Source organism: Haliotis rufescens, unplaced genomic scaffold (assembly GCF_023055435.1).
Source record: "Haliotis rufescens isolate VD_foot unplaced genomic scaffold, xgHalRufe1.0.p SCAF_65, whole genome shotgun sequence".
NCBI classification, from domain to species: Eukaryota; Metazoa; Mollusca; class Gastropoda; order Lepetellida; family Haliotidae; genus Haliotis; species Haliotis rufescens.
In genome coordinates this window covers 1426966-1571144 of record NW_025964356.1, presented here as the reverse complement: position 1 = coordinate 1571144, position 144179 = coordinate 1426966, and the positions used below count along the sequence as shown (strand labels likewise).

Sequence of the window (144179 nt, the reverse complement as noted above, 5' to 3'; positions counted from 1 at the left end):
TCATCCATCTTGCGCTAGACACAACACCACTTTTGAAGTCAGGCAACATTTTGGACTTGGATACATCTTTGGATAAATAATTCGATTGTGAAGGTTAGTAATCTATAAAATTGCTCGCTAATATGTATGTATGTATGTATTTGTATTATAATAGAACTTATGTTATCTAAGTTATGTGGAATGTTATTTCAGTATCATTAACATGCTTATCTCTGGTATGGTGATTGCGTCACCATAATTGTTAAATTAATAATTAAATAAGGCTAAGAAAACACTCCAAATTCTTCTCTTCATTCTTCTAAATATCTGTGTGTGAATGCGTTGCAATATATACTCACACGCAAAAGAAACGCAAGTGGTTTTAAGCAAATAGGTAACAAACACGGAACCATGAATTGATACGAGTTTTAGAATGTAGTGAAGCCTGATTGTGTTATCAATATTTTTGGTTGCATTTTGGAAGCCCCGAGTAAAAACGCAACATAAAAAACGAATCTTGAACTGTTTTTGGTTGAGTCAATATATCAAATGTATATGTGTAAGGGAAAACAATAATAAACGTGGAAATGATCATGAATTTAACGAAAGATATAGTTAAACGAGGTTAACCATATAACTCTAAACAAGGGAACCTCACTATGTGTATAAAACGAGTTTGTCCTAGCCGTGCGTGTCTCAACATGTCAAAGCTGCAGCCAATGAAAGCACGCTTGAATGGACTGGTTTATCGCGTAGGCCTAAGAGTCCCAATTATGTTTTCAGTGAAGCAATGTATTTGTGAAACAGCCTCTATCATATACAGTGAGTGTGAAACGAGGTCACGTCGCCAGACAGTATACAGTGAAGGCAGTCAGCTGTATCCACGGGTTAACATAAACACACAAGCACGTTTGTTATTGAAGGTAACCGAGGCCCGTCTCTGTAGTTATGATAGGCTATGTAGTTGATAAATATTTAAGCTCTATTTACATCGTTTAGGTCATTTCACATATAACCATGCCTACTGATGGATGGAAAGCATATTTGTCTAGTATTTATTTTAATGCCAAACATCCAGCCTCCTTTTCTGGCCCTGTAAAAACGTATCACATTGTGAAAAAGGAGGGGAAATTTGATATTAGTTTACATCACATCAAGAAGCGACCTTTAAGATACAAGTTCAAGCGTGAGACTGTCTCATTTGATACATACATTCAAAGAGACTATCAAGAAAAATGGACTGAGGAAATCTTTATTATTAGGAGGCGATACTACAGAGATGGTTTAGCCATCTATCAGTTGAAAGATATGGCAGACGATCTCCGGTTCAAGGCAGTTTCTATGCAAATGAACTACAGAGAGTAGACAAGCCTGCAGACACTGTGTGGAGAGTGGAGAAGGTTTTGAAGACATGGAAGCGAGTTGGTGTAAAAGAGGTGTTTGTGAAATGGACAGGCTATCCGAAAAAAAATTAACAGTTGGATCACAGAGACTGATCTTCAGAGTATATAAGAATATTCCTCTTGAGAAAATGTTCATTTACTCTCCACTCGCCATGGAGTCCACATCGTGTCCTGATTGTGAGAAACCGTTTTCTAGGAAAGATGCTATGCTGAGACACAGAAAGAATAAGCATTCACTACCACCACCACCACAATTTACTCCACCACCACAATTTACTCCACAGCCACCACCACAATTTACTCTTCCACCACCACCACCAACACCAAGGACGCAGAACAGTTCAAGTTTACCATTACATCCAATGCCATTGTGGTGGGTCCAAGTGGAAGTGGCAAGACTATGTTTGTGTTCAACATTTTACTAAAGAATTGCATCAAACAAGTACCCAATAACATTATCTGGTGTTATAAGGAGTGGTAGCCTCTGTATCAGATGATCATTGGACAGTTACCCTATGTGACGTTTGTGAAGGGAATTCCTCACAACCTGCATAAGGATAACTATCTGGATGCTCGGAATAACAATGTGATTGTACTAAATGAGGCTAAAGATGATAAACGCATCTCCCAACTGTTCACTCGAACCTCTCACCATAAGAATGTCATTATCTTCCTATTGTTGCAAAATCTGTTTCCAAGAGGCAAGGAATCATGTGACATTGCTTTGAATTCTCATTATGTGACTCTCTTTAATTCCCCTGTGGACAGACATCAAGTCAACATGTTTGCCAGGCGCATCTATCCAAACAATACCGACCACTGTTTGTCAGTGTATAAAGAAGCTGTTGAAAAACCCTATGGCAATCTGACAATCAACCTGCGTTCTACTACCTTGGAATCAGGAAGACTACAACCTAATGTGCTTGAAGCAGTCAACACCCCACAGCCTATAAAAGAGGAGCAGACTGTCAACCAGTACCATTTGAAGCCAGTCGCAAGAACAGACCACATCTCAAAAGTAGTCGCTCCAGTGGACAGTGAATCAGAGGACGACACTAGTGACACAACAATGCCTTCCTGTGACGAGTGTGGTATTGTGTTTGAAAATAATCATGACCTCCAGCATCATGTCAGATCGTGGTGCCCTGAGAATGGTGGGGAACCTTTGAGGAAAAAAGCTAAATGTGAGATAGCGGTTGCAACTCATGACAATAGTAATGTCCTATCTCCTGTAGCAACCTCCAAAGTCACTGACGCAGATAAAGAGAGGGAGACTAGAGGCCTAGAATACATGTGGGAACAAACACTAAAGTACTGACAAGATAATATCTTTAAGTCAAGAGAGGAGTATGAAGATCAAGGTTAAAGTGAGAGATCGATTGAAAACAAGCTCAAGAAATGCTGGGAATCAACTTTCCTAGATCGACTCTCAAAAGCTATCAGATATGTCACCTACTTTGGGTATAGACCCCTTTTCAAGCCTATTCTGGAGAAAGTGAGGAAAGGTCAGATGTTGATGATGATACAGACACTGAACAATAATCTGTCAATTTAAATGTTACTGCTGCTTGAACTTGTATCTTAAAGGTCGCTGAAGCGAATAGGCATCTGGTGATGCCAGCCACTTCTTGATTTGATGTAAACTAATATCAAATTTCCCCTCCTTTTTCACAATGTGATACGTTTTTACAGGGCCAGAAAAGGAGGCTGGATGTTTGGCATTAAAATAAATACTAGACAAATATGCTTTCCATCCATCAGCAGGCATGGTTATATGTGAAATGAAGCCTAAACGATGTAAATAGAGCTTAAATATTCATCAACTACATAGCCTATCATAACTACAGAGACGGGCCTCGGTTACCTTCAATAACAAACGTGCTTGTGTGTTTATGTTGCTGACTGCCTTCACTGTATACTGTCTGGCGACGTGACCTCGTTTCACACTCACTGTATATGATAGAGGCTGTTTCACAAATACATTGCTTCACTGAAAACATAATTGGGACTCATAGCTCTACGCGATAAACCAGATGTCTAAGATGTTGCCTGTCATTTAAACGTTAACATAACCACAATTTACCGTCTCCTGCATTGATACAATGCTACACAGACCACAAGGTCCTCGGAGCGGTCGTCCTAGGGTCACAACAGCTCGACAAGATTGGCAGATTACCCGTCAACACCAGCGGCATCCGTTCCTAACTGCAAGTGAAAGTGGAACACATAATCGACACATTAGCCGGGACACTGTGATCCGACGTCTCCCTTCCAACAGCCTCAAATGTCGCCGGCCAGCATGTCGTCCTGTTCTCCAACCACGGCATGGATAAGCACGACTTCAGTGGGCACAGGGTCATCACAATTGGCGTCATCGTGAGTGGAGGCATGTCATCTTCTCTGATGAAAGTCTCTTTTGTGTCTCTCATGCAGACGGAAGAGTCAGAATTTGGCGGCGTCGAAGTGATCGTTTCGCTGACAGAAACGTTGTGGAAAGGGATCCATGGGGTGGACCATGCATCATGATATGGGCAGGGATTGGACTTAATGAGAGACTTGGACCCATGTGCTTTCTGAATGTTGGTCAAGGTCGGGGACACGGCATCATTGCTAAGCGGTATATCAACTAAGTGATCAGACCCCACCTTGTTCCATTTTTTGCACAACATCAACAACACTTTTTTCAGCAGGACAACGCTCGTCCCCATGTTACCAGAGCTACCATGGCCTTTCTGCAACAACACAACATCCGTGTTCTACCGTGGCCAGCCCTCAGCCCTGATCTGAACCCCATCGAACACTTGTGGGATGAGGTTCAAAGGCGTCTGCACAATGTGCGCCCATTCCCTACAACTGCCGATGAACTACGCAAAGCTGCTCTGGATGTGTGCAGGAGGATCCTTAGGGCCTTCACAAATCGTCTGATCCACTCAATGTACAGGAGATGTGTGTCAGTGATCAATGCTAATTGTGGTCACACCAGGTATTGACTGACATTTTGGGTATTGACCCGAAACTGTGTAAGCCCTTAACATTTGAAAAAAACTATTATGTCATCTGCCTTTTAAACCATTAAACTGTCTTCAGTCAATTTTTTTTGTCAATCTTGCCCTATTAGTATTTCTTGTCTTTACTGTTGAAAATAAATAACATGTATACTGCATACTCGACTTGCGTTTCTTTTGCGTGTGAGTATATGTTTTTGTGACAAGTGACAAATTCTTCAGATCAAAATGATCACAACAAGGACATGCAACTTGAAACACGTACGATTCGAAACGATTCGCACCCAGTGCATTTACAAAATTTACAATTTTTTTGTCAAAGTGTCTAAAATTTAACATTACCTTGTCCGGAAAACTGAAATTTGATGATAAAAAAAACAAAGCAGATGACAATAAAACCGATCGCCCAAACGCATCACGGCAACGGCCATGGTAACCCGATGCATGTGAGATCCTTGCAAATTGAAATGCGCATGCGTTCCCCCATTTCTTGCCCTATAAAAATCCACCCAGATCGGATAACATTCATTCGTTATTGAATTGCTACTAAATGCCATGATTGACAAGAAATCAGCGACACCAAGCCCTTGGACGATTGCAAGCTGGACAAACCGCCCGGCAAGTAGCCAATGCACGTAAGGACCATATACAGGCTCCGGCAACGGTACCAGACCACCGACACTATAGATGACCTACCACGTAGTGGAAGACCAAGGGTCACCACCCGACGTCAGGATCGTCAGATTGTGCGACAACATCTTCAAGATTGCTTTGTTACTGCTACGGAAACTGGTCGACAGACCATGGGGACACACCAGCCACACATTAGTGCGGAAACCGTGCGTCGACGATTGACGAGCTGACACCTCCACTGTCACGGGAACGTCTTCAGTGGGCAACACAGCACCAGCGTTGGCGCCACCAGCAGTGGAGAAGTCTCCTCTTCTCGGACGAGAGCCGTTACTGGATCTCAACAGAAGATGTGGGATGGTCCGAGCATCATGGTGTGGGGTGGAATTGGTCTTGCACAGAGGGTCGGCCCTGTCGTCTTCCAGAACATTGGTCCAGGGAGATGCAATGTCATGATAACGTCCGTGCCAACACTGCGAGAGCAAGAGACCTCCTCCAGCAGAATGGCATCAGAACCATGCAGTGGCCTGCCCTCAGTCCCGATTTAAAGCCCTTTGAGCACCTGTTGGACGAGATTCAAAGACGGCTGAATGACGTCAATCTTGCCCTATTAGTATTTCTTGTCTTTACTGTTAAAAATAAATAACATGTATACTGCATACTCGACTTGCGTTTCTTTTGCGTGTGAGTATATAATTGTGTAAATACTGTATCTGTATGCAATTGTATGATAGTGTGTAGTTAGTTAATTTCCTACACATCTTCAATTGTATTCTATATCTTATATTAGTTCATAGTTGATTCTGTGAATAGGATTGTGCTGAGAGCTGCATAAATTCTACGCAAGGCGGCTGTCTGTATATGACAAACACTCCAGTGTCACCCACAGGGTACGGATAATTTGCATGTCTGTTGTGTCTCGAAGTATATTTTGTAAATAGTGTATCATGCAGAATGTATGATCAGTTAATGAATTAATATAGTAGTTTCAAGAAAGTCGTAATTGTATTTGTAATGTTCATTGTATTTTAGAAACATGGACCATGTTTATATTGTATCTTATAAGTAATGTCGTGATCAAGTTATTGCCCTTGGTTCCAAATATAGACGTATGTTTATATAAAATGAAAGGTCGCCTTGTAATGTATGAATATGTATGTGTATGAAACTTGTGTACTACTGTTTTTATTTATCACTGAGGGTTTTTTTGGTTGTTGTTTTGTGTGTTGTTTTTTTGGGGGGGGAGGGGGGGTTCTTCGAAATATTGTTGCAATCCATATTTTTATTCCATATTCCATTGTAGCTGTTTTCGCTTCAGATTGCAGTTGTGACTCGGTGATCATCTCTATTCATTTTCATATTTCAGCTATCAAGATCTTTCAAAACTTCTGTGACTTTTCACAGTTGTTGCACATCTTGTTCACATGCTTTTGTGATCTTCATTTGGATTTTGCAATCCTTCCACTGGACTGCATCCTAATCTTTCATCATGAATCTTGAAGAAGAAGGGATCAAAAGTGTGTTGACTATATTTACAAGGATGGGACTGTCTCCAAAGGTTGAGAATCCAGATGACTTTAAAGCCTGGAATCAAGGAATGGCACAACAGGAAGGACCTATTGTAAAGACAGAGCCTGAAATCAAAGGCCACTCAGTCACTTACCCTGAACTATTTGCTCCGCCTTCAACATCTGGCATTACATACCATCACTTTCCCAAGATAGGGAGAAGCAGCACTGGTTGCCATGAAGCTTGGACACACTGTCACAGTGGAGGACCTCTTGTTCAAAACTCCATTCTGCTTTTGGAACTTTAAGAAGGACGGAGACCATGATGTCACAGTTTTATGGTACTTTACAAGGAGACAAGGAAGATGTTACAGCATGGGGTTGCCAGCTGGAGAACCTCAGGTACCAGAGAGCCTCCCAAAGTCAGATGAACTTGGAGGAACAGGATGAAATGATCCAAAGCAAGATGTGGGATGTCCTTAAGCCTGAATTGAAGATCCTTGCTGCCCATAAGTATAACATGTTAAACTTTGATGAGCTCCGACTATATTTGAGGGAAGTTGAGTTTGACATGAAGCGGGATCAAAGTCACAGCACAGGAATCAGACAGTTAAGATGGCCTCTACCTCTGACTCTTCTACTGCTGTCGCAAGTAAGGAAGAAGTGATGGATCTTAAAGCCATGATGAGGGATATCAAGGCCTAAAGGAGCAACGTCAACTTTCAGCTCAGGTATTTCTTCAACGGCCTCATCAACCATCACCAGCCTCTCAAGGTATTCCTCAGACTTCCTGGAAGAGGAACAGCAAACATTATGGGAAACGGAATGGACCATCACATCCGACTCATTCCAGTCCCAGATGCCATCTGATATGCCTCAGCAACAGCCTTCTTACAGTCAGCACGCGCCTCCTAGGCCATAAGCGCCATATATGCCCCAGTATATTCCACCACCTCAACTGCCTCAAATTGAGAGCTATGGACTGCAGCCAGAACCAAAAGGAACCCATTTATTGTTACCGCTTTAGATACCCTGGACATATTGTGGTTGGGTGTAGAGTGAGACTGGACCATCTCCGATGCCCTTTAAACTTGGCCAGGCCTATGGGAGGGGGCAACCATTAGGCTTTATTGGGCGCCCAAAGTATAAGATTCCAAGATTCCAGACGGACTAGTAGGATATGCCACAGAAGTTGAGATCAGCATTGAAGGATATTCAGTTTGTGCTCTGTTGGACACTGGTGCTACAGTCTCTATCATATCTGCGACATTTTACAAGAATCATTTACAGACTTTGCCCTTGGAACCAATCAGTGATATCCGTCATATTGAGTGTGCCAGAGGGGAACAGCTTCCATATCTTGGATATGTGACTGTAAGACTCAATATCATTGGCGGAGGAATAAGCAAAGCTTCGGGTTCGTGCCTCATGTTAATTGTCCCTGAAACAAGATACGATACAAGGTCTGCTTGAGCTGCTTGACATTTTTTGTCCTTTCATTGGTCACGTGGTTTGGCAGCCATATTGGATTCAAGGTTTTCACAGGTCTTCAAATCCCTCCTCCTTTGAAACCCCTGCATGAAATGCATTCAAACTTTCTGAGAATTGTCTGCATATACAACACAGCAAATTGTCTTAATCGATTTTGGATATCTTTTTCAGTTGCGGCCATATTAGATTCAGGGTTTTTACAGGTTTTATTTTGTCCATGTCTTCAAATCCCTACTCCTCCGAATCCACTGCATGAAATGCATTCAAACTTTCTGAGAATTGTCTCCATACACAACACAACAAATTGTCTTAAGTGATTTTGGACATTTTTTTAGTTGCGCCTATATTGGATTTTGATTTTGATGATTTTTTTTACCGAAATACTTAATAAATCGCTCAGAAAACCTAGGATAATCTCCCTTTCACTGTCAAGTGTCTTCTGCATTATGTGTACTAATCTTGAAGATATGCTTGTCGTAAGAGGCGATTAACAGGGTTCGAACATTGTCTAGGTGGGAAATGGGTTTAGAACACTCTTGTTAACTCTGGCACACGCCAATTTCGTAGCGGTGATGTCCTGCAAACGGTGACTATCTTTTGACGGAGTTGGTGCAGACGCCTTTGAACCTCATCCCACAAGTGTTCGATGGGGTTCAGATCAGGGCTGAGGGCTGGCCACGGTAGAACACGGATGTTGTGTTGCTGCAGAAAGGTCATGGTAGCTCTGGCAACATGGGGACGAGTGTTGTCCTGCTGGAAAATGTGTTGTTGATGTTGTGCAAAAAATGGAACAACGTGGGGTCTGATCACTTGGTTGATATACCGCTTAGCAATGATGCCGTGTCGCCGACCTTGACCATTATTCAGAAAGCCAATGGGTCCAAGTCTCGTATTAAGTCCAATCCCTGCCCATATCATGACGCTAGGTCCACCCCATGGATCCCTTTCCACAACGTTTCTGTTAGCAAAATGATCACCTCGATCTCTGCATGGGAGACACAAAAGCGACTTTCATCAGAGAAGATGACACGCCTCCACTCACGATGACGCCAATTGTGATGACCCTGTGCCCACTGAAGTTGTGCTTGTCGATGCCGTGGTTGGAGAACAGGACGACGTGCTGGTCGGCGACATCTGAGGTTGTTGGAATGGAGCCGTCGGATCACAGTGTCCCGGCTAATGTGTCGATTATGTGTTCCTATGGTCTGTCGAGCACTTTCACTTGCAGTTAGAAACGGATGTCGCTGGTGTTGACGGGTAATCTGCCGATCTTGTCGAGGTGTGGTGACCCAAGGACGACCGCTCTGAGGAAGGTCATCTGTGGTCTGTGTAGCATTGTATCGATGCAGGCGACGGTAAATTGTGGTTATGTTAACGTTGAAATGACGGGCAACATCTTGGACAGACTCTTCAGCTTCGTGTGATAGCCTGGTTTCTCTGAATTTGAGTTGGGCGTGGCATTGTTAACCAAGGAGTGGTAGGTCCAAGAATCAGCCACAGTTTTATACCCACTACAGTTCGTGCATTTTCGATTTCGCGAGAAATGGGTGCATGATACCCACATATTCATTGAAATGGTGCATTTTGGCGATTCGTTTTTTATGTTGCGTTTTTACTCGGGGCTTCCAAAATGCAACCAAAAATATTGGTAACACCATCAGGCTTCACTACATGCTAAAACTCGTGTCAATTTATGGTTCATCTGTATTGCGTTTCTTTTTTTCGAAGAGTATATTACGACAAATGTGTATACAGTTTGTTTCGCATAATAGCATTTAATTGATTTGAAAAGAGTGAGTGAGTGAGTGAGTATGGTTTTACGCCGCTTTTAGCAATATTCCAGCAATATCACGGCGGGGGACACCAGAAATGGGCTTCACACATTGTACCCATGTCGGGAATCGAACCCGGGTTTTCGGCGTGACGAGCGAACGCTTTAACCACTAGGCTACCCGACCGCCCCTTGATTTGAAAAGAAATTGTATAGGATCAGTAACATTCCTGTAACTGTCAGGTTTTAGTTTTTTCCGTTAATAGTGTTTGGAATAAAGACCAATTGGCCTTTGTAAAGTTCCACCGTGTTGAAGCCGGTTCGTCAGCAGGATTGATAGTTGTAAGTACAGTTGAAAAATGGTCACTTCCACAAAAGTTGCCATGGACCGATCATTCAATTCTAAAATATTGGAATCTGTCAGTGAAAGATCAAGGGCAAAGTATGTGAAAGTGGCAGGATGCAGGGAAGTATTAGATCAATCATTGAAGATGCATAAATCATTGTTTGAGATAAAATCTTTGAGGACTTTTCCCTTATCATTTGTATCAGTACTCCCCCATAGGGGAGGATGACCGTTTAAATCGCTCATCATGATACATGTTTCGGGAGCTGATCATACAAAATCTGAAGATCTGATTGGTGGGTTCTTGAGGAAGGTGGAAGATACAGTGAACATAATGTCAACACTATGTTCAAAGTAACACAGACAGGAACAGCCTGGAGGGGGGTGTTTAGTGGAATAGGGCTATGGATTATGCCCTGCTTCACCAGGATAGAGCCTCCTGCTGCTTTGTCATCAGGATGGAAAACGAGTTGAAAGAACTGCACTGGCGTATGTCAAATAGATCTGTGTTCTTAGGTATGTTTCATGGAGACTAAAAGCTGACGGTTTAATATCTTGAATTTTAATATACTCAACAACAAAAGTTCCTGTGACACCAATATTTTAGTGTTAGTGTTTAACAAGTAAAGTTTGGTTTTCAATATTGTAGTACATGTATGGAATCAAGTCACAAATCGCAACTGCTACAGAAAAGCATGCATTCCATGCAAAAGTTGACTTTTATGCAAGCCCCATGCATTTCACTACCCAAGAATGGGTATAAAAACATGTGCGTTAAGGGGATTCCATATGCATTGTTGAGCATCGTGCTGACAACAACCACTCAGAAAAACAACAAAATTACGCAATTATTCAACATTACGAAATACCACGCCTGTCCGAAAATGAGCGTCTGGGAACCATTGGTATGCTTGAAGCAGGGTCGAGTCAAGTAGTATAGGTAATAGGGGTTCTGGCTCACTTCCACTGGAACCGGATTTATATACCTATACTGCTACTACAGGTGGCATTTTTTATGCCAAAATGATGATGCGATTCAACGATAGTCATGAGTCATATTAAAAGAAACATCAATATTAATTAATAATGAATAAAATTTACTATAGTCCATGAGGATATTGGAAAGGTATAGGAGCAATAAAAAAAATTAGCCGCCGCGGCTAAGGTATCTACGATAAGGTAAGACGCAAAACGTATAAATACGCTTTAACAGTAGTGGATGTGGCTAGTCGATACAAAGAGGCTGACCAATTAACCTCGAAAGATTCAACAGAAGTAGCTAATGCACTGAGCCGCGTATATAAACGCGGACCACTAAAATGGCCTAAGCTATTTCAAGTAGATCCCGGTCGCAAGTTTATGGGATCAATAACTAAACTGTTAACAAAGCACAATGTCGAAATCAGGCGTGGTGAAAAAGGGGCCCACCGCAGTCAAGCTATCGTTGAAAGATTTAACCGGACATTAGCGGAACGTTTGTTTGGCTATCAGTATGGGATCGAAATGAAATCGGAACGATTAAGATCAACCGAATGGGTGACACGATTATCAGCTGTTGTATCAGCGCTGAATAATGAAGTAACAAGATTAATAGGGAAGAAACCATCCAATGCTATTAAAATGAAATCCGTGACTTCCGAATCTTCAGCACTGAGAAGAGGCAAAGAACGAAAACTTCCGGATAGAGTAAGGGTAAGATATTTATACCAGCCCGGTGAACTCGAAGGAGGCCTACGTCGCGCAACCGATCCCATATGGTCCCTTAAGACATATAACATTAGTCGATTGGTTACGAAAGAAGGAGAGCCTATTCTTTATTATCTTCAAGATGGACCGGGTAGGGCATTTGTACGAGAAGAGTTGTTCATATTACCACCATAACCATAAGCATAGGTAGTTACACCATCCTTATCAATCCATCTCTTTGTATCTAAGGGGGATAATGATGTCTTGTTCATTCTTAATCCATATATCCTATGATTGTAACTTCTTAAAGAGTTCACCTCGTGTTTGAACGTTCTACCATTGAATAATGATTCTTTATACTGTTCATGTTTGATATGCTTTTTTACAACATACTTCTTAACACCCTTAGCTTTTCTTATCTCATCATTATCGGACTTCTTTATAGAATACATCTTAGGTCTTAATCGGACATACTCCGATATAGGAGTCCCAGCACATTCATCCTCCATCTTACCTAACACCTTTTTTATTTACAACGTTGTGCAGTGGATTATCTTTTGGGTAATCGCTCGTGTCATACATATCTATTTTTTCTGCCATATCTTTATACACATCCTCGGTTTGTATTTCCATCAACAAAGAATCTGTGTCGGTATATAACACCTCGCATCTATCGCCGTATTGCTTCTTAAGTTCGTTGTAATAAGTTGTAATAAAAGTCATGCATTAAGTGTTTTGACAAGTCGAGAATACTCATACCAACGAACACCGGTCTGTTGAATTTTATATTACTCTTCTGCATATGCAAGGCGGCTAAGTCGTTATTGAATATCTTGCTTCCTTTTAAAAGCCGGACTGGCTATAAGTTTCCTGAGTCTTTCTTCCTCATTAGATCTGACTAATTTAACATCAACACGCTTCCTTAGATTCTCCATAGTTTTACCAAATACCGAGTTATTCATGAGCTTATATAGATTCTTTTCGAAATCGCTGGTAGCTATCTTTCGTAAATCTGTGTTCAACCTTATATAGGGCTCGATCCAAGGGCTTTGATCGAACTTTAGAACTCTGTGTATTTTCTTAAGTTTCATACCTACCGATAGATACAACTGGAGATTTCTGTAGTGAACTATATATTTTGTCTTATCGATCAAATTTGGTACGAGTTTTTCTACGTTAGCTAACCTACTATTACCCATCAAGGAGTGTTGATATTCCGACATCCAATCTTTATTAACCATTAATCTTTCGGGAGCTAGCAGATAACTGTTATGGTCTTTATGTAACGAACTTGGATATTCCAAGTCAACTTCTAGTATGTACCCTTTATTTGCATCATTATTATGGATATCATTCTCATCGACCCACTCAAAACCACTAGTGGGTAAAGGTTGACTCATAGCCCATCCGTACAAATTGTTAGCGTCGAGATATAATATATGCGTGTCGGGTTTACTCGGATCAAATCCTTCCACTAATTTATTATTAGCCTTAGAATACCTTTTCGCTGCCATCGATATACCACCTCTTAATCCTTTCTCAATAAACAAGTGCATATCGTAATCTGTGAGTAGTTTGAGTTCTACGCCAGTCTTCTTCAACAACGCATCCCACGATAGTCCGGGACTGGAATAGTACCATGCCGGGTCCAAGCCGTATTGTTTTAAACATGTCTTTCTAAATATCTCCTATATATATTTGCGAGTAACAGTACATGGGTTTTTAAGTACAGATCGTGATAATTGCCTAAATTCTTACAACCTAATTTATCCCAGACCGTCAGAGCGTGTTCATAATCGGCATCGGTTATTTTAGATTCTGTTAAGTTACTATAGAATGATTCAAGGGGTGGTAATTTAGTTTCGTCGAATCTAGACCAATCATCCATATATTCGTAAGGATATACACCTTTTCTCAGCAACAAATGACGAGTTATCTTATCTGTATATTTATTTGTTATCGCAAAGTCATCGGGATTGTTCGCATTAGCTAAATTGTCCAGGGAGGATAACAGAAACTGTACGGAGTCTATGAATCTAAGCCCATTACTTTGCTTTATTCTGGCTTTCCCATCCTTGTCCCTATAATGTATAGTTTTAGTCAACGAGAATGATATGTATTTTTCCATATTGTTAGGAATGCACGTTAAACCGCCGTCGGTCTTTGAGATAGCTTGCATAATGAGATGTGAATCGTATCCCCTAAGGTTATGAAACACAACGGGAATGGGTATTGTTTGAGAATTCATTTTTAGTTTCAAGTTACACTCGTTATGCGCGGCCCCCCGATAATTACCCGTGACGTGGCAATGATCTCTTACGGAATCCCCATTCAGGGGTTTATTACAAACATGACAACTCGTTGACTTCTTATGGGCCCTCCAATCATCCCTCGTCATACACATGGGTTTCTTGCCATAGCCTTCAACTCTCTGACAAAAACCATTGTGGTTTAATGGTATATGCAAAATGATTCATTTGTCTAATTGGTTGTTTTTCATATATCTAAATACGTATTCTCCCCAACCTATTCCTCTCATTGATGTAATCTCTCTTCCTAGCATAAATAATCTGGTTCCTGACCCTATCAGCACCGTGTTTCTTACATAAACAATAACGACCTTTGACCCCTATCCCACATACAGAACATGTATAGTTTATATTTCTGCGCCTGATGTAATAAGAGTGAATTCCACAATAAATATCAACACAGCGTCAGTTACATTGAGTCGGCTTCCCCATTGAGTCGGCTTCCCCATTGAGTCGGCTTCCCCATTAGTGTAAATCTGCACAGATTCATGGTTTATACATCTATCATATCATTTGTCTAAATGCAAATAATCACATCTACACTAGTGAGACATGGCTATTTATTGATTAGGCAGTCAACGCTATTTATAGATTAGCTGTCGCTCTAACTAGGTTATGGTTTATGCGTAGTTATTGTATAGCTGAAAATCAATACAGCTGATAACCCGATTATCATGAATGCTACCTCGCGGTTCTTTTGTTCCTCTGACGGTGTATAAAACTGACTCATTGTTGGTCTCGGTATTGGGTCAAGTTTTTTCCATAAACAAGAAAGTATTCTTGCATGGCAGATTCGACATCCTTAAACGTTTGAATTGAATGTCCTTCCTTACGCAGTTCTTCATGAATAAAGTCTAATCTTAATGTCCTATTTCTGGCCCATTGTGACTGAGCTTTTTCTAGTTGTTCTAAAGCTTTATTATGTCTTTTCTGCTCTGAACCTCTCATACTAGAAAATAAAAAATTACTCCCCGAAAAAGCTAGAGCATTAACAATAGCTCCACCGACCATCATCGCAATTGATGCCATATTATATGAATATAAAATATTCAAATGTTTAATTACTTCATTATGTCTTCCGGGATAAGCCCTTGTTTGATGAGCATATCCTTTGTTGCCATAGCCAATCCTATATGAAGAACAGACATACTAATATCATAACCATTAAAATCTAGCTTGGGAGGTGTGGCTTTAGTAATCATTTTACCTATACGGGCATAGCCAATGGCCAAGCCGGTGACCACCGCTGAATGATAAGTTGCTTTACCAACATTTTACCGTCTGTAACTGGAGTAGTCATGCTTCTTATAGCATTATATGGGGGCTAACCTCTAATTGAACTTGTTGTGGCATCGGGGGTGACGTTTTCTCTTTTCCGGTCTTATAAAATAACCATACAGCCACTATACCAGCAACTCCTACTAGTGCCCATGTTTTAATCTGATCAATATTTGAATTATTGTTTAGTTTCGCTTTGCGAGCGAGTCCTCCCATCCTGCCTGCGGCTATTTTTGGGGGTTCTTAGTAACTCTGGGTTGTTTTGTGTTTCTGGTGCAATCGCTGGTATTTCCTCATTCACTATCTCTTGTGCAGTCGGGGTTATTATTTCCTCGTTCACAATCTGTGGTGTCTGTTGAGTCTCCATTATTGTTAAGTGGGCACGTATGTTTAAATTGACAATACCTAGCCGTTATTAAAGCTGTGGTGAGTGGAGCTAAGAACATTCCGTATCTATGATAAAACTCACAGCTCACTGAGCTTATAGCGTGTTCGATGAAAGGGTCTTTCTCAAGAGATTTGCATAAATACATGCGATGTTCTGCCGGGATAGGGAGAAACGTACTAGCTACATCTGTGTATAGTTGTAATATAGCCGACCCTATCGTTTTAGTCATGGTAGCTCCCAGTCTAGACTCGTAATGCGCGTACAGTTTTTTTATTTCTTCGTCGGTCATGTTATCAATTTTTTCGATGGTATAATTTCCCCCAAAATATTGTGAACATTTTCCACCGGCTACCAAAGCCGCGAGTCTTTCTCTATGTTTATCTAAAGATTTATCTACATGTTGATCTGCATGTTGATGTGTATGTTGATCAGGCTCATCTTTGAGCATTTGTTCGATGAGTTCGTCGCATTCCATAATGTAATACCTAAAGAGATATTTAAGTCTAACATAATATAATATGGCGTATCCAATACATCCCGTAATAATGAACTGTTGCGAAAGAATGAGGATTTCAAAACACATTATGTCATATTAACCGCTAATGTTCAATTTATCGTATTTTTGCTACATTTGCTATAATTTTGCCACATTTTTGCTACATTTTGCTACATTTTTGCCACATTTTGCTACATTTTTGCCACATTTTGCTAAGCAATTGCATAAGCAGCTGGTTGATCGGTTTTTAATACGAGTTTACAGTGCTTCTTTGCCGCTAACACTTTTCTGACTTTATCTCGTTCGAGCTTGGTATAAATGACATCATTTTCGCGTAAACATTCCTCAAATGAATCTCGGTCTTTGCAATGAAACAGTGCTACCCATTTGGTCTGCTCTCTGAGATCTTTTAGGACAGAGTTGTATTTTTGAGTAAGTACCCAAACGCTATGTTGAGTATGCTGTCCGGAGAATGCTAAATACGAAAGCCTATCTTTCTTTTTTGTGAGTTCTTTACTCGCACTGCAATCGTCTATTACGAAAAGAGTTGATTCTCCTTTGTATTTTTCGTGACATACTCGTAAACAGTCTTGTAAACGATCGCCCGGATAGACTCTGTGTACCCCGTCATCATTCATTACCCAATCTCTCGATAGGTAGGTTTTATTGACGCTTATAGTTGGGCACAGAATAATAATATGATCGAAAACTTCCCGATAATGACTTTGTAAAATATCTAGAATAAAAGCTGTTTTTCCACAGCCCCTTTGCCCGCATATGATAGCGCAGTATGGTTCTTTAGGTAAAAGATTATCAATAGATTGCTTGCACGAATCTTCCATTCTGTATATTAAGTTGCGCATCCATAATCACGTTCAAATATATGTTTAATTTACCAGCCGTTACCTGGAGCTTCATTATCTGTATAGTGAGACCTTCGCTAGCATTTTCTATTCTCCTCCCACTGCCGTGTAGTTGGTCATCGTCCGTTATTCGCATGTCGAGCCATAGCGCGTACTTCGTGGTGAGGTATTCACCCATCGATATACCCCCGAGAGACAGATCTTTCACGGCTGCGTTAACTTCTGGGCTTCGTTTTATAGAAGGAAGTTTTTTAATCTCATCCCACTGGTGATACGCTAGCATTCCTTGGCTATATAGTTGATTAGGAACGCCCTCGATAGTCAATTCTACTTTTGTAATCTTGGGATTGTAGAACTTCTCGGTATTTCTTTTAAATGCATCAGAGGGGTCCTCGAACAACATTAAAATACCCTTCAACAACCTCGTGGGGACGTTTAGATTGATATTCCACATCGTATATTTTTTGTCCCTCGTGATCTTTCGGTGTCGCAGCACGCGATCGTACAAAATGGCTAAACTTCCTGTATACTGGTTACGAATTTGTCTGGCTAATTCAGGATCTGTTATCATATCGTACTCCAGCAAGATATTGTCAATGGAATAGCTAGCATCTTCAGCAGCTCTGATTACTCTGCCGTAGTCATTAAAAGTGATTTCGTATTCTAACATATCGCCTAGGGATGCTTGATAAAAAGACATGTGGGAATCTAGTAATTCAAAGTCTAGGGGAATATAGAATCGGTTACCTAAAGCGTCGGCAACGGCCTGATCTTTTACGACGGTACTATCACCACTAGAAGCATCTACACGCAGTCTCAATGTGTTCCGATTACAAATACCTTGGTATTGTAAGTTTTCCCGCTCTTTATCCGTTCTCAAGAGATCCATGTAACAATAGTATACATCGCTATCATCGATACTCAAAATCTCATTACCGCTAATTTTAATCTCGATTTTCTTAACGATAGCACGACCTATGTTCTGAACGGGCTCCCTGTTAACGTCGGCAGAAGTCAAACTAATCGTAAATGCTAGTCGGGCAGTTCCCGGAACTAACACATCGTGTGCGCAGAGATTATGAAAGCGAACCAGAAGCGTTTGATTCTGATCGATGGTACTCGGGTTATTAGTTATAGTTACAGACTGACGAATTGCTTTGACCCCTAATGGATCCCGCAGTCTACGTTGTGGGTTTAACTTGCGTCCGTATTGCGAAGACATTGTTATATTGAAATTATATAACCATATGTTTAATATAAAAATGGATGATATTAATCTAGATAACATAACTGATACTAGTACAATCGAAGAGGGTACTGATGAAACCAGTTTTATGAATCTTAACGATGAACTTTTATAATCAACCGTCAATGATTATTACGAAACCTTTAAAGATGTTAGTCCTATTGTTCGTGACTATTCAAAGTTTGAGATAGATAGTAAAGGAATATTGCGACTGCGTGGCGCTCCAGATATTGATCTTATGAATTCTCGTACTCGTAAGCCCCAGCCTTGCCTACGATAGCCGCTAAACACGGTATCAGCACTGTTCGTGATGAATTAGGTTTTGTGGACTACTCACGAGGAGCAAAACTTTCCGCGAAGACTACTAAGGTTCTTCGAACTGTGCGTACTGAACTCGGTAACATAGATAATTTTGAAGCTTCCTCGAAGGTGGCCTCAGGCGGACTCGGAGAAATCTTGGATACCTATTACAATAATTCCACGTTACAGGTACCATCCTCGGAGTTCAGTATTGGGGAATTACGAGGTCTTGACAAGGCAATGCGAACAATGCGGGGAGAACTCATCAATAATATAGCCAAGCTATCCGAAATCGACAAGCATATAACTTACAAGAAAACAAAACTTGAACAGGCGGGCGATGAGTTCAGTAGACGTAGCGTTGTGGAAAGATTGCGTAACTTAGAAGACGAAAGATCGGCCCGCCTCGAGGCTGCTTCAAGTAATAGAAAAGCACCTCGTTCACAAATCAGTCGAATTCGAGAAACTATCGATCAAGTCCTCAACGATGACACTACACTGGCCGATAAAATTAAAACATTGTTCGGAGAACAGGGAATAACAATTGCCAGTATTTTAACCGCGTTGGGATTTATTATATCGACTTTGACTCTTGCGTTAACAGGTGGCAGTACAGGTGGCAGATCACCGCCTAGTGATAGGGATGGTATAAAAGAGTGGATAAAAAAGCATTTAAAAGCATTAGGTTCAGCAGTGGGAAAGCTCGCTGAGAAAGCCGCGGCCGCACTTCCCGGTATAAGAGGGAGTGTTGTTTCCTGGCTCTTGAATTTATTAGCTAAGACCATCACTTGGCTTAGTCAAAACTTTTGGGCACTGATCGTAGCAATTGCAGGGCTGTTGTACGTATCCGCTAAAGACTATTTAACCAAATCATGAGTAAACCAGCCGCGACTCCACCTACTACAAGCGCTGTTTTTTCATCCATATGTTTTTCATCCATTTTTAGCCGCAATATGCGATGGCACTTGTGCGTCAGTTGATGTTTGTGAAACATGTGGTGACTGTGGCTTGACTATTCCTGTTTCGCCTGTGTTTGTTTGCGTTATTAATTCGGTATTAATATCTGAATTTATACCTGGTTTTTGTTGATCGGTAGCAATAACAATGTTATTATTATAACCGATCACTTGACCGATCTTAAGTTCCATATTACTCGGAGACATGTATAGTCCCGGAGCATAAACGTAATCCACTTTGGATTGAGCGTACTGTAATACATCTTGATAACGCTTTATAGACGATGGTATGTCAATTGGTGAATTAATGGCGTCCTCCACGTTTGCGACAAACTGTTTTTGCGTATCGAGCGCCGTCCCAGAATGGATAATGAACGTTCGTGTTTGCGATTGTGCACCGAGAATTGCCCATACATAAGTTCTTATCGATTCATTAACTCTTACAACTCCTGGGTTAGTAAAATTATTTTCCGTTTTATCATTAAGAAATTCATTCCAAGCGTTTGCGGTATCGTTCAGTTGTATAAATTTTGTAACAATATAAGCCAAACCACCCTTAAAACTCATAAGATCCCCTCTCTAATCGTTACTCGAAAGTTCCCAGCCATGATAAAGATTATGCATTCTTACAAAAAGATTGTTTTTCTTTAACAACTTAAATGGATCGAATGGTTGATGAGTTTTTCTAACTAAATCATCGCTGACTTCTTTAACAGTTTTTTGTCCGCTGTACGGAACACCTAGACCATGGTTTGCTCCTTTAATACGCCAATCTTTACTCTTAGAAATATTAAATTCCTGACAAATACGCTCATACACGAACCTATTGTACGGATTATTTGTGGAATTCCACGCTCGATCCTGCGGTAATGGAGCACTAATTTCTTTAAGTATACGTCTAATCTGATAGTATACGTGAAATGTTATAACAGACTTATTTAGTTCAAATCCTGGTGAATAAAGAGATACGCCACATCCCGTTGTGGCACACCATATGGCAAAGTTTAACTGATTCTGCCAAAATTGCATCGGATTGTGAAACCAATCATGCACCATTTTATCGCTAGTTGCCGTGACCCTGTATTTTTCAAAGATATCAGGGAATTTAACGATAAAATCATAACCAGAGGCAGTTACTATAATCGATTGTTTAGTAATGTATCTTGATTTCATATTTAAGTTATGATATAGTATCATTGTATATTTAATATGTATGTCACACTCCCGGGAATAACAAATGGTCAGTCTATTCAACTGCTTCATACTATCGATAACTCGAATGGTCAACACGAAGTCGCCCTATGCGATGTAACGTATTACCCGCTGTGGACCAATATAAATGCTGCAAGATATAATAATGAGACAGTAATAAATAGTAAACAATACATTATACCTGATGGGTATTACAGCGTATGCTCACTCAATGATGAATTTTTTAAGCCTAATGGAATTAGTCTCACACAAAATGAGTCCAATGGGATGCTGATTTTAAACGCTGGAGAAAAGGATGTAAAGCTTTACAGGAACTTAGCAATTACACTTGGATATGTAGATGGAGATATAACAGCACTCAAGACATCAGCACAGGGGGTTAAATTACCCGATTTAGTTCCCTATAAAGAGTTGTGCATCCATCTTGATCAGATCAGTACGACTGATAATATTCAACTTGAAAGTCCTTCAACTCTGCTCAGATCTATTACAGTCAAAGATGAAAAATATAATAGCGGTAGAACGGAATCTTTCTCAACATTACAATATAAAAAATTAAAGCAGGGTATTATTTCAGACCTTAAAATTTCTGTATTAGATGTAAAACACCAACCTGTACATATAGGATACTTAAGTGTAACACTCCATATTATAAATAATGGTTGATTCCATATTTAAGTTGTGATATAGTATCATTGTATATTTAATATGTATGTTACACTCCCGGGAATAACAAATGGTCAGTCTGTTCAACTGCTTCAAACTATCAATAACTCGGATGGTCAGCTCGAAGTCGCCCTATGTGATGTAACATATTACCCGAGGTGGACCAATATAAATACTGTGAGAGGTAATAATAAGATGTCTATATTATATGAAAAAAATGATATTATTATACCTGATGGGTATTTCAGCGTATGCTCACTCAATGATGAAATTTTTAAGCCTAATGGAATTAGTCTCACACAAAATGAGTCGAATGGGATACTAAAATTAGACTCTGGAGAAAAAGGTGTAATTCTTTACAAGAACTTAGCAATTACACTTGGATATGCACGGGCAGGTGTAATACCACCCAACGAAACAGTGCTGCATGGAGTTAAATTACCCGATTTAGTTCCCTATAAAGAGTTGTGCATCCATCTTGATCAAATAAGCACGACGGATAATATTCAACTTGAAAGTCCTTCAACTCTGCTCAGATCTATTCCAGTGAAAGATGAAAAATACAATAGTGGTAGAACGGAATCTTTCTCGTCATTACAATATAAAAAATTGAAGTGTGGTATTATTTCAGACCTCAAAATTTCTGTATTAGATGTAAAACATCAACCTGTACATATAGGATACTTAAGTGTAACACTCCATATTATAAATAATGGTTGATGCATCAGGCCCTGGAACGCTCAGACAATGAAATACAATTGCGCTTTCTGATCTAGGAGACACAGAAGGATTCGGTAGACCCGGTACTGATGGTAAGTTATACGCTTTACACTTACAAGATAATGTATACAAGCGGAAAGAAGTTACATTCAAGGGTAATCTAGAAGATTTAAGCAATGTCGACGTTAGTACACTCCTTAAAAACACTTTATACAATATTACTCGCAATGACGATAAAAAATGGACTATGGTCGACGCAAAAATCGAGTGGCTATTGAATATCGTCATTACACCACCGTATGTGATGATGGGTAAGGCACATAATTTAACTAAGATAATAAATAGTGGCATCGTACTCGCGGCTTATATCCCATCAAAACGAAAAAGTGTGTTAGTCTCTCCCCTGCCAGAAGACCCAGGTCATATGTTATTACCGGGGTAAGTCGTCCGGCAATCCAAAATGTTAGTTTAAATTTGGTTACTGAATTCAATGATATTAAAGTTAACTTGAGTGCAATACCTAATATTTCTACTCTTATTATTGAAGTCTTGTTCGGAGATGCACCGGAAAATGCCTTCGAAATATTACCAGACCTATCGATGATTAAATGGCAAAAGAAACACGAGCGTCAATGTTGCAGTATTATTCATATTGGAGCATCACCCGTTGCAACCCTCGAGGAGGTCCAAATTACTAAAAGTGACAGCATTTCTCTTTCTAAGATATTCTTGCCGTATAATATACATTTGATAAGATTGATGTATAGTCTCAAAACATTTAAGCAAGACCAATTAAAGACTATTATATGATCGTAATATACACTATGAGTTTATATCCAGCGCTCGATGAAGCATTTGAAAAGATGGAAACTGTTGATGGATTTCGATTACATCAAATAAGCGACATAAAACATCGAATAGAGAAGGATAGGGAGTTGAGACTTGGATTGTATAAAAAGTATCGCAGAGCCGTGAATGCTCTGGAAGGAGTTGACACGCGCTTGTAGCAGCTGGCATGGGACTCGGTGTAGCAGGTGTTAGTTTATTATCAACTATAATCGCCGCGCCTATCGTGCTCGCCATGGAAATAGCGGCAGGAGTCCTAGGGCTGGCAGGAATAACAATAAAATTCATTTCTCGTAGGTTGCAAAAGAAAGCATTAAAACACGATAAGATTCGGATACTCGCCGAAGCAAAGTTGAACAGCATTGAGGATCATATTTCGACAGCAATGGCCGATTGTAAGATATCCGAGGATGAGTTTCGTTTAGTGCTGTCAGAACTCACCAAATACAACGTAATGAAGCATGAGATTCGATCAAAATCTAATAAGACCAGTGGTATTAGCAAAGACGAGAAAAAAAAGTTCATAGAACAGGGGAGGCAACAAGCGCGTCAATTATTCCGTGCCAAAACCAAAGAACTGGTTGGAGATTAAAAATAGATTGCTTACTATCGATAGATCACATTAAGACAAATGCTTACATAAATATATAATAATGGAGAATTACAACATTTATGTTCATGGACAAAATTATTATATCAGTAATGTCAAACTACCAAATGAAGAACACAAAACATTTATATTCATAGAGTAGTATAGGTAATGGGGGTTCTGGCTCACCTCCACTGGAGCCAGATTTATTACCTATACTGCTACTACAGGGGGGATTTTTTATGCCAAAATGATTATGCGATTTAACGATAGTCATGAGTTGTATTAAACGAAACATCAATATTAATTAATAATGGATAAAATTTACTATAGCCCACAAGGATATTGGAAAGGTGTAGGAGCAATAAAAAAAATAGCCACCAAGGCTAAGGTATCTAAAGATGTGGCCAAGGATTGGTTAAAGAAACAAGCGATGTGGCAAATATAGTTACCGGCACCGCGTTATATACCGAGGAAGAAGTTTGATATTTTTGATCAGGCTGACCTCTTGTTTCTTCCCCACGATAAGGTAAAACGCAAAACGTATAAATACGCTTTAACAGTAGTGGATGTGGCTAGTAGATACAAAGAGGCTGAGCCATTAACCTCGAAAGATTCAACAGAAGTAGCTAATGCACTGAGTCGCATATATAAACACGGACAGCTAAAATGGCCTAAGCTATTTCAAGTAGATCCCGGTCGCGAGTTTATGGGATCGGTAACTAAACTGTTAACAAAGCACGATGTCGAAATCGTCCGTGGTGAAAGAGAGGCCCACCGTAGTCAAGCTATCGTCGAAAGATTTAACAGGACATTAGCGGAACGTTTGTTTGGCTATCAGTATGGGATCGAAATGAAATCCGAGCGATTGAGATCAACCGAATGGGTGACACGATTATCAGCCGAGATTAATAGGGAAGAAACCATCCCATGCTATTAAAATGAAATCCGTGACTTCCGAATCTTCAGCACCGAGGAGAGGCAAAGAACGAAAACTTCCGGATAGAGTAAGGGTAAGATATTTATAACAGCCCCGTGAACTCGAAGGAGGCCTACGTCGCGCAACAGATCCTATATGGTCCCTTAAGACGTATAACATTAGTCGATTGGTTACGAAAGAAGGAGAGCCTATTCTTTATTATCTTCAAGATGGACCAGGTAGGCATTTGTACGAGAAGAGTTGTTCATAGTTCCCAACGGTACGGTATTACCACCATAACCATAAGCATAGGTAGTTACATCATCATTATCAATCCATCTCTTTGTATCTAAGGGGGATAATGATGTCTTGTTCATTCTTAATCCATATATCCTATGATCGTAACTTCTTAAAGAGTTCATCTCGTGTTTGAATGTTCTACCGTTGAATAATGATTCTTTATACTGTTCTTGTTTGATATGCTTTTTTACAACATACTTCTTAACACCCTTTGCTTTTCTTATCTCTCCTTTATCGGACTTCTTTATAGAATACATCTTAGGTCTTAATCCGACATACTCCGCTATAGGGGTCCCAGCACATTCATCCTTCATCTTACCTAACACCTTTTTATTTACAACGCTGTGCAGTGGATTATCTTTTGGGTAATCGCTCGTGTCGTACATATCTATTTTTTCTGCCATATCTTTATACACATCTTCGGTTTGTATTTCCATCAACAAAGAATCTGTGTCGGTATATAACACCTCGCATCTATCGCTGTATTGCTTCTTAAGTTCGTTGTAATAAAAGTCATACATTAAATGTTTTGACAAGTCGAGAATACTCATACCGACCTACACCGGTCTGTTGAATTTTATATTACTCTTCTGCATATGGAACGCGGCTAAGTCGTTATCGAATATCTTGCTTCTGTTAAAAGCCGGACTGGCTTTAAGATTCCTGAGTCTTTCTTCATTAGATTTGACTAATTTAACATCAACACGCTTCCTTAGATTCTCCATAGTTTTACCAAATACCGAGTTATTCATGAGCTTATACAGGTTCTTTTCGAAATCGCTGGTAGCTATCTTTCTTAAATCTGTGTTCAACCTTATATAGGGCTCCATCCAAGGGCTTTGATCAAACTTTAGAACTCTGTGTATTTTCTTAAGTTTCATACCTAACGATAGATACAACTGGAGATTTCTGTAGTGAACTATATATTTTGTCTTATCAAATTTGGTACGAGTTTTTCTACGTTAGCTAACCTACTATTACCCATCAAGGAGTGTTGATATTCCGACATCCAGTCTTTATCAACCATTAATCTTTCGGAAGCTAGCGGATAACTGTTATGGTCTTTATGTAAGGAATTTGGATATTCCAAGTCAACTTCTAGTATGTACCCTTTATTCGCATCATTATTATGGATATTAATAACATCGATATTATCGACCCACTCAAAACCACCCGTGGGTAAAGGTTGACTCATAGCCCATCCGTACAAATTGTTAGCGTCGAGATACAATATATGAGTGTCGGGTTTACTCGGATCGTATCCTTCCACTTGTTTATTATTAGCCTTAGAATACCTTTTCGCTGCCATCGATATACCACCTCTTAATCCTTTCTCAATAAACAAGTGCATATCGTAATCTGTGAGTAGTTTTAGTTCTACGCCAGTCTTCTTCAACAATGCATCCCACGATAGTCCGGGACTGGAATAGTACCATGCCGGGTTCAAGCCGTATTGTTTTAAACATGTCTTCGGTTATTTTAGATTCTGTTAAGTTACTATAGAATGATTCAAGGGGTGGTAATTCGGTTTCTTCGAATCTAGACCAATCATCCATATATTCGTAAGGATATACACCTTTTCTCAGCAACAAATGACGAGTTATCTTATCGGTATATTTATTTGTTATCGCAAAGTCATCGGGATTGTTCGCATTAGCTAAATTGTCCAGGGAAGATAACAGAAACTGTACGGAGTCTATGAATCTAAGCCCATTACTTTGCTTTATTCTAGATTTCCCATCCTTGTCCCTATAATGTGTAGGTTTAGTCAACGAGAACGATATGTATTTTTCCATATTGTTAGGAATGCATGTTAAACCGCCGTCGGTCTTTGAGATAGCTTGCATAATGAGATGTGAATCGTATCCCCTAAGGTTGTGAAACACAACGGGGATGGGTATTGTTTGAGAATTCATTTTTAGTTTCAAGTTACACTCGTTATGCGCGGCTCCCCGATAATTACCCGTGACGTGACAATGATCTCTTACGGAATCCCCATCCAGGGGTTTATTACAAACGTGACAACTCGTTGACTTCTTATGGGCCCTCCAATCATCCCTCGTCATACGCATCGGTTTCTTACACAATAATTTTTCCCTGATTATTCTCTCTTCATTTTGTAGATATTCTAGGAACTTTCCCGCTGCATCGGGACATCTGTAAATCATGGGAGTGTTTGTTTTCCCATCATACCTTAGAACTATATATCCAAACCCACAAGGAATATGTTCTTGAGTTTTGTATGTAAAACTATTCTCTTGATTATTATGGTTGGTATTTTCTATGGGTTTGATAAGCGCTTCAAAGTCGGCGTAAATTAGGTACGGTACTGGCATTTGATTACAATAATGTTCAAATTTTAATATATTTTTTTCCTCTTTAGGCATATCGATCCTGATAGCATTCTGTCCAACACCTCTAGTCTTCTTTATGCCCTTCTAATAGATCTTGTCTGCTGTACCCATGTAGGCATCTTTCGCAGAAATATTTCTTTTCTTTATGTTTTGTTTGATCGTATAGTAGCCTGTTTAAACTCTTTATCCATGTATAATGATATTTTCCATCTTTTTCGATCAGAAATGAATTGATTCTGGGAATATGTTCCGGAGCGGAGCTTATCCTGTGTACAACAATTCCTTTAGAATGTCCGAAAACATTTATAGCTAAATTATTTTGCTTTTCCACCTTATCAATTTGTGATATTGGTGTAGGTTCGTCTATACCATCGAAGTTGAGTCCATCGTTTTGGGGATAGCTAGAAGGTCTATCCGGATTTTTGTCTACGGTTAACAATGCAGATTTTATCATGATTCTTAAACAGTCATCGCATTTATTTTTTACGTTAATTATGGCTTTTTTATTCTTATAATACGGGGGTAAATCTATATAAGATCCACCTTTGAAAGGCATATAATTTGCTATATCTAAATATAAACTATCGATTTTATCCACACCCCAAACAGAACCTCTATTAGTCCAGCATTCTAAAGTTTCCTGTATTCTCTGAATTGATGTATCTAATGATGCGTTTATAGTATCGGATTTGGTTATAACTTCTTGATTGCTACGGAAATATGGTTCGGTATATTCGACGCTATCGTCTGTGTTACTTTTACTCAATGACATTTTAATAGTCAGCTGGTATTTTATACTATGTAAATCATCTAACTCCTCGTTAATTTTGCTGGATATGATGGGCTTAATATCGTTAACATCCATGTTGGAATTAATATCCATCTTCCAACCTCTTAGATATTTACCAACGTCAGAGGATGTGGGTACAAATATTAATTCTTGTTGTTTATTCTCAACATCACTATCAATATCAACATTATCATTATCAACATTATCATCATTATTATCTAGTAAAGCGATCAATTCAGCTCTTCTCATTCGAGAATAACCTCTTAGCCCACTGTTTTTCACTTGAGCTTTGAGTTCTCTAACAGTCTGGGGTTTGTTGTATTCCAAACCGAGTAAGGTAATCAATTCAGCTTTTCTCATGCGAGAATATCCACGTAGTCCACTTTGCTTTGCCATAGCCTTCAACTCTCTGACAAAAACCATTGTGGTTGAATGGTATATGTAAAATGAGACAAATGTCTAATTGGTTGTTTTCATATATCTAAATACGTATTCTCCCCCAACCTATTCCTCTCATTGATGTAATCTCTCTTCCTAGCATAAATAATCTGGTTTCTGACCCTATCAGCACTGTGTTTCTTGCATAAACAATAACGACCTTTGACCCCTATCCCGCATTCAGAACACGTATAGTTTATGTGTCCGCGCCTGATGTAATAATTGTGTATACCGCAGTAAATATCAACACAGCGTCGATTACATAGAGTCCTCTTCCCCATGAGTGTAAATTTGCAATTATTCATGGTATATACATCTATCATATCATTTGTCTAAATGCAAATCACATCTACACTAGGCGAGATATTGATTAGGCTATTTATAGATCGCTATAACTAGGTCATGGTTTATGCATAGCCACAGCTGTGGTTATTTATGAGTAGCTATTGTATAGCTGAAAATCAATAGAGCAGATAACCCCATAATCACAAATGTGACCTCTCGGTCTTTCTGAGACTCTGACGGTGTCTTAAGCTGACTCATTGTTGGTATCGGTATTGGGTCTAGTTTTTTCCCAAAAACGAGGTAGTATTCGTGCATGGCATATTCGACATCCTTAAACGTTTGAATTGAATGTCCTTCCTTAATCAGTTTTTCATGAATAAAGTCTAATCTCTTCATTCTCTTCTGTGTATATTGTAACTGGGCTGCTTGGTATTGTTCTAAAGCTTCGTTATGTCGTTTACGCTCCTCTTCAACTTCTTTAGCGTTTGATTCCCTCATACTGGAAAATAAATAATTACTCCCCGAAAAAGCTAGAGCATTAACAACAGCTCCACCGACCATCATCGCAATTGTTGCCATAGTATATGAATATAAAATATTCAAATGTTTAATTACTTCATTATGTCTTCCGGGATAAGTCCTTGTTTGATGAGCATATCCTTCGTTGCCATTGCTAATCCAATATCCAGAACCATCATACCTATATCAAATCCATTAAAATCTAGCTTGGGAGGAGTGGCTTTAGTAATCATTTTAGCTATACGGGCATAGCCAATGGCCAAGCCGGTGACCACCGCTGAATGATACGTCGCGTTTACCAACATTTTACCGTCTGTAACTGGAGTAGTCATGCTTCTTATAGCATTATATTGGGGCTAACCTCTAATTGAACTTGTTGTTGCGGCGGGGGTGATGTTTTCTCTTCTCCGGTCTTATAAAAGAACCATACAGCCGCTATACCAGCAACTCCTACTAGTGCCCATGTTTTAATCAGATTAATATTTGAATTATTTATTAATTTCGCTTTCCTCGCCAGCCCACCCTTTCTTCCTGAAGCTATTTTTGTGGGGTTCTTAGTAACTCTAGCTTTTAGTATTTTCTCATTCACATGTGGTGCATTCACTTGTTGTTCCTCAATCTGTTGTTCCTCGTTCACTTGTTGTTGTTTTGTTTCCACGATCTGTTGTTCCTCGTTCACAATCTGTGGTGTCACCTGTTGAGTCTCCATTATTATTAAGTGGGCATGTATGTTTAAATTGACAATACCTAGCCGTTATTAAAGCTGTGGTGAACGGAGCTAAGAACATTCCGAATCTATGATAAAACTCACAGCTCACTGAGCTTATAGCGTGTTCGATGAATGGGTCTTTCTCGAGAGATTTGCATAAATACATGCGATGTTCTGCCGGGATGGGGAGAAACGTACTAGCTACGCCTGTGTATAGTTGTAATATAGACGAACCTATCGTTTTAGTCATGGTAGCTCCCAGTCTAGACTCGTAACGCGCGTACAGTTTTTTAATCTCTTCGGCGGTCATGTTATCAATTTTTTCGATGGTATAATTTTCTCCCAAATATTGAGAACATTTTCCACCCGCTACCAAAGCCGCGAGTCTTTCTCTATGTTTATCTAAAGATTTATATGTAACTTGTTGATCTGCATCAGATTCTTTGAGCATTTGTTCGATGAGTTCGTCGCATTCCATAATGTAATACCTAAGGAGATATTTAAGTCTAACATAATATAACATGACATATCCAATACAACCCGTAATAATGAACTGTTGCAAAAGATTGATGATTTCGAACCACATTTTATGTCATATTAAACGCTAATGTTCAATTTGCTATAATTTTGCTACATTTTTGCTACATTTTTGCTTTAATTTGCTAAGCAATTGCATAAGCAGCTGGTTGATCGGTTTTTAATACGAGTTTACAGTCCTTCGTTGCCGCTAACACTTTTCTGACTTTATCTCATTCGCCCTTGGTATAAATGACATCATTTTCGCGTAAACATTCCTCGAATGAATCTCGGTCTTTGCAATGAAACAGTGCTACCCATTTGGTCTGCTCTCTGAGATCTTTCAGGACAGAGTTGTATATTTGAGTAAGTACCCAAACACTATGTTGAGTATGCCGTCCGGAGAATGCTAAATACGAAAGCATATCTTTCTTTTTTGTTAGTTCTTTACTCGTGCTGCAATCGTCTATTACGAAAAGTGTTGATTCTCCTTTGTATTTTTCGTGACATACTCGTAAACAGTCTTGTAAACGATCGCCCGGATAGACTCTGTGTACCCCGTCATCATTCATTACCCAATCTCTCGATAAGTATGTTTTATTAACGCTTATAGTCGGACACAGAATAATAATATGATCGAAAACGTCCCGATAATGACTTTCTTAAATATCTAGAATAAAAGCTGTTTTTCCGCAGCCCGTACTTCCGCATATGATAGCGCAGTGCGGATCTTTAGGTAAAAGATTATCAATAGATTGCTTGCACGAATCGCCCATTCTGTATATTAAGTTGCGCATCCATAATCACGTACAAATATATGTTTAATTTACCAGCCGTTACCTGGAGCTTCGTCATCTGTATGGTGGCAGCCTCGCTAGTATTTTCTATTCTCCTCCCACTGCCGTGTAGTTGGTCATCGTCCGTTGTTCGCATGTCGAGCCATAGCGCGTACTTCGTGGTGAGGTATTCACCCATCAATACACTCCCGAGAGACAGATCTTTCACGACCGCGTTAACTTCCGGAGAACGTTTTATAGAAGGAAGTTTTTTAATCTCATCCCACTGGTGATACGCTAGCATTCCTTGGCTATATAGTTGATTAGGAATGCCCTCGATAGTCAATTCTACTTTTGTAATCTTGGGATTGTAGAACTTCTCGGTATTTCTTTTAAATGCATCGGAGGGGTCCTCAAACTACATTAAAATACCCTTCAACGACCTCGTGGGGACGTTTAGATTTATATTCCACATCGTATCTTTTTTGTCCCTCGTGATCTTTTGATGTCGCAGCACGCGATCGTACAAAATGGCTAAACTTCCTGTATAATGGTTACGAATTTGTCTGGCTAATTCGGGATCCGTTATCATATCGTACTCCAGCGAGATATTGTCAATGGAATAGCTAGCATCTTCAGCAGCTCTGATTACTCTGCCGTAGTCATTAAAAGTGATTTCGTATTCTAACCTATCGCCTAGGGATGCTTGATAAAAGGGCATGTGACTATCTAGTAATTCAAAGTCTAGGGGAATATAGAATCGGTTACCTATTGCGTCAGCAATGGCCTTAACTTTTTCGTTGGTAACAACACCATTTTCAGCACCCACGCGCAGTCTCAATGTGTTCCGATTACAAATACCTTGGTACTGTAAGTTTTCCCGCTCTTTATCTGTTCTCCAAAGATCCCTGTAGCAATAGTATACATCGCTATCGTCGATACTCAATACTTCATTACCGCTAATTTTAATCGCGATTTTCCTAACGATAGCACGACCTATGTTCTGAACGGGCTCCCTGTTAACGTCGGTAGAAGTCAAACTAATCGTAAATGCTAGTCGGACAGTTCCCGGAACTAACACATCGTGTGCGCCGAGATTAGGAAAGCGAACCAGAAGCGTTTGATTCTGATCGATGGTACTAGGGTTATTAGTTATAGTTACAGACTGACGAATTGCTTTGACCCCTAATGGATCTCGAAGTCTACGTTGTGGGTTTAACTTGCGTCCGTATTGCGAAGACATTGTTATATTGAAAACATGAAACCCTATGTTTAATATAAAAATGGTTAATTTTGAACATAATGACTTAGATCTAAGTACCTTTGATGACTTTGATAACCAGAATCCAATCGAAGATACTGATGAAACTAACTTTGGTGGCACGAATCTTAACGATGAAATTTTACAATCAACCGTCAAAGATTATTACGATGCCTTAAAAGAAGATAAAAATTATGTTATCCCAATAGGTCGTGAATATTCAAAGTTTATGCTAGATAGTAAAGGAATATTGCGACTGCGTGACTCTCCGCATATTGATCTTATGCATTATAGTACTCGTAAGCCCCTAGCCTTGTCTACTATAGCTGGTAAACATAGCCGCGAGTTTGTTCACGATAAATTAGGTTTAGTAGAATACGGACGAGCAAAACTTCCCGCGAAGTTCTTAGGACTGTGCGGGAAGAACTCGGTAACACAGATAATTTGGAAGAAGCCTCTAACGTGGCCTCGAACGGACTCGGAGAAATCTTGGATACCTATTACGATAATTCCACGTTACAGGTACCATCCTTGGAGTTTAGTATTAGGGAATTACGAGGTCTTGACAAGGCAATGCGAACAATGCGGGGAGAACTCATCAATAATATGTCCATATCCGAAATCGATAAGCATATAGCTTACGAGAAAACAAAACTCGAACAGGCGGGCGATGAGTTCAGTAGACGCCGCGTAGCGGAAAGAATACGTAACTTAGAAGACGAAAGATCGGCCTGCCTCGAAGCAGCTTCCACTAATAGAGAGGCACTTCGTTCGCAAATCAGTCGAATTCGAGAAACTATCGATCAAGTCCTCAACGATGATACTACACTGGCCGATAAAATTAAAACATTGTTCAGAGAACAGGGAATAACCATTGCCAGTATTTTAACCGTGTTGGGATTTATTATATCGACTTTGACTCTCTCGTTAACAGGTGGCAGTACAGGTGGTAGTACACCGCCTCACGATAAAAATGGTATAAAAGAGTGGATAAAAAAGCATTTAAAAGCATTAGGTTCAGCACTGGGAAAGCTCGCTGAGAAAGCCGCGGCCGCACTTCCCGGTATAATTGGGAGTATTGTTTCCTGGCTATTGAATTTATTAGCTAAGACCACCACTTGGCTTAGTCAAAACTTGTGGGGGCTGATCGTAGTAATCACAGGGCTGTTGTATGTATTCGCTAAGAACTATTTAACCACCAAATCATGAGTAAACCAACCGTGACTCCACCCACTACAAGCGCTGTTTTTTCATCGATATGTTGTTGATTTTTAGCCTCGGTATTAATATCTGAATTTATACCTGGTTTTTGTTGATCGGTAGCAATAACAATTTTGTTATTATAACCTATCACTTGACCGATCTTAAGTTCCATATTACTCGGAGACATGTATAGTCCCGGTGCATAAACAAAGTCCACTTTGGATTGAGCGTACTGTAATGCATCTTGAAAACGCTTTATAGACGATGGTATGTCAACTGGTGAATTAATGGCGTCCTCCACGTTTGCGACAAACTGTTTTTGCGCATCGAACGCCATCCCAGTGCCGATAATGGACGTTCGTGTTTGCGATTGCGCTCCGAGAATTGCTCACACATAAGTTCTTATCGATTCATTAACTCTTTCAAATCCTGGGTTAGTAAAATTATTTTCAGTTTTATCATTAAGAAATTCATTCCAAGCGTCTGTTGTATCGTTTGGATGCACAAACTTTGTTATAATATAAGGAATGACACTCTCAAAGTTCATACGATCTGCTCTAAACTGTTTACTCGAGAGAGCAAAGCCTGAAGGGATCACACCCTCTTTAATTAAATAATCGCTTTTATCTTTAATAGTTCTTTGTCCATTGTACGGAATACCTAGACCATGACTAGGTCCTTTAATGCGCCAATCTTTACTCGTAGAAACATTAAATTCATTACAAATACGTTCGAAGGCCCTCTTATTATAATGATTATTTGCGTGATTCCATGCTGGATCCAGCGGTAATGGAGCACTAATTTCTTTAAGTATACGTCTAATCTGATAGTACACGTGAAATAATATAACAGACTTATATAGTTTAAATCCTGGGGCATTAACAGATAAGCCACATCCCGTTGTGGCACACCATACGGCAAAGTTTAACTGATTCTGCCAAAATTGCATCGGACGGTTAAACCAATCGTCCACCATTGTATCGTTAGTTGCCGTGAAACTGTATTTTTCAAAGATATCGTGGAATTTAACGGTAAACTCAGCACCAGAGGCAGTTACTATAATCGATTGATTAGTAATGTAAGTTGATTTCATATTTAAGTTATGATATAGTATCATTGTATATTTAATATGTATGTTAGACTCCCGGGAATAACAAATGGTCAGTCTATTGAACTGCTTCATACTATCGATAACTCGGATGGACAACTCGAAGTCGCCCTATGCCATATAACGTATTACCCACGTTGGACCAATATAAATGCTGGAAAAAGAAAAAATAAGATGATTATACCAGGTGAAAACAGGGGTATGGACAAATCCATTATTATACCTGATGGGTATTACAGCGTATGCTCACTCAATGATGAAATTTTTAAGTCTAATGGAATTAGTATCACACAAAATGAGGCGACTGGGACAGTGAAAATATACACTGGAGAAACAGGTATAATTATTGACGAGAACTTAGCAATTACACTTGGATTTGGACAGTCAGTATTATTACCACCCAACAAACCAGTGACTGTATATGCATTAGCCGATTTAGTTACCTATAAAGAGTTGTGCATCCATCTTGATCAGATCAGTACGACGGACAATATTCAACAAGAAAGTCCTTCAACTCTACTCAGATGTGTTCCAGTTAAAGATGAAAAATACAATAGTGGTAGAACGGAATCTTTCTCAACATTACAATATAAAAAATTAAAGCAGGGTATTATTTCAGACCTCAAAATTTCTATATTAGATGTAAAACACCAACCTGTACATATAGGATACTTAAGTGTAACACTCCATATTATAAATAATGGTTGATTCCATATTTAAGTTATGATATAGTATCATTGTATATTTAATATGTATGTTACACTCCTGGGAATAACAAATGGTCAGTCTATTCAACTGCTTCGTACTATCGATAACTCGGATGGACAACTCGAAGTCGCTCTATGCGATGTAATGTATTACCCGAGGTGGACCAATATAAATGGTGCAAGAGATAATGAGATGGTTACATTATCCGCACGTGGTTATTTAGTCCCCGTTACTATACCTGATGGGTATTACAGCGTAAGCTCACTCAATGATGAAATTTTTAAGCCTTTGGGATCTAGTCTCACACAAAATGAGTCGAATGGGATACTGAAATTAGACACTGGAGAAAAAAGTATATGGATTCATGAGAACATATCAGATAAACTTGGATTTGCACGAAAAATAAATGATGATTTCAGATATATGGGTTTATTCAAGGCAACATCTTATGGATCTAAATTACCTGATTTAGTTCCCTATAAAGAGTTGTGCATCCATCTTGATCAAATAAGCACGACGGATAATATTCAACAAGAAAGTCCTTCAACTCTACTCAGATGTGTTCCAGTTAAAGATGAAAAATACAATAGTGGTAGAACGGAATCTTTCTCGTCATTACAATATAAAAAATTGAAGTGTGGTATTATTTCAGACCTCAAAATTTCTGTATTAGATGTAAAACATCAACCTGTACATATAGGATACTTAAGTGTAACACTCCATATTAAAAATAATGGTTGATGCATCAGGCCCTGGAACGATCAGACAATGTAATACAATTGCGCTTTCCGATCTCGGAGACACAGAAGGATTTGATAAACCCGGTTACGATGGTAAGTTATACGCTTTACACTTACACGATAATGTATACAAGCGGAAAGAAGTCACATTCACAGGTAATCTAGAAGATTTAAGCAATGTCGACGTTAGTAGACTCATTAAAAACACTTCGTACAATATTACTCGCAACGACGATAATAAATTGTCTATGATCGAAGCAAACATCGAGTGGCTACTGAATATCGTCATTACCCCACCTTATGTGATGATGGGTAAGGGACATAATTTAACTAAGATAATAAATAGTGGCATCGTACTCGCGGCTTATATCCCATCAAAACGAAAAAGTGTGTTAGTCACTCCCCTGCCAGAAAACCCAGGTCATATGTTATATAGTCGTCCAGCCTTAAAAAATATTACTTTAAATTTGGTTACTGAATTCAATGATATTAAAGATAAATTGAGTGCAATACCTAATCTTTCTACGCTTATTATTGAAGTCTTGTTCGGAGATGCACCGGTAGATGCCTTCGAAATATTACCAGGTCTATCGATTAAATGGCTCAAGAAACACGAGCGTCAACGTTGCAGTATTATTCATATCGGAGCATCGCCCGTTGCAACCCTCGAGGGGGTTCAAATTATTAAAAGTGACAGCATTTCTCTTTCTAAGATATTCTTGCCGTATAATATACATTTGATAAGATTGATGTATAGTCTCAAAACATTTAAGCAAGACCAATTAAAGACTATTATATGATCGTAATATACACTATGAGTTTATATCCAGCGCTCGATGAAGCATTTGAAAAGATGGAAACTGTTGATGGATTTCGATTACATCAAATAAGCGACATAAAACATCGAATAGAGAAGGATAGGGAGTTGAGACTTGGATTGTATAAAAGGTATCGCAGAGCCGTGAATGCTCTGGAAGGAGTTGACACCACGCTTGTAGTTATTGGCATGGGACTCGGTGTAGCGGGTATCGGTTTACTATCAACTATAATCGCCGCGCCTATCGTGCTCGCCATGGAAATAACAGCTGGAGTCTCGGGACTGGCAGGAATAGCGATAAAATTCATTTCTCGTAGGTTACAAAAGAAAGCATTAAAACACGATAGTATTCGGATACTCGCCGAAGCAAAGTTGAACAGCATTGAGGATCATATTTCGACAGCAATGGCCGATTGTAAGATATCCGAGGATGAGTTTCGTTTAGTGCTGTCGGAACTCACCAAATACAACGTAATGAAGCACAAGATTCGATCAAATTCTCGTAAGACCAGTGGTATTAGCGAGGACGCGAAAAAAAAGTTCATAGAACAGGGGAGGCAACAGGCGATTTAATTATTCCGTGCCAAAACCAAAGAACTGGCTGGAGATTAAAAATAGATTGCTTACTATCGTTTGATCACATTTAGACAAATGCTTACATAAATATATATAATAATGGAAAAAGCTATTAAATGGAGAGAATTACCACAAGGTTTTTATTATATCAGTGATGTCAAACCAACCAAATACGGTTATCAATTGTTTCTTATCAATTTACAAGAGTGTAGTTATATAGTCTGGTCTCCTAGTAAAATGAATGAAGAACTTTATAAAAATGTTGAATATCGCTTTATCGATAAAAATAATGAAGAATATTTTTATTACCATTTAGGCTCATCTAAAGCAATGATTGGCCCCAGGTATTGGTGAGCTAGAGCCAATTTAACTTAATCTTATGACTATCGTTAAATCGCAAAATCCCCCCTGTAGTAGCAGTATAGGTAATAAATCTGGCTCCAGTGGAAGTGAGCCAGAACCCCTATTACCTATACTACTCATAGACAAAATTATCAAATTGAAAGAATTACCACAAGGTATATATTATATCAGTAAACCAAACAAATATGATCATCAATTACCAAGAAGAGTATATAATCTGGCCTACTTGTAAAATAATAGAGAATATTTTTGTATAAATGTAGTATCATAGTAGCATTGATTGACTCCAGGTGGTGGTGAGCTGGAGTCAATTTAACTTAATCTTATGACTATCGTTGAATCGCATAATCATTTTGGCATAAAAAATGCCAGCTGTAGCAGCAGTATAGGTATATAAATCCGGTTCCAGTGGAAGTGAGCCAGAACCCCTATTACCTATACTACTAGTCAACATGATGTTGCAAGACAATTTAACGTCCACAGAAACACCATTTGGTGTTTATGGCAACGTTGGCAACAGACGAATGCAGTCAGAGACCACCCTCGCAGTGGCAGGCCACGGCGAACCAATAATCGACAAGACAACTGGATTCGAACAACACACCTACGAAATCGATTCCAGCCAGCAACAGTGACTGCAAGAAGCATCCCTGGCCTTCGACGATTATCTTCACAAACCGTATGTTGTCGCCTCAGATGTGCAGGGATTGTCGCCAGACGTCCCATTTTGACAGGAAACCACCGTCAAGCATGTCTACAGTGGTGCAGACATCGTCTACGCTGGACGGCCATGCAGTGGGGGACAAGTTCTATTCACTAACGTGTCTCGTTTTCATCTCAGCCACAGCGATAGACGGATTCGAGTGTACCGACGTCAAGGTAAACGTTACGTCATTCATTGTGTCATGGAAGAAGATCGGTTCGGGGGCGGCAGCGTTATGGGTATGGGGTGGGATTACAGCAAGACAAAGGACCCGTCTGACAGTGGTAGAGGGAAATCTCAATGGACATCGCTACCACGACGAGATCATCGGCCCCGTTGTTCTTCCGTTTTTGCGTTGTCATGGCCCAGGCATTACCTTTCAACATGACATCGCCCTGTCTGATATTGCTCTACTTGTTCAGGATTCTCTTCAACAAAACAACGTGAATGTCATCCCCTGGCCGGCCAGCTCGCTCCCCTGATCTCTCACCAATTGAGCACACGTGCGATGAGATGGATCGGCGCCTTTGACGTCAACCACGTGTTCCAGGAACTTCGAAACATGCTCAAGCAGATATGGAATGGACCATTCCTGTGGGATATCTGTCCATGAGACAAAGATGTGCTGCTTGCATTGCAACCTGAGGTGGACACACGCTGTTGATTTGTAAATTGACATTTTGGCATGTTCATGTTTTTTTTTATTAAATCACGCATTTTCTGAAGTCAGCATGGCAAATTAAACCATTTGAACACTTACAAGGAGTCTTATCTGTTGGAAACCGAAATTGTTTCAGATTTGGTAAAAAACATATTTTTGCATTCAATCTTTTTCAATGTCACAGGAACTGTTGTTCAGTTTATCTTGAAAGTTGTATTTCATAAAAAATATTCTCAAGACCTTTGCAATTCCATAGAATTGTGTTTTGTTGATTCATTGTGGTGGTGCTTCCACAGGTGAGACTTGAACGTGAGAAAGACTTTGTGGTACTATTATTGTCATGTGGAGACGTAGTTAACTCTTTTCTCTGGAAATGGAGGTATGGGCCTAAATGAGGACCTCTTAAGGAGAGAGACCCGTGAAGATCTGGGGTAGAATAGGTCTTCAGCAACCCATGCTTGCTGTTAGGCAATTATGCTTGTCGAAAGAGGCGACTAACGGGATCGGGTGGTCAGACTCGCTGACTTGTTTGAAAATGTTATGGTATCCAAATTGCGTGGATTGATGCTCATGTCAATCACTGGACTGTCTGGTCCATACTCGATCATATAGCTGGAACACTGCCCAGTGCGTTGTTTAACAACTTAAAGAGAGGTGGCCTCTGGTGTTGTGTTTAACAGTTCTCTTTGTGGCTTTTGCTTAAATAACTCTCTCTTTGTCAGATGAACATTTTCTGGTTCTAGTTCTGTTGCTGGTTCTGGCATGTACAGCTTGATATTCTTGGGGACGTCACAGACCAAGGTGACGCTGCTGGTTTTTGGAGTGAGGCTGTTGGAAGTGGCTGGACAGACTTGACCCATGTCACATCACCCTGGCAGTCGATAGAGGTGGTGGTTACAGGAGTGCGAGAGATTGAAGCAGAGTAAGAGATAGCAGAAGTGGTTGCAGTAGAACCTACAACCGTCATCTTGGCTTCATGGAACGAGAGATTTTGTTCAGTCTTGATTTTCATAATATGTAATTCATGTTGCCACACAGGGCAGGATTTGGAAAAGGCCATATGCTTCCCACCACAGTTTGAACACTTCACATCCTCCCTGCAGTCCATTCGTCTTGACAGAAAAACCGCTTCACAGCTGTGTCTGATGATCAAGTTCTTTGACAATTTGTTCTTCGGTCATGCCACACAGGCAGCATGCTCTCACGGACAATGCCCTAAACATGAGTCTTGTGGTCTGAAACAGCAACCTTGATGTTTACAAACTCTTTCAATTTGAGAAGACTGACGGATTGCTGTTTCTTTGCACTCAACACAAGGAGAGCACTAGAACAAAGTTTAGTGACATTTGAAACCCTCTGCAGATACCTTTGGAAATTGCAAAAGTATTTAGCTTGATTGGTTCTTTGTCACGTGCTTCAATTACCAACAAACATGGCCAATAGTCTGCTTTAATGGATGTATACTCGTCAGACAAGGTATTGTCAGAATCTGTCTTTTTTTAACCAGGGTGTTGGGATGCAAAGTCGAAATGAAAAAAAGACTCAGCACCCCTTTTCCCCACCCATCAGTGTCTCAATAAGGACAGTCTAATAATGCAGCGGATTTCCAAGCTGCAAAGGCCGAGGACAAAGGGGTGGTATACTCCAGCAACCTTGACATGAAAAGCTATAGCTATATACATATATTAGTCATTTTGAATAAACTATTTTTAAATACCAAACGTTTGTCGCAGCCCACAGCAAACAGGCTGTCCAATTCGATCGCCTCTTACGACGAGCAATGTGGAAAAAGCTAAGTTAGATAAGTATTTGTAAATTGTAGTCCATCCTCATTGAAATTCACCACAGCTGGGGTATCACAAGGTTCTCTACTAGGTATCTTTTAATTCATTGCTAAATAAACTAATTGGCTGATAATCTGCACAATTAGACTCATTTATTCGCTGATGACATGTCTATTGGCGTATCATCTATTAGAATCAGCCACTTGGAAGAAACCTTGATTTATCTTGTCTCTACAACTGAACATATAATTGGCTTGTAAAATTTAATTGACAAAACATATACTCTGCAAAAAACGAAACGCAAAAGTAGTAACTTCCTAAATATCTGAGTGTTGCCGACATCAGTACAAAATTAATACCAAAATTGAATTGTACTTTGCTGCATTGATTCAGATTGATGTGAGGAAAGAATGTTATCTGCAGAAATTACAGATGGAAAAATTCGCAAAAACACAATCAAGTGAGCCTGGCGCTGAAACATACCAACATGAGATCACTTGTTGGGGTTCATTTTGCATGCCATCACAATCTTACAGCAAATGAACTGCGAAAAGATGCTAGGACTGACGGGAGCCCAACACACAATGCCATCGCATTTCTTCTTTTGCAAAAATATATATATATAAATATAAATAAATATAAATATATATAAATATATTTATATATATTCTTTGACACAAACAATATTGCCAAACCTACTTTGGTCTATAATAATACATCACTTTATCACTCAAATACTCAAACACCTCGGTCTTATTTAATCCCAAGACACAAAATATGTCTGCCCATATTGACTGCATAAGCAACTAGGCACCTAAAATGATATTTTCTTTACGAAAAACAGTTGCAGGAAGAACAGGGCAATCTGAAGCTACTTCCACTTCCAGGTCTGTTGAGAGCTGGTCAGTCCACGCTGACAACGGCCTCCTGCTCGAAATAGGAATCAACCACCCTGGCACGATGAAAATGTGCATTATTGTCCATGACTGAGAAAGAAGTTCAGTCCGATTGCACCAGCATACGGTTAAACATACACATGTAGAATGTCACGACAGAAGTGCACACACAGGTTATCGTGCCCCTCTGTAGGACATGGAGATCATTTCTTACAGCTCTACTGATTCCGCCCAAATCATGTTCGGCTACAATGGAATCTTGAAATCTATGCCACACTCCAGCACATTGATCTGTGAAGTTTAAGACAATATCTCGATTTATCAGTGAAAAGGACTGTACCAACATATGTGATCCTCAGCCAATTCCAAACGTGTGTGCCTCATGGAGATGATTATGCACTGAGTAGAAACTTTAATATGGTGGCAGTCACAAAGTGATGAGGTCTCGCTGCAATTGGGAGAAACCTGTCTTTTGCTGGCAAAGTCGTTTGCAACGTGACGTTGAGCACTAATTCTTTGGTCGTCAAATGACACCTTTGACCCTGAGGGGCAATATGTGTATTCAGTTCGAGCAATTATAGTAGGAAATGTGCTCGCTGATAATGATGTGCAACAATTCTATAACGATACAGCCAAACACAGATTTTCAATCAAATGGTGCACACATCCTGCCAATGCCAATATATATATATATATATATATATATATATACACACAGAGAGAGAGAGAGAGAGAGAGTGTTACAAGTACCATCTTCTAACGTCTTTTAGTATGAGTGAGTATGGTTTTACGCCGCTTTTAGCAATATCATGGCGGTCTTTTAGTATGAAGTAGCCGAGGATGGAACCCATGATTTCCCACTATCCGGAAGATACTCCACTCCACTACACCACAGGTGTTTTTAACTGCAATAGAACACAAACATAACCACCTTTTCAACCACAGGACCAAACCACCACTGAAAAAGCTCATTTTTTTTACCCTTGCTTACTTCAAATCACAATGATGCCATTAAAATATTTATTTACTGACATTTTAATTTTTGAAATCATCTTTGATATTATTTTTAATTTAAAATATGCCCAACTTACTTTCAATAGTCGACATTTGGTCCTTTTTCTTTCCTGGTCACATATTTCCATCCATAAGTGTGACAATGGACATGGAAACGTTTTCATGACATTGTTTATTTCCTCCATATATGCTTGTACAATTATGCTGGACATACATCACTTACGAGTTCATAGACTCTACATTCTACAAGTTTACACATCCACATGGTCACTAACATATGACAAAATCTCAATTGCAAGACCAATACTCTATCTGCCAACCATATAGATGAATCTGTCAGCATAAGCATTTGAGAGCAAATAAACACCAGACGTGCAGTGAAGCAACTTATAATTGTTTAAGGGAACTTAAAGTTGTTACAAGATGGTGCAGAGCAGTGTTTGAAATATTAAAAAATGCCAGGCTGCCATGATGACCCACAGACTCTATGAACTGCAAGCCCTGACTAAACACTTCAGGCTCTCTTTTAAAAAACTCATTGTGGGGAAATAAATTGTCACAAATTTATTACAGGCCACTGGTTCACAGTACCTTCAATCAAATACTACCATGACTGCATGCTGACTGGACAAAGTTTTACACAATAGAAAACACACAAGACATCCTAAGTACTACCAATGTTTAGTATATTTGGATTTTTATGTAGGAAAGCTACAGACCATACTACCATAAACAAAAATACAGGAAACAATCGAACCTCAACACCATGTCTACCTTGTACAGCAAAACTAAACTGATCATCATTTGACAACAGTTCTAAGCTAATTTCATAAATTTAATAAACTTTCAACTTGATTTTATAGACAACCAATCCAGTTCTAACTGTCTATACTTCAATGGTTCAGGAGCAAATGACTAATGATATATCTAACAATATCCTCATTATGGACACAGTATTAACCACTTGATCATAAGTTAAGGTGTAATAACATCTGTACATACTGTACAGGTTGTGAAACCTGCAAAATGTTTGTTTAATAGCAAAATAAACTCAGTATTAATTGTAATACAAACGAGTGTTAACTCTGCCAATTCAGCAGTCTGACTCCGACGAGGGTAGTCGTTTGCTCTGCTGTAAGCAGTTGCAAATTTAGTACCACTGCCAAAATATAAGTAGATAAAACATATGTTTCTAAACTTATTTTGGGTGATGTTGCTGCAGGAATCTGTTTATGAAAGATTTACATAAAATTATTTCATATCTATTGAACCCTAGTTGCAGTAATAAATGCCAAAATTGTATTTGTAGAGTGTAACTTATGAAATTGGAACTCAGGGCAAAAACTTGAAAGTACATATCTTCACATTGTTTGGTCTGACATGCTCAGAAATGGTTCTGGTGTATACTTAACAGTCATATGCATAATACTGCTTCAAAATGTCCAACATTTTCTGCCCAAAACTCTTTTAATGATCTTTTCTAACAAACCACCACCATCTACAACTTGGGTCGTGTCTGCTCCAAAATGACTTTCCCAATAATCGCATCTGCCTGAGCAGTTGTAGGTTGATAGGTGCGTTCATCTTAAAGTACAGTGTACAAACCGATAGCAATAGAAAATATTTTAGGAAATGACAATTATTTTGTGGCCTGTAATGAGTCTCAAAGTGAGCTACAATCATATTCTGTTAGCTTTAACTAATGAGAATGTATAGAAACAAAAGAAACAAAAACAATGACATTACAATCTGTTTCAGTCTTAGCCTGACTGTAACAGAAAGTAACACAAACTTAATTTTTGAAATGCTGACATTGCATCATTTTACTGATTGACTGATGCACCCTTTCATAAGCTGAACAGGTGTGGAATCAGATTTGTAAATGACAATCATCCTGGATCGTAATGGAAACAGTGACAATGGATAACTTTTAATCCACCAGTAGTTCAAAGCAGTCAAGAAACAACATTGGAATGCACCATGTAGATAATCATTATATTATGGACATGGCTTCAGGTTTTCATTCTTTTTCTAGACGTTGATATAGTTTTCTTGGGTTTATGGACAGGCAGACAGATGGATAACGTTACAGCACTGCCCCTGGTCCTGATAACATTCCAAAAGTCTTTACAGGACGGACAATAAAGTTTCTTAAAATTTTTTGTGTGTTCCTCTTCCGCCTCTTCCACCTCTGAAACCACCTCCCCGTCCACCACCATAGCCACCACCTCTTCCTCGTCCACCACGCCCACCTCCGAACCCTCCTCGACCTCTACCTCCTCCTGCAAGTTAACAAAACATAAAATCATTAATCAATGCATCTGTGCAACTGCCAGATAGTCACTTCCAAACAGTGACATTTTCCAACCTGACAATCACAGAGTATTAGGAATATAGCTGTGACATACGTTGTTTTTCCAAGAAAATAATACCCTCTCGTCCATACATTCACTGTTATGTCAGCTAATCCTGAGATCTCATGTATTGGGCATCAAAACTTTACAATTTGGTAGCAAGTTAGGTACAGGTCTTTCTCAATGACCCTGTCAAAATGGAACTTTTTAACCCTTTCGCCCCGACTGCCCGATTTATCGGGCAGCATAAACCGTGTCCCAGTACCCAGCTGCCCGAAAAATCGGGCGGCTATTGTCCAAGCCCCACACACGGCTGCCCGATAAATCGGGCGGCGCGACCGTGTTTACAAAATCGCTCTTTCAACTTCCTTTCTCGTGTGTAATCTCGTTCTAAATATGGAAACGAGATCTACACGTGATTGACACGTCATTCGATGGAATTTCCCAGTCTTTTTGGCGCGAAAATCGCGAATGTCACCTGTTTTCGCGACAGGTATTTTTCTCGCTTGAATCGTAAATCTAGTGTAATGGCGGCCAACTACGATTCGGATAGCGATCAGATGACTAACAACGACTCTATCGGGAATAATAATGTGTTTGATTTGAATAATTTACGTGAAGGGGAGAGGGAATTTCGTGAAGATTTTGGTGAAGATTTTGACGGTTTCGACGAGGTGTCCCCCCCCCCGCCAACTTTCAAGAATGGGAGTGGCAGAGGGACCACAACGGTGGAGACATGAGGGATTTTGAAGAGGCGACCGGACTCAAGAATATATATTGACACGGTGAGTGAAATATCGTGCTATTGATTTTTTCCAACTGTTTTACAATGATTCTGTGTTTGAACAGATTATCAGTGCGACGAATGAGAATGCAGCCTACAGGTGAACGAGCGATCACAACAACAACAAAGGTGAATGGCATGACGTATCTCTTTCTTTTTTTTAAAATTTAAGTTTCTGATCGCAATCCGAATTGTAGTTTGCCGGTTTGTGGTATGTCCTTATATTTCGCTCAATTTGAATAAAAATTTATTTCCATATTCATGTTTGTTTTCTTGTTTTTTACATCTTAATTTAAATTTTAGTAACTGTAATGATTATTTATTTATTAATTGATGTAATAATGTACTGATTTAATTTATTATGCAATTGTAAATAACAGTGTATTGTAAATATGTTATCACAACTTGTATATTTGCAGAACTTGAATTTACGATCTTTCCGTCCTGTTACAATTTTTCCCTCCTTTCAGATCAATCTGTGATATCCTCTCTGTGATGTCATTCTTATAGGAGCTGTGGTTCAATGTTCAGGTAATGTGATAAATTACTATTTAAAAACTTAAAAACTTAATTTTTGTTTCAAATCCTGAAAAAGAACAAAATAAATCAAATATTTGTGTTTTTACCTGTTAACGAGTTTACCTGCGTTAACAAGTTTACCTGTGTTAACGAGTTTACCTAAGAGGCTGTAAGTGTATCATAAGTAATATGTGACATCAGTATTGAAAACAAAGTCAGTACCAAGAGTTGTAAACTTGTTTATTTGTTTACAGATGTGCATGAAGAGAATTTACCTGTAACACCTGGGATTACCTGTGCCGTCCAAGATGACAAGACCACTGTGTTATGTTTACCTTGTATCTGTGATTTATTTTTGTGATTTGTAATACAATTTGAGCCAAAATTCATTGTCTGTTTTCATTTTTTCAGTGTTTTCAAGTTTTATTTCACTTGTAAACACCTGTAATTAGAAAATAACAAAGGTTAGAGACAATAACAACAAAGAATATTAAAGTATACTTAATCCTCTTTACAATGGTATATGATAAATGTATATTAAAAGCAAGTTTCTGGTAGAAAAAGTGCATCAAAAATGATAGTGTGATTTTCCAATAATACTGCCAGGGAGGCCAGTGTACAGGCCTTGTCAGTGTCAGGGACTGCAGGGTCTCAAGGGACATAACTCTGGGGCAGCCAGTGATGAAAGAGTTAATCAGCTCAAATGGATTGCTGTGGATTGCTATGCAGTTTTAACAGCTTAACCTTAGTTGACACTGACCAAGGTCATCAGCCATGTTGTTGGACCATTCTGAGCGCCTGATCGATATTTATAAACCCCTTATGCAACAGGTTTATTTTTGTCATGCACACAATCGATACCAATTTGAAAATGTATTTATATGTTCTGTATTTTGTTCCAATTTAGAAGTAATATTATTTCATCAATGAGGAGCTTGATTAAAATGATCTTCTATTGATGTCCTCCAGTGGACACTGCAATGCCTTGAGGTTGGAGCAGACAAATGTCTTGTACTGGCTTGATTCTATCTAATCTTGGGTTCTTGTACCCCTTAGTCGACAGAATAGTTGATGTATGCACAAAGACATACAAGTTATAAATTTTCATAAAATCAGACGTCCACCTCACAAACCCAAGAGTTGGTTCTCAGTTGAATTCTGGAAGTCTTGAATCCAAGTCAGTAGTAAGAGTAAGGTTAACAGGATTGAGTCCCAGAAGACGGTGAACCTGCTAAAACAAAATGATACTCCCCTCTGCCGTCAAGACTTGCCTTCCCTTCAGTATTTGCACGGAAACGTACCCCTCTACGGGCAAATTCCGGCTGTCTGGTGGTATCCTTGGCTTCCGTATAAGATTGGAAACACCTGTCTTTACGTTGACCACTATCAGCTTGGTGAGACAACTACATCTACTGGATGGAACGAACTTCTTTTGTGAGGCACAAAAAGAAGCATCCCTGGATCCAACCCAGACTTCTTTGAATTTGGTGCAATGGTAGTTTTCTTGTCTGACCTCCTGTCATTTGAAAAATCGAATGAGGAAATAAGGCGACTCATGATCAACTTGTCAGTTTGTTCCGAAACCCCCTTATTTTGAACCTGAGATAACAAATGCAGTCTTTACAGAGAGGTGATTTGTGTGGTTATCAACAATTGTGTGGAGAGCTCCTGCATACATAGAGTCCATCTGGTCAGTACAAATGGTAATAAGAGCCTTTGGTGGTATACCCTTGTGAATGTGAGTGAGTTGGGTTTAACACCACTTTTAACAGTATTCAAGTTATATCACGGCGTGTCAATTAATTTTGGGAGGAAAGCCCGAAGTGATGCAGGTCTCAGACATTTACCTCTTCGGTGAAACCCAAGAGCACGGGTATGGTGCTGACAAGCCTTGAACCGGGATTCAAACCCACAATCATAGGTTTCTGGCATGCCCAAGGGACGCAACTCCGCACAGCGAATCACGGCACCTTAGACTACTGGGCCACCTGTGCCCCCAGTATACCCTCGTAAGGAACTCTCCGAAGTAATACATGGCGTTCACCAGCAATAAACCAATCACATATGCTGCCATATCCATGGTGTGACAGTTGACCACATCAGATCTCTAAACCTCATCAAATGAACAGGCATGGACATGTTGAGGGACCTGACTGGCTTATAGAATAAAACATCTAACATGAATCCGGCATGGGAGTCATGTGTATGTCAGTTTAATTAAGGGAGAGGTATTTTTTTTGTCACTCCTAGGCTTTTAAACCACTCATTTGCCTGGTCAACAACCTGATTGACACAGATAGACCAAGGTTACATAATTTATCTATGCCCATCAATGGGAACAGGACCAAGACATCCTGTATACTCTAACTTATCAGGTACAGATGGTTCCTCTACCTGGGGTTTAAGGTCTGGCATCAGGTAGCAAAGCTCCTCTAATAAATCAAAGAATGAGTGGCCAGGAGAATAGCCTGTATAGAATATATACAAGGACCCCACACAACGATCAATATGACTCTGATCTGAATCCAACTCTGGATAAGTGTGACATTCCTCTGAACCTTGTCTTGTTAAAAAAACTGATGGTTTGTTTATCCCCCTAGTTGACTGTGCACTAATTTAGACCTGATTGTTACATGTATGGTCAAATTTTGTCCATCCAAATGAATGAGGTCTTAATCTGACACTGATTCATCGAGAACCTCACTGCTGGTAGCACTCAGCAGTCTTTTATCAATAATTACTTAACTCCTCTGGCCAACTCCTTTATATGACATCTGTATACTTCAAGGCTTTTTAAAGCAATGAAATATTGGAAAATTTAGCATAAAATGGATATGTATATATGCTTATTCTATTCAGCTTAATTTAAAATTTGTTTATAAAATTTAAAATACTGTCTAATGACTAAAAGACAGGAACTCATATGATCAACCAGTGTTAACAATCACGATACGTTTCTAAAAAAAAAACAGCATGAGATCGGGAATACATGCTGAACGTTTTACCCCCGTATGTCATCTATCTTTATAGAACGATTGCATAACTGTTAACACATAAGCGAAATGGCTGACAATTTAAAAATCAATCCTTGACTGGCATCGCTTCTTCAAACAAAACAACACTTTCTCCCACGGAAAATAGTGTTCTCCAGGTTTGGTAACTATTTTAAAGCTTCATCAATGTTATCAAACACATTTGAGAAATTGAGTACATGAAGCAAATGGCGACACGAGGAACGATGGACAATATTCAATAGCAAGGATCTTAGAACAAAAACTGGGGAGGTCAGGTAGCCTTGTGGTTAAAGCGTTTGCTCGTCACGCCGAAGACCCGTGTTCTATTCACGACCTGGGATATTAATGGAATATTGCTAAAAGCTAAAAGCAGCCTAAAACCATACTCACTCACTTGAACAAAAACCCTACATAAAAAATACCAAGGCACAGTTGAGCAGAATAAAGGTTGGGGACACCGTTCATAGTTTTATGAACGGCAGCACCTAATGGCAACTTCAGATGAGCTAAACCACCCTCCAAAAGGGTCTTAATCTGGGAAAACATGAATTATATAAAAAAAACAGTAGGTAATGTTCCATCATTTATTCTGTATATTCAGACATAAAACACGTAAGGATCACGTGTGTATACCAGTTTATCTATCTGCATGAACTGGGGTGAGAGTTGTTGCACCAACACCAACAGACCTAACTTGTTAATTCCAGAAAGCACCCTTCAATGATCGCGAAGAGGGTGCAGTTACTGTGTAGAGCCATCGTGGAAGCAACCGCTCGAGTCTCGCGGGGATTGGTCATAGTAGGTGGAGGCAGCCCAGATAAAGTAAACACTCGAAGGTAGATTGAGTGCTGCCCAAATTTCCTAGGCAGACACAGTAGAAATGCGGGATGAAAAGCCGCTTTCGAGAGCGTCTGCGTAGGCGAGTGCAACCAGATACAGTGGAAGCGCTCGAACTGGGCACAGGGAGAGATCTTCATGGTCATCCTATCCTGGGATTGATGAAAGCAGGGGGAATTGCAAATAACAGGTTGACAGGGAGGTTGATTTGCCATAAAATCCCAACGAAGGCAGAGGAACACCTGACCACTTCCGCATCTCTCATAAACACATGAATTTTGATAACGCCAGCTGCAGTAGCCAAGCCAACAGCATGACAGTTAGTGTGACAATCTCAAAGTCCTTCTCCGCCAGTTGCTCATAATCACGGATACTGGATGTTGTAAAATGACAATCAGGTCCCACAAAGGTGGGCGAAACGAAAGGCTTGATCTACTAGTTTGTATGAGCAGAGTGATTGAGTTCCTCAACTGTGGAAACCTTTGCACCTAGAAGTGGTGGCAAACAGAGTCAGGTAGGAGGTAGGAGTTGAAATGTCAAGAGCGTGACAAAAGGTCTCGAACTTCGCTGTCCCCTTCATCCTTTTCCGCGTCCATCAAAGGGATTAGGCGGGAGGAGGGAAAATCTCGAAGATCGCGTTGGACAGTTCCGATCCTTCTGATCTCGATCCTACAGTTGTTGCAAGAAATCCACAGTTACTCTGTACCTCTTGATCTGTACCGCTGGATCGCATCTGCAAATAGGATACGGGAAGGCCATGGTTGCGACCAATGATGGCGACGTTCAGCTGTCATGGAACCAGAATGATGGGAGAGAAGGTCCAGGATCTGCGCGAGTTTATCCAGCATAAAGAGGACCAATCCTTGAATGAAGTTGTCCTCATGGCATTGAAGAAAGAGGTGGAGAGCGCATCCGTTTCTGACAGAATTGTAAACACAAACTGTAGTGTACGGCGTACTGTGGCATCCAAGTGTGTGAGGTCCAGATCTTCAATCATGAAGGATGAAACACAGAGCTTCTGTAACAGCAAATATACTTCGCAAAGGCTGTATACAGGTTAGAGCAAATGTCCAATAATACTGGTCAGGCAGGGAGCGCAATATTGCATGAGCTGGCTGCTACCACAAACCCTGCGAGTCGATCCACATTTGTACGATGTAACTTTAACTTGTCAGCGATCCAATGAAGGACTGATTCAGGGTCTGTGGGTTCAAAAGTGCCGAGGTGGATTGTGACCAGTGATGGTCAAGCGCACCAGGTGGGAGAGAACTGTCAGCTGGTAGATCCGGTGGAGTAGGGTCGCCTGACACAGAAACCAGACCACCCAACCAGGGAGGGGCCGAGTGAGAAATACACTGTTAAGCATCCCATCCCTGTCTGCGATCTGCGTAGACGTCGATAATCGACAGTGGACTCACAGTGTTTGTTATCAGCTGATCGTACATTGGGAGAGCAAGAGTGGTGACCCGATCTTGAATGCCAACCCTGGGAGCAGGAATCCGCTGGAGACACTATGGAGGTAGATGCTGAAAGCAGAATCAATGTGAGTCCAACAAGCACTGCCCATGACAATCTCAGCACAAAGTGTGAGGGTCAGATGTTGAGTATGTACATCGGCATTCTGAACATGCCGGACCTAGACGGTCGGGGCGAACCGGGATTTTAACCCAAAATCATAGGTTTCTGGCACGCCCAAGGGATGCAACTCTGCACAGCGAATTGCGGCGCTTAGACGACTGGGCCACCCGTGCCCGAGTGGCGATGAAAAAGAGAATGAGTTAGCAGAGGTATACACATGGTCAGCTCCAGCAAGCTTGCCATGAGCACATAATTGACCCAGTTGCCAGACGAAACCATTGAGGTGCTGTGGTGTGTTCGGTTGAATGTTTTTGTTTTAGAAGCTGAAAACATGGTTCAAGCGTGTTTCAATACTGGATCGAACCAGAAGATATGCAAAGTATGAGATAACATAAGATAAAACATTTAGAACTTACCAAAACTCTTGCGTTCACCATTAGACTTCTCTGAAGCAAAATCAACAAACACCTCTCTGCCCATGATTTCCTGACCCTGCATACTATCATATGCCTTAGAAGCATCATCTGCAGTGCTGAACTCCACAAAACCAAACCTATATGTACAAAAGAGATGGTATTGCTAAGTTCAAAGTAATAAATACATGCAGGTCTTTTCAAAGCACTGCCACCAACAAAACAGAGCAACATCACAAACAAAAAACGTATATGCTTATTCCTTCATCAGTTGAATGAATGCTATGAGACAGAGAGCATATATATGTACATGTAAGAACAACAAAAGTAATAAGATAACAAAAGGTGGAAATTTAACAAGGGAAGCCAACAGATAATTGGTGCTGATAGGTGATTAGCAATAGACAATGGAAGCCAACACTTCACAGTAATTAGCGTTGATAGTTTTCACTGAGTGGTAATTGGTAATTGGCAATGGGCAATGGGCAAACGGGATACTGGGGGTTATTAGCACAGATAGGTAATAGAATGGAAATAGCAATGGGCAAATGGAAGCCAGCTAGATAATTAGCACCAACAAAGATCAAAGCAATATGTCTCAAGCACGAGGCAGATGGGTTCCCAGGTGATGGTGTCTCCTGATTTCAATGGCTTCTTCCTTTGTCGCCAGTTGTTATTCTTGGTAGACAGGACATGGGCTTCCCACATGATGGCATGGTCTTGGCTCTTGAGGATGTGTTCAGAATTAGCGGTCGAGTTTGTTGACAGAGGTCTGGTGGCCACAGTTGCAGGGGATCTGGTATATGCATCCTCGGGGGTTGGGACTTGCAATGCCTGTGCCTCTGCCGTTGCTTTTATCTTTGTCGGTGCTAATTATCTTTGATTTTAGATCTGCCAGTCATGGGTGAAAATTCCTACAAAACATTTCAGGTCAAACAAACGGTTCTAGAGCTGGTGTCAAAATAATAAGTTTACAAACAATGACTCGCAACTGTCTTTCTGCGTCATATGGCCAAACAATTAGTGATAACATCATTGTTTTAAATTTTAATGAAAGGGCTCCGGAGAGCCGAGACAATTTTGTCTGCACATAACATACCCTCTCGGCTTTCCAGAGTCTGCATGTGTCATTATTCTTGCAGATGTAGAATTCTCAAATTCCTGTTTTAAGGAACTTTCATCTAATTGGAATGACAAATTTCTCACGAAGAGGATCTTAGAGGAGCCACGTTCTGGAATCATAAAAGTAACATATATTTGATAACAAAACAAAGAAACAGGTCTTTTGCTTAATCAATAGGGCAAACAAGAGCCTCATGATAAATGCTGGAAACTTGTATTGCTCTTAACCCCTCCCAAAGGATGCTTAGTGCAATGACTCCCCAGGCCTGCAGATCCGGAATGGGAGTCAGAGAGGCATATGAACGTTTAGAAATGGGATAAAGGGATAAGGATTATGTTGGTGAATCTATAATTCAAGATAAAGCAAAACAATGGCGCCACTCCAGGAGAACTGAAAGTATGCCTTGAAATCTACCGTTGCATCCAGATCTAGTAATAATCTCTCATAACATGATGTTAGGTCTTCGAAAATTCACTTTGTTAGTTGTCTCGAACCCCGGATGACTTGAACTTTTTTTCCTATGAGTTCAACACAACAAAGATCAACTGTATATGACGAGGCCCTGCAAAATAATCATTTCTTGACAAGACAATTCCAGTGAAGATTAATTGTGAGCAATGGTGAGTTATGGCTCAGTGAGACCACCCCAACAATTCTGTAGCTCTTACAGGAACAAATTCCAACCTGGAATATGGCCATATTGGTGGCCAACAAGATCAGTTGTCATTGTAAGTTTCAGCTTCACTGTTCAAGTGACTTCTGATGGACAATGGAGCATGGACAGTACAGGACTCATACACAACGCCATACAAAAGCTCACTTGAAAAGGGTTGTTTCAAATATTCAGACATTAAAAATTTTTAATAGGACTTGAACGTCTTGAACAAATTGGGATGTCATCGTTGATGGTCTCACACATGTGAAGGCCCCTGCAGTCTGAGGAAATGATGTTTACAGAGCCAAAAAGGCATTTTGAGAGAAAATAAGCATGGCCCAAACAATGGACAAAAACAAGGTCAAGAAGATGGTATTTACAGACGAGGAAATGCATTGAGACATTTTTGTAACTTGGTCCAAAGTTAATGTCTAAATCATGGCAAAAAAAAGTAGATGTGTATTGCACTATGAAGTGCGACGTGGTGTCTCAAAGCAATGGGCCACTTGGCACCGGGTTCAGGAGAAGTCCTAAGTAAAAGACATTTTTAGAGATTGCACCAGAAGCCTGCTTCATGGTGTTGAAATTGTAATTACCTGCTGATTTCTGTCTGTTGTTGCCCCTATTCTGGCCGCCTGATGGAGATCTAAAGCTGTCTCCTTTCTGTCTTGGTCTATCCAGATAAATGGCCTGGCCTTCAAGGTCCTCCCCTTGTTTCTCTTCTAAGGCTGTGGTGGCTTGTTCGGCGGTACCAAACACTATATAGGCAAATCTGAAAAATATGTCAACTTTTATGTGCCTGTGTGTATGTGTTATATGACTGAGTTTTTTTTAACAATGCAATTGTACATTGTTTCTGTTTTAAGATTCAGTAGAAGTTCATAGCATTGTGTTTTGAAAGTGCTTAGTTAACAGGAATGTGGCACCATCTACTGTAAGTGGTGGTGTGGATGTTACTAATTTAGATGCTTTTGGTGTCAAGTGTAATCTGGAATGGTCAAGTGTAGCATAACTTATCCAGCAGTGAAGAGAACCTTCCAGAAGGAATTTAGACAATATAAGGGGGTATGAGTATCCCTAGCAGATCTCCAAATTACATCCGTACCAGCTTTTGTGTTAAGATCATTGTTGGAAGTTTGACTACTGTTGCTGCGACGTGAATATTATTATCAGTGACTCATTTGTTAATACCACCATTATATTTTATACTGCTGTAATATACAGGTATTTTTCATATTTCTGTCAGTAAGAGTTTTGTGGGATCAATCAAATTGTAAATGTTGTATGCAGTACAGCATACAATCTTGAACATATACCTAATCGCAACATAAATTAACGTATAACAACTATTCTTACGGACAGTTTGTTTAATGTGCAAGAACAATATGTTCCTAATAGGCTTTTTCGATTGAGCAACTTCACAGTTCATATATTCGTGAGGTTGTTCCATGCACTAATTGTTGTAATACAATGGCTTATTTTTGCCTTGTAGAGTTACAAATATTGCATGTAGGGATATCTAAATGCATTGTATATACTGTATATCGCTGTGCATAAGGAAAGTTTTTCGTACCTAGAATTAGGGGGCTTTCAAAGAGGGTTGTCACATGGTTGAACTGTTTTGATGTTTTTTGCCCCCAACACAAAGACATTACTGCGAGCATGTAACACCGGAAATGCCACGTAAACAAATCTGTACTGAAGTACACAAACTGATCATGTAATTACACTCTGGTTATAAAGAGAGTTCATTATGTATCCGGATTTTCTAATCTATTTTATTAACTTTATTCAAAATTTCATTCAATATTGTTTACATTCATTTTGGCGAAATCGTATATGAAGTGATCTGAAGATCGCACAACTCACCGTTATTTACAGCAACCACGGTCATATTGCCGCAATTGACACCTTAATGCCATACATTGACTCGCTGAAAGTCATTTGTTGTAGTTGACTATTATATGTCAACAAAGTTTTTGCAATGGCCAGCAAGGGAGCATCAACGGTGATTGGTAAAATTGTTCCATACGAAAAAATATCTGGCAATAGATGCCAAAAAGTAGGCTTCATCTAATTTTACTTGTTAAAATGTTGTTTGTTACAAAGCCCAAACAGCCGATGCTTCTGTAGTCGAGGCAACATCACTCCAAAGAGGAGTCTTTCTTAAGACTAACTACTTAAGGTCTGATTTGTTACCCTTAATTGTTTTTGCACCAGGAGATTCTGAGAAAACGTGTGTACAGCTGTTGGCTGCTTCCGGTTAGTTTACGAGCAAATACACACGGTAATCTTAATATCCGCATAAAACACAATGCCTAGCAGAACAGAAAATTTAATTTAATCAGTAAATCATGTCTAGTGATGTTTTATCTCAAATTTCAAATCTGAATTGACCAAGTTTAATTGTTATGACCTCTTCGTTTCCCTGAATTCGCTGAAGGAATACAACGTAAAAAAATTCTGCGAAAGACAAACACATTTTTATTGCAAATGTAGGGATTGTGTATGCACTGGTGATGTGCTTTATTCCGATTCGCTTTACAGACAGGGTACTGTAAATCTTGATATTAACGCGAGCGTGAATTAAATGCGAAAAATGCGAGTGGTCTTTTCTCGCATTATTCAACATCGCATTTATATCAACAATAAGACATTTTGGAGAGCAGAAATACCAACTTAGACATACGCTGAAAACAAACAACTATGTATTCCACATCACTGTTTATTGAGCAGCACTTGTAACAAGTATATAAACAATGTCATTCAAACACTAACTACATCCTGTGAATTGTCACTGCTGGGGTCAAGACAAGCATTCTACTCATGTCATCACTGATCACACCTGCAAGTCCAGACAGACGCCACCTAACACAGTGTCTTTGCTCTTAGCGACTGTGTCAAAGACCGACAGATGTCATGACCACACATTTCACACAGGCCTCAGGGCAACTTAGTATTCCTATACGAGTCTGTTGTAGCATTTTTAAAAGGTATGTTTTGAGTCCAGAGCACTTTTGAGGGTTGAAGGGAATATTGAGGCACCTGCATGAGAGGGATCAAGGGAAGAGAGTTCCATAGTGAGGCACCTGCATGAGAGGGATCAAGGGAAGAGAGTTCCATAGTGAGGCACCTGCATGAGAGGGATCAAGGGAAGAGAGTTCCATAGTGAGGCACCTGCATGAGAGGGATCAAGGGAAGAGAGTTCCATAGTGAGGCACCTGCATGAGAGGGATCAAGGGAAGAGAGTTCCATAGTGAGGCAGCTGCATGAGAGACGGGTTACGGGAAGCATTCCATCGTGAGGCACCTGCATCAGACGGATCAAGGGAAGAGAGATCCATAGTGATGCACCTGCATGAGAGACGGGTTTAGGGGAGGCGTTCCATCGTGAGGCACCTGCATGAGAGACGGGTCAAGGAAAGAGCTCCATAATGAGGCACCTGCATGAGAGACGGATCAAGGGAAGAGAGCTCCATAGTGAGGCACCTGCATGAGTGAGTGAGTGAGTGAGTTTGGTTTGACGCCGCTTTTAACAGTATTCCAGTTATATCGCGGCGAGTCAGCTTAATGTGGGAGGAAAGCCCGAAGTGATGCAGGTCTCAGACGTTTACCACTTCGGTGAAACCCATGAGCACAGGTATGGTGCTGACAAACCTAGAAACATAATTGGGGCGAACCAGGTTTCGAACCTACAATCATAGGTTTCTGGCGTGCCCAAGGGATGCAACTCTGCACAGCGAATCGCGGCGCCCTAGACAACTGGGCCACCCATGCCCACTGCACCTGCATGAGAGACGGGCCAAGGGAAGAGTTTCATAGTGAGGCACCTGCATGAGAGACGGGTCAAGGGAAGAGTTTCATTGTGAGGCACCTGCATGAGAGACGGGCCAAGGGAAGAGTTTCATAGTGAGGCACCTGCATGAGAGACGGGTCAAGGGAAGAGTTTCATTGTGAGGCACCTGCATGAGAGACGGGCCAAGGGAAGAGTTTCATAGTGAGGCACCTGCATGAGAGACGGGTCAAGGGAAGAGTTTCATTGTGAGGCACCTGCATGAGAGACGGGCCAAGGGAAGAGTTTCATAGTGAGGCACCTGCATGAGAGACGGGCCAAGGGAAGAGTTTCATAGTGAGGCACCTGCATGAGAGACGGGTCAAGGGAAGAGTTTCATTGTGAGGCACCTGCATGAGAGACGGGTCAAGGGAAGAGTTTCATTGTGAGGCACCTGCATGAGAGACGGGTCAAGGGAAGAGTTCCATTGTGAGGCACCTGCATGAGAGACGGGTCAAGGGAAGAGTTTCATAGTTAGTTTCATAATCAATCCTCTTGCAGGATGCTATTGACATCAAGATGGGGGTAGATATGTGACCGAAGCTTTGTCAATGTTATTATTTTGGCAGCTCTATTCAGTGTCTTCTGCAGTCGGTTCAACTGATCAGATAAACCCACAAATAGGCTACTGCAATAGTCCAGGCAAGGCAAGACAAGAAGAGTGATCTTGCCAGGGCGGCTGTAGCTTTTGTAGTGATACAGATTGATCAAATGTTTTTCAAATGAAAATGGCATGTCTTACAGAGACAATTTACATGTTTTTCCATAGTTAGGGAGGAATGAATAAAAACACCACGGCTTTTGACAAGTGGGGAAAATGGAATCAAAGATTGTGCAAATGTGAGCTGAGATTTGTTGTCTTGAAGGCGGAATGTAGAGCTTTGCCAGAAAATATCTGGTTCAAATTAAAAGCCAGACAAATGAGAGTTGATTTTGTTTTTGCAGTAAAAAAAAAGGAAATATCATTTTAAAAATCTGAAATTCAGCATTACCGCAAACGTCTCATATCTCTGCAGCCTTGAAGTGAAGCATTTTGTTTGATATGGAGTCCAAATTTGAATCACGAATGACATAATTTGAACACTTAAAGATCTTTAACGATTTTGAAACATAACATTGGTGAACATGAAGTATAGGTCATATTTGTTCTAAAATTAAAACTATCTCAAAATCGAAGTGTGGAAGCAAAAGCATTTTACGGCAACAAATCCGTTTTGTCTCAAGAAAGACTCCTCTTTGGAGTGATGTTGCCTCGACTACAGAAGCATCGTCTATTTTGGCTTTGTAACAAACAAGTCAAATTAGATGAAGCCTACTTTTTGGCATCTGTTTGCCACTTTTTCACCTCTTGGATTTGTGTTGCCAATGACAGCAAACCTATCCTGTAAAATATGGAACATACATCGTATATTGCTCTCTATTACACGACCCCACGTATAAGGAGACCCCCCGCCTCCCCTGTAAAAGCCTTCAATATAACCTGTCTATTAAGAGAATCGGAACGATGGACATCACCAGCCCATACACAATCCCTACATTTGCAATGATGTCTTGTATCCCTTCAGCGAATTCAGGGAAACAATTCAGATCAAAACAATTAAATTTGGTCAATACAAATTTAAAATTTGAGATAAAACATCACTAGACATGATGACTTACGATTAAATGATATTTCCTGTTCTTCTAGGCATTGTTTTATAAGCAGAGATTACGATTACCATGTGTATTTTCTTGTAAACTAAGCCGGAAGCAACCATTAGCTGTGCACACATTTCTCGGAATCTATCGGTGATTCTGTTAAAAATTACCCAATAACATAACTTCAAAGAATTTTGATACAAGGATCAGAAGAATTATATCTGAAACTATTAATTTAGCAGGAATAATTTTAGTTGCAGCTTTACTACGAATATTTAAAATAAACAAGAAAATAAAGTGAGCATAGCTCACTAATACCCCCGACCCGCCTAATGTGTCAGTAGTTTCAAATTAAATAGCGAGGATAGGGTTAGGGTTTGAAAAATTCATTAAAAAATGGAAAATTAATTTCGTCTGACTGCACCCCTCCGTATGACAAAGATTATATGTACTAAGTTTGAGATGAATGCACTGAATAGTTTAAGGGAAATCGCATGGACAAAGTTTTTCGGACGGACGGACTGACTGACAGGCGGACGGAACCTTGGCATAACTATATACCCGCAACATTTTGTCGGGGGTATAATTAATAACCATAAGCATAGCCCTTTGGACTAGCTGATCGCTACTGCCAGATATTTTTTCGTATGGAACAATTTGACCAATCACCGTTGATGCTCCCATGCTGGCCATTGCAAAAACTTTGTTGACATATAATAGTCAATACATTTTCCAAAAAGATGGCCATTTAATAGCATCAGAACAAAATCGTGGGAGCAAATTTTTAGAGACTCCAGGTCTAAGAACATTCATACTAAGTTTCAGCTTCATACGCCTCATATGTTCTAAAAAGTTGTCAAAAATAAAGTTGCATATGGATGGTCAACAACCCACACTTTCAGTCAGTTGAGCTAAAAATGGCAACACACACTGACTGATGGCCAGACAATGCTCCAAACCTTTAACACTCACTTGAGAGAGTATGGTTTTACGCCACTTTTAGCAATATTCCAGGAATATCCCAGCAGGGGACACCAGAAATTGGCTTCACACATTCTACCCATGTTGCGATTCGATTCCAGGTCTTCGGCGTGACGAGCGACACTTTAACCACTAAGCTACCTGACCGCCCCTAACACTCACTTGAACTGAAAGTTGAAACAAGCTGTTAAGTATATGTAAATAGTGGCAATGTGTTACCCTCTATGGGAACCGTCTTCGTTTGATGGCATGCGAATTGAATCAACATCCTCAAACATATCATTCAACAAGGCCTCTGTAACAGATTCAGCTAAATTCTTGACAAATATTGTTCGGCTGTCCTCATCTTGTCGTGACCCTGAAATAGAAATAATTGGCATTAGACAACTTCAAATCAAATCTTACATTACCATGCACCTGATTGTACTTGTTTACCAACCCCCAGTCAGCAAAATGAGAGCATGTGAAATATTATGTCGAGTTGTGACTCGTGGAAATGTAGTAATATGAGTTTGATCATACATTTTATTACGCATATCAGGGTTCGATTTAAGTAACTTCATGTAACTTGCAGGAGATGACATATGCCCCTTGTCTGATGCAATTGAGAAATGGTGTTTGGCAAATAATATCCCACTTTTGGCTCATTGCCATTGGATACCTTCAGTTCAATGAAGAAAAAATAATGCTGATGTGTTTAGTAAGGTTCCTCTAGATATATGCAATGCTTTTGGAGTTCTGCTCTGGCAACAATCACTTGCCTATTTTCAGTAAACTCCAACTTGTCATTAAAACAGATAGACAAAAAATAGAAAATAGAAATTACAAATCATCAAAACGCAAGAGTTCATCATTAGACTGATCTGAATGTAAAGATTCAACCAGAAATATTCAACAGAAACGGGACACGGACGGAGGACAGATGGACATGATGCTGACTATATCCCTGTTCTTCAATCCCTGATTGACCTATATATCCTAACAATGTCAATATATCCTAGTGGTTAAGGTACATGTATTTTTTGTTTGAGCAATCACCCACAAGCCAAAATGCTGACAGGCTGGTAAACACCAAGCCAGTACATAGCTAATCTACAACCAGTTGATATAGTAAGACAAGCAACACACCTGTAGATCCAGACTTTTGTTTCTCCTTGGCCTTCTCAACTCGGATCTCCTGTCCCTCGATGTTTTTTCCACTGAGAGCGACAGCAGCATCAAAATCAGAGGGATCTGCCAAATCAACATATCCAAACCTGAAACAAATACAGTGGAACTCTACAATCAATCACTTTGACAAGTGCCTGTCTGGTCTTCACCTTTGACCAGCTTAGCAACTTGGATGGGTACTTCACTTCACCGACATGTTTTGACATAGCCTGGCTACAATGCTACCTTTGGGATCCAAATAATTGATGAGTGTTATAGACAATCAGCAGTTTACCGATGTGGAGTTGTAGGGGATAGATGACCAACACAGCAGTACATGCTCTGCCTACCTAACACAATCTATGATGCACTTTCAGAGTTTGAAAGAAGATTAGAATAGTAGTTGTTTATGATTGGTTGCGGTAATAAACGGTGAGATGTGCGATGTACTGATCACTTCACACAAGATTTTGCCGAAATTAATGTCAACAATAGCGAATGAAATTTTGAATAAAATTAATCAAATATATTACAAAAATAAGTCCAGATATTCAATGAACACGGTTTTATTACCAGATAGTATAATAATGGGATTAAATTGTGCACTTCAGTTCACATTTGTTGACTTATTTCCAGATCTCGCGATGATCAGCTGATGTTTTTGGAGATAAGGAAAGACGTCTGTGTAAACTTTGAGCTTAATAAAAGGTAAGTAAATTTTGGGAGCCATGCTTTACCGCACGCTATAACCAAGTTAGCGCTATACTGAAAGGCGCAAAAGCTCGTATCATAAATAGACCACATACTTTGCAACTGTCTGTAACAGAAATAAACAGGAAGTATGGTTGCGCAGCAGGTATCAAAACTAGGGAGATAATTAAAAAGAATTGTTTTTGTTGTAAGACTTGTTCAGATGTCAAAGCAATAGTGAACAGCTGATGAATGACTTTGTGAGGGAAATGGCTGACAAAGAATTTTAAGTTTCTGATCGTGGGTGGTGGGACTAACGACAAAAAAACATGCTTTAACAAGTATTTGTCACAGAGTGACGAAATATCCCCCGCCTGTACACCATAGTACCAAATATGAAGACAATCCAGCGATTAGTTCTTGAGATATTGTGGCAACAACGTTTTCCAATTCCAAAAACAGATTTGCCTGCTGTGACCTTGAAAATGGGGTCACGGTCACCAAATCTGACAGGTGTATGCGGTGTCTGTATATACACTATAGTTCCAAATATGAAGACAATCCAGCGATTAGTTCTTGAGATATCGCGGCAACATCGTTTTCCAACTCTAAAAGCAGATTTGTCTGCTGTGACCTTGAAAATGGGATCAAGGTCACCAAAACCGACTGGTGTCTGCGGAGTCTGTATATACACCATAGTTCCAAATATGAAGACAATCCAGTGTTTAGTTCTTGAGATATCGCGGCAACACCGTTTTCCAACTCCAAAAGCAGATATGCCTGTTGTGACCTTGAAAATGGGGTCAAGGTCACCAAAACCGACTGGTGTCTGCGGAGTCTGTATATACACCATAGTTCCAAATATGAAGACAATCCAGTGTTTAGTTCTTGAGATATCGCGGCAACAAACAGGTGGGACGGACGGACGGACGTACGGACGGACGTGAATACTATATCCCCCGCTTCGCGCTTTCGCACGGCGGGGGATAATTAACAAACAAGTCATAAAGTTTTCTCAAAAACAGTATGACTGTGAAAAAAGAAAACAAACCGAATGGTCGGAGATGAACGTAGATGGCAAGGACTGAATTATTTTGTACTGTCAGCTGTGAATGATAACCGAGCATGAAACTTTATTGAAATTTAACAGGGTAGAGGTAGGGTCCTGGTGTTTTTCCTTATAGAAACTTTCAAAGGACCGCCACGTGCCATCGACAGACCCCTGGTAGACGGTCTTTGCACTAGGGTGATGGCCCTCGCCACTCTATTCGAGAAGCCCTTGGAACTTAAGGCTCTTTGTAAATGGACCAGACCAGCAGATGCAACCTGTCTGGAGCATGATGGGGCCGTTTGCTGTGCGGGTGGATCAGCCGATTCGGCCAGTCTGGAAGTTCGAGCAGGTCGGTGGCAGTGGCTTGGCAGTATCTCTGAGATCGATGAATCAAACTCTGTTGATCTGATCTTCTGGAGAACCCTGGGAAGGAGCTTTGTGCAGTCCTTATCAACTGTGGTAATCACCTCCTTAATAATAGGGTCTGGTCTGACCAAATTACGTCCTTTTTATCACTTCCAGATCGTGGGGAAGGCGCCACCGATTCTAGCGTGTCAGCTAAACAGTCTGTAACCTGGGTCAGTCCCACAGGGGACTCCATCTCTGATAAAGACCCCTCATACCCCACGATGAAGGAACTCTCCGATGAGTGGGATCTATATTCTCAAGTGCGCCGAACTGGAGAGTGGCTCCGAGGGCGGTGCCTAGAACGAGAAAACTTGCTTCCGCTACATCTGGCGAGGTGGAATCGTGTGACAAGGTTGAACAAGCTGTAGAGGCGCCACCAATCCAAGCCAGGCATGGCAGAGGCACCTGTGGAGGCACCTGTATAGATGCTGTTGGAGGTGCTTGTAGAGACGCTGGAGGAGATGCTGAGAGAGACGCAGCTGCTGAAGGCGCAGGAAACCTAGGCATGGTCTGTTGCAGCAACTGCATATAGTCGAATCACGCAGGACCATGTGAAGTGGCTGGTATTGCTGTATGCGCATGGAGCGCCGATGGCATAGGTGCAGTGGAAAGGTGGTAAGTCTGTGGGATAGATGTACCTAAGCTGGTAGGCGCCACCCCAGGCGTCATCTCCTGACAGAGGCCCCAGTGTAGATGGGGGTCGCAGGAATGGACATTGGCGCCTGTGAGTAGATCACAACAGAGGCAGTAGATGTTTTACCCGACTATGAGACGGGTAGACATTGACGTCTTAGAAGTGTTGACAGACGTCGTACGGGGGCTAGCGGCTTTGGTTTAGAAGCATTCAACATTTTGTGGAGAAAAATGTTTCCCAGCCGGATGAGACTGCCTCGAAGCTTGGAAATATTCTGCGAAAGCTGTGGGGAAAGGTGCGAGACAGTCTTTACCTTTGGAAGTCTGGGTGCAGAAGGAAGTGCAATTTAGGAAGAATGGATGTGGATCCCATCCAGACTTATACGGTGACACTTGCTACAACTTGGCATGTATCTGCTATGATAGCAGGTGTAATCAAAATGCATCCCCGACCGATTATATACGCTATAATCGTTTGTCCCAGTCTTGTGAGCTTATGATAAACAAGTTTATGCAAACAACGCAAAACATCACCACTTTAATGACAAATATTATTGCAAATATACATTAAATGTAGTACCAGGCAATACAACGAACACAGAATCCATGACACGAAAAAGCATGGTCAAGAACAATATTCAAAATGGCTATTTGAAAAATGCCTGTGATTACTGTGGTGAAAACCACCACCAGGCGTTAAATATTCATGCTATGGCATAAATCATATGGAAAATATGAAAACACAAACCTTTTCCACAATTTAGTTCACAAAGAAAACACAAAATTTTAGATAACAGCCTGTAATAGATTTCAAAAGTTTATTTAAAGGGGAACTGTGCTCTGGTTTCCACACTACCCACTAGGGTTCATTAAAGTACTGTCAGAAATGCTAGAAAACTGCTTTTCTGGCTTCATGTAATAAATAGTCAGTCATAATAGTCAAAGCACTATAAAAAGAGCATATATCAAAATAATGCAAATTGACCTAATCCAGCCTGTTCTAACTGACATTGTGATTACCCTTAAATTGTACTTTTACAGGTACAATGATGATTAACTTAGAAAATATTCGTGTGTTGTCATGCATGTATGAAATGGCCTATAACCTGAGGTAAATACCTAACACCTGTCCCAAGGTGATGACCTCACATCGTCCCATGCATTCTCCCAGGTGCAAATGTCACCGAATTGGGGGTGGTCTCAAAATATTGCTGTTATTGTACTTAATTGACATGCGTTGATGGGGTAGCAATTTAGGATATCTACTGCATTATATTTGCTTGGTAACATGATGGACTAGTTAAGAGCTGTGAAACGGGATGAGTATTGGAAGGGTTCAGTTTTGGAATCCAGAAGTATTTGTTGTTCTACAGGTGGTTTCTTGAGGTAGCATTTATCTCCACTGATGACATATGTGAAACTGTACACCTGAATGTTGTGGTATGTCTTGCTACAAACCAGTTACACTTAGCCAAGATGGGCATAACAGGGTTGAGCTCACAATGTCGGCTTGGGGTATGTAAGACAACGTAACCGTGTTGTGTCGCCAGCACATATGTCTTGTACTTTACTGGTTTCTTATTCAGCCGAATTTTCTCCATGAGTTGAACTTTCGTTTCATATGGTCTGAAGTCAACCAATGTCATATATTCCTGCATGGTCGCCTTCAGACTACTCATGGTTTGGGCGACAGTATCTGATTCCCGGACGTTTAGTAATTGGTATTATCCATGACAATAACACTGGCTTTGTTTAAAATGGGCAATAGCTGAAATTCCAACCAGTCTATGAACACATCACCTCCGATAATTTCCTTATGAAATATATGGGTGCTTTTGGTCCATCTGCCGATAGACATATGTAGTCAGTGGAATAATTCGTCAGTGGAATAATTCATCAAGGTAAATTATCTGGACGCCCTGACTGATAGTTATGAATGGTTCGGAGATAATGTGACCTCAGACAGGATGGAATATTTTCCCCTGAAAACCATGCGGTCATCGTCGCGCACAGTATCAAAATCCCATCTCTTGTAGATCAATAGTTAGTGCAGTCTGGGAAACATTAATTGTATCTTTAATTCCTCCCAAATTCTACTACAAGTCAGGGGTTACCTTCTGTTCATAAAGCTTGTACACTATACGTCTAATATACTTTTACCTCCTAGTTTTGTCTTGAGACCACCCCTGTACCTGTTTTGTTTTATTTATCATACCATAGACTTGATTGAAAACCACATAGCATGGGCAGTTCAGTAATTCACCCTATCTAAATTAATAAATGGTTCCCCTCTATCTCTCTGAAGTGTAAAGAACTTACATACATTTCCCAGTACAGACTCCATATCGTGTACCATGGTTATGGCTATGCAAGTGTAATGTAACATTCAGCATGGGAGCAATGTTAACAAAACAAATGCAGCATCATTTTGCCATTTTAGAAGATGCACATCTAGAATTTTCTCAAAATGATTTTTGTGTGTGGATTAGATGTTTTATGAAGAGTACATTATTATCATTGTAACAGTCATGTGCGCATATTTCTGTAGTTCGTTTCAGACTGTCATTATTGAACTTCTTATTTTCGATCGAATTTGTCTCCTGTAAACTTGTCGATAGGACTCCTTGTGACTGAAATACTTCAAACCACAGGTAGGGCGATCAGCAGTTACTCGATATTTCAATAACAGTCTAAAAAATTATATCCTTTTTTAACAGGCAAAAAACATTTTTCTAGCATTTCCGACAGTACTTTGGCTGCTGTGAGTTGATTTGCTGGCTAACATAACTGAGCATGACAAGAGACTGTGCTACCATCTGTGAGGACAGCGGAAATCAACTCTGAATCAGTATCAATACGTATTTCTGAACAATGATTATCACAAAGCGTGCATGTAACCTAAACAGACAGACAAAAGAAATGATGGAAGTGTCCCTGAAGAAAAAGTGTTTGGATTTTTGACTGCGTGATAAGACAGATTGATTTGCATCCCATTTGTTTTTCAAAGCTTGATATATAATCATGTCATGTTATAATGTCATGTCAAAAGATCTGTAACCACAGAGCTCCAGAAAAGCTTTTGGTGTTGTGATTATTTTACCCATGCATTTTAAAATCATTGGGTATCAGTAATTCTATCTGCGTATTCAAATTTCTGTTACCGACTAGTTTTTACACATGTGGGTATTTAAGTTAAATATTTAAAACAACTATTCATCTAGTCCTTGCAAACTGGTGTCGTGTGGGTTCGAGAGCTTTATAGGACTCAAAAATACCACGATACTTCCACAAGAAAGTGTGATGACAAATGATCATGATGTAACTGTCATCGTGGAGTTTGGCAAGGTTGGCGGAATGCCCGTCTATAAATAAGTTGCTGATTTGCTAATCGAATACGCAGGGTTACTTCACAATATTTTGATGATACGCATAAGTTTTATTTTTGTAGCGTATCTGTAATGTTCGTTGTGTATTTGATACGCTTGGATTTTATTTAAATGCATATTTCTGCATTTCTGATGCGTATTTTACGCAGATACACAGCTTATCTGGAGCTCTGTAACCATGTTAACAAAAAAGAAACTTTTGATTTATTTTTTATAGGCCATAAATGAAACCCCATTTTGCCATTGCATAGATATTGTTTACTATCGACTATGGGATGTAAACTGAACAAGATAAATCATCAATATCCTCGGCCCTGTTATAGTGCATATTTCAAACAATGTTTATATCATACACCACATTATATCAAAAAAAGCTTGTGAGTACAACTGACATTATTACTGATGACTAAACACCAAAAATGAAACCTTCATTTGAAACCTCAGACCAACTTCCAACGAAATCTTAAAAAAACACACCAATAGCAAAACCCACCAGTTCTGCACTTGCCTCATACAAGGCCACTAGTCCACTAGTTCTTATAATTATAATGTATTGCAAAAACCTTCCTGATAATCCTTATGATACCTTTGCTATTGAGTATCAATATTAAGTGTGTTTAGTTATTAGTAAATAGCAGGGATTGACTTCGGCCGCGTTTCCGCGATATTCTCGCATAGTTGCCACTCATTTTCACCTACAAACATAAAAAATTACGTATTACTCTAACAAAATTCTCTGCTGAACCTAAAAATGTCAATAAAAATCTTACACGATAGTTTATTCAATCGTCAAAAGTTGTCAATCAAAACAGCGATTTGTATACTCGCAACAGTGCATGCTACGTCTTACTGTGCAAAACCGATTCCTACATCACTGCTTGAAGCTTTGCATCAGCTGACAATGGTGGAGTGCACAACATTTTTCATAACTGTTTGGCAAAACGAGTGTTTGCTTTTACAACATAACCACTTTGGTAGTGCATGAAAATCTTATTTGGTGATCTACAACACAAGTCATTAAGCATATTTTTTGTCATTTAAATCCTAGCTGAAATCAAAGACATACATGTATGTACGTCCGTGTAGAAATCAAGAGAGAACAAGAGTTTGCAACTAACGTGGCTATATCCCCCGCCCCTGTTGCAGAATTTATGACATAACCTTTTTTTAACCGAGGTGGAACTTGTTGTCATGGAAATTGTAAAAAAAAAGAAGAAGAGTTTGCCACTAACGTGGCCAAGTCTCCTGCCCAGCAAATGAAGTGTACCGGTATGTCATGTCAACAATAGTGAAATTTGATCACACAAACACATACATTTGAAAACATTCAAAATTTTGTAAGGAGTAAAAGGCAGCAGGGGAGCATCTACTTCATGTAAATGCAAAATATCCTGAAGAAACAAAATAAAATGCTGCAAAACACAATTTCTATGAAGTTCAAGAAAACCTTCTCCACAAAAACATGATGAAGTACAACCTGACGAAACCAGTTACAACATTTACTACTGAATTCATGAGGGTGGGAGAAAGAAAAAACATTACAAGTCACATTTTGACTCGTAATAATATCTACATGGAATATTTGTTAAGAAACATAAATGGTATTAGTTTGTGATATGTGACTATGGTCATTACCAGTTCAAACTCAAGATGTTGCTTTGGACATAGTAGATTAAACACAAAATATTAAGATTAAAACAATTCTGTTCATTACCACACTGATTAACATACAAAGAAATAATGATAGTCACTTCAATATACTACACCTATTCCGTCACACCCCACACAAGATGATGGTCAGTGTATGGAACTGGAAAGACTCCTGTTGAGATAGGATCATTACAGAAGATCAAGTCTAGTGTACCCCCAAGGGTGTGGGTTGGTTTGCTGATATACTGTGGGAATGTAAACTGCTCCATGAGGTTGGATAGTGCATTGTTGTCACGGACAGACAGATATTGAAGTCCCTAGTGATAACAATCCTAAACTTCTTGAGAGGCAGCTGCTCCAGCAGAGTTCGCAAGTGAATGAGGAAAGTTCTCCTAGATGATGATGATGATGAGGAGGCTTTTTAACAATATGGTCATACCATTTGATATGATAAAGTGAAAAAAAAACACAAGACAATATTATAAATGTGAATGTTAAAACTCTACAGTACAAAAGTCTTCTTATCAACATGTGCTGAAAACTGAAAGATCTTATCACCATTCATTTGTCATAATCAATGCAGAAATAGGGATGATGGATTTGATAATGAAGTCATTAAACGAAAAGTTACCCTTAACCATTATTGAGGCACATACGGACAACTTGGTAGAAGGCATGCACAGTTTCCCCTACTATGGGAGATACCTCCAAATGATGACAAACCCAAAACGTAGGCACAAAAAAAAACTTTATTATGACTCATAAGATTCCTTAAACAGGTTAAATGGGTATCAAGTTGAATTTTTTGGCATTTAAAAGAAGAATTCATAAATTTCTAAAAGTTAAATTTGTTGTCATTGAAAAATTTAAAAAAATATAAATTTCCAAAAAAAATTAATAGTAAAAGGCACCAGTTGAGCATGTACCTGACAGACCTGCAAAGTTTCATGAAAAAATATTGAACGGTTTCTGAGTTATGCTCCGGAAACGAAACATGACGGACATGGCCCATTTCTGTATCCCCCGCCAACTTCGTCGGGCAGGGGATGAAAATGCAATTGCGTGCAACGATTCAAAACACTAGGAAATTTCGATTTTGGAATGAAAACAATACAAAACCGAAATGTATATACCTACAACTCTTTCTCCATAAGAATAATCAAATTTCAGATTACAAACGATCATATTTTATATGAGATTCACCTAGCCTTTAGATAAGATTGCACTGGTTTTTTATGAACGTACCCTTGTGCAAGAATGGCCACTGTGTGTGAATTGCAAATTGTGAACTATTTCTAGTGGCCAAACAGCAAGTGGGAGATTTTTTTAGAATATGCTATGATCCATTTGCTTCCAGATTCATTCAAATGTAACTCGTAAACATTGTGAAGGTCAACAGTCTTTTCAACTTTCAGTTACTCGTAAACATTTTCTGGCTGCTGCGCATGGAAAACACGCCGCCTAACTTCATTGTTGCTAATTAAACAAAAGGGTGAACCTGAATCAATAATCACTGTATGATGACCTGTCACTTCCAAGTAATTGAAAAGTCCATATTGTTAAGATTTCATTTGATACGGTTAGAGACCCTTGGACATTGATACAGTACACACTACAGACAGAAAGTGAGTGAGTTGGGTTTAAAGCCTCTCTTAACAGTATTCCAGTTATATCACGGCCTGTCAGCTTTATGTGGGAGGAAAGCCCTAACTGATGCGGGTCTCAGACGTTTACCACTTTGGTGAAACCGACGAGTACTGGTATGACTGAAAGCACTGGAATGTAAATGATATATTTTTTGTAACACCATTTACAACAGTCACTATACCATGCCATCACTTTAAATATATTTTGGACCAGGGGAGATTTTCTCTCATAGGTAAATATTTCCAGAATAATCCCTGAAATAGTATACGGTATATAATTTATGGTGTTAATAGTAATATTCACAAACAATTTTTTCTAGACATTGCATCAAAACTCTGTAAAGTTATATTATCAGGTAATTTTAACCAAAGTACCAGTTGATTGGGAGAAAATGAGTATAAAGCTGATTGCTGTTTCCAGCTAGTACGAGAGATACACACAGTAATCTTAATCTCTGCATATATGCATATAAAACTATGCCTAGCAGAAAAGGAAAATATCATTTAAATGGTAAATCATCCTTTTTGTTGCAAATTTTTGTTTCCTTTATTAATGTACAACTCAATATTTTCAAATTACTTACATGATTTATGACTGCAGTTTGAATCATCATCAGTGTTGGTGTTCACGGTGTCCCATATACAAAATATATGCACTGAAAAAATACAGGGCGCAAAAAAACCACCATACATGCGTCCCTTTACACGTCGTGGGTTTTTTTTATAAAGTTCACTTAATGTATAACTTATTGTTGTTTTTTGAGTTTCTCTCATTCCCAAAAACCTAAGTGATAATGTGTATCTTATATAATCCCTGGGTTCCGGTGCTAGCCAGATTTCGGTGTGATGGTGGGAAACTGAAGTGTCTGATGACGTTTCTCTTTCATGTCGTGTTCGTAATGGCATTGCTGATTGGTTTACAAAACAGAAACGTAAGCCAACCGCAGATCTTGTTAACAGTATTTTGTCAATATCAAGGACTAATGTCAAAATGGAATCGCAGAAACTTTGTCAAAAGAAAAATAGGTTTCAAGAAAGTTGGCTTGAAGAGCCAATGTACTCTTTCAACATCTTAGGCCAGTACACCGGCCAAGAAGCATCGAGGCCGGTTTACCGGCCAAGCCTGTCACATCAAAGTAGTATATAATTTTATACCAGTCATATCATTCATATATTAAATCTATCACATTTCACAATGTCTGAAATATGCATTCCATTTCAATTTATCATTTTTTATAGTTAGATTAAAAATTATTTACCATTTCTTGTGATGTTATTGAAAATAATATTCTCGGAGACACACTTCGACAACGGAACATGTCAAAGAGCAAAATGAAAAATTTTAAGCAAATCTTAAATTTATTATGCAAAGTAATAGATAAAAACAAAAATATATCTAAAAGTTTTCAAACTTACATCAAAGTTATCATTTTCAACTTTCCGTGTGATCGCGTGTAATGTAAATCAAATGATATCTCGGCTTTCGTCGTCTCGATTTCTCGGCTCGGATATGATGTTTAATGCCAAAATATATGACTGAAAAATCTATGTCACAGCTTCTAACCTTGCACAATACATTCCATGGTTTTTAATATAGATCGCGATTTTCCTGCTTGAAACTTTCAGAATAACAAAAATCTATCGCCAAAATCTGAAATTGATTACACATGAGGATGGTACCATTGCTGTAATTTGATTGACATCCTTATGTCATGTGCTCTAGTTTGACCAATCACCAACTTTGTAGTTATAGCAGATTTCGGCAAGAAAGTATGTTACAGCTACGAAAAGACTCTGGGTGAGGTTAGTGTAATGTGAAGCTTCGAAAACAGACATATTTCTTCATGTTACTGAGCGAACAGCCGCTGTTATCGGGAAATTGGTGATGACAGATACTATTTACAATTCTTTTTAAAATAATTTTCCGATCATGTAAACAATGAAACTAAAAAAAGAAATAGGCAAATGGATTGTAAGAATTTTAATATTTGACAAAAATCAGCAAAAAATTGCGCTTCCTTGGTCCTTAATCTGGATGTTTTGAATGTGTTTGCTTACATTTTTTTATTAACAACGAACTTAAGTTGTAAATGCTTTATTTAAATAATGTGATAACTTTCATATATTAACAGTAAGATTAGACCTTTCAAATGGTGTATAACCACACCATAATAGTTGCAAAGATATTTTACTGGACTAACATTTAGACTATGAAATTTTAAATTACACAATACCCTTCTCGACTCCGAAAAGAAAAAAAATAATTTTCCCTATGCTGATTTCCTGGCTGGAGCTAGCTTGACTTTCTTTTGATATACGTTTCTAGATTGGTGTTTTTTTAATAAAATAAATATATTCCACAGTCATGGTGCAGGATTAATGTTTTACAAGCAGATATTTTCCTTGATAAATGTTGGCCTCATCTATCACACAAGAGTCTCTGGGAACTCGGTGTCACTGCAGTTAAAGCTTCTGTGGTTGACTGGTGCTGAGAGTCAAGAATCAAGTGGCTAATCTATGAAGATTCAAAGATGTTTTGTGTACACACATAAAAACAGACACTTGAAGATTTTAACCACACACTTTATTTATGCTCAGAATGGACTAAAGTTCACCATTTCAGGTCTACATTCAACAAAATTCCTCTCCTGTGCCAACCCTCCCCCCACCCCCCCTTCGTAAAACCCTCTTTCCAAGAACGCAGGGTCGAGATCTTGAACCCTTGAATAACGGCAGTTATCGAAGTTCACTAGTCTTGCAAAGTTTCATGAAGGAATAGTGAAAGTTTTATTAGTTCTGCTCTGGAAAGGAACCGGACTGACGGAGAAAGCTACATCCGCTGTATCATAGGACATGGGGATAACAATAGCTGACATAGTAACTGGAGCAAAATATTTGTATGATGTATCAGTTGTAGATTTACTCACGATTTATTGGGCATCTTCCTGACATCTGTCACCTCAATGTTGTTCTTCTTGAAAAGTTTTGCAAGTTTCTTTGCTTCTGTTTCACGGCCAAGGTTTGCAATAAAGACTGTCACTGAAATTACAACCCAAAAAAATTTACAAAATGGTCCAAGCTGCTTCAATGTAGTTTGTGGGATACATAAATATGTTTGCTTAACCCCCTGGGCCTAGATTTTCGAAATGATCATAGCCCTAAAATAACCGTAAAATAACTGTAAAGTTATCGTAAGGAAATCGTAGGCTATCGTAGCATATTTTCAAAACTATCGTAGCCCTAAGATATCTTAAGTTTGTCGTAAATCTAAGATAGCCCCGTACCTGTCGTAAGTTTATTTTATCTTCATCCAAGATGGCGGCATACTTTGCCATAGATATTTTGCCAAACAATAAGTTCGCTTTACGTTAAAACTTTGACATTTCATTTGGTTAAACTGTGTGATTCAAATTAGCACTTCGAAAACACGAAGAAAGCATCAAAGATTTCACTTCAGAAATGTTCTTAATTGCAATAGAGATCCACATAACTATAATGTCAATGGCTTAAAATATATTGCTATCAAGTCCATGCTGAAGAAGTGTGAATTTGGGAAGGATAAGAAATGGAAGGTGTCGGCAGGCTATAGTAATGACCGTGACCTTATTGATAACTCATCTTAGTTCAAACTCTGAGAGTTGTTTCCCTTTGTATTCGGCCAGCCAGATTTAGCTTTATGTTCAGGTTATCTGTAGTATTGAAAGACAAATATTTGATAATAAGTGATTAAAAACTGTCTGTTGAACAATTGCATTTTTTAAAAACAGGTGATTAACGGGCATATAGATGTATTTAATTTATGACAATTAATTGAAATTTTGACAGCAAAAGTTAAGCACAGATTTTCGTATCAAAAAATGAAATTAAAAAATGGGTTATGCTTGTCCGGGTTTAAAATGTCATAAAAAAGCAGCATAGTTTGAACATTGTCAAAAAAATTAACTTTCTTATATATATATATATATGTATGTTCGCAGAAAACTTTTATTGAATGAAATTTACTGATCAATACAAAAGACATTTTCAACACAATAATCTTTGAATCTTGCATTCAATAAAAAATAACAATTGATTTTGGTATTTTTAATATTTAATTGTACATCTACCCGTTTTATGTTGAAAAAAATATATAGATACTTGACACCATTCAGACAATAAAATCGTTGTAAAGTATTGGGTCAACGGACAAATACTAGTAAAATATCCTCAATAATGCTGTCAGACAAGCCAAACAACAAACTACATTCTGGAATAGATTTGACACATTTACATTACAATGTATTACGCTCCTCGGTCAGATTTAAATGAAACCAGACAAATCAGTTCATTAGCTCTACTTAATTTAAAACGATAGATAAGGATTACATTGTAAAATAATTATACGTATGTACACGTTAACTTGTGGCGTGTTCCATGAGATAACATAGCTTGACAATTCCTAAATTATCTCTTTGCGAATGAAAATTATGTCACATTAAAATTTTGAAAAGAATTATGGATCTAGATAGACCCAGTATACATCACGTAACATCAGACTTGAACACGCATCTTAAATGCTGAACGCCCACTGTTCGATCAGTCATTGTCATTTAGAATAATGTCCCTTACTTTCGTCCTTGACTTTGTTCGCGATGTGTTAACAAAGTTCTGCTCACTCGTGAGAGGACCATTTGAAGGGAATATAGTAAAGTATCTTTTTGCAGGTTATTTCAATTCTAATAGCTATAGTGTGGTAACACTACACTTATTGATTATAACATTTATTGGGTTTGAAAAATGTCTTTGCATGGCACAAGAGTGCTATGAATGTTCTGGTAGTCATGGCATCTTTTATCACAAGAACAAAACGTCAACATGTGGGACATATGTAGGATTGTACGGAATGTCCCTCAAATAGTTGCGTGTTAAACAGTGTGATCATGAATTCCGTGTCACTTCTCCATGTTGTTGTTGTCAGCGACTGGAGAATCCCTGTGACGTCATTGGGAAACACCCCGCTTTTCTATCTCCAACAACTGTGTTCGGTCAGAGTTGCGATAGGTATCGTAGCTCTGAACGATCTGCGACAGGTTTATGAAAATCCATCTTATCTTAACCTTAAGATATCTTCTCTTTGAACATAAGTAGTTAAGATTTATCTTAGCTAAGATCGTTTTGAAAATCAGGGCCCTGGATATATATGTCCCTTGTATTCAACCCTCACTTTGAAGTCAAATAAAATTCAATATACATCACACACACAAATACACAATTCCCTGTTCTGTGATGATATCCAGAAATGGCAAATTTCTACAAGTCCTTTATGATACCTTAACTATTGGGCAGCTTCGCAAGGACTACAGGACTTGTACCAATTTTTAACGCTGCTATTACAAATGGTCTTTGTCACCAATACAAAGTGTTTACATGAAATCAAACAAAAGAACTTAGGTGTAAAAACGAACGCTATGCTTGGATAACTGCACTTCTTTGAAATCAAAATTCAGATTTTACACTGTAGCATTTTCTTCTATTCTGAGCTATCCATTCGTCTATTCATTAAATACATTGGCTCAAAATTATCAAAATATGCATGGGAAGAGTATCGTAGTAGGAATTAGGGAATGAAAAATATATACACTACAATCATTTGGTAAATTCCACAAAGTTTGTCAAAGTTTTCACTCTTCGTGACGTCATGGCTGACGCAAAATTACGCACAAAGACAACAGTATTTTTAGGCATTTCTGACTATTTTTGTTGGTTCAAATGAAAAACATAATATTTTTTTAACAATACGCAGGTTCTCAGAATGTTTGATTACTTATATGTCTATAGTTTATAGCGCCATATACAATATTTCTGACAAGTGTTAGAAGACAATGTTAATGTCACATTTCTTTGGTGTATAATTAAATTTTCGTTGTGTTCATTCATATTCCTGCATTCTGATTAGCTGAACTGGTCACATGTTATTGCATTAATTTCCCAATGAATGTAAAAAATTAAGCCACGTCTACCGAGGCGGACTACTTTTGTTACTACGGGATGTCGGGGAATCCCAAAATTACATTCAAGGGATTTCCCTCTCTGTTTAAGAGTATTGATTGTCATGCACAGGACATTTAGTGAATTTCATGCATATTCATTGTCCAAACAACCCTTTAAGACCGAAGGCCATGAAGGAATGAAACTGCAAACATGCAGGCTCGCTCGCCTGAGTTAATGTGATTTGCCGATCAATTCATACACGATTTCGCCGAAATGAATGTAAACAAAACTTAACAAAATCTTGGACAAAAGTAATATAATGCAGTACAAATGTAAGTCCATATACACAATGAACACTTTTATAGTCAGATAGTGTATTAACAGGACTAGCTTGCGTACTTCAGAACAGATTCGTCGACATGCTACTTCTGGTGTTCACATGAACGACTTTGCATTGTGAAATAAAATTGTATGCATGTATTATGCACACACTGGTAGTCAAACGGGAGTCAAATATCAGGTTACCTGCTTAACGGAAATTACCAGTTTTTTACCTGTAAAATTATGCTTGGACCGGTAATTCATGTGACTGCCAGTCCCTGTGGACGGCAAATGAAGTACCTTATTAACCTTTGTTGTTAACAAAACATCGTGTATATTCATGTAAGTAAATTTTTCAACAAACTAAGCTTGTTTGTTACCATCAGGGTTTCCCCTTTCCTATTTTTAGAGCAAGGAAACTGAACAATGGTTATCATTGTTAATAATTCTAAGAATACTACCTCTATTACATCTTTGCTGACTAAATGTTCAGATTTTCAATAGATGTCCCCTTCACTGTCAATTACACACAATCAGTTGTTCCCAATATAGCACTATAGCAACCCAAGCTATGACTTGTGTTCTGAAGACATGTTTGTTCATTAAAAATGTGCTCCAAAACGCATCCGGAGCATATAGAACTCGCTTCTCGTGCAGTCATGTTAGTTTTAAATAAAGAATCTGTTCTCCAAAACGCACCCGATGCATAACGATCGCATCGTCTGAACACACCAACTTATGGCTGTGACTGCACGTAAAATGTGAGGGTTGTGAACAAATATAAGGCGGTAGCGCACATCAATTAGTTGGTTGGTGAGAGTTCGTTAGGGAGCTGGTTAGTTTCATGGTTAGAGAGATGGTGTTAGACAGCGTTAGACAGTGTTAAGACTCCCGTAGCAGTAACCAACATATAAGCATATAGTAACTGCTAGAATTAGCATTCATTTGAGGATTATTCATCTTTCCTTCACATAATAACAGGTAATCACGTTTAGTTCCTTATAGATCTTCATAGTTTGTAATAGGTTATCATGTTTAGTTCCTTGTTTCATTTATAAAAGGTAAGTCATACAAATTTAAGTTCAGTTTTTCATTTAAGTTAAACCATGCTCAAAAATATTCAGTTCCACTGCGCAAACACTTGCGTAATGACGGGAAAACTCATGATAGATCTCATGAGCTTCAATCCACGCAATTGGGATACGCTGACATGCATCAACCAAATCAAGCGAGCCTGACCACCTGATCCCGTTAGTCGCCTCTTACGAAAAGCATAGTCACTTTTTACGGCAAGCATGGGTTGCTGAAGACCTATTCTACCCCAGATCTTCACGGGTCGGGAGTACTTCTGATATAATAGAGGTACTATTCTTAGAATTATTACCCATGATAAGTATTGTTCGATAATTTTTGTGAATCCTCTACCTCTATTACATCTTTCCCAAAATGTACCAGAAAGACTAGGCAGGGTTTGCTTCTAGTAACTCCCTGTGTAATTGACAGTAATCCTTTTCTGAAAACCATTTAACCCTTTCGCCCCCACTGCCCGATTTATCAGGCAGCAAAAACCATGTCCCAGTACCCGGCTGCCCGATAAATCGAGCGGCTACTGTCTAAGTCCCACACACGGCTGGTTGCCCGATAAATCGGACGGGACGACCGTGTTTACAAAATCGCTCTTTCTACTTCCTTTATTGTGTGTAATCTCGTTCTAAAAATAGAAACGATCTACACGTAATGACACGTCATTCCATGGAATTTCCCCGTGTTTTTGGCGCGAAAATCGCGGATATGTCACCTGTTTTCGCGACAGGTATTTTTTCTTGCTTGAATTGTAAATCTAGCGTAATGGCGCCCAACTACGATTTGGATAGCGATCAGATGACTAACAACGACTCTATCGGGAATAATAATGTGTTTGATTTGAATAATTTACACGAAGGGGAGAGGGACTTTCGCGAAGATTTTGACGGTTTCGACGAGGTGTCCCCCCCCCCCTCGCCAACTTTCAAGAGTGGGAGTGGCAGAGGGACCACAACGGTGGAGACATGAGGGATTTTGAAAAGGGACCGGACCCAAGAATACTTATTGACACGGTGAGTGAAGAGTTGTGCTTTTGATTTTTTCCAACTGTTTTACAATGATTCTGTGTTTGAACAGATTATCAGGGTGACGAATGAGAATGCAGCCTACACGTGAATGAGCGATCACAACAACAACAAAGGTGAGTGGCATGACGTCTCTCTTTCTTTTTTTTAAAATTTATTTTTCTGATCGCAATCCAAATTGTAGTTTGCCGTATGAAGAGCCAATCTGTAACCTTCTATCGTCCCATGTCAGAACTTATTGTCCCGACGTAGTTGTTGTAGAAAATCCGCTACTATATAGTATTAGTTATAAACCCTTTATCTTCTCCACTGGAAAAACTTATCCCATCTATCGTCTATTGTCATATATCAGGGAGGATAAAGTTCTCCATGATCTTACCACAGCTTCCGAGGCAAGCTCAGAGTACCCGGATGTCTGCATCTAATGCACTCTAACTTCCAGGTGATTAGATGTAGGCTGGGCAGGTTATCATAGAAAATGTTAGACTTCGGCTATCGTAACAGATCTCCACGGAGAGGTAACTAGAGAGGTAATCTGAGAGGCTCTTCCATTAATAGACTTAATATTCTGGGGAACCACGCTCTGCTGGGCCAGACTGGTGTTATCAAGATTATCATGCAAGCCGTCTCCTCCACCTTGTGGATGACCTTGTCTAGGAGAGACCATGGTAGGAATGCATATGCAAATAGACCCATCCAATCCATCGATAGCACATCAATCTGGTGAGCCATTGGATCAGGAACTGGACTGAGATAAACCTGAAGTTGATGGTTTTGGCAAATGGCAAAGAGATCTAGGTGCTGTGTCCCATAACGTGGTTATCCAAACAAAGATCTGGGGATGTCAGGTCCATTCTGTTGCCACTATTCTCCCCTGATGTGAAAAGCTGTCAGCAAAGATGTTCAGCTTTCCGGGAATATGTCTCGCTTTCATCTGGCAACTGATGGAGTCTGCCAAGGCATACAATCATGTTTTCTCCATCGTCAGAAAACTGGATCTGGTTTCTCCCCGTTTCTGAACGTATGCCACTACTGTGGTGTTGTCCGTGGCTATGAGGATGTACGATTGGGAGAGACATATATTCCATGCCAGGATGGCGTAATAAATGGCCTTCATTTTCCTGCAGTTGATATGTAGGATCCTCTCTCCGGTGCTCCAAGATCCTTATACTGCAAGATCATCAATATGGGCTCCCCATCCCGAATCTGATGCGTCTGATAATAGATGGTGTTCGGGCATCGGAGAAGTAAGAGGAATGCCGCTCATCATGTGCTCTCTGTCAGTCCACCAATGCAGGTCCTGTGATAAGTTGGGAGGTAACCAAGTCTTAAACTCTAGGGTGTGGGATCGTAGTGAGTTCTTCCATGTCTGTAGAGGACGTAACATTAACCTTCCAATTGGCATATTTTTTAATCCGTTTGACCTTGCATGCTCCTGTGACCCGGAAACGGTAGAAGATGAATCAACACGCCACATGCAAGTTTCTCGGAATCTTTTATTTGAACTTTTGTTGATATATATATAAGGATCACCATTCTATGTTACATGAATATCAAGGGAAAGGATTCATGTATTTGCGAGGTACATGCTGATGATTTTGTTTTCACTATAATAGTTGTGTCCCACGCAAAACATCAAAAGATATCGACAATGATCACCCTCCACAACAAACAAAATTTTGAGTGTTTTCCTTTTGTCAGCAAACAAAAAAATATGATTGAATATGAAAAATGATAAAATTATAAAGAAAATACCGGACTGCATTCCGCTCAACGAGAAGTGCCAAAAGTCAACAGTGGCCGTTTCTGGTGGCTGTGTGCCGATAAATTTGGTTGATACTTTCTTAACTCGCGATGTTTACTTTTTGAGGTAAATAAACTACTGGAAGTTTTGATATTTTGCAAGCTGAGGATTTTTGCATTCCATATGTAATTTAAAATATATGCAAAGCCTACTCGTTTAACAGTTAAAGCGAGTTTCATTTTGGGGTGTACTTCGACTATGCGCCTGTCGAATGGGTTCAACAGTAGCATTGAGAGCTTTAAACATTATGTCCAAGCATGAAAATCAAAACAAAAACCCTAACTTAAACTATTAGAGACATTTTAGTTGAATATTTTTATTACTTTACTTAAAGACTTGCTTGAAAGTTCTTTATTTTGCTCTGACATTTTTTTACAGGGACCCATTGTCGAAGCATGTGTGCCAGAATTTCTATTTTTAGAACATTGGGAGAAATAGTTAATAAACTTATATCTATCAATAAAATATGATGAATTGAAACGAAACATGTTTTCAGACATTGTGAAAAGTGTTTAATAAATGAATATGACATGACAGGTAGGTTCACAAAATAATATACTATTTTGACATGGCTATGGTCTGGAAGGTTAAAAGGTGTCTCGTGATGTTATGATCGGTATACCAGCATGCGTTTTTTCAAGAGTTATTTGAAATATAACTTTTATGAATCCTCTACCTCTATTACATTGTTGCCATAAATCCTGTATTTTGGATGCAGTCACACCATACTAAAACTTTCAGATTTTCAACTGGGGTCCTCTTCACTGTCAACTGTACAACATTAGTTGCCCCGAAAAAAGCACTCGCAGCCCACATCTCTTACGTGCGTAAGGCGGGAAAATCCTCACTTCTTTCCAGTGTGTGCTTGAGTCAACACGTCCCTACAAAAGTAGATGATCTCTCTGCACTTAGCTGTGGTCACAGTCGTTGCTATACTTCATTACTTTGTTATACTATACTAGCCACATAAAGAAACTGTGCACGGAGAACATAAGATATAAGGGCACACCGTCCATATATGAAATATAGGTTTAAACACAGCAATTATTGGAGACATTCAAACGCTCATGCACGTGTCATGCGATATGACGTCATTGATGGGGGCCTATGGACGTGCAATGTGTTACTGCACGTGCATCCTGTGCAGCTGTACACAGCATGTGCAACTCAAAATTCGCTGTCACTTTGGAAAGCATGATCTGTGGTCATTCAAAAATTCAAAACTTCTCAGGCGAAGACACAAGCATATCACAAGCAAAACACGATATCGGCATTGGTGAGGCGTTATCAGAACACAAATGACGTTGCCGACCACCCACGTTCAGGACGTCCCCGAGTAACGACGCCAAGACAGGACAGATGGATTCGAGTTACACATCTCCGACACAGGTTCCAAACGGCAGTAACGACGTCCCAGACAATTCCTGGACTGCGCCGTATCCATCCCAACACTGTCAGGAATCGTTTACGTCAGTACGGGATTCGACCACAACGCCCTGCCATACTTCCCATCCTGACACACAGTCATCGAGTCAACCGTCTAAGATGTGTCGAAATCATGTTCACCAACCTCGAATATGGTGGAGAAATGTTGTCTTTACAGATGAATCGAGGTTCAACATTTCAACAGAGATCAGATTCTGAGGCCTGTGGTCATTCCTTTCCTGCAACGTCATAGCCCAGGATTGACATTTCAACAGGACAACGCTCGTCCTCACACGGCTAGGGTCGCAATGGATTTCCTTCACCATAACAATGTCATGTTACTGCCATGGCCTGCTAATTCTCCAGATCTCTCCCCAACAGAGCATGTGCGGGATGAAATGGAGCGCCGTCTGCGTCGTCTTCCACATCCTCCAGATAACGTCCGTGACTTGGCACAGGATTTGAGGAGGATATGGCAGGCCATTACCCAGGCCTTCCATGCCCATTTGGTGGACTCCATGCGTCGCCGATGCACTGCTGTGATTCACGCACAGGGTGGTCATACCCGTTATTGACTTTGTGACTTTGTCGTTTGACCCCCTACTCCATTTTGATCTTCTGACGTCATGGTAACAGATGTTGTTCAGGTCCCGTTGACATTTTCTTATGGTCCGATCATTCAGCTGCTACAGCGTCTGCATCATTTTGTTCTTGCTGTGTTGTATTTCAATCCATAATATATTTTCTCTGTGCACAGTTTCTTTATGTGGCTAGTATATATTTGTATATTAGTGTATATTGATGACTGGGCTCAATCCAAGTGAATATCAGTTGTGACTGTTGATTTGTTTACCCTAACCACCACCACCAACCTCGCAATCAGCCTGTCACAAGTGTGGCAGGTTCATGATTTCTGGTGATCCCCATCACATGTTTTAGAAACGAAGAGAGCCTTCTTGTAAAGAAGACGATCACTGTACACTCTGTCTCCAACTCTCCAAGAAGGCATTCTCCAAACTTAACGATGCACACACCAAAGCCAAGAGAAAAGGTGCGGCCAAGAAGAAGGTGGCTCACATGTCACAGTCGGACAAGCTGACTCCTCCACTTAAACAACTGACCAATTGCCCACAGCTGTCCATTACGCTTGAGCAGCCGGCGTTCTTAATCGGAGCAGTTTTTTGCTCAGCAGAAGGCTGAGATGTCTACTCGATTCAAATCTCGTCTTTCAAGACTTGATCTCTTCTCACGTCCCGACCTCATCACAGATTCTGTCTGTTCGGCAAGAAGGAGACCTCGCCATGAATACATTTCACAAGTCACATGCCATACGTCAGCTCCGGGATATAGATTCCAGCAGGGGCTTCTACTCTCCAGTGTTGAAAATGATCATCTCAAGATTACATTTACGACCCCTACATGGATACGGTAACAGGGACTTCCCTCTAGACACACGAGTTCCCTTACCGACCACCTTCAACAATCATCTCACCGACATCATGTCATGACATGCATTCCTCTCACCCCACATCCACCGCAACATCACCTGTTCAAGGACACCTCTTGACTTTGGCTAGGGAGTCCATCTGGCAGACCTCCTGAAAGGGTCTAGGTATGGAATCGGAACTGACTCTCCACATTTACTGCAGAGAGATGAGGGCGATTTTACGCAATCCAGCACTGGAAAAATCTCCTCACCTTCTCAATTCTTAATGCCATGGACTACACCAGAGTTGTGGCCTATGTTGGGCGGGACCAAGTCCACCTCTCTGATGATGGAGACCTCACATTTATTCAACTTGGCCGACTCACTACCTTGCCGGATGGAAGCGAGACATATATACCCGGGAAATTGAACATCCTCGCAGACAGACTGTCAAGACACGGCAGAAATGGACCCCACCATCCAGACATTCTCCTGGATCATGTCGACATGGGACAGCCCGCACATAAATCTTTTTGTGACTTGTCTGAACCACCGACTTCCAGTCTATGTCAGTCCGGTTCTGGGTCCTAAGCCCTTACAGACAGACACACTGTCCATGGATGGGACCAATCTCTTTGCGTAGCCTTCCCTCCATGGTCGCTCCTTGACAGGGTGATACGGAAGTTAGTATCAACAGCCTCTTCCATCATTCTGATCACCCTGATCTGAGACCCTGGTTCCAAAGACTATTAGCTCTACTCATGACAATCCTCTTCCACTACCGTTACGCAAGGATATTCTACATTAACCCAAATCAGACCTCAAGCACGAGAACATTCCCAGGTTCCAATCTCACCGCCTGGAAGCTATCACGCAAAGAATGGAGGCCTCCAGATTTTCAAAATCTGCCTCTGCAGCAGTGGCTAGATCATGGAGACCGTCTTTCTCTCTCCTTTACGACAACAGATGACTAAGTTCATCCAGTGGCGTAGTCTTCAGTTATGTGCGCCATTTAGAAAATATTGTGGGCCATGTCAAATTGCTGTGATCTTGTGAGCAGTACTCTTAGTTCTCTAACTTACTATTTGTATCTTCCAAGACTGGAAAGGTCAACAATCCGAACACCAAGAAAAGAAAGCAAGATATGTTCAACACATTTATTGAACAATTAACATCAATTCAAAATGAATTTGTATAAAAAAGAAGCAAAAATAATACTAACACTGCACATTGCCTAACCAGTAAACAACCTTCATACAGGTCTACAATGACTGCTTTTTTTCAGATAAAGGCCTTTTAACTGCTTCAAAATTATTTTTCAAATTCTCTGCTTCGATTGACTAGGCTATTTGTGAACCTTTGATATTGCATGTCTTTTGAGTGAACTCGTCAAATTTACTATGCCATTCCCTGTAAACATGTCTTTGTTGTGGGTAGTGCACACCGTACATAGCATACATTTTGCTGGATGGGCATCGTCCTTGCATTGGAGGAGTACCGCCCATATATGTATGCATTGCCGCTCAATCCTTTTAATTAATTAATTTGAAGGGGGGATTAATTAATTTGAGGTTTGATTCTTTGCTTCTTCGTGAAAAACTAAAAGAATTCTTGACTGACATCAGCTTTTGACAGCAAGTGTGTCCGCCATAGCAACAAAAGTGTAAATTTGCAACATGCAACGTCATTGGTTCACTTAAAGAAATAGACCAATCACAATAAGCTTTACAAAGTGATTCGGTTTTCCTCATTAAACCGATTTGTAGGCATCGCCTGTCATTCATTAAGATGGGAAAGTTATGTGCCGAGTTCGGAGTATTCAAATCAATAACAGTTCGCTTCGGGGAAGGAAGGTAGCGCTAATTTTGTTACAATGAAAGCCTACGTAGTTTGGAGTTTTGCAACAGTGAGTAAAAACTCATAATATGATCTATTTTTAAGTTCACAAGTGCGCCTACACAACCCGCCTGTACATATAAAAATTTAGTGCGCCAATGGCGCAACTTACAGTGAACACTGCTTATGCCTTCATTTTTCTTGGAAGATGTCAGTATTTCTCATACATTCCCGAAATGGAACTTCTCAGTGGTCCCCACAGCCCTCCTGATACCAGGTTGGGAGCCTCTTGCTTCTGCTACATTACTTCAGAAATCCCAGAAGGCAGCGTTGCTCATATCCATGGCTACGGCTACTAGAGTTTCTGAACACCATGCCTTGAACAACTCCAGCCTTACTCATTCCCCAAACTGGACTTCCATTGCTTTACGTTCACTTCCAGAATTCATTGCCAAGAACCAGACAGACAGTTTCGGCCCATTGTGACACAGACACTGTACCATCCCTGCACTGGGACCCATGGTTGACCTTCCTGACAAACTTCTCTACCTTATCAGAGCCCTCAAATACTATCACTGCTACGGATCCCTATCGCTGACATGGAAAAAGGCGTTATCTCATGCAAGACACATTCCGACAAGAATACGATAGGCTCAGGATATTATTGGGCCAAAGACACTCCTCCCCTCCTGGGATAATGCTAGTTAGATCCTTAATCACAAGACTGGCGTCAGGGACCTCTATCTTCATGGAACGGGTAGTTTGCATGACATTCATAATAATAGCTGCGCGCATGCACGCACTCGCACGCGCACGCACACGCACACAAAAAAAACGGGGAAGAACAAGTTTAATGGGGTTTAACATTGAGGCCAAGATTATTGCACGTAAATAGTGATGTGCGTGCGTAAGCAAGTAAACTTTGCATATGAATCTGAAGACTATCTCATATTTTCTAAATACCCTTACCTGTAGACTCAGTTTTACTTTTCTTTACTGGCTTTTCTTTCTGTGGCTTTTTCCTTTTCCCATTCACTTCTTCATCTGCAAAAAACAAAACCAGTACCATAGCACTGTAGCTCACCTAGATATGAAGAAAATCAGCTTTATGAAAGTGAATGTCAGCAATGACATACAATGTTTCTGCATTAAAAATGCTGAGGACCAAATACTAACACTAACATCATAATGATTTGAAACAAATTATGTCATGAAAAGAGTGAGTGAGTATGGTTTTCTTACACTGCTTTATTAAGGAGGATGACACCTGAAATAGGCTTCTGTATAATTAGGGCTCCAAGCCGAAAGGCTGTAGAGCCCTATTGTAATCGTTCGATTTATTATTATTTATTATTTGGGCTCCAAGCCGAAAGGCTGTAGAGCCCTATTGTAATCGTTCGATTTATTATTTATTATTATTTATTATTCCGCCGATTTTTGTACCAGCGCTAGCAAAATAACCACTGGCCCGATTTTTTTCAAATTTTGTGTGTGTATGGAGACCTTTGAGTACTAGATTCCCCCCAAAACTCAAGGCCATAGGCCCAAAGGACAAGGGCAGATAACTGTAAAACAAGTATTTTTGGACGATATATTCTGCCCTGCTGCTCCACAACCGTTTGTTCGTTTACTTTCAAACCTTGTATGTATCTGCTGCTTCAGTTCCTTGACATTGTTTGTTCTTTGACTTTGGTCATTGGTCATATGGTTTGGCAGCCATATTGGATTCAAGGTTTTCACAGGGTTTTGGGGGTACCTGTCTTCAAATACTATCTCCTCTGAATCCACTGCATGAAATGCTTTCAATCTTTCTGAGAATTGTCTCCATACAGAACACAACAAATAGCCATAGCCGTTTTTGGATATCTTTTTTAGTAGCGGCCATATTGGATTTAAGGTTTTCACAGGGTTTTTTGGGTACCTGTCTTCAAATACTATCTCCTCTGAATCCACTGCATGAAATGCTTTCAATCTTTCTGAGAATTGTCTCCATACAGAACACAACAAATTGCCATAGCCGTTTTTGGATATCTTTCTTGGTGACGGCGCTACTGGATTTTGATTTTGATGATTTCTTTCACCAAATTTTTACTTTATACAAAGATCATATCTTGTAAGGTTCTCCACAGAAACCATTGAAAGTTCACATGAAGTTAGTCGGACATATGTACATGATATTTTGTTCTTTGTTGCATGCTAAAAGTAACACCGCTTGGTGGTAATATTGACAAAATACCGATAACATCGCTCAGAAAACCTAGGGTTATTTCCCTTCGACCGTCAAGTGTCTTTTGCAGTATGTATACTACCCTTGAAGATGAGGGTTAGAATTGGTCTTCAGCAACCCATGCTTGTCGCAAGAGGTGATTATCGGGATTCGAACATTGTCTTGGTGGTAAATGGGTTTAGAACACACTGGTGAACTCTGGCACACACCAATTTCGTAGCGGTGATGTCCTGCAAACGGTGACTATCTTTTGCATGAGTTGGTACAAGCAAACCATATGCGGATTCGAACATGGTCGAAGTCGAACATGGTCGAAGTCAAACATGGGTTAAGAACACACTGGGACATATGTGGTGATGTCTCACAAGCAGTTCATTACATTTGACGGCGTTGGTACAGGCAAACCCTTTGAGGATTCGAACTTGGTCGAAGTCAAACATGGGTTAAGAACACACTGGGACATATCTGGGGATGTCTGACAAGCGGTTCATTACATTTGACGGCGTTGGTACAGGCAAACCATTTGAGGATTCGAACATGGTCGAAGTCAATCATGGGTTAAGAACACACTGGGACACGTGGGGATGTCTGACAAGCGGGTCATTACATTTGACGGCGTTGGTACAGGCAAACCATATCAGGATTCGAACATGGACGAGGTCGAAAAAACAGGTTTAGCACTTTATCTCAGCCTGTTAAAGAGTCACCAAGCCGAAAAGCTGAAGAGTCCCAGTGCTATCGTTCGATTTAATATTATTATTATGCCGATTTTTGTACCAGTGCTAGCTTAATAACCAGTTTCGATTCCGTTCAAATTTTGTATGTGTATCCAGATACTTATGTACCAGATACCACACAAATTCCAAGGCCGTAGGCCCAAAGACAAAGGGCAGATAACTGAAAAATAAGCAATTTCTAAAGCTATATTTAGCCCTATTGCTCCGCAACCGCTTGTCCAATTACTTTCAAACTTTAGATGTGTCTGCTGCTTTGGGTGCTTGACATTTTATGTTCTCTGACTTTGGTCATTGGTCACGTGGTTTGGCAGCCATATTGGATTCAAGGTTTTCACATTGTCTTTTGGGTACCTGTTTTTAAATGCATAAATCTTCTGAATCCATTGCATGAAATGTTTTCAAACTTTCTGAGAATGGTCTCCTTACATAGCACATCAAACTCTGTTAGCCGATTTTTGACATCTTTTATAGCGGCGGACCTATTGGATTTTGATTTTGATCATTTTTTTCACCGAAACTTTACTTTGAAGATCATATCTTGTAAGGTTCTCCACAGAAACTATTGAAAGTTTTCATGAAGTTAGTGTGCCATATGCATCTTATTGTTTGTTCTTGGTTGCATGCTAAAAGTAACACCTTTGGTGGTAATATTTGATTAACATTTGGTACACCCCTGGAGCACGCCTATTTCATTGGGGCGATTTCCGGTGACTATTTCTTTACGGAATTGGTACAAGCAAACCTTAAATGGATTCGAACATGTCCGAGGTCGGAAATGGGTTAAGAACAGACTTGGATACTCCGGCACACGACAATTTCGTAGCGGCAATACCCTACAAGTGGTGCCTACATTTGAGGGATTTGGTACAAGGAAACCCTTTGAGGCTTCGAACATGGACGTTTGTGCACAGTATAGCTTGGAGCCCGCCATTGCTGCTTTGCAGCTATATTTATTAGGGCTCCCTGCCATCTTGGCAAGAGCCCTATTGTAATTGGTAAGTTTATTATTATTCTTTATTATTATTATTATTATTATTATTCCGCCGATTTTTGTTCCAATCCTACCTCCAAAACTACTGCTCAGAATCTCTTCAAAATTTCCACAAAGATAGCTTAGCTACTGAAGTTATGCCCACAAAAATCTCAAGACTCTAGACTCAAAGACTAAGGGCAGACAACTCAAAACAACTTTAAAAATCGCAATTTCAACAGCTAATATCTCCGCCACGAAAGCTCCAAAGACTTCCAAAATTCCTGAACAGATCCGGAATCAGATGCCAAACAAAATCTCTACACATCCAATGTAGCGAAATTGCTTCGTTTGGCCTCCAGATCGGATTAAGTGTTTTTGCACTGTTTTTTAGCAGATTTCTCAGTACTTGACTCCCAAAATCTGCTCAGCTCAAACTACCAGCTCAAAAGCTTCCAAACTCTCCACACTTTGGCTCCAAGTACCATACTAACAACTTCAAAGAAAATATACGTATGTGATATGTTGACCTGATAGCCCTTGTCCTTGCGATTCCAGAACACCAAGCGGTTTGATTGTAGCTCAGTGGACAACGGAGCTAAAGCATTTTGAATATGGCACTCTTTGGCCCAGGTCCATAAACTTGCCAAATAGCACAACTCTAAATACCCGTAGCTGAACTCTAAATACCCGTAACTCCGAAACTACTTGTCCGATTTCGACCAGATTTGGTATATGTATATTGAGTGGGGATGTCTGCTACCACGACCAATTGTAGCGACATAGGAAATAAGACGACGGGGAGAGAAATGATGCATAATTTATGTATAACAACATCTTTCAACATCTTTCTCCTAACCAGATCATTCAACAACTGGCAGACTAGGCAATCTTTGGTATTTACATGTGCAATTCGATATTGAAGTGCAGTCACAAATCACAAATCCTACATACATCAAACTCTTATTTCACATGTTCTGGAAATGTCATTTAGTGGGGGTGACATGGGTGCTTTACGAACGCTTCAAACATTTTTTTAAAGTAAAAGACACTGAAAGAAGCAGCCATAGAATGACAAATAAGTCCCGTTCACTGCACTTCAATCGACAGCAATACTCGTGCATACGATTCCGTTCTCTTGGCGCTATACGCTACACTATTGTCGGTATAGGTTTATTTATATAACAAACTACAGTCTGTAGTACGTGAGCTTTGTGTATAGTTTTCGGCTGTGGACTACAGAAATCAGTTATCAGGGTCAATGAGATACAGTGTTAAAACAGCTGATGGACAACGCAAGCAGAAACGGACTATAGAAATACATTTACGTTTGCGCTCGTACGTTCAACGGTTCTGTATAGAAACTTGGAGCAAATATCAACATCGCATGTTTTGTTATGTCAAAGCTCATATCTGCATCAATTGGCGCGAATTCACAATACACATAGTCAGTTAAGCAAAGAACTGCGCATACATGTTTATTGGCCTCACAGTGTGTTAGCGTACCTCAGTCCCATGCGGCTTGGTCGGTCGGTCGGGTGCATATTGGAACGTGACCCACGTGCACGGTAATAGCGAGGTCGTCCGAGAGCCGCGTGTGGGGTGCTTCAGTCAAAACATGACCTACATCTCGCCCGAAGTGTTACCTCCTTCATAAATGCTGTTCAGACTGTGGGATTTACGGCAGGTTTGTGATTGAAAGTTTGATCTCGCTGAACTCTCCGATTAATGTACTATCTTTTAAACGTACTTGTCATAATTTTCTTACTACAACAGACAGGTTCACTTCATGTTTCGACGATAGCGATTTCTATAGTCTGTTTCTGTATGGATTTTCTTCGCGCTATATGTTGTACTCTCTGCCAGCGGGAAGCACGCAGTTTTGCGCACATGCACGTATGGACGATAAATCCAGATGTGTGTAAAACACATAACAGAACCAGACACCTTGTATGACATGATGTATGGAGGGCATTATTGTTTTCAGATGGATCTATATCAACATCGTATTTTTTGTTCGTTAGTGGTCCACGTGGAAGCTCATATCTGCATTGGCGCGAATTCACAATACACACTGTCAATAGAGTTAAGGAAACACAGAATTGCGGAATGCATGTTTATTGACCGCACAGCGCGTTAGCTTGACCGAGGATGGGTCAGTCGAGTGCATATTGGAGCGTGAGCCACGGTAGCGTTTTGCGAGACGCGCTAATTAAGCTCCCGGTAGATTGTGTTAAACGCACAAACACTTATTCTTTCGGCCGGCACTGATACTAGGTAAAATAGAAGATAGGAGAGCAGTATAATACTCGGCTACAGATGTTGATACTGTTGTAGTGGCGGGTAATGAAGGCTCCAGTTGCCAACGGGACGAATAGAGTTACCACCCTTAATAATGCCAAACTGGACCTGTGCCAAAATGGACTGTTTTTCACAGTCAAAACGGACAAGTTACATGTCACATAGTTAATAAAGGCTATATTATAATGATACACAGTAATGCACATATCCTTCTTGATACCGGTAGTGACTTGTAAGTAAACAGGAAAAATGACCTGTTTTAGAAGGTCCACACTTCTGAAGCTTCATAGGGCGCCAATTATGAATGACCATGACCTTGTATCATTGGTATCAAAGTAACACCACGTGGTTTCTTAGAACGGATTTCCACACTATCAAATTACCTTTTTATAATGCGAACATGTTCATTATTGAAAATTCCATTTTGTTTCTGAGACATCCCTGATATAATGCCAACTTAAGGAAGTATTATTTACCAATATCATTATCGTTTAGAAACCAGTCCCTTTGTTTACTTACTTAAGTGTTATGATCTCTATTGCGTTTACAGCTAATTTTCTTTGAAACTTTGATAACAAAAGCTTGGAAGACTTGGGGTTTTCTTTGCTGATTGGTTGAATTGCTTCAATAAGGAGATGACAAGAGGTGACCGACATGTGTTGTTACTGTTAGATAATGTCCCAAGCCATCTCATCCCTTAGCACGTGTCAAATGTCAAGATCCATGTCCTGCCAATTACAATAACAAGTCACCAACACCCCTGCATGCTGGTATCTTCCATCCTGAACATACCCTGAGCCAAAATGGGAATTTTTTTCTTGGTCAAAACGGACCGGTGAAATATCCTATTGATAATCCAGATCATCTTATACTCGTACACAGTATAGCACATATCCTTCCGCATATCCGAATGCTTTTATGTAACAACAGGAGAAAATGCCTTAATGGTAATAAATTAGTTAAATTAAGAACTCAGTTTCAATGGTTTTTAGTACTCTGTATAACCAAAGTGCAATTTTACAAAAGTACATCTATGAATAGAACAGGATCCGCTGCTACAATTATAACCAGCGGGAGCCCGACATCGCTGCTTGCAGCTATATTTATTATTATTATTATTATTTATTATTCCGCCGTTTTTTGTTCCAGAGATAGCAGTTTAACCACTGGCTCGATTTTGTTCAAATTTTTTGTGTGTGTGCAAGTTGTTAGGTACCAGATACCACAAAAATTCCAAGGCCGTAGACCCTATGGCCAAGGGCAGATAACTGAAAAACAAGTATTTTTTGAAGATATATTTCGCCTTATTGCTCCGCCACCGCTCGTCCGATTACTTTCAAACTTTACACATGTCTGCTGCTTCGGGTGCTTAACATTTTCTGTTCTTTGATCTTGGTCATTGGTCACGTGCTTTGGCAGCCATATTGGATTCAAAGTTTTTACAGGGTTTTGGGGGTACCTGTCTTCAAATCCTATCTCCTCTGAATCTAATGCATGAAATGCATCCAAACTTTCTGAGTACTGTCTCCATACATATCACATCAAACTCTGTTAGCCGATTTTGGATATCTTTTTTAGTTGCTGCCATATTGGATTCAAGGTTTTCACAGGGTTTTTTGGGTACCTGTCTTCAAATACTATCTCCTCTGAATCCACTGCATGAAATGCTTTCAAACTTTCTGAGAATTGTCTCCATACAGAACACAACAAACTCTGTTAGCCGTTTATTGATATCTGTCTTAGTGACGGCTCTGTTTGATTTTGATTTTGATGATTTCTTTCACCGAATTTTTCCTTTATATAAAGATCACATCTTGTAAGGTTCTCCACAGAAACAATTGAAAGTTTACATGAAGTTAGTCGGGCACATGTATCTCATCTTTTGTTCTTGGCTGCATGCTAAAAGTAACACCGCTTGGTGGTAATATTGACAAAATACCGAATATATCGCTCAGAAAACCTAGGGTTATTTCCCTTTGACCGTCAAGTGTCTTTTGCAGTATGAATACTACCCTTGAAGATGAGGGTTAGAATTGGTCTTCAGCAACCCATGCTTGTCTCAAGAGGCGATTATCGGGATTCGAACATTGTCTGGGTGGTAAATGGGTTTAGTACACTCTGGTTAACTCTGGCACACACCAATTTCGTAGTGGTGATGTCCTGCAAACGGTGACTATCTTTTGACGGAGTTGGTACAAGCAAACCCTTTGAGGATTCGAACATGAGGATTCGAGGTCGGAAATGGGTTAAGAACACACTGGGACATATGTGGGGATGTCTGACAAGCGGTTCATTACATTTAACGGCGTTGGTACAGGCAAACCATTTGAGGATTCGAACATGGTCGAAGTCAAACATGGGTTAAGAACACACTGTGACACACGTGGTGATGTCTGACAAGCGGTTCATTACATTTGACGGCGTTGGTACAGGCAAACCATTTGAGGATTCGAACATGGTCGAAGTCAAACATGGGTTAAAAACACACTGGGACACATGTGGTGATGTCTCACAAGCGGTTCATTACATTAGACGGCGTTGGTACAGGCAAACCATTTAAGGATTCGAACATGGTCGAAGTCAAACATTGGTTAAGAACACACTTGGACACACGTGGTGATGTCTGACAAGCAGTTCATTACATTTGACGGCGTTGGTACAGGCAAACCATTTGAGGATTTGAACATGGTCGAAGTCAAACATGGGTTAAGAACACACTGGGACACACGTGGTGATGTCTGACAAGCGGTTCATTACATTTGACGGCGTTGTTACAGCCAAACCATTTGAGGATTCGAACATGGACGAGGTCGGAAACAGGTTTAGCACTTTATCTCAGCAATACGACATAAACAAGGACGAACTCATCCATTTGACTGGAGCTCAACTTCCAAAGAAGTTACAGTCTGGTTAAGAGTCACCAAGCCGAAAAGCTGAAGAGTCCCAGTGCTATCGTTTCGATTTAATATTATTATTATTCCGCCGAATTTTGTACCAGAGCTAGCATAATAACCACTGCCTCGATTCCATTCAAATTTTGTATGTGTATCCAGATACTTATGTACCAGATACCACACAAATTCCACGGCCATAGGCCTAAAGACCAAGGGCAGATAACTGAAAAATAAGCAATTTTAAAAGCTATATTTTGCCCTATTGCTCCGCAACCGCTTGTCCAATTACTTTCAAACTTTAGATGTGTCTGCTGCTTTGGGTGCTTGACATTTGATGTTCTTTGGCTTTGGTCATTGGTCACGTGGTTTGGCAGCCATATTGGATTCAAGGTTTTCACATTGTCTTTCGGGGACCTGTCTTTAAATGCATACTCCTCTGAATCCATTGCATGAAATGTTTTCACACTTTCTGAGAATGGTCTCCATACATAGCACATCAAACTCTGTTAGCCGATTTTGGATATCTTTTAAATCGACGGATCTATTGGATTTTGATTTTGATCATTTTTTTCACCGAAACTTTACTTTAAAGATCATATCTTGTAAGGTTCCCCACAGAAACTATTGAAAGTTTTCATGAAGTTAGTGTGCCATATGCATCTTATTGTTTTGTTCTTGGTTGCATGCTAAAAGTAACACCTTTGGTGGTAATATTTGATGAATATTTGGGACACCCCTGGAACACGCCAATTTCGTTGTGGCAATTTCCGGTGACTATTTTGTTACGGAATTGGTACAAGCAAACCTTAAATGGAGTGTGCTGGAGATTAGGTGCCTCACTCTGGCAGTGTGGGTTCTAATCCCAGACGGGACTCAACCCGAAAAAGTACGAGAATCTGTACTTTAATAAGAAAGTATCCCAAATATAACATTTGTTACATATGACCACTTTCTAAATGGCATTGTGTGTTCATACATGCCAAAGTTGAATTTTCTCAATCTTGCAATTTCATAAGTTGTTTACAGATCCAAATACACAATATGATAAAAAATTAAAAGCATGATCAAAACCCTTAGGTCAAATGGTGAAATTTTATAATATTGAGAAAAAAGAAACATTGAGCTCACATGGACTTTCTGGCCAGTTGAACTAAAAATTGAGAGACCAGAAATATGACATCACACGCAGATATGAGGACAAAAAGCCTTTCTACAGGAAGTTATCCTATTTCAGTATCAAGTCACAAACCAAGTTTTGTGATAAAAATATTAACACTTTAAGAGAAAATGTAACCAAACACAGGGAAAGTTTTCCATCTAGTGAGCTTGACCCTGGCCTCATGACAATTTCTTGTCATCATTCACATCAAATTTCCATTATCTTGGCTGTATGTTATCTGAAACTGCCATTTCATGAACATTCAATCTTATCATGGTGACCAACATCAGTGATCATCAAAACTGGTGCAATTGAAGGAGAAAGAAATATTTGCAACATTGTCCTTTGTCAACATATCCTGAGAAAATAATTATTGGTTTTATTTGTTAGCAAAATATGAATGTCTGCTCATCAATACAAATATATGTAAAACACAAGCATACCATGTTTCACAAATCAAGTTCGCATAAAGAAAAATGAAATATTTAATTATGAAAGTTGCAAGTAGCACATATATCCTTCAATATAAATATATATATATATATATATATATAAGTCGTATTGAGATCATTTGAGAATTGAGAATAGTTCGACAACACTTACCTTCACCTTCGTCTTCACTGCTATCATCACAACTGTCCTCATCACTATCAGATGCTTCAGCTGTCTTGTTTGTGCTAGTAATGCTCTCTTCATCACTGTCCTCGTTCTCATCTTCATCTTCATCCTCATTTTTCTGTTCCTTGGTTATGACAGGTGGAATGGTGTTCTCACCTTCACTGTCAGTGTCATCCTCCATGCTTTCATCTTCACTGTCATCTTCATCCTTTACTATCTCTTTCACTTTCACTTTTTTAGATGGTTGAACCCTGGATTTTTGGTTCTTTTTAACCATCATTGGTTTTGGTTTCTCCTGTGGTGAGAAAAAATATTAATGATAAGGCACTGTTTATCAAAAGGTTATTGAAAGTGAGATAGATCAGATGATATCCCGATCAATCAAGCCAGTGTCAAGTGTGGCTGTTAATTGGTTGTGTAACAGACCTAGAGTCTGCAGCAAAAGTCAGAAAAAATTCCAAACAAGAATGACTATTTTTCCACTTTATAGAAGAAATTACTTTAACCCTGCATAATTGTTTGCACACTTCTTAACACTGCCTGCTGGATTTAGTTTAGCATCACATGCAGTAGAGACTTCAAATTCATGTATATATTGTTCATCAGCATGCAATGCGAGGGTAAAGTACAAACCATTTCAGTTAATTTAATATGCAAAGTCAATTTTTGAGGTCATGACAATTGCTGAAATGAGAATATAAGGTGATTCTAACATGTAAGAAATTGCAGGATACAATAAATGACAAATATACACTAATCTTTATTTCAAGTGATCTTGGTGAATATTGGAAATTTTATTCTAAATTGTGTATTTATATATACCTATCCTGTCTTACAATATGCATTTCTTCTTTCCTTTCGTTCCTTTGTGGAAACGTTCTTGAACAAAGTTTCCAGCTTCTTAAAGACAATTCACCCCAACACATGCCAGTATCACAATGGTTACAGGCCATGTACGTGATTCCGTGCACATGAACCTTATACGACTTGATCACATGTCTGTCTCTACCAACTCATTCTCTTTCGTCAGAGCTATCAGGCCAGAGGAACCGAGATGCAGGGATGGATGGGTGGGCATATAGCGTGTGAGAAGGATAAGTATATAAATATAGAAATTATAATAAACTCAAATTTGTTAACTTATCCTGTCTCACAATATGCATTTATTCAACGGTTGGACAGTGGGCACAGATACCCTAGACTGAATGTCTACAACTGAGACAAAACGAGGAAGCAGGTTCTAAACAATGAAATATATAAAAACATAACTGCCTAGTGTCATACAAAAACAACAAGAACTTGTGAGCGGGAAAACACTCCCACAACAGGTGAAACGATCCTGATATACGAATCCGCAAATGAGACGGAACATGAGCTCGAGTAGGTAATACATGCCAAACGTGTTTTCATGTGTGTTATTGTTCAATGAAAGATCGATACAGCATACGACTAGTAATCAGTCAGGAAGGGGGAGTGCCAAGCGTTTCTACAAGACATGTACACTACTATCTCCAAATGACCATAGCATGCACAAGCTTGGCATCTCATTTAACCCTAGTGAATGAAGCGAGCCAGGAAGAGAATATCCAGAAGAGGATCTTTGAACCAAAACACAACATCACAGATACACAAGGTAGAGCTGAGCGGACTAGAGTTTCAGGACACAGTATGCATGGCCGCGCCCGACGGTGACTTCAATGGTCTCTACAGATCTAAAGATGAGCGAATCCACCCATCAAACGGGAAACTCGATCTGGGAATACCTAAACAAACAAGAAGCAAAAAACACAGAGTTCAAGTTTAAAGATTTATTCCATTTATACACAAGTGAGCAAGAGAACAGGAACAAGATCAAGTGTACGGCATTATCTGCGTTGAGTAGGCCAAGACATCTGTTGAGCCAGGATCAATAGTTTAAACTTACGGGGACCCTGGACATCAGAGACCAAAACGTCACATAACTGGTAATAGCCACTGGTGGCACTACGATCGAGCCCAGTAATTCCAGCCTAGTTCGGCAAGGGTGGAAACTGGACTTTTAAAGTCAGTTAACTCTCTTGCCTCAGGAGGATGGAAGATACAGTGCTCTCTCACCGGACCCAACCAGTTCCACTCTCAGACAAAGAAGATGCAGATATTCAGCGATCTGTTGAGGCCAATCATCGCGAGCGCGACTATAAGTCTCAAAGGCCATCCGCTTATGATCTTATAAGGCATGTGGTGGAAGATCTATGAGCTGCAGTAATAGACGCTTAGAATAGCCTTCAGCGAGAAGGGACCTCTGCAGATGCACCAATCGCATAGATGGAGCGTTACAAGGGACTGATGCAGCAACCGGACATGAGGTAGCAGGTCATCATGGAGTGGAAGACGGTGGAACCGTTCAATTGAGCGAGTGAGTGAGGATATGTTTTTTGCACCGCTTTTAGCAATATTTCAGCAATATAACGGCGGGGGACACCAGAAATGGGTTTCACACTTTAACCACTAGGCTACTCAACCGCCCCTTATTGAGTTTGGCACGCTGGGCAATAGGGTGGCACCAAAGTCAGAGCCAAGTGATTGATGGCCTCCACCTTTTGAAAAACCAGAGTAAGAACACCTGTTGGAGGAAAGGCATAGGCATTGAGTCCCTCCCATGGGATTGCCAAGGCATCATGATCCAAAGCCTGTGGGTTGGGGATGGGAGACACAACTTAGGATAGCTGAGTGGTGAATAGATCGACTCTGGGGGCAAATATAAGTGAAAAATCCACTTGAAGAGCGCCAGGTCAAGAAGGCACCATTCTGTTGTCGAAAGCTTGTCCGGTCAGGTCTGGTCGGGACAGGAGACCCCTGGGATGTGACGAGATCTTGAAGATACGAACGGCCTCAAAGAGACCCTGACGCAGACGTTCAATTTGATGAGCCACCATTGAAGAAGTGGACGGAGGTGGAGCGGGGAGATCAGTGGTCGACAGTCATCGATCTGAGTGAACGGCGTGAGAAAGCATTGAAAAAGTGGAAGTTGCCCTTGCAAGATGAGAGGTTGTTCTGATGTCAACAGACTGAGAAGCTGGCTGGGAGTCAATTCGGACTTGCTGACATTGACCAACTGACTTTGTGAAAGCGAGCTGTTGAAGGACGGTGACATCAGTGTTTTCCTGAATGCAATCGTAGATATAGAAGTTGAAAACAATGCCATGAAGATGAAGGGAGCACTTTCCATTGTAAGGACGGCCTTGTAACACAAATCGAAAGAAATGGCCAAGCTCCTGATGGATACGCATCCTGTAAGACAAGAAAATCGCTGACATATGAGCGTACAGAGTAACGCAACAGAAGTCATGCGGAAATGAGGCGGTTCTTCTAGCTACAGATTTTTGAAAGACCATATGTTGAACATCAAGGTTTAATTTGTCTTTTTCAGCATGTAAAAGAATAAAATATGTGAGTCTCGTACTGAGACAATTGATGATGGCATTATTTCAGAATATTGTACCTTTTGTCATTGTCAGGATCGGCAGCTAGCTGGCTGGCAGGATACTTTCACTGTAGAGGATGGATCGTAGTGGTGATCAAAGGAAACTGATAACCGTTTATTATCACTAAGGGGTCAAGTGTGTATGATTGGAAGAAGAGGTGGAAGGAACCAGTTGTCCCGAAATAGATTAAAGTCACTTAGCTGATGAATCTCTCAGGAGTCCTTGATGAGGACTATTCCTGTTGCCCATTATATCCATGAAAAGGTGTAAAACGGAAACTAGTTAAATCCCTGAGATCCTGATGAGCGGGCACAAATTGGGGATAACAATGAACATTGTGCACTTCTTGTGCAACCTCATGGATTTATTATTTGCAAAGGCTTCAAGAGGAACAGTGGAGCTGACAAAAGCAGAGCCTTAAATTGATCATCCCAAAGGCAGTGTTTGCAAGACACCAAGGCGATGGAGAGCCATGCCGAGCCGGCATCATGTGATAGAAGATCGATGATGGCTGTTATCTTGTCTTGAAAAAAACAGTACACGCAGAGCATCTGAAAGTCGCCATTCAGTCATGGGAAACACTTCCAACAAAGGTTCCTATTGTCCACAACTGACCACACTTGTGACAAGTATAATTTCACTATCTACTTCGATGATGGCAGTTCTATAGTCTTAACCTGACTAATGTAACTTAGTTAAATATTCTACAGTGTAGTAAGACATTGCACAGAGTAAGCCTGTTGCAGGTAGGCCTTGTATCGGGCCCATTGTTTCAAATTTGTAAGGGTCCTTATAACCTGCAGTAAATTTACTATTCAAGTTATGGTTACAATAAACTGCAGTTTATTAAATAATGTATCGGACCTTCTAAAGTGTAGGGGGGCAGCCTGGCATTTTATTTATTTATAAAACACTTTGTATAACTAATATTGGATAGTCAACAGTGAAAAGGACTTGTGGTGTGATGACAGCCAAACTACAGGATTTATGGCAATGATTTAACCCTTGATTTGACTGCTGAAGTTATCAAGGGATTTGGAAACACGTCTGTACTTTGTCGTGACCAACAGTGCATCTACCACTTCCGGTATGAGGTGGCAGCTTGTCATTGGGGGTCCTGCTATGGAACAACATCTTTATTTCTTCAAGAAGGGTCAATCACAGCTTTCACTGCTGTCAAAGGTGAGCAGTGAATGCATTAAGGAGTAATGCAGGATAAGTTAAAATATTTATGTTATGTCATATCAATATATGTTATATCTCTACTGCCGCTGTTGTCAGACACTAATTCGAAAAACTCGAGCGTGAAATCTATGCATTACGATTAAGGATTTAGGCTTCAAATATTAATGTTAAAGGGGCATTAACGGTAGGAACTACCGCACTCTCAGTGGGCGGAACTTATACGAATGATCTAACAGGTCAATATGACATGCTAACTCACACATTTCATTGGTTAATGCGTCAACGGGTGACGTCATGTAAACAGCAACCAACATGGGCAGTTTTGACATCAAGGACTAAGTTTTATTGGTAATAAAAAAACATCAAACGATTACAAAACTTTTAAACAGACGCGTAGGTCTTTGGTTTCAAAACCTATCTACCATGTCGTCTTCACATCTTCACAAAACGATACTGTGGAATGTCCACGATTTATGTCTTTATTCCAGTCCAACACACAAATTATAGGGCTGAAACGATATCCTGGGACACCGATGCATCGTGATTCACTCCATACGATACGGTGTGCGATTTGTGAGGTGCTGTATCTCGATTTTTCACGATACGTTTTTTCAAAGACGTATGTCTTACTTTTGTAAATAAACCTTTATCACAGATGCGTTTTAAATGTGTTTTAACTCTTTCAACACCGCAGGCCGGTAAACAGGCCAAGAAGCATTAGTCACGTCAAAATAGTAAATATTTTTATGGACCTACCTGTCATACCATTCATTTATTAAATCTATCACATCTCACAATGTCTGAAATACGTATTCTATTTCAATTTATCAATCATTTTTTTATCGATAGATGAAAAAGTTATTAACTATTTCCCGCAATGTTATTGAAAATATAATTCTCGGACACACACTCTCGACAACGGGTGCACATCGAACATGTCAAAGAGCAAAACAAAGACGTTTCAAGCAAATCTTTAAATATATATATACAAAGTGATAAATAAAATCAAAAAAAATATATATAAAAGTGGTCAAACTTACAGCGAAGTTATTATTTCCATCTTTTCGTGCGATCGCGTGTAATGTTAGTCGAATGACATCTTGGCTTTCGTCGCATCGAATTCTCGGCTCAGACACGATGTTCAATGCCAAAATATATGCATGAAAAATCTTTGTCACAGCTTGTAACCTAGCATGAAACATCCACGAAGCTCCATATTTTTAATATAGATCGCGATTTCCTGCTTAAAACGTTCAGAATAACACGATTTAACCAAAATATTTCGTAAAAATCTGAAATTCATCGTACACGAGGATTTGTAATTTGATTGCCTGTCTCAGGTCACGTGCTCGAATTTGACCAATCATGAACCTTGTAGCAGATTTCGGCAAGAAAGCGTCATTAGAAACCATTTTATCCAATAAAATCTTATGTTATAGCTACGAAAAAGACAAAGGCAATGTCACGAGCGTGTAGGTGAAAAAACAAGCTTTCTAGCGATGTGTTTTATGTCAGTCTTCGACAAACGTGTTATTCATACGAAGCTTTCGAAAATGGAGGTATTTCTCCATGTTACTGAGCGAACAGCCGCTGTTATCTGGAAATGAGTGAAAACAGATTCTATTCATAATTCTTTTTAAAATAATTTTCCAATTACGTATACAATGAAAATAAAAAAGAAATAAGTAGATCTTTTGAAATGTTTGGTTTTTTTCGTTGTGTTCGTCTTGCCTTCATCTTGAATCTGGATGACAACGATCGTGAAAACCCTTGTAATGGTCAAACAAATGACAAATTACAAGAAACAATAACTAAACAAGAGTTTGCCACTAACGTGGCTATATCCCCCGCCCCTGTTGCAGAATTTATGACATAATTAAATCTCAACAAACCCTAACCTTTTTTAACCGAGGTGGAACTTGTCATGGAAATTGTAAAAAAAAAAAGAGTTTGGAACCTAAGTCCACTTGTTGCCATGGAAACGTAAAAAATAAAAATTTCTAAAAATTTCTCAATAGCAAAAGGCATCAGTTCAGCATGTACCTAACAGACCTGCAAAGTTTGATGAAAAAATATTGAACGGTTTATGAGTTATGCTCCGGAAATGAAACGTGACGGACGTACGGACGGACCCCGTTTCTATATCCCCGGCCAACTTCGTTGGGCGGGGGATAACAAGCGCATTGTCAACAAAGTCATCTATATCCCCCGCCCATTTTAACACATTATGGTCCCAAACCAGGTAACTGACCCAACATTTCTCTTAGCCCATGTCAAAATAGCTGCAATGGAAATTCTAAAATAAACATTTCTAAAACTCCTGAATATCAAATGGCAGTTCAGTATGTGCTTTATAAATAGACATGCAATGTTTGACAAGGAAATATTAAACATTTTATTTGTTATACTCCATAAGATAACACACCCTATATGAAAACTTAAATTCAACTTGTTGCCATGGAAACATAAAAAATAAAAATTTCTAAAATTCCTAAGTAGCAAAAGGCAACAGTTCAGTATGTGCCTGGTAGACATGCAAAGTGTTGTAAGAAAGTATGTAACGGTTTTTGAGTTACGCTCCGGAAATGAACACCACCCTTATAGAACCTAAGTCCAACTTGTTGCCATTGAAATGTAAAAAATTTAAATTTCTAAAATCCCTAATTAGCAAAAAGCACAAGTTCACCACTTGAGTGATATGAATGCAAAGTTTGATGAAGAAATATTTAACGGTTTTCGAGTTCTGCTCCGGGGCGATTCAGATAGACGGATGGACATACCAATAGCTGTATCCCCCCCCCACATTATATGCCGGGGGATAATAAGTTCAAAACACTTGGTGCTAGAATTTAGTCTATAAATTAATTTATGATGTAGATCTAGTTACCTTGCTTCAGAAACAAATTTTTAATAAACTGATGAAGACGTTATTTTCATCATAGTAAAATCCTAGATATTTTTTATATTTGTATACTCATCCTGCATTACTCCTTAATGCTTGTTCTTGACAGAGAAAAGATCTGTGTGATGGTCTTTGCTTGAAGAAGTTGTTCCAACTAGCTGAGAGGCAAACCCTGTCACGCAGCTCCCACGTGACCAAAGGAAGTGACGTAACGGATCCTCCAGGGCTTACGCCAGGGGAGGTCAAGACTTGGAGGCGAGGTCAGTGCGTGTAGTAGAGGACCCTGTTGGGCACTACTAATGGACCAAGTTGTGCGTGCCTAGCACATCCTCCAATACGACATCTTGCATATGGTGACTGGCGACGAATGTGTTTGATCGCCAGGACACCTCTCCATGATGGCAAGTAGAGCTCAGTTGCTGTGTAGCGCCACAGTCCAAGACGCACGGCACTGTGTGTTCCATGCTCAAAGCAGACGCGCGTGACGTCCAAGACATGTAGCTCACTGACATGGGCTGCTGTGGCGAGCGCCAGTAGGAAGACCATTTTCTCACCAGATTGTAGGATGAGTGGCTCGAAGGACATGTCTCTCAGCGAGGCGTGAATGACATTCAAGCCCCAAGCTGGTGTACAAGATTTTGCCTTTTGGTCTTCCAGCCTGAATGAGCGGAGCTTGTAGTTCCAAAATTTACGTCATGCGCCGATCTTCCCGGAACTGCCAGGACGGAGTTGAGCGCCACAAGGTAGGTCATGATGGTACTGTCCTTGAGCTTACACTTGTGACCCAGATGGAGCATGAACTCAGCCAGGAATTGAGGCAGGTGTGGGGTCTAGGTGCTTGCCCTTGCAAAAGCTCTCGAAGGATTGCCACTTGTCATCATAGAGGCTCCTGGTGGTTGGGCGACGTGCCATCGTGATGGCCCTAGCCGCTCTTGCCGAGTAGCCTCTTGCCGAGTAGCCTTTGGCATTGTGCTCTCTGTAAATGGACCAGAAGTGAAGACATAACCCGTCTGGTCCTGGGTGTGGCTGTCTGCTGTGAGGGTGGATCAGCAGATTTGGCCAATCTGGGTGTGCCAGTGGGTTGAAGTCGGACAAACCAAGCCCTCACTGGCTACCAGGGCACGACCAAAGTCAGATCAAGGTTCCGTGTCGATCTGATCTTCTGGACGACTTTGGGAAGGAGTACAGGTGGCGGAAAAGTGTACGCTTTTAGTCCTTCCCAGGGGACACTGAAAGTGTCGACTGCCCAAGCCAGTGGATCCGGCACCGGAGATATGTAGGTCATGGATCTGGTAGTTCTGGCTGGTGGCGAATAGGTCTATGTTGGGGAGACCATGGTCTCGACAAACAAGAGTGAAGGCATCTGGGTGAAGTTTCCCCTCTGTGGGAGCCACTTTGCCTGGCGGAGAGATGGCATCCGCTAGGATGTTTTGGCAGCCCGGGATGTGGTGGACCTGGAACTGAATCCCCAGATGATCCACCAGGTGAAACAATCGGAACGTCTGTTGAAAGAGCGAAGTCGAGTGACTCGTTCCTTGGTTCCAAAGGCACCATACGACACTGATCTTGTCCGTCGAGATGGAGAGGTGGGCGTGTCTGAGGCCCTGCTTCCAGTGAGCGATGGTCAAGATAAGCGCTTCCAGTTCGAGGTTGTTGATGTGCCATAGGCGCTGATCGGCGGACCACAGACCCGAGGCAACCTGTCCCTCCAGGTGTGTGCCACATCACTGCAGGGGCGCGTCTACGAATAGGCGCAGAGAGGTCGTAAGCCCTGTCAAGGAGACGCCGCCTAAGACATTCGATTCCACCGTCCACTACCGGGGATGCTGCTTGAGATGATCCGGGAGGACGATGGAACATCTGAACTGGGCGCAGTTGGAGCCTTCCTCTGTAGGTCAAGTCCTGCACCTGCACTGAGGTTAGGAGGCCCAGGAGGACTTGCCATTGGCACAGAGTGCATGTTAGGTGGAGAGCTGCGATCCCACCCGTCTCTGGGTACAGAGAAGAGATAAAGGTCCGTCTGGAAGAGGCCCCCAATGAACTGAAGGCGATTTGAGGGTGTCAACTCTGACTTCCTGAGGTTGATCTTCCACCCCAATAGGTGCAGGAGCCAGGAGGTGAAGTCCCTGTGGCGAAGTAGAGTGACGGTGTCCCAATGATTCAGGAGACAGTCGTCTATGTATGCCTCGAACTGAATGTCCCGGAGATGGTGGTAAGCTGTGTGAGTAGCCACGGTGCCGAAGAAAATCCAAATGGGGGAACGGCCCATTGGTAATGGACCTGGTCATCTGGATGTATAGGGACATGTCGATAGGCGTCCTCGATATCTAGGCTGATGAAAACATCCTGTGCCTGGAGCACAGCAGCCTGAGGTCATCCTGAATAAGGTGGACGCGCCAGGCAGCGTTTGTTGAGTAGGGTGGTAGGTGGGCAACAACGTGAGCTGCGGGTCGACTATAAGCGCCAGCTAGTTCCCATGTCGAATGATGTTTGTGACATATGGGTCCCCCAGGATCTCACAATTCTGCCAGCAACGACCCAGTGGACTAGTTCAAGCTCCACACACGGCCAATCCCCTGTGAACCCTGTGGTCTAATACAAATGTAACTAATGTCAATTTCGTATTTATGTATCCGTGCTGTTACATTAACCGAAACTGTTGTTGTGCTGCTGTTCTGCCGTAAAAATATACAAAACAATACACTTGGACCACAAATGCATTGAATGTGTCACATGTACACATGACCATGTGCTTTGCTATTTATAGCGCAACCGTAAATAAGCTCCATCCTTTGTGATTGATGCAGACGCCAAACACGATCGATTCGATTTTTTATGATAAAACCACAAATCTTTTTGACTTATATCAGTTAGGGTGGCCTCTTCCCCGTGCGGCAATTCAATTCCCATAACTCTGTGTAGAAATTCAGTTTGGCCTGTTTTTACATTTTTTCCCCCTTTTTCGTATCAAAAGAGTATTAATTTGCATGAAGAAAGACACAAATAGTAACATACATTCATAATGTTTGTATTAGTGTACTTTTGTAAAAAAAAAATAACAGTAATCTTGACTTAGAAAGGGAAAATGTTAAAAAAAATGATGCAAAACAGTAGGGTAATTTCAATTGGCAACTGCAAACTTCATGTATTGAATTTTGTAATAAAACTTATATCATTAGAATCACAAATGCACAAGGAATACTATAACGCACCGTAACGCAATGTTTTTCCCCAACTTCCATGCGTAACGCGGTGGCGAAAAAATATCAAAAGCAGGAGAAATGTGTTGGAATTGGTGGGCAAGCCGTTCGCGTGCGTTCAAGGGAGATAACCGAGTGCGGCTTATTTACCATCAGCTGCCAAGAAGAAGAAGCGCCAATAAAATATACACCTATAAGTACATCGTCATTATTAAGCGTAATACAATGTTGCCTTCAACCAAAAAGACATTGGAGAGAGAATAAGGAAATTCTCAAGAGCTTTGACTGTCTTAGGTATCCAAGAAAAGACTTTTCGTCACATTTTGAGAGCTCCTTAACCGGATGTGCAGACCACTTGAGAGTTCTTCGACCGGATCAGCTGACTACATGTGCCTAATGTCAGGTCTCATCGTATTGTCAACGCAAGTTACACCATGTGAATTAATTATGGTAATTCCTACAAATACAATCGTGATCTTTGCTGTAACACACAGGAAATGTTATGTAATGAGAATGTCGGGCAGGTGTTCTGTTTATGTAATAAACTTGTCAGTGTCACCAAGTTGTTTATACAGTGATTTATGGCACCTCATTAAAAAATCAAAGCCAGCATTTCCTCGAACCCACGAATTTTGCACGAGAATTTTTAGTTGTTTATACAGGGAATTATGGCATTTTCTTGAATCCATGAATTATGTATGACAATTTTGATAACATGAGAATCGCAAATGCTTACGGAACACTGTAACGCAGTGGCGAAAAAAAAGGAGAAATGTGTTGGAATTGAGACAGCAAATTTCAATATATTAAAACAAGATAACGCGGTTGGTTTCTGTGGATATCGCCTGACAAACATATATGTGGGATTTTATTATATATAAATCTGCCGCCACACAATTGAATCGAAAATTACATTCCCCAAGAAAATACATTTTCAGAAAAGATCGACAGCAGGAGAAATATGTTGGAAATTGGGGGAACATGTGGTATTTAATTAGCGATTTTAATTGTGAACTGGTGAAAGCATATATATGTGTGTGTGATGGCGATACTCACCTCAATGTTCCCTTCCGCTACTTTATTATGTGGCGATACGGTACAGAATAAATCGAGCATGCGAAAGACGTTCGTGGGATGTTAGTCATGTCAGTCGGCATTTGTCACCTTGAGTTATCGGCACGGACACGTTGTTTAATGCCAGAATATATACATGAGAAATCTTTGTCACATGTGGTAACCAAGCACGATATGTCCACGAAGTTCAATATTTTTAACACCCGCGCGATTTCCATCTGAAAAACGGTACCCATTGTTGTAATCTGACCAACCATGATCCGGCAAAAGGATGACGGACAAAAAGCTAATTTCCGGCGCAGTGGTGACGTGGCATTACACCTAATTTGCATATCATGTGACACAACATTTCGTAAACAAATTATTTACCAAAACTATTTAGACTGTATTGCTACTGGCTATAAATTATCGCTAACTCCCCGTTGTCGCACGGGATATCATTTTAATTTTGCTCGTTTTCATTGGAAGAGAGAAAGATTTATCCGAAAATGACAAAACACTTGTGAGGAAATATTTTATAAAAAAAACCCCACAATAATCGCCAAGCCCGAATACAGCTTTATCAAAGACATGTGGGCCATCGCGACTTATTCACTCGAAAATAAAAAACACAAGTATTTGTCACAGAGTGACGAAATATCCCCCGCCATATACACCATAGTACCAAATATGAAGACAATCCAGCGATTAGTTCTTGAGATATTGTGGCAACACCGTTTTCCAACCCCAAAAACAGATTTGCCTGCTGTGACCTTGAAAATGGGGTCAAGGTCACCAAATCTGACAGGTGTATGCGGTGTCTGTATATACACTATAGTTCCAAATATGAAGACAATCCAGCGATTAGTTCTTGAGATATCGCGGCAACACTGTTTTCTAACTCCAAAAGCAGATTTGCCTGCTGTGACCTTGAAAATGGGGTCAAGGTCACCAAAACCGACTGGTGTCTGCGGTGTCTGTATATACACCATAGTTCCAAATATGAAGACAATCGAGAGGTTTAGTTCTTGAGATATCGCGGCAACACCGTTTTCCAACTCTAAAAGCAGATTTGCCTGCTGTGACCTTGAAAATGGGATCAAGGTCACCAAAACCGACTGGTGTCTGCGGAGTCTGTATATACACTATAGTTCCAAATATGAAGACAATCCAGTGTTTAGTTCTTGAGATATCGCGGCAACACCGTTTTCCAACTCCAAAAGCAGATTTGCCTGCTGTGACCTTGAAAATGGGGTCAAGGTCACCAAAACCGACTGGTGTCTACGGAGTCTGTATATACACCATAGTTCCAAATATGAAGACAATCCAGTGTTTAGTTCTTGAGATATCGCGGCAACAAACAGGTGGGACGTACGGACGGACGGACGGACGGTCGTGAATACTATATCCCCCGCTTCGCGCTTTCGCGCGGCGGGGGATAAAAACACAATGACGCACTTCCGTTCTGGCATTGCTTTCTATCGGTCAGTCATTTTTTTCTCAAAATACAATTCTGAAACCTATTTGAGCTGTACGTAGCATGTGTATATATCGAAATCCATAGTACATATGATAGCATGTAGAGATCGAATGTGGGGAATATTGGTTTGCAGACGACAAATTTGTAATGTCATTTGTATAACTGAAGCGTATATGCGTGATCACGTGGCACGTGCTGTCAAGACGACGGGAAAGTTATACACGTTATAACAGAGATCAACTAAATCATTTTTCACGAACTGAAATCACGGAGTGACAGAAATGAAAAAAAAAACTGGCGATAACTGGTTGGTAACCAGTAGCTCTATCATTTCTACAATGAGGTCATGGGACAACGTAAAAGTGATCTGTGTGCTGTGTATGTATTGAAATGTTCTGTAATGAGTATGTCGGGCAGGTGGTTCTGTTTATGTAATAATAAACTTATCAGAAGTTGTTATCATGGTTATACAGGGATTTATGGCATTTCCTTGAATCTACGAATTTGATAACATTAGAATCGCAAATGCTCACGGAACGCTATAACGCAGTTGTTTTTAACTATTTTCGCCACCTTCCATGCGTAACGCGGTGGCGAAAAATATTTAAAACGCAGGAGAAATGTGTTGGAATTGTGACAGCAGATTTCAATATTTTAAACCATGATAACCATGATGGTTTCCAAGGGTATCGCCTGACAAATATGTATGTGTGGTTTTATTATACATATGAATAGACAACAACAGTCGTCAAAAACGGCGATTACAAGAATAAATGGCTTTCATTTTCAGAAAAGATAAAAAGCAGGAGAAATATGTTGGAAATGGGGGGACATGTGGTATTGTATTAGCGATTTTAATTGTGACAGCATATATGTGTGTGTGATGGCGATGTTCACCTCAATGTTCCGTATCGCCAGTGCATTATGCAAATGCTTACACCATGTACACAAATGAACACGGTTGTTTTCGACTATTTTCGCCAATCTCCATGCGTAACGCGGTGGTGAAAAAAGATCAAAAGCAGGAAAAATGTGTTGGGATTTGGGGGCATGTGGAATTTTAATAGCAATCAAAATAATTGTGACAGCAGATTCAAATATTTAGAACCACGATAACGCGGTTGATTACCATGCGTAAAGCATTACCAATATGGATCTGGGGTTATATTATATATGAATCTGCCGCCACACAATTGAAATCGATAATAAAATCCCGACTGTCCTCATTGGATAAATGAAGCTTAAATATACGATTAGCAAGCATTAAATACCAACGTGTTGCGCATATGTCTATTACCCTTTCAACTGGTGGTTCTTTAAGGGAACACCAGTTGAAAAGGGTAAAAGACATATGCCTGGCGAATCATATTTGCATTACCAGTGGTGCTAAGCGCTTGCGGGCCTCTTTTATAAGGCGCCGAGACAGCGACAATTTAACGAACTTGTGGTAAAAATAGTTTCACGGAGTTTTTGCTCAGTTTAGTTACTGCATAAAACATTATGAAATCGGGTAAGTCGAAGTGAAACGGCGATTACCTTGATTACTTCCGTGGCGAAAAAAGATATAAAAAAAACAGGAGAAATGTGTTGGAATTGATGTGCATGTGGATTCAAGCAATTGAGATACGATGACATGCCAGCAGCCCATGCTTGCCGTAAAAGGTGACCATGCTTGTAAAAGGCGACCAACGGGATCGGGTGTCCAGGCTCGCTGACTTGGTTGATGCATGTCATCGATCCCAATTGCGTGGATCGATGCTCATGATATTAATCACTGGGTTGTCTGGTCCAGACTCGATTATTTTACAGACCGCCGTCATATAGCTAGAATATTGCTGGGTGCGGCGATAAACAACAAACAAACAAACGATGACATGCATCAACAAAGTCAGCGACCCTGACTTGGTTGATGCATGTCATCAATCCCAATTGCGTGGATCGATGCTCAATATGTCAATCACAGGACTGTCTGGTCCAGACTAGATTAATTACAGACCGCCGTCATATAGCTGGAATATTGCTGAATGCGGTATTTAATATATGTTGTGTTGGAGGGAGCGTTATTTATATAAGCCAGTTTGGCCTGTTTACAAATCTCAGATGAATAAAATATGATTAACCTATTATTACATGTTGCGGGGTGTCTTATTTCATACAAAACCAATGTTCTTAAACACATCACCTTGGGTGAAACAGAATTATTTCCTTGTTTTAGCGTCGATTTCATAATGCTTACATGCGTATGGGATAACATAAGATTGTTATTTGATGTTGTTAATATGCTGTGGGGCATTTGATATTTACAGTCCACATGCCCACGGTGATTTTCTAATATATATTTCATATGCATACAGTACTTCTAGAAATAATGCAAATTCCTCAATCGGCATACACATCTGCCATACACAGGAAACTCTGTATATTTAATTATCCACTGTGATTAGCAGTTATACAGTCACCCCCCCCCCACCCCACCCCACCCCACCCCACCCACCCCCCGATAACGCGGGTCTCAGGGCCAATGGACGACCCCAGTGTTATTCCAATTATGGAATGTAGGTCGGGTGATAGTTGAACTAAAGAGGAGTCCAATACATGTACTGTATATGCACACTTGATGACGTATGTACGTAAATGCGCATGCATGGTTTCGACAGAAGAATTGCCAGTGTTTGTGAGAATAAATACAATGTATGATTTTATTTTTGTTCGAGTTAGATCGATCTTTTGTAGAAGTTTTGATGTTCCGTTATTGTTAACTACTTTGACTGTTGGGCCCATTTGAATGCAAATATGGTAAGATATACATGAATGAAATAATCTTTTGGGCTTGAAATTTCATTACTTCGCCAGAGATGGGTGTCCCGTCATGTCGGGATAGCGTAAACCACGCAAACAGTGCATTGTCCAGTGTCTGGTCGTGAGCCGTCTTGGGGCGGTCGGGTAGCCTAGTGGTTAAAGCGTTCGATCGTCCGACGAAGACCCGGATTCGAATCCCAACATGGGTACAATGTGTGAAGCCCATTTCTGGTGTCCCCCGCCGTGATATTGCTGGAATATTGCTAAAAGCGGCGTAAAACCAAACTCACTCACTCACGTACGCCGTCTTTTCCTGCTTCATGTCTCTGTCTTCTGATGTCTTCTGTCTTTTGCCTGTGAATCTCTTTCTCTCTTGATCAACGCTTACTTCTCCGCAATGCTTGTCGTCTGCTTTTCACTGATGCCATGATGAAATGGTACAGAACAAACTGGGAACTGGACTTTTATATACCCAGCATGATTTCAGCACTAACTTCTTCTCACTTTTAATGTTGTTTCAGATTAGTTTTAACTCTTACACACGCGACACGCTTGATGTTTAAAACTAGTCACAGCACAGATTGATGTGTTAAATTGATGAAGATGGAAGTCGGATCATAATTGGGTCCAGATAGGGAAAACCTACGTCGTGTGTTTTAAACAAATAAAAATAACAGGTGTTCATTGTTTTTTGGACATTAATTGTATTAGGTAATCCCTGTACTATCACCAAATACGCGTAATCAAATGGGAAGCAGCATGAAATTTATGGGAGCCAGTGATCACCCCGCAGTCAACTGGGATGACGCAATACAGCACGTGACTTCTCCCAAAATGAACTTACCCCTCCACGTTAAAATATATCGTCGCCTCTTCGATTTCTTTCCCGTGGTATGATAGTTGATGACACCACGAATTAGCCAAAGTACTATGTATGGACATCACAGGCGCGGCGTTTTGCGAGAATACAAAGATTATTTGAATCGGAATTCGCTCGATCGTTCATACTTCCAGCCACTGGCGAAGAATTGTGAAAATGCAAGAGAATAGAAGCGAAGCGAAAATTAATGTATTGATGTCAATATCGAAATATTTGCTATATGATTGTATATGAACACATTTAACATTAATAATATACCAATAATTGCCCAATAACATATGGAATTGATAACGGGCTAAAATATTTTAAAACAAATTATGATCTAAAAATATTATGCTATTTTAATATAATACATGTTTCAGTTGATTTAATGTTTTATGTACATAAACATGTACAAATACAGGGAGATATCAATAAAGGTCTGAAATACTCCTAAACGTTCATCCAGTAATTATGAATGCGTCAAATTAACAGTCACAACAATAACGCGTCAGGCTGTACTTGACAATGACACACCTTACGAGTTTCTTTGTCAACAAGTAAGGGTTAGTATCTTGGATATGCATTAAGGTACTTATATCAACTTTTAACAGACGTGCGTGTCTCGAATTCCTTGAATTAGCTATATGGCAGTGTGAACCATGTAAAAATTTAATTGGTTTGACAATCGACCGTGCAGCAATATACATCTACAATATACTTCATCGCTATTTAGACCCGTTAATCCGACAGCCTCGCACTCCCGACATCGACACACCGAATTTGCAACGAACCACTGAAATCACTTATTAATTAGTCTCGTTGATCCGACACGGTGATCAACGTACTCCGTGGTCATCTGCCCGCGAGTACACAGACACGTGTTTTGATGCGAGACGAGTCGGCGAGTAGCTGCATATTTCAACTGCTGCAGAGATAAACTTGCTTAACAATAAACAACTACTGCTTTCAATAAACAAAACAGGATTAATCACATGCCTCGATTACCTCAATCTTATTAAACTCATATACAAAATCTCGCAACCGCTGTGTACTTTACAGGTCACGTCAGAACGACCTTCCGCGAAGTTTGACCGACCAATCAAATTACTAACAGGAAGTCGACACAAGCCACTATGAATTGAAAGCAGCTTTCTAAGCATTTGCGGCACTAAAGTACTCACGGAAATGAAAAAAAACCCTGTTTTTTTCGATCTCAGATTTTAAATAAATGCAGTTAATATACAAAATATATAAATATTCAAACAACTCAATTAGTACTAATTTGGCTTTGGCACAAATACAGCGTATCAAAGGTTTTTATATCTTTTTACACGTAGACTGTTGTGAAACTGAGCATAACCAGGTGTTTGAAGATCAAGGTGAATGTCCATGACCTATGACACCTTGACGACAGGTAAAAACAGGTGCTTGAAACCCACGTGCATGTGATTTGTCAGTGGTTAGTGATTTGTCAGTGGCATTGTGGGATAGTGAATCATCGTCAAAATATCAGAACGTAAAAGTAACATATTCCCTTCTCAAACAACAACTTACATGTCATTATTATTGTGTACATAAACATAGCTGTTATTTTTATTGTTGTTTTGATAACTTTTTTCCAGGCTAATTTGCATAATGCCTATAGCCTGTTTCTGCCTTGTCAATTTGGACTTAGTTTTATTTTTGAATGTTGAAAGTGCCTACAATTACCTCCTGTAAAGTACATTTTGTATTGAGCACTGAGATAAAACTAGCAAATCAAGACTAGTACTTTTCAGTTGTTTTGTTATTTCGTATTTACATCTACGTAATGCTTTGTGTCGATTATTAAATCCAGCAAAACAGTTTTTTTCCATTTCCATGAGTACTTTAGTTTCAAATTGCCGACTTGCATTCCCAACTATGCCTTATAAAGTATTTTAAGTCAGACATACAGTCCGTATCAGTAGTTTTTGAAAACGTATTCCGCTAACATTGTAACATAACAATATGATTATTTCCTTTTTTATTACGAGTTTGAATCGTTATCGATCGTGTAGTTGTCCGATTTTCGATCACGAACGTTAAAACAACCTAATTTCGTTTATAATAAATAACGGTAGAAACGATGAAACATACATGTAAACACGCGCGCGCACTGAATATCACAGGCAACATTGTGTGTAGAAAAACATACTGTCCAAGTTAGCCAATTGAATTTATGCCCGGGTAAAACATTTTGCATAAAGCGAATTCCGACCTGTCGACAACGGACAAGTACGTAAACCATCTGTCTTGTCGTTGAATAAGATCATGTTTTCTTCCCCATTTATATTTATACTTAATGTTATTATTCTTACAATTGGTATAGTGTAAATTATAGCTTATTCAGCATATTGTTGCCATAACACGCGCAATTGAACTTGCAACAAACACCCGCCTGAAACACGTGGTGCTCTTTGTGATGCTGATGTATCCCATAATTATTATTGTTCGTGTTCACTAATAAATGGAGCTGTTGATGACATCTGAACACGATTTCAGAATGAACATATATATTTGGTGGGACTAAATATTTCATAAAGCAAAGAAACAAGACAACACGCGTACGGATTTCTTCCGTTGACTTTTATTTCTAACATCCTCAAATAAACGATCAAAACGATATGCCTTAACTGTTCCATGACGTGGATGAAATAACTAATCAGCTGCTACCGTATTTTCTTGAGTATAGTGCGCAATATTTGTCCAAAAAACAAAGCTGTGTAGAAGAGGGTGCGCAATATACACGAAATAATGACTTTTGATGATTTTTTCCCCCCATGGAAAGATATTGCCGTGGGCACGTAACACCGGAAATACCATGTCAACAATTCCATACTAAAGTACGCAAATTAATAATGTAATTACACTGTCTTTTATATCTGGACTTATGTATGTAACTTATTTCATTAATTCTATTTAAATTCTATTTTATTCCTTTAAATATTGTTTTAATTAATTTCGGCAAAATCGCGTGCGAAGCGAGCGGAAGATCGCGCAACTCAACTTTTATTAACAGCGACCACGGTCAGATTACCGCTATTGACGCCTTGAAACGAACTTTAATTGACAGAGAATGGATACATATATCATAAATGCCATACTTTGACTCGTTAAAAGTCATATTTGTTATAGTTTGACGATTCTATGTCAACACGTAGTTCTCGCGATCACGTGCGCGAGAGCCTTGACGGTGACTGGTCAGACTGGTTCCATGTGAAAAATTATTACCCGGCAATAGCGATCAGCTGCTTCGCTTAGGGTTATTATTATTTAAAATATGTTTAGTAAAAGCTGCAACTAAATTAACAAGATATTAGGATATATTATTACTGATAAAAAATAGTTTCAGATACAATTTTTGCCGATCCTTTCATTAAAATACTGTAAAGTTATATATCATTGGGTGTGTCTTGACCGTATCACCGGTAGATTCCAAGAAAACGTGTGTACAGCTGATAGCTGTGTCCGGCTTAGTTTACGAGAAAATACACAAGGTAATCTTAATCCCTGGATGTAAAACAATGCCTGGCAGAACAAAAAATACAATTTAAACGGTGAATAAATTTGTCTGGTGATTTTTTATCTCAAATTTTGAATTTGTACTGACCAAGTTTCTCATCACCCGTTCGTTTACCGGAATTCGCTGAAGGGGTAGATCTACAGTGTAATTTATTTCTGCACTTGACATTCGATTTTTCCCCCTAAAATACTGAATCCGCTGGAGGGGGTTGCGCACTATACTCAAGAAAATACTGGTAATTGATATAGGAAATACCCACACACTTGTGTGAACTCTCAACATCTACTGAATGTCGTATTGAATCGTAGACCATTCATTGTGTGCTATGATGAATAGATAAACCACTAAACTCGTGAAGTTCACGTAATAATTTTCAAACAATCCTGATAGTGCAACAAGTTAATTTTAAATCACACACATTCAAGTACACACACGTCTTTCCATGTATCCACATTCACCCGCTAACCGCACAGGCCGCAGACACCTAAACGAGCCTCCTGGTGGTAATGAAGGCCGGGAATCAACCAAGCGCTAACGGTGAAGTGACACCAATACACAGGACATTCAAAGTCCTTTTACACGCGCTTCAGTGACTTTGCCCACGCACGCGAAAAACCGGGTCCTGCAGTAGGAATTGAAAATCCACATCCCAGAGAGGCCACCCTGACTGTATATCTAGATATGGAGCAATTTGTGGTGTCCAAGATTTATCATTCAGGTTGATACAAAGTTTGATGGTCAAAGGTGATCTTGTCTGCATACATTTTTTTAAAAGCTTCTCTCGACACTCGGTTGTGTTTACATTGTCAGTCACTGTTAGAAACTGGTAAGTCGCCACCTTGCTGGCTATTTATAGTCAGGGCGGGGCTTTAAGCACATGTGGAAATCACTAAAAATATAAAACAGGAGTGAAAACTGCTACCTAGGTCAATACATAGTAAACAGGTAACAGATATTAAATAATGTAATTTCTTTTGAATCTATCTGGGATATTTCTTTACGATAGTTTGATAAACTTTTGCATATTTTGTCTCGATGTGTGAGATGTTGCACACGCTTCTGGTTTTAGTAATGATGAGCAATGTAAGTTCAGGTTCTGCATATCATCAAATATTTATAACTATTCACAGCGTTTGTGGACATTGTTCAACTAAACAAATCTCAAATTAGGGTCACAAAAGTGTCTGACGTTTGTCGGCTTGTCAACAGCAGGTCAATGTCAGAAGGTTTTATACATCTGTGTAAATAATTCTAGAAAATTAATTTACCGTATATGACCGCGTATAAGCCGAATTTTGAGGACCAGAAAAAAGATTCTGTAGAAAGGGGTCGGCTTATCCACGGGATACACTTTCATGGTAGTATTTTTCAGATCATGATCTGTCAGAAACATCGCCTGAATGACTGTCCAATAGATTACAACTTCCCGAAAGTTTGGAAGTTGCCACGACTAGAGCCATTATTGTTATAAATTATCAATAAAGTTATTATTATACACCAATGTTGGCATTATTAAAAAAATGTTATGCATGTTACTAGTTCCGATAATAAGTTTTCAATTGAATGTTCAAAGTTTATCGTTCTTTGTAAACTCCACAATCTTTACATGTAACAATATATGTAATTCACAGCTATAATATGTAATTCACAGCTATAATATATAATCCCCAGATAAAAATCGCCAATAGCTATTACGTACGTTTTGCAAAGTTCATAAATTGATAGTGAACAAGTGTCTACCTTTATTGAAAGAGGCAAATAAACAACTGTATCGTCGAGTTATTCCGTTCGCCATTCGCAAAAACATGTGATCAGCTGTTTTCTGTGACGTCACAAACGGTGACCACTGTGATTGCTTCCTGTTGTTTAAAGCAACACGGTACACAAGGAAATGAGCATTGATAATAACGGGCCGATTGGTATTGTCATGTTGTTTACACAAACATTTTCAAGTTGTGGGTGCTTAGCGATCGTGTTGGGAGTAGGGGCTTAGTTCCTTTGTTTTCGAGAGATTAGTTTAATAAACTGGAGAAGCCTGTGAGTAAGTGATGGTCATTCAATGTGTTCATAGTATGATAGTTTATTTAATTCAATTGGATTAGTGAGTGAGAGAGTTAATATTTAAAGTCACATCGGCAGTATTTCAGCCATATCGTGACTTGAACAAGTTATGCATTTAGATTATATATGAAAAGCTGTCATCGAAGGACAGTACAACAACCAGCAATATATCACAGATTAAGATTTTAAAACTAGTTTTAGAACAATAAAATAATCAGATACAATACAAACGATACAATATAAAAACGGGCTGTAGATCGCCAGCAGCCAAAGTTAGGCCACCATACTAGGGACCATGGGGACTTACGGTACTTCTGCTACCTACATGGTACCCCAGCAGGATTTACACCATCCCTCTGGTCACTGGCGTTTATCAGACAGATTAGCCAAAGAGTTAAAATCAACAAAAATACTACGATTAAATCACAGAGAAATGAAATGATACGTTGAATGATACCGGACGTACGTACCTTCCCAGGGGGTTCAATTGGATTAACATACAATAGTGGTGTAAAGGGGTTTATAAAAGTTGGTATATTTTTACTGAGTGACATTCTCATCATGAGTTTGAAACGAAAACGCCATGCCTTACGATGCTGAATTATAACTGCGAGTCTTCGCTCCAGCTGATATATTTTCTCGCGGGCTCATAATTCTATATACACCGACTCACAAAATGGCGCTTGGTTGTTGATGGCAACATATAACGATCATTATGAGATTTAAAATGCCCACGAGAAACAGCTTCCCACATTATGAAAGTGGATGACTGGTTTGTTAAATCTTTATTAGAAATAATAATGACTTTTTCAATATAATTACAACGTTTTTCATCTTATATTTTTGAATATCTGCGAGTACCGGCACGTCTTGCAGTCCGACTTCGCAGTGTTTTTTGTCTTTCAATTCCTGATTCGGCTTATCTGCGGGTCATATCATTTTCTTTTGTATTTCAATTGTCAAATTAACACCTCGGCTTATCTACGGGGTCGGCTTATCCGCAGTCATATACGGTAGAGGTAACAAAATGATTGTCATAGTATTCAAGGGTCAAGTTCCATCCAATCAATGTTCTGATTCAGATTGTTTTGATATTTAGCAGGCTGAACATTTTATCATGTTTATGCATGACATACATATTTGAAATATTACGCAAAGCCTTCTTGGTAAGTAGATATTGCGAGTTTTGTTTGGGGGTGTCCTTATGCTATTCGCCTGTTAGATGGGTTTGACATTTGATGCACAGCTAGTGATACTGTCGAATAGGTTCGACTCTAGCATTGAGACCATGTAGAGGTATCTTACAAGCCAGAAAGACATTTTTCCATAAAGAAACTTAAATCCTGTAAACGAAATTGTAATTAAAGCTAAAATTGAAAATTCATTGTTGAAATTATCTGAAATTTCATAAAACCAACTGCCTTACATACCTCCTCACTTTCCTCATGGGAGCTGTTTGAATCTTCATCTGACACTGTCGGTGGAGGTGCAACCTTTTTGCCTTTACTTGGCTTCACCTTTCCAGGATTTCCCTGAAACACATGAAAGGTTGTTCAACATCTCTTCCTGCATTGTGCAACCTGCTTTCAGCAAGCTAAACAGTGTTCTGTGTTCCAAGGTCACGAATCTAAGAGGGTCCCATGGGCCTTTATTTTTCCAAACCGAGGGGAAACATTTTGAAGTTCTTCAAAGTAATTTGGGGTCTTCCACAAATATTCAACTACCATATTTATTCGTTCATAATACGCACTCCTAATTATGGGCAATTAAAGATTAAGGATATAAACAACGCTTCTGTATGTATTCATGCTAGGAATGTGTTGGTAGTTTGTCCCAGGTTATGTTCCATTTCAAGAATATAATCTCATGAAAAACATAAGAACATCAAATTGTGTTGTTCATATGCATGAACGTCAGTTTCGCGGTTATCATGCTTATGTGACCGACCACTCGTCTATTTGAAAAGCTATATATCGTGAAAACATTACATTAAAAAATTATATAATAAATTAAAAGGGTGGGAGAATACTGTAAGGATAATGATGACTGTAGCAAGGAACTCAGAAGACAAGCATTGCTTCCCACACACAAGGGTGAATTTACTTTCGAATAGTTGATGACGGAGTAGAGCAAGTGAAAGAGGCTTAATGAAAATACTTAATCATACCACGTGATCTTGGTATAATACTGTGTAACCTACCTTGGAGGGTAATACATTTCTCAGCGAGTGAATAAATCTGAATGAGCAATACAGGCTACATGTGGATTTCCGAGAGACAGAATAAAAACCTTATACAGTACAACACGGATATAACGAACTACTAGGGACCAGAGAAATCAGTTCGTTATATCCGTTGTTCGTTATACACATTTTCCCTCGGAAATGTCCGCCATCTTGGATAAGACAAAACACAATACACACGTAACTGCAGCATTAATTGTATTAGCAGTGATCATTCAATTGATATCAATTTACAACATTCATTTAATAACATTAAATTCATAACATTTTCTGAAGATTGTTATCAAATACATGTACAAAATTTAAACATATTCATCATTTTTCAATTTACATACGAGATGTGTAGTCTGTAATTTTACTTTAGCCTCGTTTCGCTGACTGCATTCTTGAAACGGCATCGTTCAGATCCGCCAAACTGTCAAAAGAGGTCATGTCTGTTGCTTTTTGCGTATTCAAGAAGAGCTTTAGTGTTTCAAGCGCCTTATTTGCATCGGCAAAGGAGGTTGGGTTTGGTTCCACGAAGTCAATCCCATCTTGCATTTCCTCATCGTCAGAATCTATTCGACTAGTGCCATCGCGTTTGTCAACAATTGACTGGATAATGTTGTCATTGCTCGGACGTTCGGCAACAAGAATATCTCGGTCGGCGTCTATGAATTCTTGGAGTGTCACTTCGGATGGAATGTCTGACATTCTTTAATTCGGCCCATACATCCCGGAGGTCTGATAAGGGAATGTCATCCGATTCACTGTCGGATTCAGCTACACCATCCGTCAAAACAAAGCCACCTTTCCTGAAACAGTTCTTTATCGATGTTGCATTAACCTGCCGCCACGCTCGATGTACCATCTCGATTGCATTCAAGATGCTTATCGTGTGATCTTGTTTCTTCTCAAAACAAGATATCATGCTCGTCATCATCTGTCGCTTGTAATGTTGCTTCAGATTAGCGATAATCCCCTGGTCCATCGGCTGGATCTTTGATGTTGTGTTTGGTGGTAGAAACACAAGTTTAATGTTTGTCAGATTGGAAACAGCAGGGTGCGCGGGGCAATTGTCTACAAACATTGTTTTGATTCGCCGCTGATTGCATACAGCCAATTGTCAGTGACACTTGACACTGAGTGAGATTTCTCAGTTCGCTATACACGTCGCTAATTAGTGATAAATGGGCTTGTCGGTGATCAGATATCAGTTCGCTGTATCCGTTAGTTCGCTGTAGAGAGTTTGTTATATACGGAAAAAATTTATATGATATTATAAAGGAGATAAATCGGGGATTTTTTAACAGTTCGTTGTATCCGTTTGTTCGTTGTATCCGTTTGTTCACTATATCCGTGTTCGTTATATCCAGGTTCTACTGTACTCCGCTTCAAAGCAAAAATCTTCACGCTTTTTCCGAGTCAAAGGAAGTCACATGACATCGTGAGAAGTCATGTCTCAAACAGCTGTTTTCTATCAATTTTGAATTTGTGTTAATTCTTTATCAATGTCAAAACATGTCAGTAGGATAAATTTGTTGTAGCAGGATCACTCAGGGTACAAACCCCATGTACCCCGAGTGATCCTGCTACAACTTATATCATCCTGCTCACACATTTTATAAAGAAAAATATATGCAACTGAAAAGTGAAAACAATAAATGAAACAAGAAAACCCTGACATTTAACTCACTCAATCGTATCCAGCCATGTTATTCCAAACATAACTAATTTATTGCAAAAGAGGTCCCAAAACAGCGCCATTATACTTCGCGGATCAGGCAATACGATCACACGATCGTTGGTCGAAAATCTCAGAGCATCTTATCACCACATTGCTCGCAGATGTAAAATTACTACAGAACCAAGAGCATTGTCCAAATGCAAAGGTAAAATTATATTCAAAATTTACAATATCACAAAAAACAACATGTTTTGATGCCCACTTAAACATACACCCAATTTCATTATAGATTCATCAAATATTAGCATAAATAGCTTTTTCAATGTGGCTTCTGTGGTTTGTCATATTGAAAGTCAGATTAAAAATTCTTGAACAATAGGGGAGGAGTCATTGATCATGTTATAGGAACCAGTTTCTGAAATGTTTTCGGCAGATGCAGTACGACAGACAGACAACAAACAGATAGACAACATAAGCTCACTTGATTTTCACATGTGAGCTAAAATCCTGTGAGACGTGTAGACATAATTTACTGGCAACAAATGTAACCACAACTAATGAACAGTTCTGCCAAGATGAGATAACTATCCCATCACCAAAATATATGGAGATATCATACATGGGACAATAAACATTTTCTTTTTAAAACCAAAACTGGAGTGTTCAGTTTTTTGTAATGAGTATATTGATTGGAACTGACAGAAACAATCACATGACCTTTTGAAGGGTTTATAGCCAATGACTTTTTTAAGTATCTTAACAATCTGAATCCAAAGCAAGCAGTGTTAGACACACCCACTAGACTGTTATTCCGAGACTAGCGAATATCGTGTAATTTCCCCCCCAAATCTACCCACAAGTTTGATATGACCAAAGTAAAAGAATTCTCTAGTCTCAATCCTTTCTCTAACATAACAAGCATGAAATACTCATATCCCCCCCCAATGTAACATGTCGGGTTGCGTGCAATGAATTAGCTCCTGTGAACTATGTTCACTGGGCCTTTTTGTAAATGGCGTAATTGCAGCACTAAAAAAAGTTATTACTGGTGTTGTTTTGCCATCTGCAGTTTATGATAGAATATGTAACTATTAGTCATGAGTTGTGTTATTACTTAAACAATCAGAGTTCTTACTTAATTTGAGATCAATGAGAGCAGGGGTCGCCATGGGGTGTACTGAGAAGTACAGGACCAGTCATCTGAAGATCTGAGTAGTAGACTGGAGTCTGGAATGCTACAGCACTGGCATGATCAGTAAACAACAAGTCCAGTGTTGCTCCAAGACAGTGAGTTGGAGAGTGAATGAGTCGAGTCCTTTTTCGCACATTAAAGAAATCGTTAAGTTTTAGTTTTTCACTCAGACCACAGTTGAAATACCCAGTAACTAGGACATGTTCACATCCATGCTGCTTGGAGAAATCCTGAAGTTTCTGCAGGAAATGAGTAAGTGAATGTGACAACTGTGTCCATGACACTTTTGGAGGAACATACACACAAGCAATGCAGAACTTGCCAACAAGAAAGAAAATGTATTCAATACTGCGAGATGACAATACATCACATAGCTGGAGACTGTTCTTGAAACTTGTTGAAATATACACTGCAATACCATCTGTAGTGGCTCCTGGATAGACTTGAAATCCTGGCAGGTCTCTTTCACTGTAATCATTGATACGTGTTTCTGTGAAACACTACCCACTGCGAGGAGTTAGGATGGTTCGGGTGCCCCTGTTCATGTTACTGGTGCCCACTGTGAGGAGGTAGGCTGGTTCGGGGTGCCCCTGTTCATGTCACTGGTGCCCAATGTGAGGAGGTAGGCTGGTTCGGGTGCTACTGTTCATGTTACCAGTACCCACTGTGAGGAACTAGGCTGGTTCAGGTGCTACTGTTCATGTTACTGGTGCCCACTGAGGATGTAGGCTGGTTCGGGTGCCCCTGTTCATGTTACTGGTGCCCACTGTGAGGAACTAGGCTGGTTCGGGTGCTACTGTTCATGTTACCAGTACCCACTGTGAGGAACTAGGCTGGTTCGGGTGCCCCTGTTCATGTCACTGGTGCCCACTGTGAGGAGGTAGGCTGGTTCGGGTGCCCCTGTTCATGTTACTGGTGCCCACTGTGAGGAGGTAGGCTGGTTCGGGTGCCCCAGTTCATGTTACCAGTATCCACTGTGAGGAACTAGGCTGGTTCGGGTGCCCCTGTTCATGTTACTGGTACCCTCTGTGAGGAAGTAGGCTGGTTCGGGTGCCACTGTTCATGTTACTGGTGCCCACTGTGAGGAGGTAGGCTGGTTCGGGTGCTACTGTTCATGTTACTGGTGTCCACTGTGAGGAGGTAGGCTGGTTCGGGTGCTACTGTTCATGTTACCAGTACCCACTGTGAGGAGGTAGGCTGGTTCGGGTGCCACTGTTCACGTTACTGGTGCCCACTGTGAGGAGGTAGGCTGGTTCGGGTGCCCCTGTTCATGTTACTGGTGCCCACTGTGAGGAACTAGGCTGGTTCGGGTGCCACTGTTCATGTTACTGGTGCCCACTGTGAGGAACTAGGCTGGTTCGGGTGCTACTGTTCATGTTACCAGTACCCACTGTGAGGAACTAGGCTGGTTCGGGTGCTACTGTTCATGTTACTGGTGCCCAATGTGAGGAGGTAGGCTGGTTCGGGTGCCCCTGTTCATGTTACCAGTATCCACTGTGAGGAACTAGGCTGGTTCGGGTGCCCCTGTTCATGTTACCAGTACCCTCTGTGAGGAAGTAGGCTGGTTCGGGTGCTACTGTTCATGTTACTAGTGCCCACTGTGAGGAGGTAGGCTGGTTCGGGTGCTACTGTTCACGTTACTGGTGCCCACTGTGAGGAGGTAGGCTGGTTCGGGTGCCCCTGTTCATGTTACTGGTGCCCACTGTGAGGAAGTAGGCTGGTTTAGGTGCCCCTGTTCATGTTACTGGTGCCCACTGTGAGGAGGTAGGCTGGTTCGGGTGCCCCTGTTCATGTGACTGGTGCCCACTGTGAGGAGGAAGGCTGGTTCGGGTGCCACTGTTCATGTTACTGGTGCCCACTGTGAGGAACTAGGCTGGTTCGGGTGCCACTGTTCATGTTACTGGTACCCACTGTGAGGAAGTAGGCTGGTTCGGGTGCTACTGTTCATGTTACCAGTACCCACTGAGGAACTAGGCTGGCACTGTTCATGTTACTGGTACCCACTGTGAGGAAGTAGGCTGGTTCGGGTGCTACTGTTCATGTTACCAGTACCCACTGAGGAACTAGGCTGGTTCGGGTGCCACTGTTCATGTTACTGGTACCCTCTGTGAGGAGGTAGGCTGGTTCGGGTGCCCCTCTTCATGTTACTGGTACCCTCTGCGAGGAGGTAGGCTGGTTCGGGTGCCACTGTTCATGTTACTGGTACCCTCTGCGAGGAGATATGGCTGGTTCGGGTGCTACTGTTCATGTTACCAGTACCAACTGTGAGGAGCGAGCGAGCGAGTATGGTTTTACGCCGCTTTTAGCAATATTCCAGCAATATCACGGCGGGGGACACCAGAAATGGGCTTCACACATTGTACTCATGTCGGGAATCGAACCGGGGTCTTCGGCGTGACGAGCGAACGCTTTAACCACTAGGCTACCCGACCCCCCCCCCCCCCCCCGTTCATGTTACTGGTACCCACTGTGAGGAAGTAGGCTGGTTCGGATGCCACTGTTCATGTTACTTGTACCCACTGTGAGGAAGTAGGCTGGTTCAGGGTGCCCCTGTTCATGTTACTGGTACCCACTGTGAGGAAGTAGGCTGGTTCGGGTGCCACTGTGAGGAAGTAGGCTGGTTCGGGTGCCACTGTTCATGTTACCACTATCCACTGTGAGGAAGTAGGCTGGTTTGGGTGCTACTGTTCATGTTACCACTATCCACTGTGAGGAAGTAGGCTGATTCGGGTGCTACTGTTCATGTTACCACTACCCACTGTGAGGAAGAGGGCGGGTTCAGGGTGCCCCTGTTCATGTTACTGGTACCAACTGAGGAAGTAGGCTGGTTCGGGTGCCCCTGTTCATGTTACCGGTACCCACTGTGAGGAAGTAGGCTGGTTCAGGGTGCCCCTGTTCATGGTACCACCATGCACTGCGATGAAATATGCTGGTAAGGGTGCCGCTTGTAAGTTGTGTTTTCACAATAAATCACCATATACCTTGACCAAGTTTCTTTGTCAAGTGGTATACATCTCAATTAGGTAATTATGGTAACGTTCTCGGACATCTCTGCGTAGATGTTTTCGTAGAATATGTAAACAGTTTAAGAGTAATGCTCTTGCTGAGGAAACATTTGTAAAAACTCTCAAACCATCAAAACACACCAGTTTACCACTAGACCTATTTATATGCCAAGTTTGGAAGAAATATTGTACTGTTTTCAAGATTGGCGCCAAATGGTGATTTTCAGTGTAATAGTCAGTTGGCCACCAGCAGAAAAGAGGATTAGTTTAGTTTTTCGTTCCCACATTTTCCTGTATACCTTAAACCTTTTCTATTGCATAAAGGAGGTATTTGTACACAATTTTCATTGGGTAGTAAGCTTGCAAGTGTGTGCGTGAATCTTGTTTTTCATCCCTGACTATAAGTCAAAGTCATTGCCATAGAAACTCGAAACTCGAAAAATAACTATCTAAAAAATCCCAAAGTATCAAAAAGGCACTAGTTCACAACTAGGCCTATCTATGTGCCAAGTTTGGTTGAGATATCGCTCATGGTTTTTGTGTTCTTTTCCGGAAACGAAATGTGATGGACAGACAGACGGACGAAAAGACCGGACGGACGGCACCCACTTCGTGGCAGGGGATAATAAAACACAATTACAGAAATGAAATGTTAGTCTAACCTCTTTAAACTAGCATAGGTTACAGCAGACCAATGCTAGTTGTTTTTTTCTAGCAGATTCAGGAGAAAAAGATTCTCAAATAAGTTCATAATGAATCTTGGAGTTCAAAAGCATGGTCAATATTTCAAATAATAAAAATTTTATCATTTTAAAAACAGGAGCACACAAACCTTAAATATTTGGAGCCCTACTAGCAACATAATGTATTTCATATTCCATAGCAATCTGAGTAAAGAAGACGCAATGGGTTTATAAAAATGAATGCCACGTGAACACATTACAGTGTCAACATTGGTACTTTCAGTAGCATTGGTATTTTTGTTGTTGACCACCGCTACCATTTACAAGCATGCCACGATGTAATTTCACTTGACCTTCTTCCCAAGGAAGCTAAATATTTGACAGAAACATTTCTACTATAGCCCTTTACCTTTCATAATGCTCTTCAAGGCTTCAGCAAGCTGTTCATCCTCTCTCAAAACTTCATAAGGGGATCCATGCCATGCATACTCTCAATCCCCATCATCAGGGGATCTAAGCTCTGTACACACTTCATCCCCATCGTCAGGGGATCTAAGCTCTGTACACTCTTCATCCCCCATTGTCAGGGGATCTAAGCTCTGTACACTCTTCATCCCCCATTGTCAGGGGATCTAAGCTCTGTACACACTTCATCCCCATTGTCAGGGGATCTAAGCTCTGTACACACTTCATCCCCATCGTCAGGGGATCTAAGCTCTGTACACACTTCATCCCCATCGTCAGGGGATCTAAGCTCTGTACACTCTTCATCCCCCATTGTCAGGGGATCTAAGCTCTGTACACACTTCATCCCCATCGTCAGGGGATCTAAGCTCTGTACACTCTTCATCCCCATCATCAGGGGATCTAAGCTCTGTACACACTACATCCACATCGTCAGGGGATCTAAGCTCTGTACACACTTCATCCCCATCGTCAGGGGATCTAAGCTCTGTACACACTCCATCCCCATCGTCAGGGGATCTAAGCTCTGTACACACTTCATCCCCATCGTCAGGGGATCTAAGCTCTGTACACTCTTCATCACCCATTGTCAGGGGTCTAAGCTCTGTACACCATTCATCCCCATCGTCAGGGGATCTAAGCTCTGTACACACTTCATCCCCATCGTCAGGGGATCTAAGCTCTGTACACACTTCATCCCCATCGTCAGGGGATCTAAGCTCTGTACACACTTCATCCCCATCGTCAGGGGATCTAAGCTCTGTACACACTTCATCCCCATCGTCAGGGGATCTAAGCTCTGTACACACTACATCCACATCGTCAGGGGATCTAAGCTCTGTACACACTTCATCCCCATCGTCAGGGGATCTAAGCTCTGTACACACTACATCCACATCGTCAGGGGATCTAAGTTCTGTACACTCTTCATCCCCATCGTAAGGGGATCTAAGCTCTGTACACCCTTCATCCCCATCGTCAGGGGATCTAGGCTCTGTACACCCTTCATCCCCATCGTCAGGGGATCTAGGCTCTGTACACTCTTCATCATATTCACAAATTATACTGATTTGATATAGTGGGAATGCCTAAAGACACTATTGCTAAAGTGAAGTTTCTCCATTGAATATTAAGTACCATTAAATGTTGTCTGAAACTTCACCCTTTTATTTAACCAAAGTGAAACCAACACATACACTGGCTAGCGACCACTTATCGCCAAGTACCAATTATCGCCAAGCCCCTGTTTGACTTGTTCGCAGTTACAAATATTGTCACTTCCGCTTGTTTTCACAAGGCAGCCAGCAAGACAGAAGACAGATGATGGAATCAATTTGCAGTAAGTAATAAAAAAGGCAACACCAGTTAGACGCCCACGTCCCCAAACTTTAATAGCACCGACATACCTGGTGACCTGTGACAGCAACATAATGATATTGCGGATATTCGTCTGCTTAACATAGCTTTGATGGTTCTGCTTTATTCTTGTCTAATCTGTTTATTCAGTACATGAGTGGGCCAGCGGCCCATAGTACAATTCGGTTCACCAGACATGTATAAAAATACAACTGTGTACACCTAAATACACAACAGCAAGGCATTCATAGATAAAGAATATTACTTCTGCAAAAATGAATTCCTTAACTTAAAAGCGTGGTAAATATAACAAGCCAGACTTCTAATTGTTGACTGATGCAGAGACGACATAAGTATGTAAAATTGTTCTATTGATGGATTTACATAATATTTTTGAGGAATATATGTCACTCGGAGAGCATAATATTTTTCACAAACCAATACAAAATGGTATTCAGACTCAACATAGCCTGTTTTACAAACCATACATAACCTTCGCTGTCTTGGGATACCAAAATATCTCCCGGTTTCTATGTGGAGCGAGTGGGAGCTAGCTCTAAAACGTGCCAGTGCAACGCGAAACTTATTGATTGTAATAGCCGATAAAAAAAATTCCCTGCTAAACCTAAATTTATAACAAAGATATGATGAATACTTGGGGCTATTGGTCAAAGCAAAATGCCAATCTTGTTCATAAGAGCATTTTAATCTTTGTATGAACTCATCAATAAATGAAATAGAAATAACAAGATGCTGATTTTCCCATACGTAGCCAAAGCCATAGGCGTACAAAAGTAATTTAACTCTAGAGGCCCAATTAGTCTTACCTGCTATGGCCTGCTGCACAAGCATATTGTAACTTTTTCGTGGATAACGCGAATCGGGCATCTTTAAAATCTTACACCAATAATTCAAGCATCTTTTGAAAGCATAGATATACAAAGGGTATCTCCCACACTCTCCACGCACAACATGATTGGAAGTTGCTGACTTAACTCCTAAAATACGTTTACAAGCAAGTGTATGAACAACTTCAATCTCCTCGCAAAACGATAAAGATAAACCCCAAACTTCTGCACCGTAAAGAAGTACTGGCACAACTTTAGCATCAAAAATTTTAAAGAAAATATTCATAGGAGTAGGTTTAATTAGCTGTAGGGACTTCAAAAGCTTAAATAAAACCTTTTTAGCTTGATTAACAACATTAGATATATGTGCACTCCAAGATAGATTTCGAAAAAATAATACACCAAGGTATTTATATGTAGTTACACATTCCAACAATTTTCCATCGTAAACCCATTTTTCATATTTTGAAAGAACACTCCCATTTTTAAAAACTACTACTTTAGTTTTATCAATATTGACTGTTAATGAATAATCTTTACAATAACATTCTAACACATTGATTCTTTTCTGGAGACCATAAACAGTATCTGCTATGAGAATGACATCATCTGCGAAAAGTAATAAAAACAATTGAACTACATCTGGATGAAATTGGATACCATGTGCGCAACTGGATTCAATATCTATGGCAAGATCATTTATGAACAAGGCAAACAAAATGGGACTAAGGACACATCCTTGACGAACTCCCTTACTGCAGCTAAACATATCAGAAAATGAGTTATTGTATTTGACCAATGCCAAAACTTGTTTATAAATTGACTGTATACAACAGAACATTTTCGGAGAAATACCATTTTTGTATAGTACCATACGCAATTTGGATCTATCTATGGAATCAAAGGCTTTGGCAAAATCAACAAACAAGGCATAAATCACACCTCGTTTCTTAGCCAAATATTTCTCTATTACTGAATATAAAACAAAAATATTATCAGTTGTGGAATATCCACTCCTAAAACCAGCCTGAGACTCTACTAGTCTATCATAGGATTCCGACCAAAACTGAAGTCTTCTGTTTAAAATAGAAATATAAAGTTTACTGAATACACTTAAGATAGTGATACCCCTATAATTAGTGGGAGAATTGGCATCGCCTTTCTTATATATAGGAACAATGTGGCCAACAGCCCAAGATGAGGGAAAATATGCAGAATCAAATATAGCATTAAAGAAGAATGTCAAAAAAGGAACCAGAACATCAGGAGAAGACTTGTCATGTCATAGGCCCAAATAGACGATAAACTGCCAACTCACATGATGACAAATAAATTTAGTCTATCAAGAATTATTTGAATGTTGGTACAGTAGATGTACTACACTACCTCCAATAGTGGGCCTGTTCGACAAACCATGACTAACTGTAACTAACTAACTGTTGGTAAGCACAAGGCAGACATCATTTATTAAGGTGATAGTCTGAAGAAACTTATGACAAACATTATATTGCCGAGTTTACACCTCACAGATCCAGTACACATAATTTATCAGATCAGGGAACTGCTATGTTGCATTTGCAAACAGTATGAATCCTGACTACATTTGATACACACTCCGTCAGCAGACGATAGAATACAGCAGACAACAACCAGTCACTTGCTATATACAATAGGCATTAGACATAACGAAAACATATGGTTGAGTTTCATAACTTAATAGTCATGTTTCTTATTCGGATTATCATTATTCAATTAACAAACATCACATAATTTTGGTTATTCCAAAAACAAAACCAAAGACTGTCCCGTTAACAACCCTATCTTAAACTACATACTCAACGGCTATGCAACATGCAGAGCTTCATTTTTCATTAAACCCTGGAGTCCTTTTAATTTAAGATAAGCTGAGTCAAATCAATAATAGACAAATTAGAAAATGTTGAATAAAAAGCTTACTAGAGTAATTTCTAAGTCAAGGTTTCCGAAATGGATGCCATCTGAAACACCATTAATTAGGAGATTCTACTCACATGAAATTTTTGGCCAAGGCTATATCATGTATATCCAGCTCAGAAGTGTTTCTTCTTTATTTGTAATGCAACATGATGTAGCCATTACATAAGATTTAACTAAAATTACGAGTTGAAATAATCATGATAATATATTAGAGGAATACATAGCACCCATTATCATTCATTAAATATCTAATTTTCGATGCTGTCTTTTAAAAAAACAAAGATACCCAGCCAAAAGTTTGGCTAATGCTGTTGGTGTTGAAGGGGCAAGGAAAATGACGGTTCCGCAAGCTTGAAGGCAAAATGCTGTACCAAGAAAAAATATTGATGATCATGTTCATGGACTCGTTCAAGATTTTTCAAAACGTGGTCCAAAACCTATGCTAAATTTAGAGGAGGATAGTTTAGTTAACTACATAACATACATGGCACAACATGGATTTCCATATAAGTGATCCATTACAAGGACCTTTGTCGTCGCCATAATAAAGAAGTGTGAAGACCATCGCTCTTCAAGTTCAACATGCAGGGTTTGCCCTAGACATTAAAAATTGGGAGTCATTATGACCCCCAACTTTTCAGATTAGGAGTCATTCATCAATTTTTGGGAGTCATATTAACTAATCTCAGAATCTCGCTATCAGGATGAAAAATTAAGTAAACATAAACAAGGTAAGATTTTAACTTTTTATATTCTTCATTATTTTAACTGTAACATAAATATCTTTGATTCACAAAGTCAAGTATATTGGGCCTAATACTCGATAAATCTTTTTTTACACTATGAATCATAAATAACTTCTATTCTAATCTTTTTGGAAACTGTGAAAAGTGCAACGTAGATCGTGATAGGTACTAGGCAGAGCATGTATACTGTTGTGTTGGTCGTCTACCACCTGCGACTCGACCTTTGTTAACTCTTTCAACACCAGTCAAACAGAAGTGTTTACTGCTGGGACACCGAGTTCCCAGAGACTCTTGTGTGATAGATGAAGCCAACATTTATCAAAGAAAATACCTGCTTGTAAAATATATTTGCCACTACATGTTATACACCATTTGAAAGGTCTGATCCTATGGTTTATAAATATGAAAGTTATGTTTTTCACATTATATAAAATAATGCATTTACAACTTAATTAAGTTCGTTGTAAATAAAAAAATGTAAGCTAATACGTTGTTAACATCCAGATTAAGGACCAAGGAAGCGAAAACTTGACGATTTTCGGCAAATATAAGATTTCATAAAATCCACTCACCTATTTCTGTTTTATTTTCATTGTTTACGTAATTGGAAAATCATTTTAAAAAGAATTATACCCATTTCCCGATAACAGCGGCTGTCCGCTCAGTAACAAGAAGAAATACCCCCGTTTTCGAGGCTTCGTATGAATAACACGTTCGTCGAAGAATGGCAAATGACACATCGCTAGAAAGCTTATTCCTTTATCTACACGCTCGTAACATCGGCTGGTTTTTTTCGTAGTTATAACAAGTGATTTCATTGGAATAAAATTGATCTCCAATGACGCTTTCTTGACGAAATCTGCTACAAGTTTCGCGATTGGTCAATTTTGAGCACGTGACCTAAGGCAGCCAATCAAATTACAGCTGTGATACCAAGCTCGTGTTTGATAAATTTCAGAAGTTGGCGAAAGGTTTTTGTTAAATCGTTATTCTTAACGTTTTAAGCAGGAAATCACGATACATATTAAAAATATGGAACTTCGTGAATGTATCGTGCTAGGTTACGAGCTGTGACAAAGACTTTTCACGCATATATTTTTGCATTAAACATCGTGTCCGAGCCGAGAATTCAAGGCGACGAAAGCTGAGATGTCTTATATTACACGCGATCGCACAAAAAGATGGAAATAATAACTTAGACTAACTAAGCTTGATTACTTTTAGATATATTTTTGTTGATTTTATTTATTACTTTGTATAATATATTTAAAGATTTGTTTAACACGCCTTTATTTTGCTCTTTGACATGTTCGATGTGGACCCGTTGTCGAAATGTGTGTCCGAGAATTTTATTTTCAACAACATTGCAGGGAAATAGTGAATATTTATTTAATTTATCGATAAAAAATTATAAATTGAAATGGAATACGTATTTCAGACATTGTGAAATGTGATAGATTTAATAAATGAATGATATTACAGGTAGGTCCATAAAAATATATACTATTTTGACGTGACTACGGCTTGGCCGGTTAACCCGCTTACGGTGTCTGGGGACTCATGTTTCTTGGCCGAAAACCGGCCTACGGTGTTGAAAGAGTTAACCGCTGATCATCTATAACACTCATCAATTATTTGGACCCCGAAGGTAGCGTTGTAACTAGGGATCACTGTATTTTCTTTCTGACAAACGGAAAGGTCCCAGTTTACTAATTGTAATGGCTGTTTCATTGCGTCAACACTGACGCAGTAGTAAATATTTTTAGCGTATTTTCAATTATTTATGCGTCAAATATGCAGGTTTTCTGCGTCAGGGCGAACCCTGAACATGGTTACTGGGCCAAGTGAAAAATGGTTCCGGAAGTTCTTTGAACATCATCCGAATCTGCAAGAGCGCCTCCTGATAAATCTGGTCAAATCTTTAATGTAGATGAAACTGGCCTCAGTGGCAAGGAGACCTCCAGACAATGTGTTGCAACTCGGAGAGGAACCCATATTTACCAGCAACAAGTAACCACATCAGATCATATAACGGCTAACATCTGCATTTCCGCTGACGGGAAGGTGCTGCCAACAGGTGTCATCTTTTCCAAGTGCTTACCCTTCAGGAACTATAGAAAAGGTGTGCCCTCAGGCTGGCTCTACCGTGTTTCTGACAGTGGTTACATTGATGGGGGGATATTTAGAGAGTGGTTCAATCACATCTTCATACCACACTGTGGATGGCAGCAACCTGTGCAACTGATCATGGACAATCATGATGGTCATGTTCACCTGGACATCATGGAGACTGCCTTGGAGAATGACATTGAGCTTTTGTGCCTCCACACACCACTCAAATCCAACAGCCTCCTGACATGGCTACATCCATGGCAAAATAATAGTTAGCATTAAATTACTATCACCTCCAGAATTAATGAACTGAAAACTATTGTTATCTATATAAACAAGAGTCACCAGAAAGATGACATATCCCCCCGGTGGCTGTCTGTAAAGTAACAACAAGTAAATGTGCAATTCTCTATGTAATGAGTCAACAGTTGAATGTTCTTTAAGAAGCATACATTGTTTACCCACTGAATGGTTTTCGAATTCTGGCCCGGAAACGAACCCGTTCCCCAATGGAGTCTAGGTCCAACTTCTTTCCATAAAAATTGTAAAAAATAAAAATTCGCAAACATTTTTTATATAAAAAATGCACCACTTTAGTATGTGCCTGATAGATTTGCCAAGTTTCGATCAAATACACTGAATGGTTTTGGAATTCTGCCCCGGAAACGAACCCCCATCCCCAATTGAGTCTATGTCCAACTTCATTCCATAAGAATTAAAAAAATAAAAATTTGAAAAATCCCAAAATATCAAAAGGGTTAACCCCTTTGGTCACAAGGACAAGGTGTCCGACTCCTGATCAGAAGGCCCGTGGTTCGAATCCCATCACGGAACTCGGAAATTTTATGGCCGCTACACAACGATTGTCTTTAAATGTAATACCCAGTTATGTATGACTGTTTAATAATCTCATACCAACTTTTACTGGAGTAGGTCCGATAGTTTTTCAGATATTGTAGTAAACGTTGGTACCTTAAATTACCTTCCAGACTATACCTAAAGATTTACAATTAGACATAGCTGATTCTATCGTCAGAGTTTCTAGAGACCTAAAATAATGCATAAAAAAATGGTGATAACTGGTCACTAGCCAGTATTGCAGTTATTTTTCTTTTGTCATTCTTTTATCCTTAACACACATTAATCAATGTTATATATAAAAATATATTGTACATCCCCACAGACAGCTTTTTGTAAAGTTCTTGCACATGACAAATTCCATAAGGGAGTTCCATATACACAGACACTCTAAGATATGATTTATCAAGTCATCTAAGGAGCTTTAAGACTTAGTGGCTGCCCCTGGACATGTATACTATATGACCATGTATGAGACCAACACAATATCTGAATCCAGGCACAGAGGTATCGGTGAAAGTCTTGAGACTTAACTTTGAACATATAGCATACACACTCGTTCTATATTTGTAAATGCCATAGTATTTCTTAATAATTATATTTTAATGTCAGAATATTTCAGTAATAGGCCTAATAGAAAAAATGGCGGCAACTGGTCGTTGTATCGTCTTAATTTCAACCCTTCGATCGAAACAAAATAGAAATCGTCGTGACATCTTTCACTTAAGACTGTTGCGCTGCAGATAATACAATTTGTAAATCGTAACTTACTGCCAACATATATCTGTGTATTCATCTACGTGGTCGTGGTAATACATCAGCCTTAGCATGACCACGTGGTTTCTCGTCAAGTTAACAAATCGAAATTTTGAGGCGCACTTGGATACGTTAGATAATGTAAATGTGTTCTATTATAACATTACCTTTGATTTTTTCGTTTGCTGGGGAGCCATGTCTATATTCAGCTTTCTTTCGTACTTTCGCGTACAGTCAAATGGAGATCCACCTAGCTCCACACTCGTGTTCAATCTTCTGGCGAATGTTGCATTCGTGCGAACCGGAACTAGAACTCTCTGAAAGACAAGGAACACCGTTTTCAGATTTCGCTAGATATAACGGGACTCTGCTAAAACGGCACTTAATTACGCGACAAAGTCAAAACGCCCCTAATTATGTTTTATTTTGTCAAAAAAAGAACAATTTCAAATGTGCAATGTAGTTTCACTTCTATACAAGTGTTGTAAGCTTGTTCTTTTATTTGGTACGTCCTTGTTTACTAAATGTCTTTTGATACAATACTTAATCATGCTTGAAGGGTGCAGGCTAAAACGGCACCCCAGCAAAACGTCACCGATTTCTCTGGCGAAAACGGCACCGTATTTGGCGAAAACGGCTACTATGTGTCGGGCGAAAACGGCACCTCTATTTTTAATAAGGATAAGAACGATTTTTGTAGTAATATATATGGTTTATTTACATGGCCACAGTTATCACAGCATGTTGTTGTTTTCTGACATTCTTCTCTCATGCAACACATCGAAAGGCCATTGTGAATAATTGTGATCTGACAGCACCATGTTAGGCCTCTTAAATACAGTTTCAGTTTAAATTGAGTAAAGGTACTTAAAACTTGAAAGCGTATAGTGTTTTCACATTAAGTTAACTGCGCCTCCCAATCAGTCGGCGAGTAAATTGGAGTAGGGGTTTAATTAGCACTAATAGCACTTATTTGGTTATGGGCCGGGAAGGCGAAAATCAATCCCTCAGAGTTAGAAATTACGTTCGCCTTCCCGGTCATCACAAAAATTCTTATTATGGCAGATGATCGCCGTCCCGGTACTTGTTAATTACAAAGAAAACACCAATGAAACGAGGACACTATTTAATCTGGGCAACAAAGTCAATATATAACAAGTATAGTATAACATATCATATATCATGCATGTATTTGAAGATGTATATAGACATACATTTTATCATTTATGTAATAATTCAGTTCATTCCCAGTGCAGTAGATCGGTGTCGGCCCGGGAAGTCGAAAATCTATTTACTAGTAGTACCGGAAAGGCGAATGGAGGGGTAAGGGACTGGGGACCGGGAAGGCGAATGAAAAGATCAGTGATGTGTACCCTCGTTATGTATACAACGAACACTTATACATTGAGGACACTGGGGTGTTGGGAGACGGAAAAGTGAAGAAAGAGATAAAACAAATTGAAGAAGTGAAGAAGGTTGTAAGACGAGCTTCTGCCCTTCCCTTGGTGCCACTAGACATGGTTGAAGACGTGTGGGCTGATGCGATTGCAGACAGTCCTCAAGGCGTCAAGGTGACGCGCTTCATGGACTATGTTACCACTACATGGGTAGAAGGATCTTGGAGCAAGGACCTGTGGAATCACTTCGGAAACCAGGGACGCAGAACAAACAACAACCTTGAAGGATGGCATCATCACCTGAACAAGAGCGCCCAGAAGACTCACCCTAACATCTTAGTGAATCTTCTGAAACGTGAACAATCTCTAACAGAAGTGAGGGTTGAGCAGCTAGGCGCTCACCCAAGAGCACTGCTCGGAAGGGAAAATATCGAGTGATTGACTCTAGACTCTGTGCCTTGAAAGAAGATCTGTTGAACCAATTGACGACAACAATGGACTACACTGACGATGTGGCAGATAGTCTTGCAACAAACTTCCACAAATTACGTCAGAGGGTATATAATGACATGTTTGTAAAGTTTGTATATGCCATGTGTCGAGTAATATATCATGTTTCACTCATCGTGTGATGAAATGAGAGAAACGTGATATTTCACTCGACACATGGAATATCCTATTTATTATATACTGTTTGTGTAGTTGTCTACCGGAAAATTCAATTATTTCGTTTAAATATAAAACACGCTGGTCATATAAGAAAAATGGCACTTTGTGAAACGAACAGTCTTTATTGAAGATTTAAATGAGAAGTTTAAGTTTATAACGAAACATGTTCCTGTAAAACAATGGCTCCGCTAAAGTGTCATGTTCACTGCAATGAAAATGTCACTTTCCTCAACTTCAGAAGTCTATCACACTGAAGTACATAATACAGGACAAAAATTTAGATATCATAAAATGAATAAATATTTTTGGTGATGTAATGGTGAATTTTACATATCTTACGTATTAATAAATTGAATTTGTGATATAATACATTCCTCATCGCAAAAAGAAAGCTCCCTTGACGTCACGTCGATCTTTACAAATAGACACAAATTGGATGTTTGCGTATTGTTGGGAGTATGACACTCGCACACATGGTTTTCCAATGTGAACAGCACACAATGACTGTCAGGTGTTGGGTCTTTAGCAACCCATGCTTGCCGTAAAAGGCGACTATGCTTGTCGTAAGAGGCGACCAACGGTCGACAAGGAGGGAAACTGGACTTTTATAGTCAGTTAACGCCCTTGCGTCAGGAAGATGTCATTTTGGCGGTGGAAGTGTAATGGTATGGGGTGGCATCACAACACATGGCCGAACGTATCATTGTTAATGGGAATTTGAACAGCGTACCCTACCGGGACGACATCGTTCAAGATAATTTACTGCGTAACGTCACGTTGCAGCATAATAATGCCCGCCCACATATTGCACGTGTTTTAACAGAATTTTGAGCATAACATTGCTGTACTGCCATGACCAGATCTCTACCTCATACAACATGGCTTGGATAAGATGTAACGACCCCTACCATAGGACCAGAACTGTTCTGTTCCTCGGATGGGCCCTCCTCCACATATGGCCCGCGGGCATTGAGGGGTACTGAGATTTACAGGCATTATTCCCCCTAATGAACGAGAATGTCTGTAAAACTAAAAATAACCTGAAAATTACTCAACACACAACTTTCTCCACCAAAATTACATAAATTAGAACCTCTTGTTGCTACACCGCCACCGCCACACACTCCTATACTGCTGTCACTCCTGCTAATCACACCATTTTCACACTTACAGAAAGGCCCTCATAACTGTCCTATCACACTTACATCCTCTAACCAGTCCCAACAATTTCCCCTCATCCCCGCACAACTCATACAAATCATCATACACAATCCTACTGTTAGACATTCTTGAAAAGAAAGCGTTGTTGCGTTCGTAGTAACGAGTCCATATAAGGAATGTCACATGATCAGACACGTGACGTCTTACGACATTTATGTCCCGCCCACAAACAACACGAAGTCGACGCCGAGAGAATACTTTCTCCCATACTTTTCACGTCCAACTCATTTTTGGGGGTCCTTTTGGCTCCAGAATGCCCCCTAGCGGAATTCAGCACGCTATGTATAAGCGTAGCATTCGTCACCACTCGCACCTTTCCGTAATCTGCAAGGAGACTCGTCCCCCTATCGATGAAGTCATGTGCGAAATTACGACAAACCAATCAAATCATTTTGATTTTACATATGTCTTGCTTCTAAAAATATACCCAAGACACAGTTAAATGTGTTAAATCATACTGTATAATTCCGCATGTCCAGATGCTCTTTAAATTGCATCTGAATTATATATAATATACTGTTCAAAAAAAGAAACTTGACACTGACTTGTAATATAATACGATTGTTTCAAAATAGGACACAGAAACCATAATTGAAACACTGTTTGAAGATCAATGTACAAAATGTTCAAAACATTAATCGTGTCACCTAGACAGACACACGTACACGATACAGTTAATGTCACAGGGGTACAGAAAATGTCAGTATCGGTTGTGCCCACCACGTGCATCAATCACCGATGACCCATAGATGCAATCAAGTTGTCAATAACACGCTGTTGGATGTGCTGCCATTCATGCTGAAGTGCATCAAGAAGCGCTGGAAGTGTTTGGGGTGGTGGATTCCTTCTGCGAACACAGATGCTCTCAATCGGGGACAAATCTGGTGACCGGGCTGGCCAAGGTAATGTCTGAATGTTGTTGTGCTGTAAGAAGTCCTGACAAACACGTGCAATATGCGGTCGAGCGTTGTCCTGCTGGAACTGTCCGCCATGAATGTTGACGTGAGGAAGAACGTAAGGCTGTAGGATCAAGTCTCTGTAACGCACACCTGTAATGCACCTGCCACATTCACAAGAGGCGTCCTACCACCGTGATGAATTCCGGCCCATACCATGACACTCCCGCCGCCAAATGGGACAACCGGCTGCACACAGTTGGGGGCGTAACGTTCACCCCGACGTCTGTAGACACGTAGACACGTGCGCGCCCATCAGCACGTGTGAGTAGGAAACGGGACTCGTCAGTAAACAGTACATTTCTCCACCTTGCACATGCCCATCTAACGCTCTGTTGGCACCAAAGCAGAAGGTCCGCCAGATGACATGGGGTCAATACATGACGTCGAACAGGTCTTTCGTGCAAAAAGTCCAGCCTCCCTCAGTCTGTTGCGTACCGTTTGATCTGATATTCTGCGTACCCCAGGGATCTGTGGGGTTGTAGACGTGGCTGTGGTAGTGTGGTCTCTGAGGTGTCGCAGCTGGATGTATCGATCTTGTGCTTTGGTTGTAGCACGGCGTCTTCTGGTGTTGTGGCTTTGGCTTGAACTCGTTGCCAGCACGAGACACTGATTCTATCCACTCTGATGGTGCACAAGTCAACCATTCGACCCACTCCTCTGATGATAATCCACTAGTCAACCATCTGACCCACTCCTTCGAGGGTGACATTGTCCCTGATTCCACTAGACGTATCTTAATACCTTCTGTAGCTTTTTCTCCTCTGGGGGATGTAGTCAGGGTGCTGTTGACGGGGAGCCTTTCCTCCTCTTCCAGTGGATGTAGCCGAGGCACTCCTACTTCGAGACTTTCCTCCGAGAAATGTAGCTAGGGTGTCTCTTCCAGTCGGGGAGACTTGGCAGGATGCTTGCATACGACATGACATGATGAGGATGATGTGACACTGACTCCACTTGAGGGATCCCTTTTTATAGGAGGGGGACCGGATCAAACATCGTTGCAAGCTGATTGGTCCAAAACGCTGCGCGCTGATTGGTCCGTTCCGTTTCCCGGCCTGAGCCCCAGTTTTCCAAAACGGACTGACCCTTGTGTTTCTTTTCAATAGGAAATGGATTTTACCATGGGAGAGAAAGCACAACCCCCGGTTCGACCAATCAGACACCCGAACAGGCATGTCCTCTGATTGGTCTAAAACCCAAGCGTCTGATTGGTCGAAGGTTTTGGCCAATCAGAGACCAGAACAGACCCTGGTCGGACCTTCTGATTGGTCGACAACCCAAGCTCCTGGAAGTTTCTGGAAGCTTCCAGAAGTTTCTGATGGGGTTAGATGTTGATCTGGGTTTTCCCCAGATTTGGGGGAAGATTTGTCTATATAAAGGAAAGGCAGATGTTCATCAGGCACTCAGGGTCATCATGACGAGCAAACAGAGTACACCGTACCGTTTGGAGAGGACAGACACTACTCGATCCAGACGGTCAAGAACCGCTAATCATACTTATCGTTTGACATTCAAACCAGACTACTTGGAAACCGTACCATCGGACCGCGTTCCCAAAGAACTACCCCCTTTATTTGACATGGTGATCCAGGACTTTTATCAACAGATGTCAGGTCAGAAGGGGGATCGTATTGGTCTAGGTATCAAACACCCCGCTTTGGACACTGCCATACGGATTCCATTTTGTCGCTTTGAAGATTTCCATGGCCTAGATATCTTGCATGCCGTGGAAAAAGTCCAACAGTCCAACAGTCCAACAAAGCCCTTGCCATCGATGCCACCATGGTTGTGACCTTAGTACACGTAGCAGATCCCGACAGGTTAGGATCAGGTGGTCACCATCTGTTTGGAGTGAAATCGTGGTTAAAATGCAAAAGGGGCCTTGTACGGATCAAGAACGAAGATCAATCCTGTTTGGGAAGGGCCCTTGTGGTGGCACAACATAATGCCCAGAAGCTCAATCCTCTGACCAAAGAATGGACCAACCAGAGAAAGAGATTGAAGAAAACGGATAAAGGCGACGTTCAAGGCATACGAGCACGGGTCTTGTTTCAGCACCTTGGCATTCCTGAAGGCCCCTGTCAGGGCCTGGACTACCTAGCACATGTGGGACGTGCCTTGGCCCAAATCAACTATCAACTGAAAGTCTACAGTCAAGAGGTGGACCGGAGACTGATGTACAAGTGTGATGAGGCTCCACCCAACACCCCACCGAGCTGCATTTATTCCATCATGAT

The 144179-nt window shown here is 40.1% G+C and overlaps 1 protein-coding gene and 1 long non-coding RNA gene across 4 annotated transcripts; one reads left to right on the top strand and one right to left on the bottom strand.

The window, feature by feature from the left end:
• Positions 1 to 45042: 45042 nt before the first annotated feature.
• Positions 45043 to 138023, bottom strand: LOC124115527 (nucleolin-like). 3 transcript variants are annotated; one of them, XM_046476551.2, is made up of 11 exons: positions 137867 to 138023; positions 121245 to 121346; positions 97250 to 97559; positions 87328 to 87402; positions 74396 to 74507; positions 61984 to 62111; positions 61075 to 61213; positions 55002 to 55177; positions 53727 to 53859; positions 52631 to 52767; positions 45043 to 45410 (listed from the first exon to the last, which is right to left on the bottom strand). In XM_046476551.2, the coding sequence occupies exons 1-11, from the start codon at positions 137894 to 137896 to the stop codon at positions 45280 to 45282; spliced, it is 1473 nt and encodes a 490-aa protein (XP_046332507.2). In that variant the 5' UTR covers positions 137897 to 138023; the 3' UTR covers positions 45043 to 45279. The 3 variants fall into 3 exon arrangements, 2 of the variants coding, with proteins under 2 accessions (XP_046332507.2, XP_048243060.1); XM_048387103.1 differs by lacking the exon at positions 137867 to 138023 and adding an exon at positions 129012 to 129228; XR_007218886.1 differs by lacking the exons at positions 45043 to 45410; positions 52631 to 52767; positions 53727 to 53859; ... (5 more) ...; positions 97250 to 97559; positions 137867 to 138023 and adding an exon at positions 129012 to 134314 and having other exon boundaries at positions 121244 to 121346.
• Positions 45569 to 47111, top strand: LOC125375985. The gene is made up of 3 exons (XR_007218887.1): positions 45569 to 46395; positions 46737 to 46797; positions 47040 to 47111. It is a non-coding gene; the product is annotated as an uncharacterized LOC125375985 (long non-coding RNA).
• Positions 138024 to 144179: the final 6156 nt, after the last annotated feature.

Excerpts from the sequence above, each read along its gene's own strand:
- LOC124115527 (XM_046476551.2), bottom strand. The coding sequence starts at position 137,896 with ATGGCTCCCCAGCAAACGAAAAAATCAAAG. Across the intron at positions 53,860-55,001 it reads CAACAGACAGAAATCAGCAG|AACGTGGCTCCTCTAAGATC; the intron begins GTAATTACAATT and ends TTATGATTCCAG. Across the intron at positions 45,411-52,630 it reads TGGTGAACGCAAGAGTTTTG|GAGGAGGTAGAGGTCGAGGA; the intron begins GTAAGTTCTAAA and ends GTTAACTTGCAG.